Source organism: Pezoporus flaviventris, unplaced genomic scaffold, assembly GCF_033815535.1.
Source record: "Pezoporus flaviventris isolate CSIRO_AGI_PZ_B2104156 unplaced genomic scaffold, CSIRO_AGI_Pfla_v1 ptg000005l, whole genome shotgun sequence".
Taxonomy (NCBI): domain Eukaryota; kingdom Metazoa; phylum Chordata; class Aves; order Psittaciformes; family Psittacidae; genus Pezoporus; species Pezoporus flaviventris.
Window position 1 is genome coordinate 4,161,611 of NW_026892553.1, and position 109,610 is coordinate 4,271,220.

Consider the following 109,610-nt stretch of genomic DNA (forward strand, 5'->3'; position numbering starts at 1 on the left):
GTCTTTCCTGTAGTAAGAGGCCCAAAAGTGAAGTTATTCCCTCCCTTTCCTTGCCCCTTTTTGAATGCTTTTCAAACTTAGTATTTCATTTTAATTTATGATATGGTGCCAGAAAAGATTGTATCAGCATAGCTGAAAGACAAGCTTCACAGAGAGTGAAGAATGGGTCAGAATGGGAGCAGAAAGAGAATGAACTTCTGAAGCACGCCAATGTCCTGGAGCTTCACATCCTATATTCCTCAGCTGTCTCTGGTGTCTGTTTGCAATATGCATCAGACAGAATTTTTCAACATGCAGGATATTGGTTTGAATGGGAAGTAGAATACTTTATCTCCAGAGGGGTTATTTATCCTCTTCCCTGGCAGAGGCTGATTTTCTTTTCCCAGAATGGTTTATTTTATATGGATGATCTCTTCGGTTGCTTTTATGCTTATGTATGCTGGAAATTAAAGAGCAAAACTCTACTGCTGTTGTTGAAAGCTAATTGGCATTCTCTCCTGGGGTATTCTGTACACTATGTATGTCAAGATAATTTAAAGCTGTTGCCCAACACCTGATGATGAGCTTTTTCCATAGGAGCAGTGCAGTGTACAATTGGAAGGGTCCTCCCTGGTCAAATATTCCAAAATCTTTTGTCAGAGTGCTAACAATTATGAAAACATGAGCAATAGCTATGGGGCAGAGCAGAAGGTGGACCACAGAGCCAGACAGACTTTTCCTTTCAGCAGAAGCTTAAGCTTACTATAAAACCTCACCACTAGCAACTCGGGCACCGCACCAGAACCAATTCTTGTGTGGTGCCAATGCCTTGACTTCACAGAAAAGTTGGTATGTATTGAGGTGTCTAAACACAGCCCTCTACTCTCTTAATTTTTGGTATTGTAGGCACTTCATATTTAAGAACTAAGGAGTGATGAAAAGACTCTTTCTGCCAGTGAACGACTGTTTCAATTTGCCTCCAAAAGTACACATAAATGAAGCATTATCAACTACAATAAATTTGTTCACTGATGGGTTGATTTATGCAGCCTTACAGTAAGTAGCCCAGAAAAGTCAAATTTCTGCACCCACCGTAACATCTGGCCATTCACCTGTGAATGCTGAGGTTGTTGTGCCAAGGCTTTAGCTGTCCAGGATACATGCGGTGCTGTTCTTCAAGGATTCAGACACTGTTCGCAGTGTTTGAGCTCCATCTGTTTATTTAACATTCTCCTATTTAAGCACCAAAGAAGAATTTGCATCTTGTTCCTTTCAAAGGGTTAAAATTAACAGCTCTTGAGCATGCTTGTATAAATCAATGAAAAGCCACAGTCTATAAACACATCTTGGTTTTGGTTCAGTTTCTTGGGGCTTGATACATGCTGCTTATAAGCAAAGGCTCCTTGTGCTTAAGCAGATGCTGCCTTGCTGAAGTTGGAAGACAAGAAAAGTCACTCCATTTGCATACCTTGAGATTCTAGAGTACCTCATTGTAGATTTATCCATCTGTTTCTGGCCACGATCAGGGTTTTGATATTTCTGTATATTCGATATCATTTTGTAAAGCCCAATGGTATTTTTCTTTCCGAAAAGGCTATCAGTAACTGTTAAATTACTGTACTTTTAAGTCTTGCATATAAACCCCAGGCATCTGTTTTCTATGCGTCTATAGCTGATGGAAAATATAAATGCGCTGGTTTTCTCAGTGTTGCCATTGTTCACTAGAGGTGGATTCTTAGGAATTATGTTAGTCCTATTAGTTAACAAAGCTCTGAAAAGGCCAAAACCCAGGAAGAGGATGTATGTCAGCCCTGTTAGGAGGCAAAATGTTTCTGTGGGCAGACAAGTCAACTCTGATGTTTTCATTTTTACAGCGACAAGACTCATAACAAACCTGTTGATTTTTGTGATCTTGTACTTAAAGTGATATTGCTGTAAATCTGTCTCGCAGCTTTTAGTGTAACTTAGTCAAAGCCAAGCTGGTTTTTAAATGATTTTATTTTTCTTCAGGGCCAATTTTGTACTTTTTTTAACTTATTTCTGCATTTACTGAGTCATTCTCTCAGTGCTGCAGAGGACGCAGCAGGCAGAACAGTGAGTATACCCACACCACTCTCACCAACCAGGCTGTGCTGGGGAGCGGGGCTCGGGCACTGCCCTGAAGCACAAAGCAGTCTTGGGAAGCTTGCAGTTCTAGTTCTGGAACTCTTTAGTTTAAACATGGCATTATCCAGGCACAGAATGGTATGGCAAGGGTGAGGATGGATGTGGAGAGGCTCAACTGCCACATATGCTGTTAGTTCTGAATAATTTGTAAGAGTGTTATAAATTTTGTAAACTTTTTAATGTGCTAAAACTTGGTTATGAGGTAACATTTACAAATAAGGGGTAATTTGTGTACTTGGTTTTATATTTTGGTCGACGGTATTTTTTGTTGTTGTGCCCCGAGCCCAGATTACTGGGCAAATAGTTGTTAAATCTTTGAATTAAAACAAATAAATGCATTTTAATGGATATTGTATGGTTTTGTTATTCTAATCGTGACAGGCATTGAGCCTGTCTTGCTTAAGACTTCTTGAAACTAGATAAGAAAACCAAATTGACTTCGCACTTCAGGTTGTAATATTAACAGAGTCATGAAGGGATTTTATTATTAGATAGCTAATCATCAAATAAGGTAAGAATATGGATTCTCCTGTCTTAAGCAGTCTGTACTACTAAATGTAGTCTGCCTTGTGCATAGCAGTTCCTGTGAGAACAGCGATTACCAGGATTCCTGGAAGTTTTAAGCATTTAAGTATGACCCATGCCTTTTACCTGTCAATCCACACAAGCCAAGCTTGAGTTTATTGGCAGACCTCACTGTAGGGCATTAATCCTTTAATCAGTGTTTAAATATCCCCTGTCCATGATTTCCAAGTAAAGAGCTCAGGAAACAGTATTACAGTATGATGATACTTTCTTTATGCTTTCTCTGCTGTTCTTCCCACAACCTTGGCAGTTTCTTTTAGTTCCTGTTCCATGTCACTTTAGTAGAAGATTGTAGAACATGTACAGAACTCTTCAGCTCAAAGCTTTGTTCTGAAAGCTCTTATAATTCAGGTACTCAGCCTCATACCATTGATGAGGGCAAACTAATTTTATGCACTTCTGAAATTTTTCTGGCTGTAGTTTAAAAATACACTTAAATAGACTGCAATGATGTGACCTAGTAAATCTCAGTCAAGCAAGTTATTTTCTTGTGTAAGATTCCTGGCAAATACTGTTCCTGTAAAAAGAACATACTGGACGTGCCGCTTCTATTATATGTGCATTGTAAAAGTTTGACGTTCTTATGCAGCTGGGGATCTGAACCAATTCTCCAGCTTCATTTCTCTTGAGCAGTATAAAGACTGATACAACAGCTTAAGTAGAAATCTAGTGTGAAGTGCTTTATGGAAACCTGGGATGAGCTAAGCAAGCAATTTCCTTTTTCAGGCACTGCTAATTGTTCTCTGCATCGCTCTATAGCTAATCATAAGTCAGCCTTTCATTGTTTAATACCAACATATGTGTAAGAATAAGCAAGTTTCCACCCCTGAAACATCATTAATACTCAGTACTATTTTACTAGTTTGCTTTTTATAGCATGATAACTACAGAGCTGGCTGAAGTAGCAATGAAGAGTAGGAAAATTTGGTAGGAAATTTTAACTAGCTGTACTTCTCAGTGGAATGGGATTTTTTGGTATGGTTTACCCAATTTGGACTAATGATACTGTCACAGATGAGTGTTTTAGGTACTTGAAGAATCACTGTCAAAGGTATTAGCAAAAGCTGAGAGTTTGTCTGTGCAACCATGCTACTCCTCCTGTGTAAGATGTATTCTTACATTGGTGAGCAGGTAGGTTTAATTGCAGAAATACTAGCCTGCATTGGTAGTTCCACTTGTTTGAGAGAACGTGATGGACTGAACAACACTTGTTGTTGGCCTGTATATTTGATGGCAAAAAGTCCAATTTTAGGAATTTGAGGGGATAGAGGTTTTCTTTTACAGTCACTGCGGATGGCAAGTGAGCAGCAGTGGATGTTGTACTAGGCTCGGGAATGTCTATTTTCAATTTAAATGATAGTCCTATGTCCTTAAGAGTCCAGAAGCAGGTTACAAAACCACACTGAGGTAAGGTAAAATTGTACCAATAGGCCAGTCTTTCAGAGGTGCAGAGTTTTGTATCTTCAGTGTCTGATGTGATGTTGTGCACAGAATTCTCAGTTGCCATCTCATTGGTAGAGCCATTGATCACCCAACATCCTATTTTAGTATCTTTCCCTGCTATTCTCCAAAGACAGGGAACTTCATCTTTGTCCCAGCTCCATTCATTTTCCAAGTGTACTTTGTTCTGTGCATGACCATGGTGGAAAGATTCAAATGTCCTCTATTTGAGTATGTTCTCGTCCTTCTGATCTACTTAACATGAGTTTGAGACCATGGCTCCTCCAGGGGTTTTTCAGTGAGACTTGAGTATTTGAAGTGGGAATTGCTGCTGTTGTGATAGGCTTAGTGATTCCGAGAGATTGTTTCTAGTGTTGCATTGTGTCCCTTTACACCATTCCATCTGCATGATGTTCTGTATTGAGCAGTGACTTACATTATAGCATTTTCTATATGGCATGTAAGAGTTACTGTGAATAGTCATGACATTTTATCTGTCCTTTATCAATGGGTGGTCGGGTTTCACAAGTATGTTTGTCTCGTTTCCTGATTGATAACTGAATGGAGAAAGGTGGGCATCTGTGGGAAAGCAAGTGGTGCCTAAACCTTCAATAGCAGTAGGATGATGTGTTTTGCTTTCACCTGGGAAGAGGCTGCAAGACAAAAAGGTAAACCCAACTGGATTTGGTGGGGTTTTCTTGACACATTACCACATTAGAAAGAAGAAAAAATCCACTGTACACTAATTCTGTGGTTTGCACCATTGTTACCAATAGCTTCCCAAGCGAGTGGGCCACCAAGCTTAGTTATCAAAGGCATAGTTCCAATTTGTGGTGAATTTACCATAACAGCTTTTCCTGGTTGTAATGCTATTGGATATTTCCTTCGTTAACAGGTAGAGCATCGGGTTCAGCTTTTGCAAAAACAGTTTGGCTCAAGGGCTCCCAGTGGGCCCATCCTGATTATTCACTTGGTGAAGTACTTTGGAAAGTCAGGTATCCCATTTGGCCTTGCATGGCTTAAAGCTCTTTTTGAATAAGCTATTATCTCTTTTACCATCCCATTTGACTGGAGGTAATAAGGGACATGGAATACCCACTGAATTTCTTCTTGCGCATTCTTGTACCTCCTTGCATGACAGATGTGAGCCATTATCACTTTGGATGGTTTCAGGACTAGGGAGAAGGTTTTATTCTGTACCTTCCCAAGTAAAAGCAAATTTCTTTTTATCCTCCTCGCAGGGGCAGTAAAGAACATACCCTTTACATCTAGCATTGCTATCCATGGGTATGCAGCTGCTTGTAGTGTGGTTGTTGGCATTGTGGTACTAGGTACTACAGCTGTTATTGGGGCTGGGTTGGCATTTGAGTGTCAGTAATCAATTGTTAGTCACCATCTCCCATCTGGTTTTCATACTGTGGATTATACGGGGAGTGGGTTCTGGACATCATCTGTCCTTTCTCCAAATCAGCTCTGATTTTGGAAATTCCATTCTGTGCTGCAGCAGAACCCGGCTATTGGAATCAGGGAGTGCGGGTCCTGCGTGGAGTACCGGGCACTGTAGCTGACTGATCTGTGTCAGGATTAGGGTTGACATTTGAACTCAAGGGGCATATGCTGCCCTCCAACAGGTGCCAGGCTCAAAACATCAAACCCCCAAATATTTTCATTGTAATCTTTAACTGCAAAGCCAGTAGACAACATGTGCTTCTCATGCGCTTCTCATGCCCATGAGCCACAAATTAACCAACTTTTGTGGTTTGGCAAGTAACACTTGCTCCATTCATTCCAGTGATTTTCACCTTTTGCCATCTGGGTCATACACCCGGCTTCCAGGCCTCCTGTTGCGTTAGTACTGATATCTGTGCCCCCACATCAATTAGAAATGCCAGCAATTGTTGCTAAAAAGCAAGTGGAATCAATGGGCCCATACACCTAATCCCTCCTCATGTTCTGTATGTCTTGATTTCATCCCATTTTGCAATTAAGTAGGGTTTAAGAATTGCCAGGGCTCCTCTAAGTAGGGGCGTTAGTTAGCACTGCATCATCAATTGCAGTTGATATTGGGATATTACTGGATTCCCATTTATTCATAGCTGGTATGAAGGCAGCTTTTGTGATGGCTGTAGAGAGCTCTTGACTATGATCTCTCTGCATAGTCAAGAGAGTCAATCTGGGGATTGTGCAGGGTTCACCTTGCTCCATGGCATCTTTTCCCCCAATAAGCCCAATAAGCTATCCTGATAGTGACAGGGTGGGATCCATTTGCAGGGTCAGGTCCTAAATTTAAGACAACTCCTGGACCCCAAAAGCCATTTGCGCCAGCAGCACTCAGGCAGACTTACCACAAAACCTGTTCCAGTTTCAGCGGTTTCCAGTCTCCTGCCATGTTTTAACTGCAGTTTGCCAGTTGTAACAGATCCCAGGGAGTGACTGGTACAGTTTATTGCGGAGCACCACCCCGAGGTCCTTCAGATTGTTGTTTTACTGATGGGTCTGGCTTCATACTAGGGGGATTTGAGGGAATCAAAGAATCATCTTCCCCCAGTTCACCCCTGTTGCAGTTACCCCATGTGTTTCCATCCAGTTCTTCAGGGGATACAATGAATTTTCTGATGTGTACAATGGCTGTGGATTTGGAAGCCCACGTAAGCATAATCTTGACCTTTTCTGCCATCTTTTTTCTCCTTTTCTTTCTGTAACTGTTTCTGCAGCTGCTCTGTTTTCAGAGACACCAATAATGCAGCTGCCTTTCTGCCTTCTCTTTCCTCTCGCAGATCTTGTTTCTCTCTACCATGCTTTTTCCTGTCCTGATGGGTGGCATATTGGCAGGTACCTAACATTTTGCAAGGGGCTGCTTTTCCATCCTTTATATGGCCCCTGTTCTTACACAGCTTTCCAATCATGCCACTTACCACAAGCCCATTCTTCTGAGAACCTGGGAGTCGAACTCACTCCCTGCTTTCACAAGTAATCAGTGATACCATTTGCCATCCTGCTTACTACACCCATCTATGGCAAATGAGTGGTTTAAGTGACTTTAAAAATCACCGTCAAAGGGATTAGCAAAAGTGGTTTTAATAATGAATTCATAAAAGTGCTTAAAGTTTGATAGCAAGGTTCACTCTATTACTTACATGGATGAAACACACAAAGGAAAATCAAGTTAGAATCGAGATGAATGATTTACCCAGAGACCAAAGATGAAAAAAGGTAAGGGAGACTCTCCCATTGAGTCACAAGGTTCAGAGCGAATCCCCTTGCTTTCTAAACTCCTGATGGAGCTTGGGTTTGGCTAGGTCTAATCTTAGTCTCAAACAACAGTTTATATCCAAGGGAATAAACTATATAGATTTCACTAGTATTGATTCAGCATGCTGTCAGCAACTTACCAAGGCTCTGTGCAAGTACGGGGTCTTCTCTCTGCTGTGGGTAAGGAAGGATCTCTCACTCTCAGGTAAAGATTCTCAGGCCTTAAGAGGCATCCCAGCGCCAAGGGAGATGGCTGCCATGCAGCCAGGCTGCCTGGCAGGGGGAGCTCAGAGGAGGCTACTTACACTGTCATGTTCATGGGATAGAGTGGATGGCTCATAGTCAAACTGCATATGATGGGAAAGGTAAGTGTGAGACTCCGTGTAACTTACTTTGTTCCTAGGTGAATGACTCTTGGAAAACCACCCACTACCCATGTGCTGATCGCATGATTGGTGTTCCAAGCTCACATGCACAAATGCTCACTGTGTCACTCTGCTCCTTGGTGGGTTTTCTAGAGGAATTCTTGGCCTGGCTGCTGCTCAGGCCTTTATCTCCTTCAGAGCCTGTACCAAACTACTGCTGGTTTGGTTAAGGGGTCAAGCACATCTGTCACAGATATCAGATCTGTGTGATAGTAAACAACAATGGAAGCTATTCATTTAGGCAGGTTTTCCCTTCAGAGGTTTGTTTTTTGATCTTCTAGTAATGGCTGCATCAAGCTTCAATGAAGGTTACATTTATTTTTTTGGTTTGTTTTCAAAGACTTTGCATATATAGACAGGAGATCTGTTAATTCTGAATTAGTCAAAAGCATACAAAACCACTTTTAAATGAGATTTGATTTCCAGGGAGATGTTAAAGCATTTCTTGCTTTGTCTCAGGAATTACCCTACAGAGGAAACATGCTCCCTTTAACTCAGACTCAAGTGTCTGTCAGCGCACTTAAGAGCGTGGCTCAGGGAACAAAATTCTCCACGTCAGTTTTACCTGTCTGGGTGCTTCACTTCGTCATCAGCTGGACTGTGGTTTTGTTGCTTCACAGGAACACTTCTTCCCCTCTCAAATACACCATCTCCTTGGTATCAGCACAGCACTTGTGTGGATGGGGAAAAGACTCCCTGGCCCTCCACACTTTGCAGGAACCCCTTACGTCAGTGCAAACTCTATGCTATAATGTTTGTCCATAAAATCTGGTCAACATTCCAGTCTGCACATCAGTTAGATATGACATGCAAGGTAAAGAAATCCCTCCTGGCAAAGCAAGCCAGGGTACTTTTAAAATCACACCTACTATTGTAGGAGCAATATCAGGAAAGTGTATTGAAATTATTTTAGGCGATACTTCAAGATGTTCTTTGAATTCTGTTGAATAATGTTGCTGCAAGTAGTGTAGGACACGTACTGGTTACACCAGTCTAACTAGTTCTGCAACCAAGTTTTGCTTCAAAAGGTTGAACCCACTTCCCCCTCTCAGAGGGTAAGGAGCCCAAGACTGGACAAAATCCTACACTTAAAGTCAGACATAAAAAGTATGAAACTGAACTGATATAAATACTGATCAATATCCTGGTATAAACAGTGATATAAGTGACAAAAAACCTGATTTAACTTGGAGTGTTTAGTTACTCACTACTGAATTAGACTGAAAGCTTGCAGGCACCAGTCTACAGGCTGTCCCTAGAGCAGGTAAAATGGAAGGACACTGGAAAAATCTCCCAACAAACACATCACTGGCCTTGAACACTCACACTCAGTGCAAATGCTTCAGTAAAAACCTGACCAAGCCACACAGTAAAGCAGAGAAACAGAACAAGAAATGATGATTCTTTTTCCTTATTTATTGGGTAAATGATTTAAAAGGTAATAACAATAGTGTTAAAACTACTACAATATCTTTCCACAGCCATATCTCACAGACCCACAGATAACCTTCTAGATTTTTTTTTTCTTTTTCCTCATTTTCCTCTTTTTAAGCCGTACTTAATATTAAAATGCCCATTTCAACAGTTTCTTCACACTAATAGCAATTAAATGTGGAAGGAAGAAGGATCTAGTTATAAAGGAAGGGGGTTCAGGTAATCTGTGATATTATTGTAATCAATCAAGTTACTAAGGAAGGAAGGAAAAGATGAGGCCTTACAAGCTACTCCAGGTAGCTCTAAGCCCATTATGTCACCATTGCATTAAAGATAACTCAAGATGCTGGTGAACAATTTAAAGTAATCTTTTTTTTTTTCTTTGTAACATATAAAACACTAAAATAACTTAGAAACTAGATCCAAATATCCTGAAAAGAATCAACTTTGATATACAAAAACAGTCATAAGTTGTTACAAAAGTTCCAAACAAAAGTTTGTTTTCTCAGTGCGTTTATGTACCAGCACAATTACTGGGTCCAGAGCAAAGAAAGAGGTTTTTCTTCTTTATTTTCTTCAACAGTAATAAAAAACGAGGAAAACATCTCTTTGTATAGAAAGAATCATTGCTGGTCTTCAGAATAAATGTAACCAGAAACCCTTAAATCTGAGAGGCACACTTTGGGTTTCTCTTTTTTATTTTTTATCTTTTTTTTTTTTTTTTAAACTTTTTTTGTTCTTTTTTTAACATAAAAGGAAAGTCACCAGTTTATTTCAGTGGAGGAGCTATTCAGGCTCCCCAAAGAAACTGAATTCCATTAACATCACTAGCAAAAATCAGTTAGAAACTGTACAAAAATAAAAAAGTTAACACATTTAATCCTGCAGGACTTTAGTAAGGACTGGAAGGCAGGCTTTAGGAGCAGCATTTGGGCATGGCTGGAGGCTTCTTTGGTTCGATCTAACACACATAAGAGATGTAACCTACTCCAGACAATGACTTTAAAAACCTGCACAGTTGAAGACAAGTAAAGAGGTCTGTATACAAACACCAGGTGTGCAAATGGATTCGTCTGCCTTGATTTCATAGCGTATCTGAGGTCAGAGCTTTAGTGTGCCCTCCCCTGCTGTGATCAGCATTGGGGTTGAGATGGTGAGAAGTCAGTGCTACAGCAGGCCAGGCAGAAGGAAGGCCACTTGGAGCATGACTAAATAATAGCTGCATTTCAAGTCTATGGTTTTGTTGTCTAACTCAGTTTACAGAAGAGGGGTTCAGGACATTATGCAAAAGAATTTAAAAAAACCCCAACAATCTCTGTAATGGAATAAGGCAAACTGAGTAGTGTAAAAAAAATTAACATTCCAACTTAAAATTAATTCAGCTACTTGGTTGTACCTTAACTTCTGATCAAGTACCCAAATTAAAGACAACGAAAACGATTGTAAAATCTGTATCTAGAATCAGCAATACATAAATGGGTACTAAACGTAACTACGAGGGACTGACATTGGTGGAAGCAATTGTTGATCAGCTTTAAGCAAACAGACCTATTCTGTCCCAGTGCATGTCACAGTGAACTGCACATTTTGTACAAACAAACCCACAATTACACATAAACAATCCGTAGCGTTTTCAGCACTTGCATGCTGAGGAGGTAGGTGCCCTAGAAACACTGTAGATATAGACTGATTATTCCAATCCTTCCCAAAAAATAGCATACAATCTGATTGACCACAGGCTCTGTAACAGTTTTTAATCAGTGATACAAAACTCTGGTCCAGAAGGGTCTGGCATGAACTCATTTCAAAAGCACACCTTTACAGTTTGTATAACACCCTTTTAACTAGATTTGTAAGCAACAGCTACTAAGAGATAGACAAAAATGCATTGTGCATTATGCTGTATACAAAAAGGAGACAAAACTATCCTTTTTTCCCCCAAGCCATGGTGGGAAGTATTGCTGACCTTGTCCTTAAAACCCTGCAGGATTGTTTATTCATCAGTATATCATTATTACACTGGTAAGAAATTCTGTATAACATCTGCATATATCGAAGAGCTTTTAAAAAATCTGATATGATTTTAGATCCGCATGACCAGTCACGTGACCTTCTTGAGGTTGATTAGCACCTTTCATACATATATATTTCTATATATAATAGAGCTTCTTTAAAAACTTCTAACAAGGAGCTCAGGCTGAAGCATGAGCTGTAACGAGATGACAGGTAAAGATGGGCTTGGATGACTTGTTTTTTGCAGCAGAATGATTCAGTTTGTGCTCAGTTTCCCTATAAGGGTAAGAAAAAAAAAAACCAAACCAACACAACTCTTGTCAGGTAGCCACTTGTTGACAATTTCCACTTGAAGACTAAGCCATTGACAAGTGTTCCCCAAGTAGAAACAAGATAACAGTATCATCCAAAATAGCCTCTGTATAAACATCTATGAATTTTTGCATCTTTTGGCTGGCATCTCTTGGCTCCTGAAATTTCAGGCCCTCTGCTTATAAATTAAGGCATCACAACTGAAAATGTTAATATTTGGACATCAGATGCTGTGGATGAAGGAATACCAAAGACCTTCTACAAGAACCTCCATAGAAATTAAGTGGCAAAGCTAACCTCACCTAAGGGATGAGCGGAATTTAGCCATATCTGGTTTTGAAACCCCATTGAAACCTTTTTTTACTATTAGTCTGATTTTTCTTTTTAAACAACTGAATTTTAATTGATTTTATCTACTGAATTTTATATATCTGTGTATTTACAAACATTCATTATTCAAAATAACTGGAATTTCTGCTTACTGTGGATTATTCACGCATATTAGGAAGGTCTTTTCTGTAATAGATGGCATGTGTTGTCCCCTAGAACATGCACTGAGCTACAGCAGGTATCGGGGTTCTGCAGGCACATGAGAGGAGCTAGCCCCTATCACATACTGGCCTCGCAATACACCACACATACCTTTTACTAAATCCTATTTTTACAGCAGGAAAAAGTTCCAATCCGTTCTCTTTCTTCTACTGTGTGGAGGGGAATCTGAATTATTACACAGTACTTTCAGCTCTCAAGTACTATTCCTGTAATAGATGAAAACATGTAAAATTATGACATACTTGTCCTGTGCTCTTTTTTTTTCTTTTTCAAACAATAGTTAACTTTATCTAACTATTCATGACTTGAAAAAACTCAACAAGTTCAAAAGCAGAACAAAACAGGGATTTTTATTTTCCAAAATAGGTTTGCTATAGAAATAAAAAAACCTCACTTAAAAAAAAATCCCCAAAAACCTGACACCAGAGCAGACTGAACACAGTTTGCTACAATATCTGGTGTGTTTGCTATATTTTTTCTAAGAATTTTATATATAAGTATATAGTTATGTCATAGACAAAGGCACTAAAATCTAAATCCATTTTCTTACTAATATGACATCTGCTACTCACCAACCTGTTTTTAAACACAAATGTCACTCCTAATTTGAGATCATCAGAAAGGCATCATCTCATTACAAATGCATCATCATGACTAGTCTTGACAGGGCTGGATTGCCTGCCGTTCCCAGCACAGGGTGGGACACAAAGGAACCTGGTGGCCAACTGGATTATGTTGTGCCCTATCAATTCAACCCCTTGATTAGGAAAATGCTGCTATGTTTAACGTCACCTCTTAATGTACACCTAATTGCTTCTCTTCATCCAAAAAAGCATTCTGGATGTCAGCCTTAACATTCTGGCTGCATGTGCTGGATCTGGAGATCATGTATATAGCTACATGTATACTCTTTACTGTGGGGGTGAACTATTGTACATAAAACATTATTAAGAACGTTATGAAAATGCAATTCATTGTCTAGTAGAATACCTGAATCTGATATGTTTCATTCCCTGTCATACCTACTAATGCAAAAGCCATGAATGCCTTTTTGCTAAGCAAAGCATCCCTAACAGTAATCCTTAAGCTCTTCCTTCCATCCACAGTCACAGAAAGCCTTGATTGATATAATTCAATGTTAATGAAGTAGAAATTTAAAATTTCATAAAAAACCCAAGGGCTATATAGGCTGCAAAAAAATCTGCAGTGACTCAGTAATAAAAAAAGTATGGGATCTTTGTAGTAATGCAGTTTTCCCTCCCGTTGCCATGATGGGCTTAACCAACTGAGAAGCCTCAACATGGCAACGGAAACTATCATCATAAAATGGTACAGTAATAGAGATAGCTAGACCAAGAAGGGGCAGGGTCTCCTGGGAAGAGGTCTGCAGAGAGGTCCAGTGACTGGTCATGCGGCTCAGTGTCAGGAATAATGGTTGTATGGTGGAAGGGGGTGCCCAATACCATTTTGGAAGTGATGATGCTGACGATGGGCAAGGTACTCTGTATAGCTCATCGTCATCTTCTCACTACGGTACCTAGAAAAGAGCAAAGAAGCAAATTCAAGAACTGTTACCAGGAAGCTGTAAGTAACACTAAAAATACTGTCCCAATGGTATGTGCAATGCTAACAACTCTGTACTTCTGATGGTAGAAATAAGACTAACTGCAGTTGCACAAGGGCAGGAGGGAACCACCATGGTTGTCAGGGTCATTCTTGAATCACACCACAAAGTGCTTATGGAAGACATTTTGAGTGAACAGAACTGTTAAAAATTGTTGCCTACTATGTTGCTCGAAGTAGAGGGAATAGAAACTCATGATGTTTTATTGAGTATGTCCCGCATCTTCAGCCAGCTCTTTACATAAACCCCGGGAGAAAATCTGTAAACAACTGCTACAGATTTTGGGGCTGTTTTTAAACTATCAGTGTGTAGTGTCTGCCAAATCCTGCTTTTAAAATAATCCCAGCTACATTAAATAGTTACATTCTTTTTAAACTAGAATCATACAGTCTGTCTCAAGTTAGAAGAGACCCATCAGGATCACTGAGTCAAACTCTGTGCTCCTCACAGGATTACCTAACACTAAACCATATGACCAAGAGCATTGTCCAGACACTTCTTGACATCTCGAGAGGCTTGGTGCCCTGACCCCTTCCTTGGGAACCTGTTCCAGTGACCAATCACCCTCTCAGTGAAGAACCTTTTCCTAACGTCCACTCTGAACTTCCCCTGATGCAGCCTCATTCCATTTCCTCACGTCCTATCACTGGTCACCAGAGACATCAGCACCTCCCCTCCTCTGCCCACCCTGAGGAAGTCGTAGACCACAATGAGGTCACCCCTCAGCCTTCTCCAGGCTGAACAAACCAAATGACCTCAGCTGCTGCTCACAAGTCTTGCCCCTCGATGCCTTTCATCATTGCGGTGTCCTCCTCTAGATACAATCTAACAGTCTGATATCCTTCTTACACTGAAGTACCCAAAACTGCCCACAGTACTCAAGGTGCAGTGTACAGTGCAGTGTAGAGTGGGACAATGACCTACTTTAACTGGCTAGCAATGCTGTGCTTCTTGTACCCCAGGACACGGTCGGCCCTTTGGGCTGCCAGGGCAAACTGTTGACTCCTGTTCAACTTGCCAGCAACCCAAACCCACAGATCTCTTTCTGCGGGGCTGCTCTCCAGCCTCTCATCCCCAGTTTGTATGTATAACCAGGATTACCCCATCCCAGGGGGAGAACCCTGCACGTGCTCTTGTTAAAGTTCATACAGTTGGTGATCCCCCAGCTCTCCAGATCTCTCTGTGAGGCCTTTCCATCCTCAAGGAGTCCACAGCTCCTCCCAGTTAAGTAAGACTGGCCACCAGCTTGATGTTACCCCATTTACTACACCTCTTTGAGCCTGACCCATTAGTCAGTTGTTCACCCAGCATAGGATGGATTTGTGTAGCTGTGTGCTGCACATTTTGTCCAGAAGACTGTGAGACAGTATCAAAAGCTTTGCTAAAATAAAACCCCCACATCTTGCCTTGGTCAACTAGATGGGTGACCTTGGCATAAAAGGAGATTACGTTGGTTAAGCAGGACTCCTCCCTCCTGAACCCGTGCTGCCTGTGATCAATGCCTACATTGTCTCTGAAGTGCTTTTCAATAGCTCCCAAAATAACCTTCTCCATAATTTTAGCAGGCACTGAAGCGAGACTGACAGGCCTGTAATTACCAGGGTCTTCTTACTCTTCCTGAAAATGGGACATTCGCCAGCTTTCAGCTGACCTCTCCAAGACTCCCAAGACCATTGAAAAATAATGGAGTGAGGTCCTGCAATACCATCAGCCAGCTCTATGCAACTAAAACCAGAATTCGGGCCCTGACAACAAGTATTTTGGACAGACTTGCATCAGTATTGACAAGGAACATATCGCCACGTTTACACTTATCTGCAGAAGCGTAAAATCTACATAAAACCAACACTATTCCACATTTCCACGAATTTCACTTAGAAAGACCTTTCATAAGAGATCTGGCAGATGAGGTTTGGTGAATTCAGCTGCAGTGATTTAAAATCCTTTCTGTCATGTTTTTCTTCTGCAGTTGCTCTGGTTGTTCTCTTTGTTCTCTTTTTTTTTTTCGGAAAAAAACACAACAGATGGCCCAACCACTTGCACTCGCAACCCAACACAAAGTTACAACTACTGTGGAGATACCACCTGCAGCGATGAAGGTGGCAAACGCATTTGCTTCTGTCACGTCTCTGCCAGAAGAGCAGAGCAGAACACCAGAACACCTTAGACAGGCAGTTTTGTGCTTCTGAGCACCAAAGTTTACTCCGTGTTTACTCCAGTGTTTGGTACTGATGTACTAATGTAACAAAACCGGTCCTTGCTTAGAGATCAGCTGTGGCTTTTCTGGAGTTGACAAGTAACCTGGTGAATGAAACCCCCACCAGTGAAACTCAACTGTAAGCTCAGCAGTTACTGAAGTTAGTTGTAAGTGGGTCAAAGTAGGCCAAAGGCAGCCTGGCTGGAATCACATCTTATGTGAGCAGATGGAAGAGAAAATGCAGTTCCTGTCCTTATGCATTTCAGACCCCCAGAATTGGTACATTTCATTCAGCTCCACTTTTTTTTAGTTATCTTCAAAACATGTCCAGAACTACTGGGTATGAGCCTGAAGTGAAGATAGTTAGAATTAGACTAGTTTTGATCAGCTTTATTCACACACAGGAGATCTGCTTTAATTCATGGTTGAAAAGGAAGTTAAAGGCACTTACTCCACTCTTCCATGCTTTACTATGCAACTAGAAGTTGTTAACATGAGGCTCTGAAAAAGGCTGTCTGAATGCTGGGAAATGGTTACTATTTTAATACTGCTGTTCAGAATATGTCAGCAGAAGCAGAGTTTTTAAATAAATAAAATAGCCAAAGAAAAACATTCTTAACATTTAAAATTATGCTCTATTCCACTTCATCAGGCCAGTGATTTTGCTGGAAGTTTGGATGTTGTGAACTCAAATATCTCAACATGGGGGTTTTGATGCTCTGGGATTTTTTTGAGGTGGCGGTGGTGGGTCTGGGGGGGGGGGGGGGTTTGCTTGTTCTGTGCTCACATCCCATTGCTCCAAACAAAATCATACAGCTGGAAGAATGCGTTGTGTAATGCAGAACATTTGTTTCTAGTAAAACATATTCCTTATTTACTGAGGTATAGAGAGATTGTAACTTAAGAACTACAGCACGGTTACCCTTGCCCTCAGCTATCTCTGTATATCCATTTTGAACAGAAGATATGTAGGCATACAGCTGAATAGTAAAAGGGGATTGGGTTCTGCATTTGGAGATTTAGCTGGACTCTCTAATAGCTAGCTAGAGTTTAGCAGTCATTTTATACCACAAACTTACACTAATCTACAGTTTCAGAGGTGTTCTTACAGACGTTTACTCCTCTACCCTTCACCATGTAACTACAATACTATGAGGCAGAATATCTGCTGCTAATTCTAAATATTCTGGCTCCCAGCCATTACAAAACCCTCAAGAACATATTTATTAAATTAGCAAGATCAAACACACTCATGTGCAAGAGTGACAGAGTAGGAAATGAAACATTAATGTCTTCATTCCTGAGAATACTGACACAGTTTAAGCAGTAACTGGCTCTCGGATCAGGTACCTAGCTGGCACACCATCTGCTCAAACACAAATGGACAATGCCAAGTAATCCTTGTTCCCAACAACAGCCCCTGAACATCCATTACAGCCAATGACCAAACTGGACAAAGCGAGAGCTAATGTGCTAGTAAGATTTTTCAGTTATGAAACAAAATATGCAAGTACCCTGATGCGTGTGTAGACTGATACTTAACAACAGCCTTTTCCTTCTTCCTTAATGCCACTAATTCCTATGCAAGGAACAGATACTCTCAGAAGTCCACACTGCTATTGTGAAAAGAAACAAATCATTAATAATATATACAGGAAAGCTTACTATTAACATCTGAAATGAGCACTTGCCAATGAACACATCACAGTACTACAAAAACAGGACTTATCTGTGGTATCCCCCGATGCATACCTGGTTAGCTTTATTGTTTTCCTGAATTCATTAGTAATCGGAGCCTTGTAGCCTCCTTTCCTCAATAAGGAATCTATGGTTTGAATGTGGTCCCATCCTGTTGGATTTGACAGTAGTAAAACTTAGTAAGAAATACAGCAATAAGAATAGATGTTGCAAAAATACAGACAGTACATAGAGTTACTGATAATTAAAGTGCTCTGCTGACATTCTGTATCAAACATAGAACATTCTTCCCTCCTTAGAACAGCTAAAGGAGTTGGTTACACAGAGTTTACTCTACAAACAGGAGACATCTCTGTCTTGTAGTTGTAATATATTAACGGTGGGCCCACTATATCCAGGTGTCTTAGACTAGGGCAGGATACAAAATTAAACCTTTCTGCAATGTTCAGGTACAATAATGTATCACAATTACTTTATAAATACCTAGGAGAGCATCAAAAACTAAATTTCTGTATAAAATTTAAAAGAATTATTAGCTGAGCTTGTGCAGAGAATTTGAGGTGAGACTTATTCATAAATATAACAACTTTACAGTGATACATCTGATTTCAGAACTACTGTATTATATTGTAGGTGTCTGGGTAATTAAAAAAGTGATGGTTTAAAACCTCAGTCATCACTGTTCTCAATAACATTTTCATGCTATTCATAACACCTATTTATTGATTTTAAAAGCCTAATATTTTCAGTAGCTGTCTGACATGTTATTTCCAAAAGATGCAATTAGATTAGTCACATTGTTACATTAAAATAAAGGTAGTTTGGGGTACATAAAAAAATACAAATGAGTAGTTGTGGGTGCTGTAAGTCAGATTGCAGTGCACAGTCTGCTAAAGCTATCTAGAAATTTAAACACACCCCACCCCCCCCAAATCCCTGAATTTAAAAAAAGCAGCTTGGAAAGCCTCTAAATTTTTAAGTGACTATTTGGAAACAGAATTATCAATTAAAGATGATCCTCACTAAAGGTATGATCCTATTCCTTAGTAGACCAATTCAAATATAAAAAGGCTAAGAAAACCCCACCCCAAAACCCAACAACAATGCAAAATATACAAGATAGAGAGATGCTGTCAAGCCTGGAAGAAAATCTCCGTAGTGGTCATAGTCAGCTGCTTAGTCCAAATGATTACTGTTCCACAAAATCTACTACAGGTTTTAATTCACAAAATTAATTCTGTGCCTCTATAAAAAGGGCCTTTAACAACATTAATGAAAGCAATTCCCTTCCATCCATCAGAAAACCTGGGAAGCCAGTGCTCATAAAAGGTAAGAAGAACTAGCAGAAAGTACCTGTAACTGAATAAAAAGACCCAACACTTTTCATTGCAAATTTTGGAAGAGCTCAGCTGTAAGTTAAATATACATCCCATGACTTAACAGAGATTTTGCATGTCACCAATATCACAGCTAACAACTACGAAAACTGGCAGCTTTTAACAACTGGGAAGTTGGTTGACAGCATGTACCACCCCTCCATATTTTATTTCCTACAGCTATGCTGCATTTATGACTGGTTTTAAAACAGCTACAGGTTACTGAATCCCTGCAAGGGGGACTGACACAGGCATGTAATCAGCATTTTATATAAGAGTCTTCTTACAATTAAATATTGCGCCATCATCTGACATCAGTGCAAGGTCAAATATTGCATTTTAGATTTATAGGTATGTTTAAATTCTTCACCAGATCATATGAAATAAAGTGCAACAATGACCTTGCTCCTTTGCAACCTCCGGTAAGTAGGTGGCGGTGCGTTTTGATCCTTTTTCATTGATGAATTCTATTCTAATGCCATGTACACCCACCTGCAAGAAATCGGCAGCTTTATTAGTACACTGAAAGAAAAAAAGATACAAGAGATTTCTATCATGACAAAACCAAAACGTGAACCTTCCAGTGGCTAACACCGTTCTGTGAGGAGCTTCAGGACGTGGCACTGAAGCAAATGTCATCTTTTTGAAAGGTATTCACCTTCCAGCCTCGTGAGTTCTGCAGTGGCACAAATAAGCTCCTCGGCTCCCCACCACAGAGCTTCATTTCTGGTCTGAAGGAAAGCAGCTGAGATGCAGAAGTCATTCTGTCTCCCTCTGACTCGGTCAGCAATGCTGTTGCTGAGAAAATCCCCTGGTCACCAGATAAAATCTGCAGGCAACCACAGCACTGGCAAATCTGAAGATGCTTCAGTTTTCAAAGTAATCAATTTTGTTCAAAGTAACAACTGAACAATGAAAGATCTGTCACACTGCGAACTCCAGCCTGGAGTCTTCCAAATTTCTGCCAATGTATGACGCATTTTAAAGTATTCAGCTTCAGATTCCTATTTCCTTGTATGAGAAAATACCAGGATGGAAATCAAAATTACTAGTATCAAGGAGTTAGATGTAGATAAAGTTGAAGTTCCAAGAACAATAAAAGAGGCTTGGCACCTTTGCAGGGCACTGTTTAAGCACCCAGTTTTCCAGGTGCAATAGTTCTCTTGAGAGCACTTGGACCAGGCAGCCACAAAAGACATACATTCCAGTGCCAGTGAGGTTTCAGTTGCTTTGAGTTCTGTGCATAAACACACAGCATTAGCAGACAGACATTTTCATGCCCACATAATTGTTAATTCCATTTAAATCCAAAGTTCCCAATCTTGTATGTGAAAATGAACAGTTTATGTCTCAAAGGGTATTGGGTTACTTGGTATGGCACTTATTTGATATGCTGTAAGTTTTTCCAATGACAACCTATTTTACTGTAACTGCCTGACAGAAAACAAAATCAGGAGTATTGAGAGAGCTCTACCACTTGCTCAGTTAACATATTTGCTTATATTAAGAGTTTATTTTTTAATCTTTATCTAAGACACAAGGGTGGGGGAACAGGAAGAAGAGTCTCTCTTGTGGCTGGCCATGGCCTCAACAATTTCTCCCCATGAACTTCACATTGCTTAAATAGGAAAAGTTACTTGGAGACTAACAAATTTAATTCACTGCAAATTTCAACACAGCGTTTCATTACCAAATACTCCTAAACCTAACTTTCATAATGGGGGTATATAATCACTACAGATCTTATCTGTATACTTGGATGATGTAATTAGAAACCCAAAGGGCCTGAAAGTAAAATGAAGCAGTTTTAGAAGCTGAAATGAGCCTACTGAGTTTATTCCAAGAACAGAGTAAGCTTTTGCAGCTGGTGATTTTCTGTCTATATTCAGTTGCCTAAGCACTAACATCAAGTATTTTCAGGTTTTTCACACCTTAAAAACCTGCAAAATATTAGATCCTAATTCTACACAACTGTTCTGCATAGTAGTGATAGTGTAGTACTCATGAGAAACTAAGCAGAAACACTAGTGATGTATTAAGTACGACCCAACATTCAAGCAGTAGGAATTGCACTGGACTGGATGTTTCCCATTAACCATTTTAATGGACTTTAGGCTCATGTCTGTAGAAGAGAAAGAGTAGAACAGAATTAATAAGGCAACGCAACTGCACCCCCAATTTCTTTGGTTGAGAAGATCTTGCAGCATTCTGTGAAGCAGGAATTCCAACTGTGTAGCTAAGCAGTACTCTTAGTCCAGTACAAATGGCTTTTCATTGTTTATCTCCAGTTAATCAAAACCAGGCCTGAGCTAAACAAATGGAAAGCCACACACAAACAAAATAAGGATGATCCACGCTAAGACCAGCACGGGCACAGTCAGGAATTTGACTTCCTCAGGGAACCAATGTTCCTGTATTGATGAGAACCCTTGTGAAATTTCCTAAAGTACTCCTCTCAAAGGTGGAAGGTAAGGGCTAAGTACCTGTTTGGAAGGCATCAGCTGCAGGACAGCCCTTACTGCCAGCACACCAGTTAAACAGCGACAAACCCTGTGCCTGCCTCCCAGTTCTACCAGTAAAAGCATTTACCTAACCACAGGATGAACCAGGTCAGGCTGTTCTGGGTTATGGCTGATCCTCCTACGTACTTACGGTTTGTCATCTCAGTCTTTGAACAGCAGCAAGCTATAAACATTTCCAAATAAAAGGCTGGCTTGACAGGACAAGGGGTGATGGCTTTAAACTGACAAGAGGGGAGAGTGAGATGAGCTCTTAGGCAGAAGCTCTTCCCTGTGAGGGTGCTGAGGCGCTGGCACAGGGTGCCCAGAGAAGCTGTGGCTGCCCCATCCCTGGCAGTGTTCAAGGCCAGCCTGGACACAGGGGCTTGGAGCAAGCTGCTCTAGTGGAAGGGGTCCCTGCCCGTGGCAGGGGTTGGAGCTGGATGAGCTTTAAGGTCCCTTCCAACACAAACCAGGCTGGGAATCTGTAACTTGCAAGGTATTCCTTTTGATTCTACATAACACAGTAACTTTCCCCTTTATTTACCTAACTAGTACTGTGGAAATAGCTGCATACAAACTTGCCTGGAGATGGAGCAGTTCAAAGCGATTATTGCTACTTATTAGAAGCTGACCCCACTTTTTATTAGCTGAATTCTACAGCTTTTTAGCCTCACGTTTGTAGCAAATATTCTGGCTTCTTTCTGATCATCCTTAGTAGGGCTTAAATATGACATGCTGATTTAACAAAGGAGGCTAAAGACTACTCAGGAGATACGCTCTCCACTTGATGGCAGGCATTCTTTTTTAAATGCATCATTTATTTACGTACATGAAATCACTGAGTATCATCCAAAGAGAATAAAATATTGAGATCAAGACTCTTTCTTCTAAAGAATACAAGCTGCAGGAGTTGCTGGTGCCACTGCACTTTTAAGAAGGAAAGAATTTCCACAACCCTTAAACGTACTAACTTCATAACAATGAAAAGCCACCTTTCGGTCAACACCTCAGTTTGCTACAACTGTTTAGGCTAATATTTAAACCAGAGCACACAGGCTAAAGGCCTTTTGTATCAACACAGCAAGCAATTCTGCAGATTTGACTTTACTGAAGAACAGCAACTTCAGGGCAAAGATCTCTTTCAAGGTATTTTAAGGAACAGCCTGTGGTCAATTCTAGTTATTTATTACCCTGGTGGAATTACAATGATGTTTTCCAAAAAGTTTCTAATTATAATTACGTACAATTACAATGTTCATGATGTTTTAATTAAAAATGGGCAGAGGACCTGAGTTTGCAGGACAGGCTTTACCTTCTAGCAAAACCCCCCCAGATTCTTCATTAAATTAATGAGAAAATCAATTAGAACAGTTGCTGTAACATGAAATAGAGAGGGAACGAGTAGAGGCACTTTGCTCTTCTCTTCTGTATTTCTAGAACACTCTCTCAAGGAGGCAGAGCCGGAAGCACCGAAACTGGAATTGCAAGACCTACAACTTGATCATACCTTATATACACCGTCTGTGGGATCTGAATGCACTTACAGGGCATTCTGAGTGTAGGCTCATTTACCCTAATGGCAGGCCTACAAGCTCCACAAACCAAACAGATGATCTTTCTAAAGGACCCAAAGCCATGGTACTTCACAGCAATCTATTCAAGCTCTTCTACATTCCTTCTTTTGGGGTGCTGCTAAGTAAACACAGAGTTCCAAGTACAACATGAGATGCAAGTGCATCTGCATTAGGAATGAACAGCAAAACTGGAGACACTAGTTCATAACTCCCAGAGTTCATTTCAAAGCCTTACATCTGTTCAATTACTACAGTGCACTGCAATTCACATGAAGTCCCACGTAAGTAAGAATGCCATGTTACAGTTTAGGAAGCACGCTCATGAACCATGGCATGGAATTAGTCCTATAAAGGTGTGCGCTTCCTCCTAGTTACCTTAATAAAAGGTGGAAATAGCAGCAAGTTGAAAAATCACATGGGAGCTAAGAGCAGTCTATTACTGTCTCACTTGGCTGAAGCTTCTGTTGCAAAAGGATCTCACATTGGTTTTGACAACTGACATATTGTTTCCATTCAGGAAGACGATTCATTAATTAGAGAACAGAGTATCTACACTCTGCTTCACGATACAGGAGACACTCCTGAGCTGGGTCTTCACATGATCTCGTATCAAAGCCACCAGACCACTGGGAGTCATCTGAATTGGCGATTTTGAAATACAGTGACATCTTGTCAGCAACCTGCTGATTTGCCCCCTCAGGACCATCAGTACCATCAGCCCTACAGAAATAAGGTCTCCTAACCAGGGTGACGTCCTTCAGGGTGATCTTAGCGTTATACAGGATGAAAGACACAGAATCTCTCTGTACATCATACTCTATAGGCATCCTGAAATGTCCTTTTGCCATTGATATTGCATAACTGCAGCTCCTTTAAAGGAAACACAGATGACGTAAGCTATCTACTGACAGGAGCACAAACAGTGATGAATCGTCCCTTTAAAGACTAACAATTACAAATTTTATCTTCCCCGTATTTATATACACAACCCCCACAGCCCTTTTACATGGAAAGCTTGTGGATCATCCACAGCTGTACATGGTACAATCATTAAAAAACCTTAAATGGAATAGGAGAGAGCAACTAAGCAAATGGATAACACAAAGACTATTCTATTTTTGACCCTTCCACTCTTCCCTCATAAGCCAGGGCTTTCCAGTAAGAAGATCGTAAGAATCCATAAAATCAGTCAGAACCGAGCAAGACTACAGTTCTGCACTGAGCTTCTTTACAGTTGTTAAAGTCTCAAGGACTTTGCAACAAGATACAGAAAGGACATAGAAAGTAAACCCCTCCCTTGTTTCATACAAGAATTAGTTATGAATCAGAAGTCTTCCAAGGAACAAAATCAAAAATAGTCTTCCTGAGGTAGAGCGTAGGTTTAAACTCAGGCTTTGGCTTCAGCTTCTCTTGTAAGGAAGAACAGTTGGGTCATGTCAGAAGTTTATTATTGAGAGAATAAACCAGCATCTAGTAATTTTGACAGACCACATGGAAAGAGCTAAACGCTATTTCATTATGCACCTCACATAATGAGACATTTCTGAGTGTATTCACAGTCTGACTTTTAATGAACTATAATAAATGCGATGAAACTGAAAACATCACAGTGGTTACTACCAGAAGTCAACCTAATAAAGCAGAAAAACTCTACCACTTTTAATTTTGACTTTAGTTTGGTTTAGTATCAAAAGTCACTCCAGTTTTGATTACTTGAAAACACTGCTTGAAGCGCTCTTAACATCTCGGTGACAAGGCAAGTTCCTTCTCTGAACAAAGCTCCAGGTTGGGAATGCACAGGCAGTTCCGGAAAAGGTTTATTTCTGTCTGACATTACATAAAAAATGAATAATTCTGGTTCTGGTGAAAACGCTGATAAACCCCAAAGGAAACTTGCATTCATCTTCTTCAAAATCACATACCAGAAGGTAAGGAGTCCTTGCCACTCTGAGGTGAACAGGAAATCTTTTCTGTCAGATTTTCAGCCACTGTAAAATTCATAATGCTGGGGTTACTGCAGGATACACCACTGTGATACAGTGGGGCCTCTTTCCATTTTAACAACAAATGCAATCGTGTTCAATATGCATTTGTTACATGGGAACACAACAGCAACTTCTTTTTCTCATCCTAAGTATTTAGCAGGGCTAAATCATCATTAAAGGGAAATGCTGTAACTGTGTCTGCCATTACAGCATGTCCACTATCATACATGACAATTTCAATTTCTGTTTCATGTTCATTCGAGTACAGACTCAAGAACAATACAACAGTGGCACTGAGATGAAAAATTCATCTTAAGTTCAGTAACTTGTTTTTTGCAAGTGTCTAATACCAAATAATTCGGCAAAAGCAGAAGAGTACAGAATAACACCTCCTTCAGTACAGCTTCCCAGAAATCATTCTAAAAGCAGCCTTTGCTTCTTAATCTCTTATTCTGCTGGTCCAAAACAACGCCTGCAAGGTTTCCTAGAGCCTAACAATTAAAATGGATCCTGCTCCATGCTAGGAAAAACAAGAGCAATGATTTACTTGGCCTCACTGTACAGGGGCTTTGTGGGGTCTGTGCAGACCACCTGCTTTGAATGCAAAGAGTGTTTTGGGAAAGATAAATGGCTCAGTCCTACAAGCTAAAAAAGGCAGCTTGTTTTGGGACTGCAGGTTTTTGCAGTGCTTGTTTCAGAAGCATGCACCAGACTCTGAACTTCCATACTGAAACATCCTCTTTCTAGAATCAGTGGCCTGATCTACCATGTTCCTGTAGTTAACTTTGCTGCAAGAGAGGTCTTGGACAATGTCTTGCTTGATGGAGCATGAGACATAAATACAGCTGTGCAGACCATTCTTATTCTGAGTAACTAAGTGAGCAAGAACAGAACTTGGTTCCACTTTCACAGCACAAATTTTTAAGGTGACAGTTCTATCAAAAAGGATCTTTTCAATCTGTGCACGAAACAATGCGCAGAAAGTGCAAAATATACAGTGACAACTACACTAAATATACGCAGCCGATTTCCATGGTGTGAGTTCTGCTATAGATGTACATGGTACGAAAGTCATTTTCTTAGGAGATACCTGACATCCTTACCTCCCAGTCCATGTAGTCACATACATCTTCAAAGTTAGTGAGTAGAGACACTGAGCAGAAAAGCCGTGGCAGCTCATCCCTCGTCATGGGGGGAAAACGACTATCTTTAAGGGCACTGTTGAAGACAAAACACAATTTCAAAGGATTTTTTTTTTTTAATTAATGTTCAGGGATCAAATGAATCAACTGAAAAGTGCAAAAGACAAAAAAATCCCGATGAAGTGATGACCAGTTTGATATTCCAGCTGCCAGGGTCACACACACCGACCACCATCCCCAGCTTTCTCCTTAGCCATTTGGTTCAGTTCTTGGCTGGTGTTCTGGGGCTATTCCTTCCTGAGCTCATTTTGCTACTGTGACAATCTCACTAATGAAGCAGCAGAAAGGTTTTGGAATAAGTTACAAAAGCAACAGCTTTTTACTGGTAATTTAGGAAATATCTTTCAAAAAGGATTAAAGTATACACCACAAAGTAGAGGGGGAAATTCTATAGCCTGTGGTAATCAAACACACAACACAGGAATCGAACTGTAGAACTTAATTACCCAGTGAAAAATAATCCAAACAAGCAGAACATTCTCCCAAAAGAGCAATAACATTCATGCTCACTGGCAAAGGTGAATATATAAAGGTAAAAACATCCAAGGGCTCTACAGAGCTGTAAAGCTACAGGACTCGAGGATGTTCTGCAAAGCAGATGTAACGATTAGTAACAGGGAAGCTTGCACACAGCTAAGCTAATCCTCAGGCTAACACACCACTCTACAGACAAACACACACCTAACAGGGTAAAATCAGCACAGAGAGGAACTACCTGTGCACATGCCAGAACACTTTGGCAAACAAAGCTGTTAACAGACAGCGAGCTGTACCACGAGTAAGAACATCTGTTAACAACCTACTTGCGTAAGTTTGGTTAAGAACCAGTTACATTGGAAAAGGGGAGGTTAAAGTGAGGATGGCATCTCCTAATTTTGTATTCTCGTAAGGTTTGAAATATGACATGTATGAATACAAACGTGCTCATCTCCAACAAAAACACTGCTCTGCAACTGAGCTTTTGGAGGAGTAAAATACCATTTAAGAGACTTACTGAAGTACTAGAAATACTTCACGTGTCTCATCATTTCAGCTAACAATCAGATCATTCTTACTCGTTTTACTTGTCATACAGCCGGTGATTGCCATTAGCTGAGATCACCGCAGCCATGGCCACGGTATTTAGAATACGGCTGAAGTCTCTGCATCACATACCACTGTATTTTATAAAGAGTAGTATAACTTTATCAAAGCAGACGAAATAGGAACATGTAAGCAAAAAAATGTAAGGTTTAGCTAAAGGAAATCATCATGTGTATAACCAGAAATAGCTTCCCATCATGAATTAATACCATACATTGAAGAGTTAAAACAGAATCTGTATTTTCTTGGGGTGAGGGGAAGGCAGGCTTTTACCCTAGCTATGCTGTAAGTACAAAATAGAACATAGTCCTGGAACTTTGACTAGAAGCCCTTCCTCAAGCTTTGGTATTTTGACATTACAAAATAAGTCAGAAATTTACACTTTCATTATGAAGACAAATTCACTATGTAACTAATTAACAGCAGGCCTACACTAGCCATTATTTAGGGGTAATTCTAGGCAACCCCCATTAGAGTTGCCATAGACATGAGAGAAATAGTAACGGGAGTATGCTCTGACCAAAGGGCCAGCTCAAACCAGAAGTCCATAGAACCCAGTATTCAGTAATAATCAACAGCAGTTCACAAAATGAATGAACACAGTAAATATCTTCCCTGGAATACTCTCCAGGAATCCAGCTCTTTACAGCTTAGGTGTTCTGAGCCAGAAATGGCATCTCTGCACTTAGAAGCAGTTTAGTAAGTGCACACATACACACTTTCAGATTTTCATCCCACCTTTTACTAAAAATTACCTTCAGAAATCCCAATACTCTTCAAATCCGTCACCATGAGTTTGCTTATATGCAAATTCCTCCTTTCCTCAAGGTGTGCTCTACCTGCATCCTATAACCAATCTATTTGAACACTACTGTGATACTGTGATACTGAAAAGCACCCAGAGACACAAGCATTATTAACCAACAACTGCGCTCATAGATATTGCCCAAACTTGTTTAAAAACATGTGTTTTTTTCACAATTTATGCAACAATCTTACTATGCAAAACATTTCCCGTATAGTAAAACTATACAGCTTTCAGAAAGTTACAGGGTTTTTTGCACCACTTGCTAGCAGTATGCATACAACTTATTCCTGCTCACTGGAAATCTGCACTGGCATTACCAGGTGAGAGAACACCCCTAATTTAACATACTTTTAAGTCATACAGAAACAAAAATCATACAGTGCATGCATAAGCCACATCTCAGCTCACCTGCCCACATGCTGAGATAATCATCTGGAAGAAGACAGGTGAATTGTGACAAATGTGAAGAGTGATAAAAAGCCAAGATACGAAACCTTCATGTCAACACAGCGGAAGCAGAAAGGCACACACGGAGGCACACAAGCCTCAGGTGAATGAACGTTAGTGAACGCAGGGCACTGCAGTAATCATTGCAAGCTTAGCTGGCTAATTCCATTATTGAATAAAATGACACTGGCACAAATACCTTGCTTTCACCTACCTACCTCATGTAAGCTACAATATTGTTATGAAGTGGTAGTGCCATTTCAGCTATACCTAGTTCCTTCAGAACTGCTAGGTGCTATTTTAGCTGTAAAGCCTGCTGAAGCACTGCTCCTGAACACCTTCGTGACTACACGCATCTGTGCACATAACCTGCATTAGCACTCACACTGCTGAAGATCAGTGAGGTGGCTGGCAGAACTAGATCAGGGATTTGAGTAAGTCTCTGACACCACTGTGACTGATCAGTACTGAATACTGTCGGCCTTTCCCTGACTCCAGACCCCATATTACAATTTGCTGTCATCTTTCCAAACTGTCTTATCCCTGCAACAGAAGTAAAACCAAAATTTACCAGAGACATTTGTGTTGACAAACAATCAGCAATAGGAACAGAACATACCCACGGCAGATGCCAACAAGAAACCCTTTCTGGTGCTGCTACACTTGAAATACTCTGCCTACTAATGCAAAATATATGAACCCAAAATAGTCCAGCAATTCTATCAGGTGCCAGTTTTAGAAGTACCTTAACACTTAATCATCCTGCCCTCATAAGTTTGATCCAAGCGTTATCACACACTGCTTTAAAACTGGGAGATGCTGATCTTGTTAAGTGCTGTACATTACAGTTGGAGTATCAGTCATTCCATTATTTCTACCATGATTAAAACTCCAAAGTAAGTTCCAGACACGTTTTGAAAACTTAAGAGCAGAGCAGGTATGTATACTTGTCATAGATTAACTGCTTTCATTGCGGCTTTTTTTAATGCTCGGTTAGCAGACCTGTGTCATTAGAGACGCTTCCCTTCAGAACTCGGCAATGATCCTTTAATCCTAAACTTTATCTCTGTGGGTAGTGAATGAATTGCCATCTACTGACTTCTCTGATGATGTCAGTACAACAAGTGGAAGGTATCCACGGAATTACTTATGGGCAGCTGTCCACACTAGCTAACACAGTGGCATCGCCCTCAGAGACATCAGCAAATTTTCAACACTTCCCAAGGATGGAAAAGCTTCCGTGAGCTTTTACTTGTATTGCTCCTGTTCCAGGAACAGTTTCTAGGGGCACTTGGCATACTCTTTGTAAACTCTCAAAGACATAGGTATCCACTGTCATGGGTACCTACTTGTCATGGTAGCATAGCCCTCTCAGTGAGCAGCTCAAAGCAAGCATGAAATACAGAGAAGCTGATGTATGCTTGCTTTCCTCAAAAGCTTGTCACTGGTCTGAGCTGTTCAGAGTGAAGAGTCACTGCATAATTGTGTGTTGGCATTCTTGATTAGTAGAGGAGACTTTGTTCTGCTTATTTGAGGGAAGCATTGCATTTGTAATATTAGAATGTGATTTTACAATCTTACTCAATGCCGTGTTCTTCTGTTAACTCCCTATTAGAAAGATAAAAGGATACTTACGGAACACAATCTGGCATATTACATACCAGGTTAATAAAAATATTAACTCCACAATTTCTCTGTTAAACTTAGAATTAAGGAAGAGTGAGTGGAAATAATTAGTAAAATAAGTTGGAAAAATCAGGCAGAGCTCAAAATTACATTTAAAGAAAAAAATACTCATTGTAAAAGCATTTTCTAAACCATCTGCTCTTTATTTCTCACTGCCCAGAACTCATTTACATACATTGCTGCTGAGTGTATGAAAGTACATGGTAAGGAAAAGTTGAAAAGGAGCAGTGCCAAGCCAGGGGAATTCCAGCTGGCCAATAAAAGGACATTAGTTTTTTCCACAGAGAATTCTGCTCCTTGTTGAAAGCGAAGCAAGCAAAGTCAAAACTGAATCCTGTTCAAAGAAAACTATTTTTAGACACAAAATGCATACACACACATGCAGGGCCTTTCTAGTTAAATATTTATGTGGTCTTGGGTATCCTACTAAGATCAAGGAATTGCCAGGCAAGGAAAAACACAACAAAAACCCCCAAAGCAAACCGTTACTCAACTATCAGTTTTTCTTCAGCTGAGCAGCGCTACGCAAGTCTCAGCTTCTCCTCAACTGAAGTTTCCTTCACCATCGGCTCTCCACAAATGTTTTTCAGTAATTTCATTTTCCATATACCACTCCTTGGATTCGGGAGAGCAAAAAACCCTGCAAACACTTTAAAGACACTGAGAAAATTTAAACCAAAAGGAAACTGTTCAAAGTTCCCATGACAAAGAGCATAAAATTCCGCAGAAAATAGAATTAAGGTTTGTATTCCTTAGGACTACATCTTGATTTTGTAAAACACCACCAGAGGCACTCTCTGAATCATTGGCAATCACAGTAGGAGCAGGTGAGCAAACTGCAGCACATCCCTGTGTTGTCTGTCAGTCATTTCGGTAGCCTCTAAAACTGGTTTGGAAAAAAAAGGCAGCTCCAGTCTTTAAGGACCTATGGCTCTGAAATGTGATGTGGCAGATGGATAACAACAGTAACACACAAACTGGGGAAATAAGAAATAGCAAAGCTACGTTACTCGGTTCAGAAGCATCTGAAAATGTTTGGGGTTGAACTGAAAGGACCCTTTAAGGTTTGATAACATATAAGAATCAAAACCAGGAAAGAAGGATTTAAGTGCAGATGAATGAAGGTATTAAATGAATGAAATTCTTTATTAACAACATTTCTCACTAAACCTCTTTGTTGGGGACAGTCACATCTACAGACCCAAACTAGAGAGAGACTTGCAGCAAAACAGGATACAGTTTTGTACATTACTGGAAATTACTTTGGGGATTTAAACATGACACAAGGGAATGGAGATGCAAGGGAAGCTGTCAAACACTGGGCATGATATAAGTAATACTCACTTTTATAGGAAGTGTAAATGAGGCAGAGACATGAAGTGACTCATGCAATTTAGGAGGCTTGCACAGTGAGTCAGTGACAGGATCGAGAATAGCATCCAAGATCCCCAACTTCTAAAAATCTACTTTTTGTGACAGCTTCTTTCACAATCTGCTCTGCCTACCATGTAGGAACATAGCTCCAGGATGATTAATCAAAATAGGACTGATAAATATAGTCAAATTAATCCAATTTAGAACAATACATTCCCCATTGCCTTCGCAGTTCACTCTGCTATAGCCAATTTTCTCCTAACCATTTTCTGGTACTGAACACAGCTAACCCACGCCACTATTTTTTAGCATTTAACAATTCTTCAAGTATCAGCAGAGTTATGAGAAATAGGCCAAAGATCTCATTTTACAAACGATTACTCTCTTGTGAGCACACTGGCACTACTTTTAGATGGCAGGCAAAGGACTTGAATTCTATCTGCTTGGAACCCCCCTCTTCATTTAGGTGAGCAACCATAACCCTGAGATCTCCATTCTTTTACAGAGAAAGATGTGCTTAGCAGAATTACCTTAGAAAATGCCTTTCACAAAGAGATGAACCTATGTTGATAAACTGAGCCCAAAGGGCCTAGACACTGCTCTTCAGTGAACTCAAAACATCCTGAAATTAATGAGTGGCAAACTCACTGCATTTCAGATAACAGCTATGAGATGACAGCAACCAGAGACATTTGGTGCCAGGGTTCCAGCGGGGGGGAAAGTCAATATCATTGGCAAAAAACGTCAATGTTCCTTCATTCCCGGGTTACTGACCAGTGAAGTTAGTGATGATTTTTACTTTTTCATTCAGAAAGTTAAATAGGAAGGAATTAAGGAACACTTAAGCAGATCACCAGTATTTTCCTAATGAAAATCAGCTATCATAACTCAGTTTGGCAGAGACCAGAAAAAGCTGGCAGCTTCCAAGTCACGATGTGCAATCAATTTTGAAGCCAGAAAAGCAGGGCAGAATGTGCTCTTCTTCAGAAAGTGAAATTATTATGGGTAAAATTCTCCCAGCTTTCAGCACAAGAGATCAGAGCCTCACGCAACCCACACGACAGCGTGCCAACCACTCGCATTTATGACCAGCAGAGGTTTGTCAAATGAAATGAAGATTTCAAGGAGTGATATACATGATCAAATCACTTGAATGCAAAGAAAAAGGAACTTATTTATACAGACTCTTTTTTTATGGTCATACTGGAAAAATGTCCAGGAAACAAAACAACTGTGATTGACGTGTTTTTCCTGAACCCTCCCTTACATTTGGGAGACAGAAAGGGAAAGAACAACATTTATGCTTCCTGCACATCATGTCGCTAAGTGGCAGCCACCGGGTAAAAAAAGAAATACACACTTGTTGTGTGGGACAGAAGTACTTCTCTGAAATTCCTGGCCTGTTTTATTAGCAAGGGGCAGCAGGTAATGCAACAGTGTTGTAGGTGGCAGGAATCAAATACCGAGCTGGTATTTTGGCTCTTCAATCAATTAGGTTTTTAATGCCACAAAACTGAAGTCTGTCCGAAACTCTCTCCCAGTCTGTGTCTGGATTCAGATGTGTAGCTTAATAGGAAGAAACACTGACACTCTGTACAGACAGTTATTTTAGCTGTGAAAATAGTATCATTCCTCTAGAAGACAACCAGGGCACGTACATAAATTAACATGAGAGGGGAGAGCGAGATGAGCTCTTAGGCAGAAGCTCTTCCCTGTGAGGGTGCTGAGGCGCTGGCACAGGGTGCCCAGAGAAGCTGTGGCTGCCCCATCCCTGGCAGTGTTCAAGGCCAGGTTGGACACAGGGGCTTGGAGCAAGCTGCTCTAGTGGAAGGTGTCCCTGGCCATGGCAGGGGTTGGAGCTGGATGAGCTATAAGGTCCTTTCCAACTCAGACCATCCTAGGATTCTATGACTGAAGGCTCATCCTCCATTCACTGACTACATAAGACAGTTAAAAGTCTGTTTTAGGTAGCCAGAGGTGCCTGCAGTAAGCTGTCTACATGTCCTCCAAAATGCTTCATTACTCTAGTGAGTGTAGAAACTGTTAACTGGTTAATATCAGCCAGGCTGCAGCTTCAGGACACCGTACTCTAAGCTAGCAAACACATCTGATGGGTTTGAATTTACCAAGAGTCATTCAGCTTCCTTTATTTCTAAACAACTGTGCAGGAGTGGGTATCATCAGGCTTCTTGAAGATGGCTTACAATGCTAGAGAGGACATGAATATAATACAGCATAAAAATACACAGTATCTATTAAGAGTAGACCCAGGAACAACGGAACGATAACAAGTTTACAGTGTTCCATTTCAAACATTTTCTTAAGAGAACACTTTGATTTGTTCGCGGTATTCTGAAGGACAAGGCAACACACTGAGTTTTCATTACCGGTTTCAAACTGCTGAGTGACAAGGAAGAACAGAACCTCTGGGTAAAAGAAGAATCATCTATCAAAGAGAGAGAAACCATTATTTGCTCACTTCACCAGTTTCCTGAGCTCCTCTCCAAGTCAGCTAACAGTGGCACAGGGACAAGAACAAGTACAGCTCAAAGCTTTCAAATGCAGATGTCAAAAGATGTCAAAACTGCTTCTTTAGGGACTTTCCTAAAGTCAAGACACTGAAACTTCTTGGTTGGCAAAATTACTCACCTAAGTCTAAAAAATCCTTACAATAAAATAAAATAAAATGACAAGGTTCTAAATCAATGCTGCAGCTTCATGCAGCACAAGGTGGGGGTAATCCCCACCTTCCCACAGGGAATGCCATCAGCGCTGGATTCTGTGAGATACACCCAGCTGTGGGGTCTGTTAACACTAGTGCTGTGCAAACCATATTGAAAGGGTTCATGGTTTGGAACAAACCACACGTAGCTGTTGCTGGTGATAACAGAATCCAGCAAAACCTTTTACAATCAATCCCCCTCAGTGAGATGACAATCCAAAAGAACGCTGAAAAAAACAATTGCAGCACAGGTAAAGTTAACAAACACAGTGTTAAAAATGGTGTCTGTGGCTGCAAAATAGAGATTTGTGTCACCACTGAACTGGGAATTCTGCAAAGATACAGTTACACAAATTTTAACTGAAATACGAGTCAGACACATGAAGGGGATAAACAAAATTCAAGTATGTTGGAGTACTCCTGAAGCCCGAACAGAGACTATCAGGATATGGTGCCTTCAACTCTCCCCATCATTCCTATTTCAGGTGTCCGTGAAAGGTATTTTCATCCTATTTCTCATATGAACTCAGTGATACTGCATCCATGCAAATCAACTGAGTTCCATTCCATAGCAGGCAATCCACAGGCACTAAGGCATCACAGCAGGTAGGCAAACAGCTATGGAAATGCTTAAAAAATGTCTTTAATACAGTGTGAGTGTGGTACTGACTGCAGCCACAAGTGGAAAATTATTGAATGGTTTCAATTAGATTCTTAGTATTTGTGTGCGTGCATGCATGCACTGTGCCACCCATACACACAATTAAAAGCAAACCATACTGGTCTTACTGCTAAGGCTCTGGGACCTTGTTGTTATTCCCCAAACAAGTTCACCAGTTGTTTAAGTCAACAGAAGAGTTATTTACAGAGCATTTCATGGGGTACTTAAAAGTTTCCAGAAAAAAATCCTTCTTTTAACCTTCATTTCTTACTCTGTCTTGCACAGATTAACTCCACAGCACAAATGAAGTGACTAACATCATCCAGGATGCTTCTTAGCAGATCTGCAAATGTGAGTACCTGTTAAGACATGGAGCTAAGTGCATAGTGGCCACTGTCTGAAACTCCTGGAGGTTGAACTACTGCTGGGTCTTCAGCTGGGTCTGTCAGTCTTACACACACACAGGTGAAAATGACCAAACTCCTCACGCGCCATCAGGAAACATCTAAGTAAAGAAAGCTCGTAACCATGAAGCTGTAAAAGTTAAGGTTTCCATAAGTTTAAACAGAGCTTTTTAGCAGAAAAAAAAACCAACAAGAAAGATGTTTTTCCTACTGCTCTGACAGTTACCCGGAGAAATATTCCATCACACTCTGGATTCTTCCAAATAAACCCAGCTCATCATTATGCCACAATAATGTTACACTGCGTGGACATAATGCCTGAAATTCATTTCTCTTTCTTACTGCTATAACGTAGCAAGGAAACAATGAAGGCTTGCATGGAGAAGTCCTTAAAGTTCAGGAAAAGTTTTGTATGTGCTGTTATGGCCTCCCAGTGGAAAAGTATGATCCAAAAATTACAGCTCCTGCATTCTGCTCCCTTCAGAAAACGTAACTCAGCTACAACTAAAAACCCACAAAGTAATATCGTAGGTTCCTGATTACATTAGTGAGAGTTGGGTATCTATGGTTTCAACTTCCTTGCTGTTTCCTGAAGCCACAAATCTTGCACTATATTGTTTTGTGGTTCTAAAGGACTTAATTTTCTCCTCGAATGTGAAGAGCAATCAAGTTAAAGACTCCGCATTTTTCTCATACTGTTTTAATCCTGCAGGGTGTGGGGGGATTGTTGTGCATTACTGTATGGTATGCCCTACTGCACTGAAGAAAAAAGAAATCTTCAATTAACCTAACTTTAAGATGTAGCAGAGCTTCAGCAATAGTTTAGAGGCACGCCCTTCACAGAGGAATGCTAAATCCAAAGTCTTCACATGACAGGTCAGGAAGTGAGAGGTACAGCTTATAGCAAATTCCAACGCAAAGCATGCAATTAGTGCTGTGGTCCAGGTGCAGCAGAACCCTGGGACCTGCTATATTCATGTTCCACACACTCTGTCCTTCTAGGATGGAACAAAATCCATTCGGAATAGCCATGCTCACAGTTGTCTGTACTGCAAAGTGCTCAGCATGGACCTCAAATGATATTTTCTGACTCTAGGGGAACATGAGGTGAAGCAGCTGTATGCAGTCGTTTCTTTGTCGATGGCAGCTTCTTTTCTGCCTTTTCCCATATTGTCCCTTGCCCCTCCCTGCATCTATCATCATGCTGGGATGAAGGAGGACAATGGAACTCAACAGGCGTAACAATTTTTGTGTCGTACTCATGCAGACAATCAGGAAGCTGAAAGGTGTCAATTGACATGGAAATGCCCTGGTTTGATACAGAAAAAGCAGACCCACAGCACCTAAAACAATCTCGCAGCGTAACACAGTACAGTAATCACAGTCATTCCAGATGCTTACTGAAAAACTGGATGACAAAATTGACCAGGGTTTGGTGTGTAGGTTTTTGATTGGTGAACACATGATAACAGAGCAGTCAGAAAACTCTAACTGAGCTCCAACTGGACTAAATTATAATGTCAGGAAAAGGCTCTCCAGCAGATGGCAAAGTTTAGATCATTAACAAAAATGAATTGCTCAGTTACATTTGGAAGTGTACAGCTTGAGCAACACTAACCACTCAGATCCCTAGGAGCCTGAAAAGAAGGCACTAGAACACTACATTCCAGCATGTCTGCCAGTACTGACCTCAGATCACCACTGCACCCCGAAACAGATACGGCAGTCAAGACAAAAATCTTTAATATCACTTTATTGCTGAATTCAACCCTCATTTGATCAATCCACAAACTATTACTCCCCTCCAGACATGCATGCAAGTCACAATTCCCCAAAAAAAAGAACTTACCATGAAACAGTTTTCATTCTTTATGAACTTTAAAAAAATAAAGCCTCATCTGAAGCCCCTATGGAAAAATACATTCCTAAACATCTCAGCAATGCAATGACACATAAATACACGAATAGAACTTGAACATTTACATGCTCAATCTCCTGCAGCTTGTAAAGAGGGCTTATTTTTATTGGACTCTGAAAAGTCTGGAACAAGAGGGCTTTTTCTCAGTATTTCTTTTGTTACCAGAAAATCTATAAACTATGTTTTTATATCAAAATACAATGTACTTGTACTTTTGATAGCTGTCAATATGATTCACTTTAAAAACAACCAAGATGGTAAATGCTGGATATGGAATTCTGCAGCTAAGCTCAGTATTGATACAGTTTGTCACAAACACAGAGACTATGTTTTGTGATCAGGACTCTGAAACCACAGTGATAGACTAATTAAATATATACAATCAGGTTAAGAATAAGGAAAGCAAAAGGTGTGGTAGAATGTGCAGTAACTGACTCGAGGAGGAAAAAAGATCAGGACGTGTTGCATTAAATGTTTCACAGAAAAAGATTAAGACAATAAAATACTCTGAAATACGAAGGTATTGACGAATAATCTGATAAATTAAATGAAAGGTGACAGAACCCAGTCTTGAAATTCTTGAACAAGGACATGGGTTGTGAATAACCCAAAGACAACACTGTCTTACAGACTGGACTATGACCACTCAGAACACAGGGCACTGAATAATATCCTGACTCGTGTCCCAAGATATGTGTTTCATCAGTAGCACAACTCAGCTTGGATTTGAAGCAGCCGGTTTGTATTTAAGTGCGATCTCTTACACATACTGCGAGTACATCTGCAGAGAGATGCAAATCTGAGTGCTGTCAGCGTAAAGAGCCTGTGGCATCTTACTAATTCCCAGTGGCTTTATAAATACAGTAAAAAAAGGCACAGGATGAATCCCTTGCGGCACATCATACGTAACCAGACCTCAGGGAAAGAAAGAGCCACTCCTTGTTTCATGAGAACTTTGATTTCTGGACACTTACTCCTGCTATCATGAAGCCATCCCAGAATGCAGACTTGAGAACTGCTGCATCAGGACAAAACTTAATTCCTTACACCTAAAGCAACAAACAAGGCTTCCCAACACTTTTTTCTGTTCATTTGGTGTAGGTTTTTACTTCATACATGAATCTCATTAACAGATTAAGCCATGACTGTTCCATAGCTCTATAAATCACCAGTTAAAAAAAAAACAGAGCATGCTTTAGATATATAAACTCATTCTATACAGCTGGAAACTCTGCTCCCTGCATTTCCTTCCCTTGATCTTGTTACACGCATACACACACAAGTTTTCTGTAAGCTACCTTCTTATTCTCCTTTCAGCAGCTCTGCCACTTCTCTCTTCTCCCCGTTTCATCTCTTTATTACTTCTAGTTCTCTGTCACAATTCTGTCTACTTAGATGACACATTCAGTGCCACCTGCAGCTTCCTCAGCATACAGAAAGGACTGGATGGGGCATTCACAAATCACTGCATCTAAGGTCAAGATGCCCAACAAACAGAACCGTTGCAAGCTCAGCTAATCAGTAATTCAGTTCTCTCACTCTGTGTGTGCTTTCCATTCCAGACCACGTTTTGAGTGGCAAATCAAACCAGCTGAAGTGGAATAAAAAGGAAGTTCTGAAAGGAAGAAGAGACAAAAAGTTCATGTTTGTCCTATAGCCTCAAAACCTACAGCTTCAGCATTCACAGACTGCATTTAACTCCACAGCATCACATACATTTGAAAATGCTGCTCAGCTACAGGAAAAAGGTTGTTATAAACTATGGAAGTATAAACATGAATGTTTGACTGTGAGATTAACACGAATGTGAGATTTGTGCTGACCAGTATTTTACATCTTCTCCTCTTAGAGAAACTACAGGCTTTGAAGCAAACGGCAAAACTCCTTTCCCTTTGAAGGCAAGTAGTTTTGCCATGACTGCAGTAAAGCCTAATCCAGCAAATGCCTATCAGTTCTGCTCCTGTATTAACTTCACTTTCACCTACCATCAAGATCTTACATTGCTATGTAATGCAGTATGTTGAATGGAGGAAATTACACCAAGAGCAACTGAAGCCTCATTATTCAATGTTAAATGAAGGTACAGTGCGGACACACACCAAAAAATGGTCTATCCATAATTATATCCGTTAAGGCTACAATTCAACCCATCTAAAGTGTTTCATATTTAAATGGAAATAGGTTACATCACCTTTCTAAAAGCAACTCAGAAATGTTTCACCTCCCGAATGCCAGGAAGACTTCAGTCAAACAGAGTTTTGTGAAGCAGTACGTAACCGCTCTTGGAAACCTACATTTTTTGAGGAAGAAAAAACCCAGCAATCCTGCACTGTAGACTTCCACAAACCTGACGAGGGCTTTCTGGGCAAGGAGACAGAAAGTCACCCTTTCAGCAACTGAAAAAGCAAAACACACAAAGAGGGGGTTGCCCTGCCGAATGAGGCTGCATGCAGCGCGGAGATCTTCACAGACAAAGCACAGCTGCTGCTCTTTGCAATGAGGGATTAGCAGTCTAGGTCAAAGGAAAAAAAGCCTCTCTGTAGCTAAGTGAGCAAACTGCAGAATGCATCCTCAGCACAGAGAGAAAGGGCCATCGAACCAGCTTGCTAACTGTGCAGAAGCTTTTGGGAACAGAAACAACTCCAGCATCCGCTTCTTGACAGAACACGTACAGATACTGCTGGTGAACAGCAGCGATGCTCTGCTGGAGGACTGAGATTGCAACGACCTTTCAGTTATTCTTAAACTGCATTTCTTTCCCCTTTCCCTTCTCTGTGTTCATGCATTAACAAGCGCTTTTTCTTTGTGGCAAAACCAACACGTTACCTGTGGGGCTTTAACAATCGCACCTGTAAGAAAGGGCCTAGAGATAACAGAAGCAGCTCTTTTAATTGTCTCTCGTAGAGACCAATGCTGTTAAAAATACACATTTGCACACACAACTTTCTCTTTTTAATACATTCAAATCTCTTTCAACCTTCTTACAGTTGAGTCAGATTATATATTGAATTAAACACTGAAAACGTTACTGGCAATTAGGCTGGTATCTAAAATGGTGATTTAATTGCATGTTACAGGGAGCTTTGGACTTATTTCAGTTTGTGGAATTACTTGAACTACAAGTATCAGAAAGTTGTACTGTTAAAAAAAAAAACAAGAGCTTTTCTTCTCTTCCCCAGTCAAATTAAAGCTAAGTAAGATTTACTCAGCTGGAAAATATCCATACAAACAAAAAGGTGTAACATCATGCACTCCAGCAAAGTCACATTTCCTTGCTGGCCGAAATCTGCCCTACCTGATTTCACACCCTGACTTCCACAGCTGTTAGTAATTGCCATCATCACAAAGGCCCTTTTCAATAAAGCTGGGGTTGCAGCTTCTGACAGATGGGGAAGTTCTCAGGAGCTGCGCTCAGGCACGTCTTAACATCTGTACAAGTTCCCTAAATCCTTGTGGGAGTTACTTACATGCTGTACTCCTCCAGCTGAGAGACTGCTCCTGACTATTGACTCTCTATTACAAGTCATCTGCACAAAGCAAAATACCATTGCACTGGTACAGCAAATCTAAATTTAAGCGTGTGAGCTGAAAGACTTTGTAGCCTGCATATTTAAAACACAGGCACATGTCACCATTCCCACCCCCCCAGTATCATCACTTTAGGAACTGTTATTAGTCCTACTGAAGCTGCTGTCATGGCCATAAAAACTTATTCCCCATTACGGTCAAAAAGCTATTCTCTATGTGTCAATTAGGGAAGTTTTAATTAAAGTTTTGAAAATTCACATACAAGTAGGAATCTGTGAGGTCAGAAATGGTTTTTGGATCTACATCAAATATTTCTAAGGGAACTCTTCATTTACATACTTTCACAGCATTAGAAGCTTTGTAAACTGTATCCGTACCGCCATTTACATCGCTAAGAAACCAAAGGATGTTCAATTTCAGTTTCTCAAATAAAGGCTATCACCAATACACACTTGTATGGAGTGTGTGTGGCACTCCATCCACATTTATGGAGCACAGCTGAATTTGAAAAGTGCACCAACAGACCAGAGGGACAGACAAAGGTGGAGTACTTTTAGTCTTCATATCACACTGTAAAATCATGTTAGAACATATTTTCAGGTAAATATCTATTCCTTCCTACAATGCATCAAATGAATAGTAAAACTTCAGTCACCTGTAAATGATGAAGTTCAGGACAGGTCAACTTCAACTTCTCCCCCCGCCCCAAGATCACAGGCTCACAAGTACATACATGACATGAGCTGAAACCATGCAGAGAGCTGGGGCCTGTACGACTTTTGGACTAGCTCAGCCCCCTAAGTGTGTTAAGGCTTATTGATCTCCAGACATTCTTCAGCACTTCTAATGGCTGCACTGTAGTGGGACATACATTCTATGGCTGCGTATGTCCTTATGTTGTAGGTGGATAAGCTATTTCTTCTTCCAAGAGCTCCTCTACCATTTCAGCTGTACATCTCTGTAAAGGACACAACTTCTCTCCTCCTTGTCTCAAAAGGAATGATTTCTAGAAGCAAGTATCTATTTAAAAACAGCAGCAAATTCTGCCACAGTTTACCAGAGCATTTGAATCCTCATTACTCTGGTGTGTGAAAAGTGGTAAATTCCATTTCAGAAGTTTCGACATCTCATCTTAGTGAACAGAGATAAGGAGGGGTTTTGCAGCCTGGTCCCTCACACCCAGCTCGTGCTATTTCTTCTTTATACTTCTTAAAAGGAAGCATCAGGAAACACCTAAATGGAGGAGGTGCTGACAGACTGAAAACTTTAATTGAGACTCCTTTCCCACAGCGCCTCCCACACAAAGCTGCAGAGTTTAAAGATTTTAACAGCTTATAAGCATAAGAGACAATTCTTTTTCCTTTGACCTCACTTAATCCCTGCTAAATTGTACTAAACCAGCAGATTTCACCAAAAAACAGCTCTCAGAGCTAAACAAGGCCTTTAAATTTACTTCTGCTGGGCGAGGTACGTGATGTACCACTGCTGCGCCTCCATTCCCAGTGTCTTAGGAAGTGAGGGACAAACCATGTTAACATCCTTCTCATACTCAGCACACACAAGCACTGGCCAGTACATGCAGTGGGAGGTTTTCTCCACCACTCCCCCTGCTCCCCCCCCATGTCAGCAGTAAAGTTGTGGGGAAAAATCCTTTATACTAAACACCTACTGCTGAGCTGAGAACAACCAGAGAGAAGCTTGCCCAGAAGCAGGTAACTTCTATGCCAACTTCTTGCACTCTGTCCTAGCTGAGAGTTTCCAAACACGCAAAACCTTCCTCTAAAAGGCAAGCTGCTGACACACGCTTCATGTACACTGCTCTGCTGCGGGAGAACACAGTCCTGTCCTGTGCTCTTCAGCCCTGGCCTGTAACCCAGAGGTGTCGTTGTAGTGCTTAAGGAATCCACAAGTCACCAACAGTCTCAAATGAAAGCAAACTCCATTCTACAAGGGTCTGGGGCAATGTTTTGTAGATGTTCCCTGTAACAGTACCATACAAAACAATGAAAAAGTTGACCAAAACCACAGAGTACCAACACCTATACATACACATGATGGAAAAGTCAGGGCAACAAAGGGCTAGGAAAACCAGGACAACCAGTTCCCCCAACTCCACCCTCCTCCCAAACACTTATGGCAAGTAATATTCAAAGACAAGTACAAATGTGATTTTCAACCCAACTAGTGTTTCAACTCCACTAAAGCTCTGCCTTTGAACTTACAGGGCGTGCACCTTCTCAGCGGAACAGAAGGAGGCTGTGGGAAGAGCATGAAATGCAAGAGCATCGTGGGAAAGACCAGAGTCACAAATGCCATGGCTCCTCCCCAAAACCCATCCGGAAGACCTGAGTAAGTGCTGGATGTGCCCCGTTACTCGTTTGCAGTTAATCGTCTTTCAGGAATATGTGATTTATTCAAAATGCCGCAAATTACATCAACTCCTGCAACCTCCACTGCTCAATCATGGCTTTTTCCAAGCATGCATTTTGTGAGCAGCATATATGTGAAGTTCCCAAATCTTAATGCATGTTTTTAAAAACATGAGGATGAAATCAGTATTTTTATCAATGCCTTTTATTTACACCAAACTCTACTGAGACCTGAGACTTAACGACAGTCTCAGCAAACCCCTCCAACCCTCACTGAGCCACTTCATTTAGATACAGGAATTTTGTAATCACTTTTCCTCCATTTATGGTTCCCTTTCATAAACAGGCAATTCACAGAGTAAGTTTATGCATCTCCTTGTGTCACAGAATTCATATTCTCTAATTCAGTTTTCCCCGCAAAACCATAAAATGGTTACCAATATTTGATAGCCCTGGATCCACTTTAAAAGCTTCAGTAGGGCACCATCATGTGTCCCTCCTTTCATAAAGATAATCATCTAAAGCCTCTGCTTCCATCTGTAGTGTTTTCCTTTGCTTTCTTTCAAGAAGTGTTGCTAAGGAAACAGGCATCACCTACCGTTAGGTCCAAGAGTCTAGCAAGGCTTTTCTCAGGAAAAATAGAACAGCTACAAAACAGGTAATTAATTGTTTTTAATAAAGGAAAAAAACCCAAAGGCAGAGTTACTGCATCCCCAACACACACCATCTACATACAAGAACCATATATTTATTAGGGCATGCTCCTGCTCCCTCCTATACAAACTTGTTTCACTTTGATTTCATAATGAACTAAGGAGAAGCATTTAACCCATTCTTAAAGCAGAAGTTTGGATTTTCCTCCACTTCTAGAGCCAGTCTGCTGCTCAGCTCTGCCTTTTGAGAAAAGGCAGTATCCAGTTCTGCTGAGCAGCAGTTCCCTGCGTGCACAAAATCATTACAGACCTACTTACTGAACTGACTCATGCAGAGTAACTGAGCCTGGCTCAATAAATTCACATTTGTATACTTCATTTAGAGTTTCTGGTACTGTGAGTTTACATCACAACCCCTTTTACTACTAAACAATTCTATTCTACTGGAACAGATTTGAGGATTTAGCCAAATTAAAGGGATGCTATTTGTTAAATTGATGTCTACAACAGTTCAGCAACAAGCTTTTTTCAGCCTACATGAACTTCAGAACAGTTCCAAGTTTCAGTGAAGTCTCATCTGTGCATGGATGACATGGCAAGCAAAACACATGGGCCTCTACAAAATACCCCTATGTCAAAATAATTTTGCCCCAATGCCATTAAAGGTAACCAGTCATCAGTTGAAAATTAAAGTGCTAATACCTGAATTTTATATTTTACCAGAAGCATTTTGAAAAACAAAAGGGGGTCTAAGATTATTAACACCATCCCTGGTGGTCACACCATAATAAATACATATAAATCTATATGTAGACATTGTATATATACGTATAGATATGGTGATTTCAGACTGTCAAGAGGTGACACTGCTCCCTGCAGAGCTTAATCGTGAGAGTGACAGTGTAAGCTCCGTCTCACAATTACCAGGCATTTTGCATTGGTGGCCCCCAGAGAGAGCAGCAATAGAATAAAAAAAGCTGACTTTCAGCAGTGGTCTGCTATAAATCAGAGCCACAAAGACAACCCACAAATTATTATCAGCAGAAATTAATTCTGACCATGACTTCTGTGAACAGTGAAGGTCACAGCAAATGTCAAACCCATGTATAATTCCCTCAACTCTGCAGTTCAAGAACTGCAGTCACACACATGGGTGTGCTTTGCCCTGGCTCAGCAGCCATGACTCTCAAAACCACAGCAACCCACAGGAAAGGCTTTAGGAAGCTTACACTGAGTTGGAGGGTCTGATTACAAGGAAGGTTGAACGAGCCTGTGATTAGTAAAAAGAAACAGGAATTAAACAGAGTAGTAACCTCAGCTAAAGAGAAGAGGGAAGCTGCCCTGTCTGCACAAGTACTTGCCTCTAGTCTTAAGGCAGTCAGTCCAACATCGATATCAATGTGTCAGACATCCAGTATTTTTTATTGTCACCCCTTTGCCATCCTGTAGTCGGGTGGTTAACTTCACTGTGAGGAGCAGGAGGAAAAGGTCAGTGTTTTTCACAGAGAGCAAGCAGCTGATATGGCAGCAACATGGACTGAGCATCTTGAAAATTCAGACAAATCTAGAGCGGTAGTTGATGCCACTGGTAGCCAAATGCTCGTATGGAAACTACACCCAAATTCAGTTATGAGAAAGCTGAGTTGCAAGTTTCACTTCCTTCAGTCTTGTGCTTCTTATCCCAAGCTCCCGTCTGTTTTCTTGATTACCCACATGTAGGCTGAATGTGTGACAGCAGCCATGCTTCTTGGGTGGAGTGGTTCAGAAGAACACACAGCAAGAGACTGATTGCATCATACAGTCTGTAGGGACAGGCCTATGCTGGTTAAGGAGAGTGGGTTACATATTAGTTCAGAACTGAAATCCAGGTTTCAGCCATTATGCTAATCCACTTAAGGCCTGGAGTCCTCTCATTTTTCTTCACTGCTTTCTTCAACGATAGAAGGCTCTATCATATAATGTCTCCCTTTATCCACCTCTTCCCTACTGTTTCCCTCCCCAGATAAATATTCTAGCCTTGAAAGGATAAACCAGAGATAAAACTTAATTTATACACCTATATTTGTTACATCCACGAGACGTAACATATGACTTCAAGTTATATGAAACAGGTAGAAAAATTAAACTAAGAATCAATAAATGAAAGCATTTCATCCATTATCTCAAGCGCACGAGAGCAGGAGTTTAAAACTTCAGTGCCAGAACCTAAGTCGTAGTGCTGAACAGAATACATGAAAAAGTAATTTATCAACCTGTTACGAAACTCTGTGGTAACCTGCTTCCAAGTTCATCCTATTTTCTTGAAGGAGCTGTAAAACACAAGGTAGTTTTCATGATCTGGATTGGTTTATTTTCACATGTTCAGGTGGGATATTCAATTAACACAATCTAAAGGACTACTTTGCCCATGATAAACTTCTCGGGTCCTAATAAACAATATACCGTAAAACATTTTAGCAAGGTTAGGGGATTTATCCAACTAATCTCCTAGCAAAATTATCTAAAATTCACTAAATCTGAATCTATCCTTTCATAAAGTTCTGCAGAAGATTTTAATAACACACTTCCTCTCCCCTGCATTTCACTGAGAAAACTGCAGAGAACATCAAATTCTAACACATAGATTTTATTAGGATACAGTACTAGCATTTTTAACTCTGGGTATTCTCATCCCTCCTCTCACAACTTAGGCAGATGCATCCAATTAATGATGAATCATTCTCCATAAATTTCCTGTTTAGAACATACTGGCAATACCAGCAGAACAGCCTACAGAGCTCAAAATGGAGAAGAGAAAGTCACTTGGTCACACATCACCACCGTATAGCTTCCAGACCCCAAAAAGATGTTTCAAGTGGGGGGTGCAGGTGTCCCAAGAAAGAAATGGTTCACTTCAGAGTCCTAGATGAACCATCATTATGCTATGAGAAAGAAACTACACTATCGCACGCAGATAGAGCTGTGCACACCACGCACTGTACACAATACACAACTAGAGATCACTACCAGAATTAAGGAAAACTTTATTTCTCATGCTCCTAAGCACTGCTCAGCGTAGTTGTAATGAAATGGCATGTGAAGGAAATGGGGGATATTTGATCACTAAGCAGCAGAGTGTGTAAGAGCAGCTGTTCTCCTGTACCGTTTTACTCACTGAGCGCTGGGCCACAATTTCACAGGTGCTGAAAGAGATAAGAATGAACTAGACAAACAACCTGCTCCTGTTTATCCACACTCTGTCCTCAGATCAACCCAAGAAAAGGTCCTCCAGTGTCAAATAAAGTCAGAAGAATATCTGCCTGTATCCTCAACTGAAAAGTTTGGTCAAATTCCACTTTCTGAAGTGGACAGCCCACTCTCATTCTATGTATTCCATTGAGAAACGTTTGCCTTCCCTGAAGAAGCCTTTCATTTTCTCTCTCTTTCAGGAATTGTCCTGTCTTCTGCAGGAGCCTATTGCCCACACCCTGCTGGATCAAGCTATAATGTCCTACTTTCTGATCCCTGCTAGGGAGGGCCTGTGGAGCCTGAAACTCTGCAAGCTCATAAGTGTTTGAAAGGTTATTCCTCAAATACTCTCCTCTGGAAGCTCTGTAGTTGAAGAGACTAACATCAGGAAGGGAACTGATTGCAGGTAACCCTCCCTTTCTCTTTTCAAATTATGACTGATAGAAGGGAACAACTTTTTCTTAGGTTCAGATACAAACTTCACATTTCAGTAGTCACATCCAAAGTTTATTTGGCTTTTTGGTTTGCTTTAAAAACAAGAAACATTTCTGGTGCCACAAACATGAAAAAAGGTTCCTCACAAAAGGCAACAAACCCCAACGTGCCGCTAAATAACGTGTTATTGTAAAACAACTTCTGATCTCCCACAGGTTTTTGAAAAACAGGCTGGTATATAGTTCCATTTCTCTCATCTTGAAAATTACTGAACTAACCTCTGACTAGCCTAGAATAAACTTCCACAGCATGTGGTCATCATTTAAATACTCCACTCAAGGTATTTCAGTTCTCTTTAATTTGCATCACTTTTCATGTATTTTGACTTCAGCTTTCAGAGTTAGAACGCAGTGACAGGGATCTTGCAAGCAATTTGAAAGGTATGCCAGAGTGCAGCCCTATTTGATTTGGAAGAATGGACAAATCTGTAAGGAACAATCAGCTTCTTCCTAGTCCTAGGGGGTAATTTTCTGTACAAGCTCACCGTTCTCAATCAGGCACTGTGAAGTACACACTTAACTGGAACAGCCTCCAGTGCAGGGGACTGGCTGTTTTTCCTCCAGTCTCGCTCACTAACGGTTAAGATTTTAAAGCTCTTAACCTTCAACAGAGAAATTGCTTTGAATTTCATTATAAGCATCTTCTCATTGACCAGTCTGATTGCAGAGTCTTTAAAGGACACAATCAAAAACATCCCTGACCACATAATAAATAAAGCCGACACAATAATAGGTCTTTCAGAATTCTATAGGAGATGAGCAGTTGATTCCTTCAAGCTGAGCAGAGAAGCATGAAATGAACTTCAGCTTGCAACAAACTAGGGAGACATGTAAGAAAGAACATGTCCCATTTTCATATTACTTAATACTGAGATTGACAAGGCATTGTAGCAACACAGAGGAAGATCCTGCAATGGAGGAAAGCCCTAAATCTAAAGAGATCCGGAGGCACCAAGTATTTTAAGTGATAACAATTTTAGAGGTCTACACATGCCAGAACGTAGTTTCTATTCTAAAGCACTATAAACAGTCTACTGTAACTCAGTGGAACAAAATTCCATTGATTTTTTAGAAAATATACTTAAGAAAACTCTTAGAAAAAAATAAGTAGAAAGCTTGCTACTAGCTCTAGTGATAAACTTATTAGTTTTCACTCTATGCAAAGGAAATGGAACAATATTAAGGTGAATGAATTTAGGTGTAGATCAAAAAATGAAGGATTATGCTGCCAGGGAGTGAAGGATTATCATCACTTACCTCCCTCATCCAGAAGCTTCCCACTCAGGGGCTGGGATGTATCTGAAGAGTAACATGTAATGGAAATTTGTAGCATTAAATTAACTGCAGCTGATTGGAAGCACCTGATGGAGAAGAGGTGAGAATACCTGCTGTTTTAGAAGTGTGAATAGGATAATCCCCAAACCTGACTTTCTGGTCTTCTGCCCTGACATTAACTATTAAGGTTACAATCTGTCTGAACACTGGAAAAAATACTGTAATAGTCAGTTACAGTAAGCTACTGGAGAAGTTTCCAGACCAATCACAAGAAAAAAGGCCCAAGTTATGGTTTTTAACCAAAACCATAGCCTCATGACACCACTAGTCAAATAACCAGGCAATACACTTAGCATCCAAAGGAGATACAGGTTTTCCTTGACCAGTACAGGCACACAGCCACAAAACCCAAAACAAACCAAAGCACACCTAGCATCTCCTCAGTAGACTATTTAAATAGCTAAGTCAAGGCTACAGAAAACAATGTCTTACCTAGTAAGTGTGTACTCCCTGAGTCCTGAATGCAGGTTCATGGCAGAAAAAGTACCTATGCATCCACGCAATCGTTTATCTCGACCAATCTTCCACGTTACAAACAGTGGGCTGTTTAGGGAAGAGAAAGAGAGACATGATCACAGAAGCAATACTGACAGTTGGGGTGAAATTTTAGCAACAGTGCTCTTCCCTTTCGGGCAATGGGGGGCAGATCACTCAAATAACTGTATCTGAGCAGGGCCATAGTATGTAGAAACGTCCTTTGCAATTCTTTTGACTGTTGTAGAAATGTTGGTTATGTGATACAATAGAAAGTAAGATGACTGGAATAGTGAACGGACAGAATCAAAGTGCTTGGTAACAGACACAACATGCTCCGTGTCCTTCACTGTTACCCATCAGGCTTCTCCTGCGAATGGGAAGCCTCACCTTATGCATCTCTACATAAGGAACCCCTTACAGAAGGGAAAAATGCCCGTCACACAACCCATCCCTCCACCTGAGCACAAACACTTTGGTCCTCAACACTGCTAGCAACAACTACCAGAAATCCTTGGAAGGTAAGAAAGTTTAGGAACACTCTCCAGACTTAAAGAACTGCCTGAGGAAAGGGTATTTCCTCCATGAATCCAAAGTCGGTACTTAAGAATCTCAAAAATTGCCAGAAGTGGAGCAAAATCTGTACAAGTCGAACATGTCTCAATCATATGAGTGTGACAGTTACAAAGAAACACTTCTACCAAACCGCTTTGTACCCATCTACACCGAGTTAACAAGGAGACAAACCACACAACTTCTTGGGACCAGAGTTTTTCTTGCGGTTCTAAAGCATCGCATCAATACCCGAGCAACAGCAACACACACAAACTTGAATCTCCCAGGGGAGTGCACATTCCCAGTCCTCTCAACTCTAACAGAGATTTCTAACCCTGAGAGGAACAGGGATGCGCAGAGAAGAAAAGCACAGCAAATGTACTCTTTTTCCATGCAGGAGACAGTCAAAGTGCATTACACAAACAAGATGCACTTCCCTACGGTCAGGCTTTAAAAAAAACAAACGATGGTAACTTTTTAAAAGGCAATTCTGTCAAACAAACCCAACCTGACAGAGTATTCTTGATCACAAACAGGTTCACCACAAGCAACCCCATCCTGCCCTCCACAACTGCAGAGCACCTCCCCCTTAAATCCTCAAGTTAACCCCGGTGTCAGTTGCTGTGGAAAGTCCTAGGCCATTCAGGCACAAACATGTATCATTCCTAATATGGAGACTACAGCCACCCTGCACTGAAGGAACAAGATGCATCTCTGACATTAGAGCACCTGCGACCACCACAGGCACGCTTAGTGATGCACAACTGATTTCTCTCCAAAAGCTTTGTGCTGAGGCAGGCACTGCTCTTCAGCATTATACACACGTACAGACCATCATATGGGATTCATCTTGTTTTCCTTTATAGCTGTTTCCTACACAGTGTCCTTATTGTGCAGTCCACAGCCATTGCTGTGAAGATCAAGAAGTCTACCGTGAGAGGTAAGGCTAGCATCTGAGAAGCAGAGGATTACAAAGCAAACATAATTACATGTGCCTTTAAAGAGGGAGCAGATCCAGAAGCACAGGTACAGCCAAAAACTCACAGGCAAGTTGGCTGCATCAAAAAATAAAGTCACAATCTTCTGTTACTATCATGTGCTGCAAGTACCAAGCAGATTTACAACAATGCAGCGCAAGATCAACAACGCTACACTGCATGACAGCCTTTTGGTAACTGTTTTGTCTCACTCCTCATCTGAAGGATCAGTAAAAACAGAACCTGCAAGGTGAATCTGCAGTTTTTTGTGAAGCAGAAACTCCCTTTCTAGCTATGTTGGGAGTCCTAAAATACACTAAAGGCTAGGAGCTTTACTGTAGGAGCAGATCAGTCACTGCATCACTGCATGGATCGCTGCACAGCATAAGAGTTGGATGTAACTGTACTGTAGGTATATGTATGGGTATGTGTGTGGGTTTGGACTCTCAAAGAATAGTCCATGTTCCTTTTCTGCTTCCATCCTGTGCTCTTTGTCTGCCACGGCACAAGATACTCATCATGCGATGGCAGAGAAGGATATGCCCCTGGGGCTGTACAGCACCAAAGCAGCAGCATCGAGCCCTCTCCTAACTTCCAAACCCTGCTGTTATCGCCTGCTGGTAGAGCAACTTCCTCCTTACTTAAGCTGCACAAGTTCCCTTCTTTCAATGGCGATGAATAGAAGAGGAAGCTGAAGTCATATCTTTCTTTTGGATGTGGATTTCCTTTTATTTCTTTCCCCCCTTCCCTCCCCCCTTTATGTCCTTTGACAAAAGCTGAAGAGCATAAAGCCGGAAGGGACATTACCTAACAGTTAGTAGAATGCAGGTTATTACACCACTCTCCATTCAATCAACAAGTGGCATTTCATAAGTGTTTTCAAGAAAGGTTCCCCTAAATGGCATCAACAAAATTGTTAGATTGCAACAGCACTGACAACACTCTCTCCCCTTGCACAGAGACAAGCCTGAATAAGATTCAAATTGGACTTTAGGATTATTCTCCTGACCTTTATCTTTGGATTATGAGATTTATTAGCTGTAATACACTTAGTGGAGGGCTGTAATTCAGGGAAAAATATACTCATTTACTTTCTTATCAGAACAGAATTCCTTCTAGGATGCATTGTTACTGCTACTTTAAAAGGACAATACAAGAAAACACCCAGAGACCATCACCGAATGTCAAACAGATTACTGAAATGTTTGCATATGCTCTGAAGGTCCTTGTCAGTGAGTACGAACAGAAAAAGTAAAGGTTATATACATACTTTTTGTACTAGTGGTAGTAGTATAAATGTACTGTTGGGAGTAAATTTAAACCTTTATTCACTGGGTAGATGAACACCGCTGGTAGCCATACATGCTAAAAATACATCCCAAAGTCTGACTAAAGATGGTTTTCCAGCCTTTCAGCTTCTCTGTTCCCACACACTTGCCTCCCTATTCCCCAGGAGCCACTAAAGGTATCAGCATGTCTACAAAGAAGATATATGCCTATTGAACAGAATTGCTTCTCTTAATTACCATCGCAGATGTCCTCCAAGTGTAACACAGACCAAGGGTTCAGAGCAGTCAGTGACCCAAGAGGATTCTAACTCTCAAGATTCAAGAAATAAGAATGAAAGGGACCTCCAGAGCTCCAGCTGTCATAAGGAATAATTACACCATATAATGTTCATGAATGTTCCACATTCTCCATCTTAAAACTTACTAGAACTGAAGGAGACAAAACCCTCAAAATGAGAAATGAGAAGGTGGCCTCAAAACCTCACTGAGGTTCAGAACCTCTGGAAAGACTGTGATTTCCTGCAGAAATGTTTTCCCAGTCAGCTTGTACCTACGCTGTTCTTGTGCCAACATTGTCCTTTAGTTTAAATAGTTCTTGTCCCTTCCTGGTTATTATTCACCACAGTATTTATAGAAGGAATTCATATGCCTCTTCAGACCTCACTTTGCTGAGCTAAATGGGTTGTGTCCATTTAGTTTCCTCTTAATGGGGATCTTTCCACTCTTACCATCACAGCTCTTCTCTACACCTCTTCCCAGTTTAATTTTGCCTTCTTGACCATCAGTGTCCAGAACTGTACACAGAATTAGAAGAGGGTCTCATACCTCAGTTAGTGCTTCCATCTCTGAACCAGAAACACTGCCTGCTACACTTTAGGGTTAATTCTCGCAGCCTAATATAAAGTGCAAGTCTGCCTTTCAAACCTTTACAGAGCATTTCTAGCCTTACACTAAACAAGACAATAGAAAACCTGCTCCCAGAACCTAGACAAGGTATGCAGAGAAAAGAATTTGTTTCTTCCCAGTGACATTCTTTTGCTTTTTATTGATATCCTTGGTTTCAGCTGCTTGCCTATTTGCTCCAAGCCTGCAATGCTTTTCTTGTGCTTTAAAGCCAATAACCCACAAATAAACTTGCCATCTAACGTAACTGCAAATCTGAGATCTGAGGCTAAGTGTCAAACCCCACAGATATTGATGTCAAGAGCAGCTAAGTAAATATGTACATTCTCAACTTGACAAAAATCCTTATTTTCATCTGCTGTTTTTCTTAGCACAAAAAAGGAGGGGCTCTGAGCAACACGGTTAGATCTAAAATGAAAATTTGCACCTCCAGGCACTTGAAAGAAAACCAAAGAGAACAACAGAAGAGAAAACCTTCAGTAAAAAACAGATGTGATGAGAGGAGTCCCTTTTATCCAATGACAGACAGCAAGGATGTGCACTGCACAGTGGAGATCCAAATCCTTCTGCCTAAAGAAGCCTGAACCCACACACACCGCAAAGTGGAAGAGCAGACTGGGCTGGAGTGTGCCCACCTTTCTGACTCTGGCTCCCTCTGGATCCAGTATGAAAGCTGGGGTGGTTTTGTTGCTGTTTGGTTTAGAAACAACAATCACCAAACCAGATGCCGCACTTCCCTGGGAGGGCTCCAACACCCAGCCTTGAGTAGCTCTTAGTCAATGTTAGGGTGAAGCATCTTAAAAGTAAAACAGCTCCAAGCTTAGGAGTGAGCCCTCCTGAACCAAGAGACTCAGAAACTTACTTGTCTGATGGGTTATTCAGCTTCTCATCACAGTGCCAAACACCTCTGCCATACCCTGCTGACTGTTAACTGCAGGAGAGCTGCACAGCACCACGAATACTCATTACCTGAAAGTTGGTGGAATACATTTCAAATTGTACAGCAGCAAAAGGGACTAAACCAGACCCTTATAAGCACCTGTAAACATCTCATTCTTCTTACATAATGGTCTGTGTTTTGTGATTTCTTTGTCTGCCAGTCAAACACTGAAAAAAGATTTCCATCTATCACTATTTACAGGTGACCTGAGGACTATAAACCTTCCATTCAGCCATTGTCTCATTTACTATTTATTGGAAGGCTTGACCAGCTCTAATCTAAATAGCAGGCAATTGTTTCAGTTATTTGTAACAGAAGTTGTCAGGCACCACTCCATGAAAACCAGCTGATCCTATATGTCGTTTTTCCCTACTTTCAGTTGCAAAACCGAGTTAAAGAGACAGCTGCACCACAGCAGGAGTTCAAACTACTATGGCTTCCTTATATACAACTGCTACCATCAACAGGGGCACACACACATAGCCTATCTCCCTGACAGACTACTGAAACGCATACATGTACCCAACAGCCTAAATGCTGACCTTAAAGGGTAGCCAGAAAATGTGTGGCTGAAGCAGAGGAGCACGGGTCACCCGATCAGAGTGCTGCCCCATGTGTCAGTTCAGCTACTATTACACTATTTTCATTAATGAAGAAACTAGGACAGCCCTGTGCTTCACTTGAGCATTAATCTGTTACACCTTCTGCAGAGCCGAAGCCCTTCCCACAAAGGTCACAAGGAATAAACCTATATAAACACGGAAAGAACATATCAAGCTATTCCCTTGTACACCACAGTTACCAGTGCCCTAAGTGTATTTCTTATTAATGCTTTACCAAATGCTGACCTGCTTGCTATATGCTACTGCAAATATTTAGACCGAAAGTAAAAGTGTGCAAGCTATTTTAGTAATGGCTCAGCTATCACAGTGAGAGTCAGCATGCCACTAACTTATTACACTGACATCATGTAGAAAGCACTGTTAAAAATACCCTCTTTTAATATAAAGCAGCACTGGATACAAGCTGCCTTGTACTTACCAGTATAATAAAAATAGGAAAGGGTTCTTGAAGTTGTGGGGGAGAAGGCAAAAAGTGTGAATACATTGGTCTTTCTCTGGTGCCATCAGCAGCAGTATGCAAAGCTTCTTTTCTTTGTTGTAGGTAGGGAGGAAAAGAAAGGGGAGGAAGGTGGGTATAGGGAAAAGGAAGTGTGACAGATCAAGAATACTTCTGCACTTTTATGAAAGATAAGTGAGAACTTCTTCAGTTTCACTTGGAAAACTTCCAAGTAATAAAAAACCTTGTAGGACTTTGAAGTTAAATCTGATGAACAGAGAGGTAAAATAATATTTAAACAGGCATTTTAATTGTAGTTATTTAACCTACCATCTTTTATAACCAAAGAAGGGAAGGAAGTCTCTACGGTCCTAACGTTACCTGATACCCAGGGCTGTCGGATCAGACACTTTGAAAAGTCAGCACACTCATCCCTTTGTAAGACCAGAGGCTTCCAGCCCAGCTCTGAGGATTTCCAACCGCAGCACGCACTGAAAGCACTTGAAACAAGCAAAACTGCAATGGCAGTGTTTGCCTTTCTGCTCCACACGAGGGAACAAGCCTTTGTTCCCACATTCGAGAAATTTTAACAGTTAGATTTCTTAACATAAAGCGTACTCTGTTTTACTGGGTTGGGATCATGCTAACCCCTCGTGTAATACTGGGTCAAACTAGAAGCATCTGAAGAAAGAGAAACGAGGGTTTCTCATTAGAACCATGCACTGCGATCCCTCGCACCAGCTATGCCAGCCTTAGAATCACAGCAAGCAGCCTCCCTGCTAACTGAGGCACTCTGAACTTTGTTGCAGGCCAGGCTGTGGCATTCCCAGATGTGACAGTTCAGTGACCTAATTCACATTACTCAGTATCACAGAATACAGCTTAGTAATGAAGGAGGCGGGAACGCTTATGCCCATAGCTTTATCAAAGGGCATCTGTACATAGGCTCCGAGGCACAGCAGGGGGGCAAATATGTTGAAAGTATCCAGTTGGTGATGAAAAGGGAACCTTGACGGGTGATATTATGGAGCTGGTCAACAACAACAACAACACCAACACCTGGTGAGTGCCTCCCTGCAACGGCCATACAAGCACACAGCATGGTGTGAGGACATTCTACCTTAGCAGGTATAGTCCAGAAAAAAACTGGTAAGACGTAGGAAAGTCAAGACAAGAGTTCCTGAACCTCCAAGGAAGAATGAGGAGGAATGGCAATGCTTCTCCCCCTCACCCACATTTATAAAGGCAGAATTGGACAATTAATAAAATAAGATTTTCTGGAAGACAAGAGAAGCAAGAAAAGGAAGAACAGGAAAGGAAACTTCCTCAAAGGAAACAGGCACAAGTGCAAAACAGACCAACAATCACCGTAACAGATCCACCTGGAGAAACTGGAAATAAACCAGGTTATTGAAAAGACAGAAAGACAGCAAAACACAAGAGGCACAAGGAATATAATAGATTTCTAATATGACATATAAATATTAATGACCATAAAGGAAAACCAACTATCATTTCTGAGGAGAAAGAGAAATAACAAGGAAATTGTTGGCCAGCTTCTTAACTCAGAGACTATGGGGAACAAATGGGAACAGACTGTGCTAAGAAACCCAAATTGTCAAATGTTTGATTTAAGAAATCCTAACCGTATGAAACAGGAATGCTGGGACTGACGGACTGCCCGGGAGCACATACAGCTGCCATCATCAGCATCCTCCAAGGCCTCTGAACGAAGGCCACTGTCAGGCATACCATAAATACATTTGATTCCACCCTTTAACAAGAGAAAAGACCAAAAGGCCTCCTGATGTTTACTGCAGACCCCTTTTCTGATTTTGTCTGATGCAATGTAGGAGAACAAAGGGATAATTCACACATGTAACTATCTGTTAAACTGTGCGAGAGACAATTGTCCTTACAAACCACCGGGACTGAGAAAAAACATCTGAGAAAACACACATCCATCTGGCGCTTCAGTAGGTTTCCTTCTATGTAGCCGTATACCAGCAGTGAGTAGAGAAAGTGACATGTAACATTAACCATATTCTAAAGATCAGAAGAACATTGATTCATGTACTGCTTCAGTGAGGTTCAAGGTGCTAGTCAACATTTCTGTGAGTGCATAAGCATTTTCTGAGTCCCGAACAGCAGCCAGTTTATTCAGCAGCTTATCCAAAGTTCAAAGTGGGCTCTGAAGGGAAAATTAAGAGGAGCCCATAGATGATAGGTTTTCCCTATTCTGAAAGCCAATATAAAGAGCCTTAGGGGCTAGGTGCAAACAAAAAGCTGGGTTTTCCACTACAGTGCCACTTAACACATATTTTGACATGCATTACAAAAGCACGACTTGCCTGGCTACATTTGCACAATGCAGAAAAGAATTAGCTACCGAGTAAAGTGTTTGAAATCCATTATCCTGCCTGTGTCCAATTACACACATACACAAAACCTCCCCAACTTACCAGGATAATGACTTCATCTAGCAAAACTCATAAAGACTGAGCACATCAAAACAACCCACAGGAAATTTATTCTGTGATAACATCCTTCTTCCTTGTGGGAAATAAGCTGAGAGCCTTATAACCAGCCTTTATTGCATTACTCCTTCGACACATTTAGTCAATGAGGAACGTTCATTATTGCCAATACATGGCAATGCAAAAAAATCCCCACAATCTCCCTTCAGAAGCTGCAGCTCTGTAATTTTTTCATTTGAAATGCTATATAATTACTGAAAAAGTTGTTGCATGCTTGTGAGGGCACAACATTGCCTTTTAGTCATCCTCGGGACTGAAGGATCAAATGAGGAACTCTTCTACCTACTCCATTTCAGAAACACTTCAGAGATTTCCTTCTTTACCCATGTAACACACTTCCTGTATTTGGTGGGTTTCCAGGAATCATTACATGCCCTAGAGATGAGCCTCACAATCAGAACCTGAGCTGCTAGGTGTGAATTCATTAGCAAGTTGTGCTTATCTAAGCAGCTAATCTTAGGGAAGGTCAGAAAGCAGCTACTATTTTAAGAAAATCTAGTTTAAACAAAGGCATAATCGGGGTTAAAAATAAGAGGGCTGCTTACTGGCAGGTCATCTTCTGAGGTGAACCTGAGACACCTTCATTAACATTGCATTCAAGCCATTAAAACTCATTGGGAAAATGGACATAAAGTCACAAAACCAGCCAGACGATGTGGCTGCTCACTCAGCTGCAGGACCAGTGCTGCTGCTCTTGTACACTGTGTTAGGTGAGCCAAGGCAATACCGGCAGGATTCCAGAAAAGAGAAGGTAAAAGAAACAACTCATAAGCGGGGAAACGGACACAGTGACTTTTAAGGATGCCCAAACTGGGCACTCAGACACTACTCTGTATTTACAAAGTCCTTCTTTTGCACCTTCTCCCTCCAGCTGTCACAAGCTCCATCAGGTTTATGAAACAAACGGAGTTTCTATGACATATGTTTGTGAGTTTGCTGTTCACTTTGCTGAAATAAATATTTACATGTAACAAACTCCAGAGCCACTCAAGCAATCGCACACGTTACTTATGGAGGCTTATTCAGCTGCGCTAAAAAAAGAGCTGAGTGTTCACAGTGCCTCAGAGAAACAAAGCTGACAGTAAAAGTCAAGCAGAGCATCACAGCTCAGGACAAAGCAGGTGTTACCCACCTCTATACTCCAGACAGCTTTTAACGTCGCCAGCCCACAAGTGCATTTGGAAGGGAACATAAGGACTTTGCAGCGTGACATAACTGCACGTTTAGGAAAGCTCCTTCAAAATCAGAGCATCCTCCACAGAGATACAGGTGGCAACGTCAGAGCACTTGGTCTGCAGCACCACAGGGCACCTGCAAATTCCTTCAATTGGCACCTTCCTCACAGGCCATCTAATTACTCCCTTCATTGCTCAGGGTTAAGGATGCATCTGTATATCCATATATCCTGGTTTAGGGTGAGACAACTGAATTTCCCTCTGAAATGGAATGTTTTGTTCCCCAAATTCCCATGACAACAGCTTCAACTAGGTATAAATTGAGTTTGTACGAGGGACTGACTTGTCATGGTCAGACACACAGCTGAGTATGCACACACTAACCCAGAGGACACACCGGTTCGTCAGCTCATACCGCTTCCAATTACAGTGCTTCAACAACGCTCCAACTGCAGTCACTGTCCACCACAAATTCCAAGTTCACCAAGCTGGTTTATATTTCAGTGAGCAGATAACAAGTTTATACATCTGGAAAGCTGCTAAATCATTAACTTAAATTAAGTCACCTGGAATTGAGTTATCTTCAGAACATCAATCCCTCAGGCTGTACTTCAGCCACTAAAGCCATTTGTATTTCCAAGACATTAAATGAGGATCCAACACAGATCCTGTGCAGTTAGGCCAGAAAAGGTATAGATGTGGCTTTATTTTTTATTGAGTTTGAGGGGTTTTAATTGAAAAATAAATAAAAATCAAACCTTAAAAGTATTTCCAGCCCATACAGCTGCAGAGAGAGCTTTCCAAGTATGACCCAAGCATTAGCCAATGCAGTATCACAAGGTTGTTCCAGCACCTTGGCTGTGGATCTTAGCAACAGCAGTGTTAACACAGCCTTAATGTTTACTATTGCTTGTCAGAATCGTGCCTGCAACAGGGAAACTATTAGTCATTTCAAATTTAAACTACTCTTTGCAGTGATGAAGAACAGTGGCACGAAGCCGTCACCCCCACAAAAGCAGGAGAGGAGAGCATGATTTAAGAGTAGACATGAGGAAGACAAAAGCAAGAAGTACAATCAGAAAATTCATAGCTCCTCCAGAAGACTGCAGAAGGGAAGGAGCATTGGGGAAAGGAGAGATTTCTCACATCTTCCTCTGAATGCTGAGTAGAGCAAGTCTGTTAGTCTTAAATAGTAAAAGCTATTTTAAAAGGACGTAAATCCTAAAAAAAGGATGTAAAAAGGAACTACCAGAATGGGACAAGGATTTACATCCTCTTCAAAGCACAGCAGTTGTGATGCCAAGGCTCCCTGCCAGGTATCATCGCAGTACTTCCTGTGATCATGCACACCATGCCCCCCCTGCTCTTACATATTTACCTCTGACTAGTCATTTTAGCCTTCCATCTTGTAAACTTCTGCTAATCCTAAGCCTTGACCGATGGAGAACATACCAACATGCTCCTCAAAACCAAGTATCTCTATTTCAACACCAACTAAAGACAATAAATAACCAGCTTTGCTTCTTTTCAAAAGGCTTATTTTTTCACACTTATTTCTTCCATTAATGGTGTCTCCCAGCCTCTCAGCACAGGTCTGGTGGGAGCAATGCAGCCTGAAGACAGCCATCCCTCAGGCTCCTTCCAGGCGAGCACACTTATCTGAGCAGCACAGGACCATACCTGTGAGAGCAGATAGGATGGCTCTGCACTCAGCCTAGCTCATTCTGGCTTTTATTAAGCACTAGATCATGAATTGTTGAACTGTACACTGTTGTGTAACAAAGCCACAATCAAGTAACACCCCTCTGATCAGCATGACCAGCCTCACGCCGCTTGAGATGTGACAAGGTATTACAGAATAGGAGTTAAGTGACCAAAAAATAAAGATCGTGATTTATTCAACAAACAGTACAGAGATACATCAGTAACAGGCACTGCTGGGAATGCTCAAGGTAAAGGTGATGAAAAGCAGGTGTGAGTTTGGACTCACCAGCTCCCATCTCTCACCATGCCAGAGAGCCCTCCATCCAACCCACAGGCATCCAGCATCAGAATGGCAGGGATGGAAAAGCCACAGAAACCCATCTCTATGCAGCTCCTTACAGGAATAGTAGGGCACTTGTGTTTCCTCAATGCTAAATACCTTTGGTATAAACAAATGTAAAAGACAATTGGTATTACAAAGAAGTTGCACTCCTGCCTCCACCACGCTCTGAACTCACTATGCAAGTTTATCCTCCTGCCCATGTGCTCATTTCTGCATTTCATGTATTTTTATCCTTTGTTTCCCTTCCTCCTCCCCTTCAACCTCCTTTTCCATTTCTGTCCTCTCTCCATCTTTTCCATACTCACTCTATCTCCTATTGTGACCAGCTTTCATAAAAAGGGAAGAAGAAATAAAGTAATACTCAAGTTACTGCATTCCACGTGCCCATTAGAAGTCAGTGAGGGTTGAGGCCTTTCTCCCTAAATAGGTCACTATTTGCTTTCATAAAATCGGGAACCCTCATTTTGATTAAAACCTTTGGAGGATTCAGCACATTCCCAAAAGCTTGGTGAAAAGTTATGAGAAAGTAGGGTTTGAATTCTGGAATGCAAACATGGAGACTTGACTCCTTTTATCATAATAATGCTTAATCCTTCGAGACAGTACACATGCTTCTTCAGAAGCCAGAGCAAGCACTGGACCTTCAGATAAACTTTTGCTCTCATGTCAAGAGCAACCAAGTTTCAACGTATTCTAGGTTATCAAAACAACATAGCTTGTGACATTTAACACAATCATATAACTATATATATATACATTCACACAACATAAGACTGTTCATATTTATGCTCTGACCTACTTAAGCAAATTGTTTTTCCCCAATTGCACAATTAGGAACCGGAGCAGAAAAATCAGACTTTATGAAGTTAATAAATCAATTCAGTGTCATTACAAATTATCAATGTTATTACTTCAGAGCCTGCAGTCACCTGACTATGACTTTCTATGGGGCATACGTAAAGGTTTCTCATAATTTTGTTTCCCAATACTTATTATCAGTTCTACTGCTTTTAATCAGCTCAAACTAACATCACATTATACACCGAAACTACTGGTTTGTTAACAAAAAACTAGTCGCAACAGCTATTAAAGCAAAGCTGGTTATTTTCTCCTTGGCTCTTCCTAACTTTCTCATACCCCTGAACACATTAAGTGATTTTATGTTCCCTTTTAGAGCAGCAGACAAAAAAAAAACAACCCAGGAATATACTTCATTTGATCCAATACATAGTTTGCATCAAGTAACTCTGGCTGCATTTTAAGTGTTTTCAACTGGAGAGGTCCCAGCCAAAGCCATCTCCCCACCCAATTTTCAAAGAAAGCGAGCAACTTAAATACCACATGCTGCTCCCATACCTAGAAATGAGCTCAGACCCCATGTTCGCCATGTTCAAGTGTAGCCAGGTTACAAACATGCTAAATTACCAAGTGTTCAAATTAACCATCATTCAAAAGGACTGATGCTACTTATCCTCCCACAGCAACACTATGCAGCCTCCTCTCAAGGAGAAGCAAGTAGGGCTGAATTAGAGATACTAATGCCAACAAAAAACATCTTAAAGGATGCAAAACCCTAAAAACCATATAACTGGAACCTTTGCAAGTCAAAGTTGAAACAAATTCAGTACCACCAAAGATCTGGTGTACAGTTTATCATCATTCTACTTCCAAACTGGAACTGAGACAAAATATTTCCAGTGAAAGCATTTCCCTTTTTTTGCAATTAATGCTTTGAAAGGATTCAGCAGAACCCTTTCCTAAAATTCCATGAAGTAAAATATGGCCAAAACTAAATGTTTTAAGAACACCACATCCAAAATGTTTTAGAAGGCTGCATAAGGTCCACAGAACTTCTACCCCATAAATGGATAGCGAAGACAATGTTAAAGAGATGGGTAAGAATAGCCCCAGCTCCTAGATTCTTTCTTTCTTTCTTTCCTTAGAAGTCACTACCAAAATGCAGCAAACTTAGTTTTGAGGTGCTAGTGTAATGTTTCTCTTCCTATCACAGGCTGATTCAGGCATAAAGTTGATAAAGGAAAAGCATTTGCTAGGCATTAGAAGTCAACTTGAGCACCACAGCACCATGTCCATTCTAAGAGCAGGCAATTCCATGCTCCCAAGTAGTTGTTGTGTATTAACTACAAACCAAGAGCCAGGGAATATTGTTTTGCATAGATTTCAGACAGCAACTTAACACACAACTCCTACCTTTAGAGTCTACACATGCTACCTTAAAAGAAGGTCTGTTCTCATTGCCAGCCAAGATACTGCATTTTTCCTTCTGATTACTTGACAGTTTTATCCAAGCTGCCAGTGATCATTAGCAATGGGGATGCTGAGCTCTCATAAACCGGGTTTTTTGTTCTCCTGAAATACCACCTGAAGCAGATAGTGAGGATATCATGAAAACCAGGAGCTGTAGTTATTCAAAGGTCACACAAAATTTTCTTAGAGCTGTAACTGGGATTCTCCTGCTCCAGACGACTCATAGCTTCTGTTGTAATGAATTCAGACGTGGGACACGTTGATCTTTCAAAGTATTACATGAATGAGTAGAAGCAGGCAGAAATACACGCAGTTTGCTCTGGAAAATAACTTGGTTAATTAAATTCACACACTTTATGACTCTATGTCTATGTGCAGTGTCTTGTGTGTATAAAGGCATCCTCTTGGACCTTCAAAATGCTTTGTGTTGGTTGCCAAATGCAGGATGCCCGCTGAGCCATAAGCACCTAGGGGCACAACATAAACAGCTGAACAAAACGTTTATGCCAGTAACTGAGGATTTGCCAAGCCTGTGAGAAACGAACACAGGAGGCTTCTGCTGAAGTGGAACTTACTTCAAAGGAATGAGGAGTATTTAAAGAAACCTAAGAAAATACTGGAACTACACAGGAAATTTTTTTATAGCAGGAATATGTTACAAAACTTACATGCCAAGGTGTCAGCTGACAGGAGAGACTGCAATGCAGCCAAACCTTCACAACTATTCCCCTAAGAACCATTGATTCCTTTTCACATTAAACTACATACCTGAAAGATCTGCTGCATAACAGTAGCTTGCAAGAGACTTGAAACAGTGGGAACTACAAGGAGATACAGCAGAGTGTACCTGAATAGTTTGTAAATGCCTAACTTTGGAAATACAGTAAGTGTTTGATTATTTTGGTCCTGGTTTCAAGCAGCTCATGATAATGTTGCAAGACAAGCTACAAAAACAAGCCTCAGCAGAATGTGAATTTGCCCTCTAATTCAGGCTTCACTAACTCTACAGCTGGAATAAATTAATCTTTTGGATCACACGAATTACTATTAAATCAATGCACTGCAGATTGCACTATTTGTATAGAACTTAGCCATGTAATTTAACCAGTGAGACAAAGGTTCAAAGGCAGACTAAATACGGTGCTGGAATTAGAGCCAAATGGAATTGGTATTTTTGTCCCAGAAAAGACATACTAAAGACAGCCCTTTTAGGACTGACAAAAATGATTCCAAAGCTCAGAGTTCTCACTGGTAATGTCATGTCTGCTAGGTCTGACCGGCTGTTTTCAAGACAGACCTCTGTCAGTAGCATAGGCATAAAACACAGATACCATGACTTCAGATGAAGTAGATCATCTCTTAGTGTCTTTCCACTGCTTAAATCACAAGTGACTGCAGAGATGGTTGAGTAACAGTGAAGTTGAGAGCTGTTGCTTAAATAAAACAGCCTCACCCAACCTTCCCATCCCCACATAGGCAGCCTCCTTCTTGTTCTGGAACAAACGTGTGATTGGGGAGCTGATCTGGTAAAAAAACATCTCTCCTTTTTGCCAGTTTAACTTAGACCCAGCTTGTTTCTTTGCTCTGTTTCACCGTGCAGGAACATCAGCTCGGTAAGAGAGGAAGAGGCAAAAGGGGCAGTGAAAAAGGGCAAGGATGACGACTGCTTACATCTGCACCCCTCAAGAAGAACTGCAGCACAGCTTGAGCAACAAGGAACATCAGTGAGATTCAAGAAAAACAATTACTTTTATTAGACCAGTCTATATGCTATAAAAAGCAGAGGAGCTTTCAGAGGCAGCTCTGCTTTAGCAGATGAGGCAAAGCACAAACCAGAACAAAACTGTCATCATATAAACATAACTGTGCTAACCTTGAACAAGGAAAGCACTCAGCATTTAGGGAGCAGTGTGTGCATGACAAGCCAGATGACCAGTCACTGGTCCCTTTGAAAGGGGGATAAACTGCAGATAGTGACAGAATGATGCAGTAATACAGAGCCAGTGTATCTATGTGAGGCCCCAATTTTTAGCATGCAGCAGACGTGCCTTAGTTACTCTCAGACAGCAAAACAACAGACAAAGCATTTTCTGAGCAAGTATATTGGTTACCACATGCTGTTACTAACCATACAATTAGGCAACCATTAAACACAAAGATACTAGCTCTAGTATAGAAAATCAGTGGTGGATACAGCATCATCTTTACAAACTTCCCCTGGGCTTATATGCTTCCAGTGGTATCTACCATTGGCCAGCCCTGGGAGACAGCTCACAGGGCTAGGTGGATCCCCATTTGGGACATCAGTTCTTGCTCTGCCTCTTACCAAACACAGGTTCACACAGATACAGAGATGCTGTTTACAACAAAGTAATTTTGCTTCCAAAAAATGCACTTTTTATATTTGACTGACAAGCTTAGGGTTATGCTTTCATTACAAGGGAACCAACCTAACTCAAACAAACCACACCACACTGCCACGTTTGAAACTCACTACAGTTTCATAAACTATAACTAGCAATGTCACTGAAAAGGGTGCTTTCATGTTGCCTACTTGTTTTCTGTTTCATGCTTCATCATGTCTTTTGCCATCTCAAGCACTCATATAGTCATAAATTGGGTCAGAGTTAATCTCTTAGAAACAACACACCCTCCAGTCGATATTACTGCATCCTGTTGAACTAGGGATCCTCCTGGTAGCAGACAGCCTCAAAGACTAGGAAGAAGCAGTTAGGGGTATCAGAGGACTGCTAGGCACACATCCAGCTGTATTTGTGGCATCTGACAACCAGCTGGCACATGGCCCATCAGATGCAAAGGTAGCAATCTCACATGGCATCTACACTGACTACTTGACGATTCAGCAAAGAAAAGAGTAGTCCATGGGATCCATGGTAGTAACAGTAGTGTATGGAAACAGAGGATGGATGCTCTGGAGTGTAAACACGGGTCACTGGGGAGAAGACTGACATTCAGGATTCTCTTGGTGTTATTTTCTCCAATGTTGCCAGTTCCACATGCAAGAGGGAGGCTGAGATCGGAAGTCACTGATGCAGAGGGAAAGGATTTAGGCATGATGGGGACAGGAAGAACTTGTTAGGCATGCACATTAATCATGCCAGAGTCAAGCAGACGGCATGCTAATTAAGTTTTGGAACCTGCAAACACTTTACACAACTGGTAAAAATTTCGTAACACATGGGAAGCCCAAATGCTTGGCCTCACCTGACTCCTCAAAGGAACAGGCATCTCCAAGGCTTGGTGGAAGGATGACAAATTAATACACTACAAAACTACCAGCTTACTCAGCAATTCCAACAGGAATGGCAAACAACAGTCAGGTGGGGAACGGCCCTGTATGTGAAGGACATATAAATGGCATAAAGTATTACAGAAGAGAAACCCAACGAACTTCTTATAGTAGTTCACCCTGCATGACTGAACAGGGAAGCTGAGGAGGGCATCAGAGAGAGGTCAGCTTTTAAAGGCAGAACGCTTGCCTAATGAGAAGAGCTTGTAAAACACATGGCTGATCAAAAGTAAACAGTAAATCAATAACTACAAATGCTTTGGTAGCACCTTGCAAAGTCACTGAACTACATCAAAAGCAGGAAACCAACCAGAAAAAACAGGGGGATCTCTTGCAGACCAAGGTGAAGAAGGGATACAGGGATGACAGCACCAATGCAGAGGAGTTCACTGAACGTCCTGTTCCCAGTCCTTACTGGTTAAGCAACTGGGGAGACTTTCAGACCTACCTTCACAATATATAGGTCAGACGGACTGGGTCAACTTGAAGTACAGAGGCTTTAGGCTGAACAGGGAAGCTAGATATAGTTCACCCAGTGCAGGCATTTCCAGGACAGTTCCAGTAAACAGAACTGCTGGGCTGCAGGTCACCAGTCTAAGTCCAGTGCACACAAAGACCCTAACAGGGCTGGCCCAACCAAAAAGCAGATATGATTTCCACCCCTTCATAGTAACTCTTGATCAGATCACTGCATACAGACAGCACAGTCTGCTGGAAAGAGTACCCACAGCTTCTGCAAAAGGAAATCCTACCAAGGGCACAACTCTTCTCCCAGGTGGTGCCAGCTTACATACCCCTCTGAACTGGGGGACTAAACTGCTGGATCCACTGAACACCTGGGTCAAACACCGGATGATCTTATGGAAGGGATCAATCGGGATTATTTTGGAAAGAACTTGTAAATGGAAAGTTCAGGCACCCAAAAGGGCTCAAGACTGCGTGACAACCTGCACATTCTCTGCTACATCCTGCAGGCGTCTGCTAAACTTCACCATCTGAATACCACGATGCGAAGGTCTGCTGCACACCGCAATGTTTACAACTGTGTGCTTAAAAGCACCATGACACATCCAGATGAACTCAACAGGAGGAAAAAAGTTCCCATGTCCTTGTTTAGCCTTATATTCCAGCCTGTAAGCTTTGCTCTGATGACTGGGGAGTTGGATGTAGGGCAAAGAGGCAATAGTGCCAACAGCAGGGAAGCAAAAGGAAGTTTGTCATATGTGATTGCTTTTTCTCCCATAGCTTCTGCAGTACTCACCAGCACCAACCTACCTGCTGATGGTGCCAGAAGCTGGAAAAGTCACACAGGTGAGTCCACACACACACAGATCAAAACAACTGGGTTGCAACTCAAGTACTTCTCACTGTTATCTTTAGCACCACTGGAGACAACAGCAGGCTAATGGTCTCAGCCAGGAGAGCAGGCACTTTCTCAGAACACAAAACAAATCCAGGTTAAAGCAATTTAAGCTGCAGTTCTTGGCAGCCTAAAATTAATAATGCCTGCCCAACCTGCATGGAAGAGCCGGGCCCTTAAGCCAGCTCTGGCATTAACGTGCTAAAAGACTCAGCAAAAAAAAAAGTCTTACAACTCAGCAAAAAAAAATAACCTGACAAAAAGCAGCGGAGTATCTGCTGCTGACTTATCAAGCAGAAACAGCACAGCAAGCATCCACTGATCAATGCCAGCAGTGCAAGCGAGGGTGTGGGGCATGGAAATCAGGACCGGTTTTTTGCCATGGACATGTAGTTTCATCCAAAAGTTGCATTTAACTCACTTCAGTTCCCCAAACCAGCAGGCTGCAGTCACACCATTAATTATGCCTGCAATAGGTTTGGTATGTGAGTGATTGTGAAACCACAGCCTAGTTCTATGTCATTCAAGTGGTTCGCAAGATACAAATACACTGCATAAAGTAGGCAGCTATTAGACACTGACAGTACTAAAGGCAAACAAATCCTGGAAGACCTAGAAGTAACCTCAAGCAAAGAGACTGCAGTGTTTCCACAACAAAGCTTAAACATTTCTTTCTATAATTAAATATCCTCTCAAACACTACATGAGATACAAACAGTCTCTCATAACTACGTACAGAACACCTTCAGTAAGATCCCTTCAGATGGCAACACTGAATTTCAAAACCCATCTCATCAGCCTGGAAACACTGGAAAATGACCACTGTGCCTTTTCATTTTAATGCATTAAAACCTGTGTGTTCACGTTTTGGTTTGGTTTTCTTCACCAGACACCATCTGATGAAAGCAAAGAGCTAATGGCATCTTCAAACTCACTTTGAAACCTACACAACATTTCTGAAGCTGACAGGAAATTACAACTACATTGTGCACCAGCAGGAAAAAAAAAATATATATACATATACATATATATGCTTCAAAAAACAGTACCAGCAGTTCTCTAAGAATACTGTATGCTACAACTCTGTCACAAAAATATATAGTATAAAATTGCTGGTTTTGTTAAAGATAGTTATTTGGTTAACTACCAAAAAGCCCCCAATTACTCAGTATCCATGAGCGGATCCAGCACAACCATAATTCAACCTTTATTCTGGGAATTATCTGCAATAAACCAGCTGTGGAGCACATCCCTGACCTCGAAGGCAATATTATTTTGTTGTTACTAAATCTGTACATTGGTTAGTCAATGAAGTTTCTAAAGGCCATGCCACTGAAGAGGTATCTTTGTTCCAGAAGACTAAAGATTCAACCATCCCACTGCCTAGTTATTTTTAATATTAACACATTTATAATGGCAGATGGCTTTTAAAGGACTATGAAAAAGACTATAAATTCCTTGCAAACAACAGAAAGGTCTAAGTTGTTCCTTTCTGGATTTCTCAAGGCAATGCTCTGAGAGGTGCCAGGCCTCTCATTTTCACCTCTTCAAGGCAAAGGAATTCAATAATCGTCCTACTCATTGACCAGACTCCAGGTTACCAACTCCTATACACCAGACCTGACAGCTTGAGGTTGGCTGGAGGTTGTTTTTCTTTCAGTAACCTACTGAAAGCTGAAGCATGGATTTACATACCTGACTGTGCTCAGGTACAGGAAGCGGTACAGCACCCACCCCATCAACAGCACACAGCTCTGTGCCAGACCATACATATGAAGAGGAGATGGCATGTTCCACCTTAGCGGTTTACCTCGTGGTAAGAGGCCAAACTCTTCTTTGACCATCGTTTCCAGCTGTACCTCCTGAGAGGCTGCCACTCCCTCAACTGCATTCAAGCCCAAAACACAGGTAACAGCGGTCATCCTTGAGCTGATGGGGGAAACCTCAGCTGAGGTGAGGGCAAACAGGACAACCACTATTTCAAAACACTGATAACCAATAACCATTATGAGCTGTGGGAGCAATAGTCACCTACTAGTTCACTTTACTGTGAACCCTATCAAACCCCAGCTTTGCTTAAGAAGTTGTTCGCATCCCACAGGTTCAAACCCTATCAATCTGAAGTCTTCTCACATCTCAAAGTAAACGTGGAAGCCCCAGCTTCCCCTGATACCTCAGGGTGAGCCTGGCATTTTCAGCCCCCCCGTTACTCCCTTTTACAGAAGCTGTGCTTCTAAACTGCCCCATTTCTTTGCTGGCATGAATGGCTGGGCAAACCAAATCCATCTTGTTAGCTGGCTGAAGGCACGTAGCAAAGTCTCTGGTAGCACTAGTTCAAAAACAATTACTGCCTAACAAATACTTTGTTTGCCAACTGAACTGCAGGTTCCTTTGATTCTGGCACCCCTTTTTATTAACAGCAAAGATCCTGTGTTCAGAAAAGCGATACCCCCATTTCCTGTTCAATATGAACCATTACTGAGACGTGGTTCAGCTCCAGTTCAGTGAAAACTTATGCATGTAACAGTCTGCAAATTCATCACCTCCACAGAGCTCTGGTACTGACCGCTGTTTGCCTTTGCTCATCTCTACCTTGACCAAGACATAAATCTTACTCCGGGCAACAGCAGGGTGGAAAGAACAGTTTCTCTGCAAAGCAAACCAGTTTATTAGAAAACAAACCCCACTTACTAAGTAATTCTGCTGGAGTGAGACAGGTCAGAGAGCCAACAGTCACCTCTGAACTCACACCAGAACAAATCATCTGCTTCCAAAGAAGTTATTCCACTTTCTATCAGAAGCTGCCTCCACACAGTTCACCTATCAGTCTTTAGAGATATTAACCCTCATCTATCACCACTCTTCTCCAGTAATAATCTTTCCTTTAAAGACAACAAAAAAGCCCCAGTGTCACAGTGACCTATCCCCATATTTAGGCACAGAAGCCATTAGTGACAGCACTAAACTTCTGTGTCAGAAGTATCTGTGGAGCCTTACTACCTACCAAGAGGACAACAACAATTTACCAATGGCTGCAAGTGTCAAAGATGAATTTTTAAGCTAGAAATAAACTGTTGATAATAGGACACAGAGAAGATCTGCTTTTTGACAACAGCCTGGTAACTGGGGATTTTCAATGGAAAAACTCATGCTTTCATTCTTGAAAACTTCATCATCAGTTTCCTCAATTTAGAATATATTACCAGAGCAGAAGTCACTAAGGGACCAGGATTATTGCCATCCATCAGTCCCATCCACAGGGGGACCATGAGAAGGAAAAAACCCACACTGATGCCTAAATCCCAAATCAACTCAAACTCAGAGAGAATGAGGGACCTTTTAAACTATCAAATCTAAGCTCACTACTAATGGCAATGCACCATCTACTTCTTATCATAGAGTGATGAATATCTGTCTAAACTGTTTGGATTCTTGCCCCCCACTAATCCTATTAAAGGTTACTATAAAGCCATACTGCTCCAGCAAGTAGAAACCTTATACTCTAAACCTAAAACCTATTCACTGACATTTTATATCCTTTTGTTCTTCTGGCAGTACTGGGATCTGATTTAAACTGTTAATTTCTGTACCTTTTCTATTTTTACTGATAACTCCTCTTTGAAATAGCCACCTGCCCTTTACATATCTATAGCATAACAAAGGATAAGAAACAGATGGCAGTCAATACTGGTAAAACCACTAAGGAGAGAAACAAACTCCTGACTTAGAGAATCAGGTTTTATTTACTCCTTAAGTACATGAAGCTGCCCTATAAAATATTAGTTTTCATCCCATTTCTAACAGTTTAGCCCCTAACATATTGCACTCATGCCTGTCCAGCATTCTGACCCTCCTCCCAACATTGTCTCATTCAAATGTCATTAAAACCTACCCACTGCTGGTGGGGTGGGGTGGGTGGGGTGTCAGGCAGAATTACTGATAAAAGACATCACTTCTGGCTCAAGCCATCCCAAACTGCAAGTTGCTGAGGACTAGAAAAATATACAGGGAAGTACCACTATACGATCACTGCTTGTACCTTCCCTGCCACCCACCTTCTCTTTCTGCTCATCTCAATTCCCCAACACTCAGTAAAACAAGGAATCTGGCTCTAAGAGGGCAGTAAATGGGTGACCATACACCCTCCTCCCAGTTCTGAAGTGTTCATACAAGAATGGTGTTCATGTAACCAGGACAAACAGGATGGTTAGAGCAGAAACAATTATACAATGTGATTTTGGAAGGTCTTGTCTTTGACTTGTGCTAGCAGACTTAAAGCTGTCTAAACTATTCCCAGAGAAAGGATTCAGTGAACGGTAGCCTAGAAATACAGAGGATACCGTGACTAAGAGCACCCAAACAGAGAAAACGATTCCCCCCCTAAAATAAATTCATTGAAAACTGTGACTTGAGAAGCAACAACAGCCTTTGAAGGAGTCGAGCTGACATGAACAAACCATGATTCATTTCAGATATAATGGATAACAGTTAAAAAAATAAGTGCATGCTTCCAAGTTGCCAATTTAGGCAAAACCACCCTGAGCCGAGTCTGGAGAGCTTCCAGTCAAGGGAAAGAACAATCACAACAATAGCCAAGTTCTCTGCTACTAACTAAAAGTGGGTTGAGGCACCTTGTTTTTGATTAAGAACAGAAGGTAGAGAGATTAAGGGTCTCATTCAGGTTTGTCCACAATCACCACACGGTCAGGAACAAAAGGCAAGTCTTCCAAACCTCACTGCAGTCATTTATCCATCAACTCACACTTGCCTCCTCTAAATAACTTGCATACAGCAAAGTTGGACAGAACCTGCAAAGCCATAGAAACACCCTGAGGTCCAATGGCCAATCAATGTTTGTATGGAAGATTATCTTTTTCTTTGTAGACTACCCAATCACTTAAAACCAAAGAGAGGCCTTATCTGTGGAACCATGTGAAGACTGCTCATCTCTCTGCAATGGCCTCTTCCATGAAATTTCTGGCATCTCCAAACACCCAACCTTTAGTATCAGAAGGTCAGACACCACTCTGGACTGCTCTGGTTTTCTCCTCCACAGCTACTTCCATTAAACATTCAACATAAAATGACAGCCAAGATAGTATGCTTATGTTGCCAGCTTTAGGACGAATGCCTGTGAGCCACACATTTACATGACTGCTGCTCAGCGGAAGAGTAAATATCTCACATCTCCAATTTGTAGCATATGGACTTTGAAGATGAAACCATATTTAAGCACATCTCAATGGTTTAGCACTTTTCCTTGGGGAAAAAAAAAGAAACGCAACAACCAAGAACATTTTTTTAACCAAGACAAAATCTCAGTGACTGCTTCAGGAACACTCAGACCTATAGCCCCAAACTCCCATTTATGAGCTCCAATAGGCTGCAAAAACTTACAGAAAGCGTACAAGGAGCCATTCAGGAACAGCCCACTCATACAGCAGGGACAAAAGTTTCTTATTTCCAACCACTTAACATAAAACGCACTGTAGCAGCAGAGTGCTCATCCCTTCTTCTGTCTTCATCTGTCCTGTCTGGTGTAACTATTTCAGCTTATGACAAGTAAGACTCATCTGCTGCTGAGCATCTCTGACACATTTAAAGAGGAAGAAGACACACTTAAGTTAGAAGAAAGGTACAGAGTAGTGGGCAGTTTGAGGAGGTTATTCCAAGCCACTCACATTGGATATGTAAAAGAACTTGACACCTTGAAACCCTCCAAAATGAAAAAGGAAATAAAAAAGCTGGCACCAAATAACCTGAACTCCACATTCTTCTAACACAGGCTTTGTGTGCTTCCAAAAAGAGGCACTACTGGGAGCTGCTTTTCACAGTGGCTTACATTTCTGTGTCAGAAAGCCCAAGCTGTCTGCAAACTGCAATAATTCACCCAGTATTCTATTTATCCTTCTTTCTAACCCTTTGTTTTTAAGGCTTGGTTTTATCCAGCATCCCTTCCAAATTAACAGCACCGGTCTTTACCTTCTTTCAACTTTTATTCCCAGCACTTCACAGATACTATGGCGGCAAGTATCCCACATGGGATTTTGCCACCTGCCTCTTCACTATCTGTTTACTTTCCAGTTCCAGTTGAACTGAACCAGAGCCAGAATTATGCTCCTTTTTCTTAAGAAAGAGTGTATCTCATCACTAGAATTTCACATTCTGTCACCATATTAATATGGATTAGTTTTAATATTCCATTTCCACTTGGTTCTTCAAAGCTTGGATAACCACTTGCGCAACACTGTGCCAAAAGAACCTGCCTTCTACCACTTGGCTTGCAGGTTTTCATCTGGGCCAGCAGCTTGCTGAAGTTCTTCTCAAGTGTAAAGGATACATCATTTGCAATTACTCACCTCCCTTCAGGCACTGCAGCAGCCTTTGAAGAGGGCTTCTTTCCCCAGTGCTCCTTTTTCAACCGTCTCCTCAGCCTCCAATACTCTCTCTGCAGAAAGATTACTCAGAGGAAGGCCGGTGCAACACTCTCCTGACTGGCATTCACTGCCTCCTCCATGTGGCAGTCCAAGTACTGAGGACCAGAAATTAGGTTTTTTAGTCCTTATAAAGCTTACAAGGAACCTCTACCTACACATCACCTTCCCCAGAAGTCAGTCTTTTAGCACCTTTACTTACACGGAAAAGAACTGCCTTGCAACTCGTTACTCACTGGCAGGTGAACTTACCCTTGTGCTCACTCACTGGGTAAGAAAAATGGTGTGCACCCAGTCCTTACATCCTTACAGTCACCTAGAAAAGGGGATGGAAACCACCACATTTACTTAACTGACCCCCATGGCTGCCCATCAGTGGATAACTGCATGCTTTTTTCCCACCTTTCCCAATACACATAAGACTCATGAACTCTGGAGCTTCACAGTTGTGGTGTAAGCCCAGCCAGTAACTCAGAACCACAGGACATTGATCCACACAATCCGTATCTCTGTGCAAAATGCCACATGGAAAACAAGGAAAGTGATTTAACTCTCCGGAAAGGATGAAGCAAAAATAATTCTGATGCTGATTAGAAGAGGATTATGGCAACGATCCTTCCCTCCTTTCTCTTCTGTTTCAAAGATAGACTCAAGTGCCACCCAGTAAAGCAGGCAGTGTTGCAGGTGCTGGAACCCATCATGTGCCAGCCAAGCCTGGAAAGGACACATCTTTGCTGGCAAAGGGCAAAGGATAAATTACAGGATACGTACGTATATGGCTCATATATTACAAACGCCACAGCCACAGCCAGGACCTTGCCAAAAATGCAAGAGAGTTCAAGCTAATGGGAAGAAGAGCATAAAATAAGATTTTCTATGGCATTAAGGATTATGAGCATTCACTCCCTGTAACAGGCACGAGTGCTCTGGGAAGACATATAGATCTCTATATGGCTGCTGTCCCAGTGACCTTGCCACTGAGCAGAGCGGAGCTGCTCTGCATCCCATAAGATGTCAATCTCATGAAATGAGCACTTTAAAACACTGGCTGCAAGTACTCTGCGTGGCAAAGCGATACCCACATACTCACAAGAAGCCCTACCTTCCAGGAAGCCATCAAAGCCCAGCCAGATCACCCAAAGTTAAAGCATATCCTGTAAGGCACAGACACTTGTGTGTTATAACGCCACAGCAAAATAAATGCAGTTAGGGGAACAGCAGGAGTGAAGAGAGGTGGCAAATCCAACAACTACCTAGTCAAACGAACGCTTATGGCCAGTGGAGCTGGGGGGTATCGCACTTAGCAAATGAAGCCCTTTACACTGATCCCTTTTGCCAAGACCTCAGCTATTAAAATGAAGGGCTTTTTAAAAGGTCATACAAGTAGCCTAGGAAAGATGCCTACTGTTGTTTACACAGCTGGACTGGAAACAGCACAGCTTTTGGTCAGTCAGCATATACCACAGCACTAACAGTAAGGAAATCGAGATACTGTATCAATCCAAGCTCAAATTATTACCTACGTGCTATCTGAATGCAGCACTAGGACCCACTCAACAGCCACCTTCCATTTTACAGCTATTGCACTCCCTACCATGCTTTGTTAGCACTGACATGGTTTTGAGCATGTGTGAATTAACTGCAGCAGAGCTGCCCCGTCTGGTTATTTAAATGCAAAGTTTGCAATGCTAAACCCAGTACCAATATAATACCCTGCCTGGTAGGAGCATAAACATCATAAAAAGGTCAAGCATTTTCATAATGCTTTGCTAATGAGGGTCAGGGCCTGACTGGACTTGTTTTGGCCTCCAGCCTAGCAACAGTTTCTGTATTGGCCAAACTCTGAGGAGTCTGCTATTATTTCTAGATCATTTGCATCTCTCCTGCCTTCCACAGAGACTTATCACAGAAACCACCAGTCAAACAGCTGCTGTGTTAGCACACTAGCATGTCTGCTTCTGAAGACAATCATTTGATGCTATGGAAAACCTGCACTTAACTATAAACAAGTACTTAAGGAGTAGATAGACAGCTTGGCATGCTGAGCTTGCTCCATTCACTCTGGCATGAGTCTTGAGAGAAATAAACCGTGGACTAAATACATTTCATTCATTGACTGGTCACAGCCTGGATCTGTAAAGTGAGCAAGCCAGTCTCCCAAACTTTTATTTCCTGGTTATCTCTTAGTTGTCAACAACAGCAACTACTCCCTCTCTATCTGGATGGAGCTGAGCAGTTAACAGATGTTTAGGGCTTTATAACAGAACTGTCTGTACTTACAGACAAAATCTACTTGTTTCTTAACAAATATGACAAAAATGCCAACATTAGATTTCTCTTGGTTTAGTACTCAATATTAGGTAACATTACAATTATAATAGTGTCATAAGAAACAACACATTTAACTTGCAGCTTGAAGCAAGCCAAATCCAGACCCAAGATCTTCCTTGCAGGCAGACAGGTTACACAAGGCCATGTAACATTAACAGCAATGTCAATTTCAATTTGCAAAATCCATGGAAATCTTTATCAGGAAGTTTATCCTCAGTATAAGACAGAGTAAAAGAAAACATGATGAAAGACAGGAATGTAACTAAACCAACAAGAGGCAATAAAAATGAATGACCAGACTGATGGATGGCACAGGTGGCTCCTCACCTCTCCTCACCCCATCGTGAGAACAATTAACTGCTGGAACAGGAGTATTGCAGTGAATCAGAGCATTTATTGTGACTTTATGGTGAGTGCTTTTAGCTGAAGAAGGAAAGCCAGGGTCCATCCGTAACATTGTCAGTGATGCCATCTCCTGTACTAATAGAAACAACCTCATTTGGACATAAGAACAGCTCACTGCAATGAGCTTATGAAGGAAAAAAGCCCTCAAATTATAGCAACCCTAATCTGGAGATTATCATAGCAGTATTTTCTCCATTCACCAACCATACCAGGAGTTGAACCTACTGTCAAAGGAAAGTTCTTTCTGAAGCCATGCAGCTCTATCCCTTTTCCTCCTCCACTGTGCCAAGATGCATTCACCAGTCCTGCTGTCAGAGAGGCTGGGAATTCCCTGCTGAGCGCTGCCAGCACCAGCTGAAATACACATCTTCTACTGCACTGGATTTTACAGGAAGTCTACTGCAGAATGCCACTCAGAGAACCACCACTTCATATTCCAACATTTAATACCCAAGAGTAAAGACTGTGCTAAGTCAGAATACCGAAGCTTATGCAAAACCACACAACACAGGTATAGAAACCAGAATGAAGTCAGGCAGACACACAGACATGAGAGAACATTTCCCTGTGTGCCTATTTGTTGCTGTGTTTTTCGTTCTGTAACTGGTGCTGATCTTTAGCCATGACCAAGCAATCATTAGAGCTGTTGTGTAATGGTAGAGTGTGACAACAAATACAAATTACTGCAGTCTGCCACACAACAGTGTAAGTCTCCACCGCCACACAAGCAAGCCCTTCTGACAGCAAGAACAGCCATGTCAACAGGTACAGCTGAACACTGCGTGGGGACTGCGGAGGAAGAACGCTGGGGGTTTAAGACAATATGAAATTCACTCCTTGGTAAGCTTCCAGGCAGCATTCCACAAAAACGCTTGCACAGAACCGCACACCAAGGCAAGCGAGGAGTCAAGCACAGGGCTCCAACTTTAAACACTGCAGTAAGCTGTAGAGACTAAAACAGGAAGTCAGGCTGCAGCCAAGAAACAAGAAATTGAGAAAAGCATGTAATCCTATCAACTGGCAAGCCATAACATTTGTGTTTACATGGATGTGTAAGCATACGTGCACATCTACAGGCAAGCCTAATTCTTCAATGCCTTAAAACAAAGCATCAGACAGTAATGTAACATTCTGGGGGGAAAAAAGGTCAGCTTTGGGACCTTTGGGACAGGAAGATTCCATCTAAATTACTGCCAAATCATATCTACTAGTGCCAACATAGTTTCAAGGCATGGTAACTAAGGCACACAATTGGATGGCCAATAACAAACCATTTCTCCACTACAGGGTGAAGTTACACTCATGCTGAGCGGGATGACAACTTTCTGTGAGAGTGTGAAATGCATGGGCACAAGGTTAGCTAACTCCACATTTCTAAACTGTATGGAATTTAAATATCTCCAAACTTCACTAGTGAGTAATTAAGGTAGTGTAGTAATGCCACCCCAGACCCTTCTAGAACAGGCAAACTGACAGACTTTAGACCTGAAAACGCAATGAAATACAAAGGTCAGGCATATCAACACCAGAGCATATCAACACCAGAGCATATCTGTATCTCTGTCCTGCAGCCAAATGGAAACACTGCTGCAAAATCCTATGAGTCATCAATGAAGAAAGGAACTGATGGATTTATAAGCTAAGACTTTAGGTCAAGGCTGGATATAACTTAGCAAGTGTTTTAATCCAGAGGCCTGCAATCACATAAGATAGACACGCTTCCTGTTGCAAAGTACATGGCTGCCAGCAACACCTCTAAGGCTGGAGCCTCCAGGGCTGGCAGCCTGCACAGGCACAACAGGTCTGATGCTTCCCTAAAGCACCAGGTCCACCACAGGCACACAGATGAGCCAGACCATTCAATGCCTCTGGCACAGACCACCTGCCCTGCCAGATGAGGAGGATATGAGCAAGCCATCATCTAGGCATTTGATGCAAGGTACTTGTGGTAAACATCTTTCCCAAGAGCTCCTCAGCCAGATGTGAAGCAAGGCACAAGCCACACCAGCCATTCCAGCTGCAAAATCTTCTTCTTGGTTACCATGTACCAGATCAGAGGAGCAGAAGAGGCAATTCCCACTACAAATTGTGTCAAGTATGGGTGATGACCAATAAAACAATACTGTTTGCTAGCAGGCAACCTTCAGGAAGGGACTGTAAGAAGCAAACAGGCAAATGAGTTAACCTGCTGGACTGCCCTACAAACATGTCAACATTAAGCTGGCAGGCCTGAGGCAGACACTGTGCAGGATTAACAACTCAGAAGGGTGATTTCTGTGTGTCAAGGGAAGTCTTTACAGTGAACAGAGAAGCGAGAGATGTGAGAAAAAAGTCCTCCTCACCCACAAAGCACAGCTTCAGCTGCACTCTTCATTCCTTACCCTTCCCATCCTCTCACAACCTTCTTGCACATGCTTGCACTTCCAGTCAAAACACTTTCCTACTAGAAGAAAAACAGTAGTGAGAAACATGAACCTTGAGTCTTTTCACACTGGTGGGCTGTACTTTCCCACTTCCATGATGGAAGGCAGGACATGGTACTGTTTCCAGTGATCACGGAGGCACAAGGGTGTGCTGCAGAAGACCATAACAGAAAAGAACTAAAGGGATGCGTGTTATTTGTCAGAAAGGTGAGAAACACAGGAAGAAAAGCTGCTCAGTTTTCCTTCTCCCTAGATGAGTGGGGTAAAATGTTGTCACAACTCTACCTGCATCCCCTTACAATTTATTCCTATTGCCATCTCTAAAAAAAAAGCTGCTTTTCACCAACTGCGGTGTTCCATAACTTTACTCATCAAGCTGTGTTTCAAGAGCAGTGTCCAAATGACACTTTCTATAAAGACAATTTTTGTCTGGGGCAGCAATTTTCAAACTCTGAATCAGCATCCACACCTCCAGGGTCATTTTTACATTCCTTCCACACCTATAGTTTGAGAGCCACCACAATGGTAGAAGCAAGGGGAAAGTGCCAGCTCTGCAGAACACACCCTGTGAAGAATGGAAGGGGTGGCTTAGAGAGCAAAGCAAAGTCAAGTGAAGTTATATGCAGAAAAAAGGCCTTCAGTGAAGACAGTGCTAGAACAAAATGTTGGCAGATCAGTGGAAGCCTGTGGCTGGAAGGATTTGCTGAGCCTATTCCCACCAAGACACTGCTGGGCAGATTCAGTATCTTCCAGCTAATTTCTTGTGACTCCTTGAGCCACTCTCACCAACCCAACAGCTCCCCAGCAATACCCTCACCCAACATCCCATATGCTGTGCTTTAGGAGCTACAGTCAGGGATATGAAAAGCCAGCTATTTCATCCATGTATGGGGCTGTGCTGAGTCCAAAACCCACACCCTTTCAAAACAGGCATTTCCTCCCATTCCTAGTAACTGCTGCAAATTTCCATCCCTCTGAGCCCTGCCATGGTCCTCATATCAGCATCAAAAAGTTACCAAAATCCAGAGGTGTTACAAGTGGGTTTTGTTCAAAGGCAACACATCAGAACCCCTGTCCAAGTGATTCAGCCACCTGCCTGTCTTTGATCATGCTCAGCTTCATTGTTCAAGGACCTGCAAGGAACATGAGTCACGCCTGTGTAAGGCTACCTGCTTCCAGGCCTTTCATCCTCCCTGTAATTAATGTAATTTAAAAAACATACCTAGAATTCACATACAAACTCTTATTTTAGACTACTACTCTTCGAGCAGGGATTTCGACCTATGGACAAAACCTCCAAAAGCATTTCAGGCAGAAAACTGCAACATACATTCACTGGAAAATGTCAGTTCTCATTCAGGTTTCCTTGCTGTACAGGAGGAAGCTCAGCTTCAAAGACAACATCACATCTTTGTGAGCCAGTTATCGATAAGACTGCCTGTGAATCTTTGGAAGGCTGGAAGTCCTGCTGCCTCTGAGCAGTGCGATTCACTCACCAACCAACCTCGAATTTTACATGCAATACTGAGCAACTTCTTCAAAGTTGCTTCCCCAACTGCACAAACGTAATCAGCTCACAAGGCTGCTGAAAGCAGCAGTTCTGCCATCTGTCTGCTTATTCCCTCCGCACACTTGTGCGGGCACAAGTATTTGTGAAGCCATGTAACGATCCAGAGGGAATGAGAAAACTAACCAGGGGAAAAAATAAAACCATGATTAGCTCATTTCCCAATCTGTACAACTGTGCATGTTGCATGAGCATGGCAATAAGCAGAAATATCACTGATTTTATTAATGGCGGTGCCATTTTCAGCAGGCCATTGACACAGCAACTAAATCCGAGAAACACTTCAGCACACGTGTGAATTTTAGAAAAGTAGAAATAATTGTACTTGATTCGCTATTGTGTTCTTGTCAAAGTAAGAAGTGGAAGGAGAAAGGTGAAGCAATCTACTGGTTACTGAGAGGAATCAAAGTTCTTACTGGAAAACATTTCAGTGGTGAGATCTTCACCCCGTCTCAGTTTCCTCCACTCACAAAACACAGAGGGTAGTACTACAGTGTTCAACAAAACATTCTGCAGCACAATAAAAAGACATCATAACAACAAGGTGATACTGCAACAGAGAATTCAACTCTCTTACAGCAATGAAAGAGTGAAATGGTACAGAGCTGATGCTGTCACCTATAGCTCTGGGATTGCGAACACACACAGGACAACGCAAAGCAAAATGGCTACTCAGAGTAGCAGCTCCTGAGCAACTGGTATCTACAAAAGAACAGAGAGGGATCTGGAAAAGACCTGGGGAAGGAAACTCACAGTGGAGCCTCCCTGCCCTCCTTTCATTATTGGTACTCAGATGGAATCACACGGGAGGTATGAAGAACATACAGGGAAGACTTGATGGAGTGGCAGGTTAAAGTAGGAATCCACAGAGCCGGGTTGTCATGACAGCAGCTGAAAGTATGCAAGAGATGTATAGATCCTGGGTGTTAGAACAGCACGGACTCCAAATAAGATCTTTAATACATTACATTATTTTAAACACTAAGAAGCATACACCACATGTCACTAACGAAACACAGGCTGCATGATAACCACTTGCATTGGTGCACGAGGGAGGAGGACATATGCAAACTAACTTGTGTTCAGGAAGCACGGGTTCTCCCAGATTTAACAGTGATGCTGTACGTAAGAGCAAACAAGTGAGATGCACTCTGGTGGACCAACATACTCGAGTCTCAACTGAAGCTTGGAAACTCACCACATGAGCTCCATCCCATTTAAAAGCAAAGTAAAAGAGCAGAAACTCAATTTCAACAACCTTTTACATTAACTGTACATTCAAACAGCCTTGGAGCATGCAGCAACTCGATTAACTCATCCCAAGTGAGAGGAAGTAACTTCCTGTCAGGGAGAAGTTACTCCCTGTAGTGTCTGAGATCTCATGTGCAGCAGCACCCCCGGATCCCCGGGGCAGGCAGGCTGCAGGTGCTGACATGCTGGACAACACTGTCCTAGCGGGTCACTTCCAAAGGCGGAAGGACAGGGGTTCAAGATGAACACCAGACCAGAGCGGCCAGGGACAGGAATGCAGCAAGCCCTTGGCGGACACTCTTGCAGGGAGGTGAAGGAGGATGGGAGTAACAGGTGTTTATGTGATCTGCTCCAAACTCTGGGAATTTGTCGTGGTGGATTGCTCAGGGATGCCTAACACTGCGTGATCTACAGGGCGGTCACAAGGCAAGGACCCCGCACAGTCTGAGACCAAAGTAGCGTTACGAGTGCCTGGCACGGGGAACGTACTGGTACACACCAGCGCTCGCAAACACGGCAGGTCTCCCGCACTGGGTACTCCCCATCCGGCACTGGGGAAGCAGAGGCCCGCACTCACGCGAGCATACGGGCAGAGAAAAGGTCCCATTAAGGACCGCTACTGAAACGGGAGAGGGCACTGACGGCGGGGCGCTGCGGGGAGCTCCCGCGGCCGGAGGTCGCCTCGAAGGCAGGGGAGCACAGATCCGGCACCGCACAAAGGCGGGCGGCTCGGAGCGGAGCGCTGAGGGGCTGGCACTGCCCGGCACGGCCGGAGGCGCCGGGGAACAGCGGGTCCCCGCGGGCGGCCCGGCAGGGGTTAACGGTGCGAGCGGCCATCGGGGGCGCGCCGCCGGGCGCGGGAGGGCAGCGAGGCCCCCGCGGAGAACGGCCCGCGCCCGCTCGGCCACGGGGCGGGGGCGCCCGCGGGCCAGGCGAGGACAGGGGCCGGGCGGGCGCGCACGAGGCGCCCACGAGGGAGGGCGGTCGGTCGGTCGGCGGCGGGCCGGGGCACGGCGATACTCACTAGGGGTCGTTGGTGAAGCGGGGGCTCCGCGGGGGCTGGTAGCCGTACAGGTGACAGTAGAGCACATCGAAGCAGAAGCAGCACATCTCGGCCGACACCACCATCTTCCTGCAGCCGGGCCCGCCGGAGCCGGCGCCGGGGGAGGCGAGCAGCGAGGAGGCCGGCGGGGACAGGCCGGCGGGGCCCCCGCCGCAGCTGGGCGGCAGCGGCGGGGAAAGGGCGCAGCCGGCGGCGCCCCCCGCCAGCCCCCCGAGGCCGTTGAGACGGGGACCCCCTGGCGGGGGCAACGCCCCCGGCTCGCCCCCCGCCGCCGCCGCCCCTCCGCAGTGGGAGCCGCTGCCGCCGCCTCCCGGGCCGGCCGAGCCCGAGGGAGGGGAACTGGAGAGTTTCTGCTTCTTCACCCCGCAGCAACCCGCCGCCATCTTGGAGCCGTCTCCCCCCACGCAGCGCTTCCGACCCATGGCGGGGGGGCCGGCCGACCGGCCGGGGGACGTGCGGCGGCCCGCTCCGCCTCCTGCCGGGCCCGCTCCGCCTGCAACGGGGAGGGGGCGGGAAAGGGGGGAAGAATGAATGAGGAGCGGAAGGGAAAGGAAGATGGGAGGGGGGAAGAGACAGAGAGAGCTGCGTTAGAGCGACCCGGTGAGTGGCCCCGGGGCGGAGGGGAGCGCGGCCCGCAGGTGTGGCGGCCGGGCGGCCTTTCCCCTCCCCTCCACACACCGAGCCACCCCTTCTCGCCTTCCCCTCCTTCCCCACCGGTGCCTGTTCTCCTCCTTCTGCCGGGGAAGTGCAGCAACTGCACCCCGCGTGCTGGAAAACAAGTAAATAACCTGAAAATAACCCCCAAACCCGGCTTGCTGAGGCAGAGCCACGGGGGTGGTTAAAAACACCCCGCTCAGTAATGCGGGTGACCTGAGATGCCTCCCTCTTGGGAAGAGAAGGGAGGGGGAGGCAAAGAGAAGCGAAGCGAGGGGCTGCGGTGGTGCCGGCAGGCTGGGAGAGTGCTTGGATGCACCTATTAAACGTGTTATTAAACGTGCAGTCGTGATGGCTAAACGCCACCGGCTTTAGGTATATATGTATGTATATAGACACATACATATATATATATACATATTTTTTTAATTATAGCATTAGCAATCCACATCCACTAAGTAGCGGATCAAGAGCACAGGCCCTCGGCCTCAGGGCAGGCAGCCGTGACCCTGTGAGACCACAGCCCCAGGTGCCTGCAGCTTCCTCTTACTGAGACCTCGAGGGAAGGGAAGCCCAGAGGGAAAAGGATGCGAGTTCTGCAGTGCTTCAGACAGTTAAAATGAAGCTTAGCAAACGACAGGGTTAGGAGGGGAAATGTGTTTTATATTGGCCTCACGTGTAGATGTGTCTGAATTCGCAGAGAGCCTTGCAAACGGCCATAAAGTGCTTCAAAAGCTGCGTGTATGCCGATTTAGAAGACAGCACTTCAACCCTTAGTGTTCTGCAGCCACCTCTGGCATGGGGTGTGACAGCTGTTTAACGTGGAGCAGCAACACTGCACTATCAAGGAACACAAGGCAGTGAGGGTTGCCACACAGGGTTAAAATAATATTGCAGACAGTCGTTGTCCAAGCTAAAATGCTGCCTACAGAAAGTTTTCACAGTTGTAAGCTATTTCGAGGCTCTGTTTGACATTTCTTGTTGGAAATGTTTTCTCCAGCATCTTCATGGTCTTAATTTTGTCTGAACATTGAATTACTGTGGATTTGAAGAGAAAATGGCCGGTGCCTAGAGCTCCAATATTAATGGGTTAAAAAACCCTCTGAGAGTTTCTGTCCAAATACTGGCCTAAAGTTCTCTTGATTTGACTGTGAATCAGAGCCTGAACTGAAACAGCTGCAGGGAATAATAGCAAACAGAAAGGAGAAGAATTAGGTGGTGTAAAGCAGTCTTTTCCATTTTAAAATGTAATGTTTATGTTTGGAGCTGGAGAATACTTGAGAAGGGAACGCAGTTCCCCTCTCTGAAACAACTTTCAAGTTTCTTTCAAAACAAAGGCAGTGTTTTCCACATAGGGATTCATTTGTTTAAAATCAGTTAGCAGTGACACCTTCTGTTGCTTTTGGGAAAACAGTTTCTCCAGGTATTGAATTCTGCCTTTTTATCAGGTTTTTACAGTCCTACATTCCTTAACACTAACACCCGTCAAAATATCAAGTAATTGCAAAAGCCTGTGATGCATTCACAAATACAGATTGTTCACCCTACTGGGATAGGTACTTGTGGGGCTCAGTGCAAGCCTCAGAGCTAGGACTGATACCCTTATGCAGTATCAAGACTATTGGTAGTGCACAGCGGTCACTTTTTCATTAAGGATTGTATTGCAGTGGTCCCTGAATGAAAGGGTAAATTGAATACATCACTTATTCATGAAAAACATGTTACTTTTTCTCCCTCTGCACATGGTCTTTGCTATATCTGCTTATAGTTGTGCTCCTACTTTATGTATTGTACATTACATTATTGCAGTGTAACATATACCAAGTCTCTCTTTTGTAGAGAGAGCAACAAATACAAGAACACAACTGTGAAAATCATTGTTACAAGGAACCAGGAAGACACAGTTGTATTATCAAATCTTTTTGTCAGTAGTGGGGAGAGCTGCAGACTTGCAAAACATTTTTTATAGCTGAATGGAAAACTTCCATTGATATTATTCTCTGGACAGGATGGCTTCTGTTAACTGCAACATCTGTTCCACTGGCCCTTTGCTTCAGTTAAGTCTAAGGACCTTTACATTTCTTATTACAAGGAACCCTGAATGTGTTCCGTTCCTTCATGTATATAGTACTATATTTTGTGAACATAAGCAGATTTTCTCCTGTTGGTTGATGACTGTGTTGTGCCTCATATGCAGTCAAATGTACTGAGTGAACTCAGTATAAAACCAGACTCTCAGCAGTACCAACAGAGTCAGTATGGTAGTCCAATTAGATCAGTTTAATTTAGGTATGATGTAGCTCTGCTTTATGATTCCAGCTGTTTAGCATTATTGCTCACCTCATGTTCTAAAGCCCCAGTGATTTTAGGATCATCACTTGTTACAAGTGAGAGATCGAAATTAATTTAATTAAAAATCACAACCCGTGATTCCTGAAAAGAGCTGTTAGCAAAATGGTGATAAGAAAAATGGAATTATTTGCAGAAAGATATTCTTCAGTGATCCAAAGCTGCTCTGAAGGGTTGCCCTTCTCCAGCAAAACAGCAGAATGGCTACTGCCTGAGAGAAACTCTAACCTAACAGACATGATCCAGTTCCTTTTGAATCCGAGGTAACACTTGTGCTGCCTGTAGTAGAAGTCAGTTTGTTCTCGAGTAGGCCAAAATATGATTTATGTTCTCAGTATCTTACAATCTAATTACAAGACAAGAACCAGGAAACAATGAGCCAAAATTGGGCTGCATGGGTAAGCAGGAGTGATATAATCCTTGCCTTATTAGCATCAACTCTTTTAATAGGCACTGTGACAGGTGAGGGATTTAAGAGGCTACTTAAAATAGCACGTTTAGGCTGTGGTTCCATGTGCATTTCTGCAGTAGTAGTAATGTTGGTTTAAGCAGCTCGCCCTCAGCTAATTGTTCTCTTTCCTGTCCCACCCTTTCTGTTGCATTCACGCAGCTGTTTGTGCAGATGTGAGGCAGAAAATCAAGCTGAAAAACAATTATTATTTTCCCTTAATTATTTTTCAGCCAAATTTGTTCTCCAGTCTGGTTTATCAGGAAAAAATCCATGTTGGTCTGTTGAAGTGGCTGTACAAAATGGAGAATTTATAGCCCTGGGCAGCTTGGACAGTACTGGTGAAAAATGAGAAGAAGTAGCCTAAAGTGGCATTGCATGTATTTGTGGGGAAACTGTCAGAAATCACAGAAGTGTTTGAATTTTAAACAATAGGTGAGGAAAGCCAGTTGAGGAAGTAGATGAAAGATAAAGGCTGCATAAGGGGCCTTGAAGTAGTTAATGCTTGAGACTGTGGAAAAGTCCGAGCTGGGGAGTGAAAGGGGAAACAAAGCTCTCTTTTCAAAATCTATCATTTTCCACTTTCTTGGAACCAAAGGAAACATTATACCACAGTTAATTCTGTAAAAACCAAACTCCAAAAATTGAGCAGTGTAACCAGCTAGCATCTCTATGGAGTTGTTGGTTATTACTCTAGTTAGTTATTAGTCTGGAGAAGAGTCTGTACTTAGATCTCCCCAAATTCAACGGTTAAATTCTGTCTTTGTGTCTTCCCATCATAATGATCTCTTTTGGACAAGCCTGCCATTAAACTGGAAGATTTACATGCTGAGAATTCCTTTGGTCTGAGGAGTTTCCACCCATTGTGGAGACAGTCTAGACAACTCTTCCCTTGCTCTGCAGCCTACAAGGCTTTATGGATGTAGCTGGAAAGAAAGTGGGTCTGCCTGCATTACTTTCTCACGTTATTCCCAAACTGCTCTGTCACATCCTTGAGGCTCGTGTGAGTTTTCCTCAGTATATTCTGCTTAGACAGAATAGTTGCTGTTCTTCAGTGTGCTCCCTTTCTCAGCTGTCCCCAGGAGAAATTAGATGCAGCTCTGAATCTAGGCCAGAAAGTGTGCACAAAATCCAATAAAGTTAATGAAAGTTAACTTGCACATGTCTGAGAACAGTAATTGTTCCTACCAGTTAGAGGCCATATCCTGCTATTGTTCCATATATCAAACCCCTATTGAAGTCTCTTCTAAAAAATCTTGTACAAAAAGCCATCTCAGGATGTGATACCAGCCAGCAGACAAAAGGTCCTCACATGTTGTGTAGCTGGAATCCTGGCCCCGTTTCATATTTTGAGCTATGTTACAATTTCACCATACTGTGAATCCAGGCTGTATTATTTTAAAATTGTTTTTAAATTTTAAAATGATTTTAACATTGTTTTGCAGACATTTTTCACTCTTAGGCAAATTTAGGGGTTGGTCCTGTTAAACCGTCTGTGCATGGAGCCTGCTCTGCAAAACTGGCATCAGTTGGTTAAAAAACCACCACAACAAAACACCCCAAACACACAAACAACTCTTCCTCCCAGAAAAAAACAAGCAAAAGAAAACCAACAAACCACCATGTGCTCTAAAATGTTATTTGTTGAACTAAATATCTAGGACTGGACAGGTTTCTCACTAGAGACAGAAACATTAAATCTGTCAATGGAGTCAGTAGTTATTTAATTGAAAACCTGAGGATCAAAGTACTTTCAATAAATGAAGGTGAGACAAGGAGCAGCTTTTTAATGGAATTCTTTTCACTTAATTCTTTGAGCTGGAATGTTCCTCAAATGTTATGTTAATGCAATATCCTTCCCTTTGGAATGTATTTTTCCATTGTCCAGTGATAATAAAAGATGTAGCTTAGACAGCTATATTCTCAGTGTAAATTCACCATGGTTTCATTTGAGGTCAGTGGAGCTACAGTGATTTATGCTAGCTGATACATTAATAATAAGCCTTAGGACATATTTTTTGACATGGCTGTTTGTAGTTCTCCTTCACAAAATGTTTTCCACTCCTGTAGAGCAACCATATATATTAATAGCATGTCTCATTCCTGAGGAGGCTCAGGTGCTAGCTTTAAGACTTTGAAATTAATAAATGTAGGACAGTATGTAGGTGTCTTTATCCAGTGCAGTCACACTGCCACCCCTAATGACACCTAGCAACAATGTGGTAGGACACGACAATTGAGGTGTATTAGGAAAAATGTAATCATTAATATTCAATGAATGAGTAAACGAGGAGGCTGGAGTTGCAATTGCTGGGAATTAAAATCTAATCAGGACACCATGACTCCGTGCCTGTTTGTGTCAAAGAATTGCACGAGATCTTTAACCATCCCAAGTGGTCAGCCCTTGATTCTATAGCTCATCTAAACCCACCAAAATGAAAGTTTCATATCAGTTTAGTTAATGCAAGGAGTAGAAATTCCAGAAGAGGGGAATATTAGCAACATGTACTGATTGTTAGCAATGGCAATGGGTTAGGATGAAAGAAATGCTCCCACGTAAGGAAGGTGATGGGCATATATGTTGCTCTTATTTTTGATGTAAGAGGTTTTGGATTAATTTTCTTCCAAAATTATTTAGTGTATTCTGGCTGCTGCTTTTGCTCTGGTTTTGCACATATTATCTAGTTCTTGGTCTGAAGGAATTCTACCTCCATTCCTCTAATGATCAGTTCTTAGCTTGGGCTCATGCTCACTTGCACTGCTCAGCATCGAAGCTCGAGCTGAAGAGAAACGAGCGATACTGTTCTTTTCTCCAAAGACGAAAGTACTTTTTTTTCTTCTTTAATCTTTGTGAGCAGCGAAAAACGAGTGAATCCTTCTGCTTGCCCTTTCCCATTCTCGCTTCTATAAAAGAAGCTGTTAAGCTTAATATAGCCAAGAACCGCTTCTGCTGTTCCAGGTAGGAACATCTAATCACTTACATTGGATGGTTTTCGTCACACCTCTTGAAATCTTTTGGCTATTGTTTTGAAAGAATGTTCATTGGCTGCAGAAGACTATTGCAGCTGATAAAAATGTGCACGTCAGTCTTAAGTGTTTCTCCTTCTTCAGAACTGCAGTATGCTAGTATTTATTGAATGCATTGTTGTCCTTTTTCCCTAAAAGTATTAGTATTTTTTATACTCAATGCCTGAATTGCTTAACCTTGCCTCTCCCAGTGCTTCTGCTCTGTCCACGTCACCCTGACTGTCATGTTGATCCTTCCTGTGACTAGTTTTATAAAGTCACCATTTATGTCACTTTGGTGCACTTGTCTTCTTCAGAAGGAAAAACCTGACAAATGCCAGTGTTTTGCCATAAAGGTGCTGGTGCTCCAATGCTATCAACCTGTAACTGCTAAAAGCATGAAATACATTGTCTTGAAGAGCCTGGACATATAAATAGAATGTTAGTTAATAGCAGATGTTACCCTTTGTGGCAAAAAGCCAGCAGGGCTCCAGCAAAAGCTTTCTCATGGCAGTTGTTACTTTCATCATCGGCAGTGTGTGAGTGCAGCCCCAGTAAGGCTGATCCTGACTGCACTCTGGGGTCACCCCTCATCCTCACCTCTCTCTGTTTTTTACGTGTTCAGTCCTGCAGGTAGCAAAAGCCAAACAGCTCAAGTGCAGCTCATCCATAATTCTTCCTTGGATCCTTGAGGCTTTAGAGGAGACTGGCAAGCCTGAGCCCCCAAGTCCTGCAAGCCTCTGAATAAAATGGAATTTGTGGGAACTGGCAGCATTCTGTAGAATCATAGAATCAGCCAGGTTGGAAAAGAGGTTTTATGATCAAATCCAACCATTGCCCCAGCACTGTGGAGGCCACCACTAAACAGTGCCACTAAGGGCCTCATCTACACTGGTTTTGAACACCTCCGGGGACAGTGATTCCACCACTGCCCTGGGCAGCCTGTTCCAATGCCTGAGCACCCTCTATGTGGTCTAAAGAAATCTTTCTATATTTTCTTTTCTAAAGAAATCATTCCTAATATCCAATCTAAACCTCCCCTTGAGGCCATTACCTCTTCTCCTGTCGATTGTTACTTGTTGCATAGTTAAGTCACTTATTCGTTAGCTTTATTGCTTCCTTTCTGTAGATTTCATGCTCTCCAGCATATTATTTTCTGACATCCTTTCTATTGCACAAGTCAAGTCTCCTTTCAGATGTATAAATCAACTTAGTCCAATGAAGTCAATAGAATTTCACCGTTACAGAATGATGAGTTCAAATTCCAGCCTTTTAAACCTGTAGGTTCCCTTATAAATTGATGAATGATTTGTCTGTTCCTAGGTCTCCCGAGCTGTCTTCTGCTTTTAAAGAAAGTGGCATTTATACCACATTTATACTATATATATATGTCCATGCACACACAAATTCCATTAAATAACACTGTGTCTTATCTACCCCATTTGTTTCTCTCTCTAGAGAATGGCCTTTAGGCTGCCTGCTGGTAGTGATAATCTTTTGTCATAGTTGTTTAATGTATAAAATAAACACGTTATGTTCATTTGGAATAAAAAGCAGCTGGTAAGCACGCAGGCTTCAACCAAGTTTCATGCAGGTTTTGGCACAGCAGTGTTAGTCCTCTTGTGCACTCTTCATTTCATTCATCCTTTCTGCTATTCCTAACACATCTGAGCATTGGTTTGCATGCTTGTTTGTCTCAATGGTTTCGTTACAGTTAATATTCTAGTAACCCACTGACTGCCAGAGATTCCACAGAGATGCCATGTTTTGATTTCAACACTGTACACTTGGTTTGAGGAAATGACCATTTCCATGCAGAATAAAGTAACTGAGATAATCCTTAACACTAAAATCATATTCTTCTGTTACTTAAACTGAAAAAAATAAAGAACTCCCTTGCTTATGTATTTTAAAGTGAAATTATAAATACATTAATCTTTTGGTTCCAATTACAAATAGGATCCTGTATTTGTTGCCATATCCCTTGCAAATGTATCTTCATAATAATTCATTCATTTTTACAGGGGCATCTAATGACAGGAAAGGGGGAATGGATTTAAACTGACAGAGGGGAGAGTGAGATGAGGCATTAAGAAAAAATTCTTCCCTGTGAGGGTGCTGAGGCACTGGCACAGGGTGCCCAGAGAAGCTGTGGCTGCCCCATCCCTGGCAGTGCTCAAGGCCAGGTTGGACACAGGGGCTTGGAGCAAGCTGCTCTAGTGGAAGGTGTCCCTGGCCGTGGCAGGGGTTGGAACTGGATGAGCTTTAAGGTCCCTTCCAACCCAAAACCATTCTAGGATTTCAAGACCGAAAGAGTCACTGCAACATACTTGAGGAGAAGCCTAGCAGGGCATGTCAGAGCTAAGGAGCTGTCACTGAAATACTTCAGGGCTATCATTTCATGGACTAAGTCCTTACAGCCAACATGCAGTTTAGGGATTTAGAAGAAAATTGAAAATAATTCCATAAAACACCCATTTATTTGACTCTGAAAAAGTGAAGTCTGAATTCTGTTTTTCCTCTTGCTTAGTTTGTGTTTGTTTTCACAGGTCAAAGTCCTGCTGTCCAGTGTCATCACATTCAAATCCTGCAGTGATGTGTAAGTATCTCACCTCTAAGTTTTCTATTGCGATAGAACAGCTGTGTGAAAACTGTTGTGAACACCTCATGAATACTAAAAATGTGTCTTTCACAGAACTAGCATTAGGCATTATATATTGAGGTGCAGTTTGTCTTATGTTAAACGTGTGTGGTTCAAGCATGTATGCTTATAGTATAATACATTTACATTTTTAAATAGCTCATGATAATCTCATTCATTGCATTTTAAATGGAAGCCTCACAGCTTGTCACATTTACTTCTGTTTCTAAAGGTACACTTCCTTTAAACCTAATTTTTTACCTGGTTAAATCAGAACTGAAAGTTATTGAAGAAAAATACTACATTTGCCCTTTGATGAACAATTACCCAGCGTTACATGTTCAGAGTAATAAATGGATAGCGTTTTATTTTATGAGTCCACTAACTAATAGTGAATTAGAATAAAACTCCTGTGGGAACACATTTGACATTCACATGAATAACAGATGAGTTCATTATGATCCCCTGCTTATAAAAAGAATGGCAAATGAATTCATAATTATTAAGCATTTAAAAATAACACATTCCCCCAAAAGATACAATTCCGGATTAAATACCCATCTGTAGTTCAGCTGCAGGGCTTTGAGGAACCTGAAATGAAATGGTAGCACAGCATATAGCTGAATGGCAGACTGATTATTTGGTCATTTGCCACATTCTTTAACTGCTTGATAGCCAAAATAATGAAGATTCGTATTCTAGTTAATGTATTTGTATTGATTCTGAAATGTTTCGATTAATCTTGCTTCCAAAGCAGAGAATGCAGATTAGATATATGGTGCATGAAAGGATTATGCTGGGTCTGTATACAGAGAGGAGGATTACAGCACATACGGCTACTGACATAGACTCACGCTCTAAGTACCTGTGGTCATCTCATTTGAAATATATATTAGAGTTGGATTTTGTAGGGTTTTTCTGTGGATGGATATATGGTCGTATATATGACAAATAGTAGGCAGGACAGTTATTTTGCTAGAAGTGACATTCTCAGATCCTTGCCAAGCTGTCACATTAGCATACTGCTCACAGCCTGGCAGGAGACAGCTCTTCTGTGAATTGTAACCTCTGCCCTGTGGTGACACTAAGAGCACATGAGTCCCAAAGGTTGCCTTGTCTGCCAGACAGAGAGGGAAGTAAGAGATGGTGAGAGCAAAGTTCAGAGAACCGCACAGAGGACTTGCAGAGGAGAGGTTGGATAAGGAAAATTCTGTTCTTTGAACTACCTGCATCAAGGACACAAACAGAAAAGGGATCAGAAGTAGATTAAATTAAGATTGTTCCAAGTGCTGTCAGCACCTAAGGAGATGCAGAATTCTTGTTTCCCCAAATTTTACATATATGATCTTGACAGCCTTTATGGAGGTGGAGTGAAGAAGACTGGGGATTTTCTGTGTGAAGTCTACCCTATGGACAGCCTTCCTTGGTTATCCAAGAAACAGAGAAATAATGCCATATGTGACTTCTGTATTCCTCTTCCCAGTACAGAGGTACGGGGATGTATGAAAGACCTTGTGTGCATATAGATTTTAAAGTCAAATTGCTACCATGTGTTCCCAAGTTCCCTTCTCCTCAGCAGCAGCCTAAGCTCTAACACAGTTGTGTTGCCATCAGTTGTGTTGTCATGCTGATATAAGGAGGAAAAGAAGCCATGTCAAATGTGTGCTCATAGTTGTGTTTCACCCAGCGGTCTGAAGCTGCAGACCACCATGAGGTGGACTCCCTGACCTGAGCTAGGCTGTGTGCTCGAGGAAAAGGGCAGTAAAACCCCAAAAATGCAGAGTAGGGAGGAGGTAAAGAGGGAAAGGTCTGAGGATTAGGGTTTCAGGATTGTGAAGGGTGAGGGCAATGCTGGACAGTCATGAAAAAGGTCATGAATATTGGAAATATATTAACCAAAACAGAATTCTGTACCATAATAGTACACTTTTCCAGTCCTACTTACGTAATTGTCACTACTGGGGAAAAATAAATCCAAATATCAGAAAAGCCATTTGTGCTATACAAAGTTGAGAAACTGTTAAACGGAGATAGAATTATTTCTTTCTGCTTTGGGACAAGAAGCACCAGATAAGATTTAGGAGTTGCAGAGCTGCCAGTGGAAGGACATGATTTATACACTGCTGAATTACAGTGCTTTTAATTTTGAAAGTCTGTTGGCACTATCTGATTTGGCTTCTGACTTGATCTGGGTGGATAGCATTTGGATGTATATCCAGACAACTAGGGCTGAGCTGATTCTTCAGAGGGAGGGGAAAAGCACCCAGACCTAAATCAAATAGATAAAACCTAATTGTGTATTAGGAAAACTTGTTGGGCATCAGGGGGACTAACTCCTTCCTGAGTCCTGGGAATTGCTGGCTGAAGTATGTGGTTTGGTTACAGTGATTGCCTTAATGCAGAGTTTCAATTCTTATGGGTCCCATGAGGACAATGCAGGAAACCTGTTTTGTCTGCAGCATATGAACTGAGTGCTATGAACTGTTGTATTCATGTATTCATAGATTCCAAGACCAAGGGGATAATAGTAACCATTTTGCTAACATAGCCTACTTACACCTTTTTTCCCCCTGAAAGATAAATGGAATTTGGAGGTTGGTGTGGTTGGTTGGTTGGTTTTTTTGCAAAGCTGATACATTATGAGTGCATTTCTTATGAAACTTGAAGTTTCTATTTGAAAGCATTTAACATCTGTTGGAAAGATAGTTGCTCGCTTATATAGCATTTAATATTACAGTGTACTTAGGATTGTCAATATTTGAGGTAATGGTTATTGTAGAGAAGTGTACAAGAGAAATGCTATGAGAGCTCTGCAGCTGATGGCAATGGAAAATGTACTTTTTACTTATGACAATCTGATGGCTTCATCTTAGTATAACCACTTAGAAGGTAGGACATCAAAAGGCAGTCTGCTTTAAACATGTTAGGTAAGTCATTAAAGTCAATGTCACATCATCTTTTGTTATCAGTGCCCCTGCCATATGCTCCCTCAGCAAGGCCACTGCTGGTCATATCCAACATCAGCATGCAAAACATTATCATGAGAAGCGTTATCAAGTTGTTTTCTGTTCATTAGCAACACATTAGATTGCAGGTAAATTATTCCAGTGTTTGCTTTTCATTTGCTAGGTAAACCAGGGTGGCCTGTTCCATCACACTCATGTGGAAGAAGGGAATCCACTCCACAAAGCTTGTAGAAAGCTGAAAGTTACTTTTGAGAAAATCAGACAGCCGTGGTCACTAAGATTCCTTTTGCAAAGGAATTAGGAAAGAAAAAGTGATAGAAAGGAATTAATACTTGGAATGGGTGAGTTATGACCAAGAGAATTAAGAGAGCAGCCGTCTCTGAGGCAGAGTTCATACAAGATTTACTTTATTTTTGTAAAGAAAAACAGGTACAATTGTAATGAGTTTTGAATAATTTATATTAGTGTTAAAGTCTTGGCTTCAGAACATGCTTACAATAAGACAAGTCTGAGTCTGAATCACCTCAATTTGTGAGATGTTGTCTTGCAGCAGATAGCAAAACATGTTTGTTCTAAATCTTATGAAACAATAATTATAGTAAGTAAAGGCAATTGGCAGTGATTGAAATACTAATAATACACTGCATTTCAAACGTTTGTTTAAAGTGACCTCAGCCTGTTATTTTACTGCTAGAGAACAAACCTCTCTCAAATTGCATTTGTCTACCACTGAAATGCTCCGATAGGATCCACCACCCAAATTAAGGCTAATTGCTAATAATTTATTCACCAGGAGGTTTGTATTATCAGCTTTGTTTATGGAAAATGGAGATTAAAAAGTAGTTCTCTTTCTTGCAAACTGCTGTGCAAATATCATCTGGTCTTATTAGATGTCATTATCTCATAGGAATGAGATGAGAGTTCTCTCATCACAGGAAAAAAGATAACCAAGTGTAATACAGGTCTGAGAAAATTATTTGGATTTTAGTTGGCAGAACAGTTTGTGTGTTAAATCTATAATATATGTTATACTCTTCCTGTTCTACTTCCAAGTAATGTTACCATAAAAAATCATGCCAAGAAAGGAATAAAGCTTCTGAGTGTAGTGTGTACGTACCACGTAGTTAGCAGAAAACATGTACAGATTTCTTTTTATAATGTTTTATTTTTGCATTACCCCATCTTATGTCCCAGTGCTTTTTGCTGCTATGATTCAAAATGTCGAGCACTTAGAGATAGGCTTATTAGGAAAACATATATATCCACTGCATCTCTACATTGTATTAAAGAATGTAAAATCACATCTTGCCTCTCATGAGGATGTGCTGTCTGAAATTTCAAAGGGATTAAATTATGTGAGGTGCTCTAAGAGCTATTCCTTTAGCCACTATTTTGATAATTATCTTTTTGATTATAACATATCTCACTGTTCTCAGTTGTATTTGTTTCAAAGGATGGAGGGGCTCTTAAAATAAGTGGTATTTTGACTTAGAAAATTGAAAAGAAGATAAAAAGCCCCTCATCATAAAGTTCAAGCTACTTGATGGCCTCTTTATGTAACTCCTTCCTTTTCCAGAGTGTTGTCCTTTCTCAGTTCTAGGGAACACAATATGCTACTCATGGTCAACAGAGAAGATGAGCAAAATCCAATTAGTTCCTTATCCTCTGTAATTTAGGAGCTCTATTCCCTAGATGATTAAAATTCAGCTATATACATCATTACATTTATTAACATAGAAATGCATTTAAATGTATTATTTATGCGCTTGCACGTCACTGCTTGTTCACCAGTGCTGTAGGAAAATGTAGTTTTCTGTTAGTTTATAATGAGTTTGTTCTTGCTGCAAGCACTGGAAATGCAGTGCAATGATTGTACTTCCAAACTGCAAGAGAATGTAGAAGTCCAAGTCATTTATTGGTTTTAGTGGGCTGCTTGGAAACATTGCTCTATTTTTTAATTCTAGCAGCTATTAACTGCTTTTCCTTCTCTCCCCATGAAAATGAAATGCAGAGCTTTAATGGGTTAGATCATGTTCTTTCAGGCAACTGAATACATAGAATCATTTCAGTTGGAAAAGACTCAATCACGAGTTAACCCAACACTGTCAAGTCCACCACTAACCTGTCTCCCCAAGCACTTCATCTAAATACATGCTTCTCCACGTTAGTAAATACACTGCCTTTCTTCAAGGACAAAACCCTTGAGGAAACAGCCGTTCCCCTTCCAGAGGTAATTTCACACTTGTGAGGTTTTGTTTGTCTTTTCCTGCTGTAACTCTGCAGAGATAATTGGGTAGGGTTTTATCCAAGGATTTCCAGCATCATTATGCCAGGACAGGTGTGGAATGGTAGATGCAGGAGCTAAACCAAACAGTCACCTTCCTCAGGCAATCTGCAAGCCAAGTCTGGCTTGTAGAGCCTGAGCTGTGCAAACTGGGTAGATCTGGCACAGGGTGCCCAGAGAAGCTGTGGCTGCCCCATCTCTGGCAGTGTCCAAGGTAAGCTGCTCTAGTGGAAGGTGTCCGTGCCCGTGGCAGGGGATGGGAACTGTATGAGCTTTAAGGTCCCTTTAACCCAAACCGTTCTGCGATGCTGTGATCCGGTGTGTACCTGAGCAGAGCCAGCTCCTGGGGGGTTGGCCAGGGAAACCTTTCTGCAGAGGACTACGTGAAGGGCTGCAGAAGGGCAGGGCTCCTCCTGCTGTTGCGTTTCCTTTATTTTCAAGCAGTGTGAGGGTCTGGTACAAAGCAGTGCTGCACGTCCCTGCCTGCGTGGACTTTGCTGCATAACTTCTAGTTGACTGGAGAGATAAAAATAATCCCTGACACAAATCAACTTCATCCTGCCTCAGGACGGAGTTGTGATCCCTTCTCCTGGGTGTTCTTCCCTCTATAGAGGAGTTCACTTTCAAGCCTTCTCATTCTAGAAAATGTTTAATGAAGGACTCTGCCAGGGAGAGTGGAGCTGCTGCTGGACAAAGACACAGGCAGTATCAACTGGGGACACGGTGGCAGGAAACGGAAAGGTGTTTGAGAAAGGCTCGTGGATATTTCCTTCCCCAAGATCGTATGGCCAAAATACTCCTTGCCTTTGTGAATAGAGCTGGACAAAAATTCTGACTGATTATTAAGCTCCTGGCATAACAGAGGTTTGAAAGGACTGGGACTGTTTGTGAGACTAGTCTGAACTAGACAAATAGCTTCAAGTGAAATAATAGGAAAAATATGGAAACATTGTCTCTGTTTTCTAAAGGAAATATTTTAATATGCATAAAATGAAGTGTTTCATCTGTTGAAACTGAAATGCCATTTTCCACTTTAAAATGAATCTATATAAAAGAATTTTAAAATATGGGGGGGGGGTAAAATGGCATGAAACACTTTAATTCAATGTACATTTCAGGTTTACCCCGAATTGAAATTACTAAGTTTTTATTTTGCAAGCAAAAACCATTCTGTATGAGCTTTGTGGGACGTGAGGTTTGTGCTTGCTTCTTCCTGCCTTCTGTGTTTCGTTACTGAGCTGGGGAAACCTTCAGTTGCTCAGCTCTAGTTAAGGAATGCTCATCAGACACTGGCCTGGCAGTTTTCAGGTGACTTGTGAAAAGCCATTTGCTTACACCCATGTTGGTGTGTAAGGGTGTAGCTACTCCCTCGTGCTGTGCCAGCGTTAGACCTTGAGCTTTGCTGCATACTCTGCATGTGCCGCACTCCTGTTCTTCAGGATGCAAATGTGGTGTGCAAGGATTTGTGATTTCAGCTGGCTCCACAGGAAAAGAAGGATCGCTTAGTTCTGGTGGGATTGTGGGATACCTACCTAATGTACCTTAGCTCGGTATACCCTGAGTAAGGGAGACCTTACACTCACAGATCTTTCATTTATATTCCGTGTTCCTGTTCTTCTCTTTTATGTTCCTTGTCCTCATGTCAACCACCAGTTCACTTCAGATAAATGCAACATTTAAAATGTTCGTCTGAAGTGACAGAGCAGAAGATGGGAGCTCCAGATGCCCAGTCAGACTCTTATTTCTCAAGCTGATCTAGGCAGATCTGGTGATCTTCTCCCGTTATTTTCATTGACCCTATATGGCTGACTTGGAATGATCCTTAAGGACTTCAAAAGGTGTTTTGCTCTGTCATCATCATCACCTTAATGCTGTGGACCTTTGGAAGCTCAGAAAGCTGCTTCAGTTTCCAAGAAAGGCTTAGCAGACCTTTTGTAAGGGAAGTAGATAATGAAATCAAGTGCTGCACATCTCATTCAGAACACCACTTGTGCACGTATGTGACTGCAGATTTCTGTGTAGGATTCCTGTCTCTCCTGTGGTAGTTGTTTGGGAGTTGGTTTTTTTGGGGGTGTGTGTTGGGGGGGGGGGGGGGTATGTATTTTAAGGAAAAGTTGGCCTAATGTCTAAAATCTTCAGCAAGAGGGTGCCATACGGACAGTGAGAAACTATTACTAAGAGGTGGCCTTTGTAAGCAAAACAGCTAATGGGAGTTTGCAGTCTGAAGAGACAAAAATGGGCAAAAAGAGAGAGGAAGGGAGTGCTGTCAGTGCAGTTTTAGAGCTGGAGAAGGGGCCAAGCGTTGATTCAGTGAAGGATGCAGGCAGAACCTGATGTTCAGCGCTTCCAAATGTGTACATTTCACCACACTGTTTGATCCTGGCAATGCTTTATGCCTACGCAGTGCTAATTTTAACTGCTCTGATTTTTATTTTTATTTTACTATCAAAGAGAGGGGCTTCTCTTCACATTGATTGCTTAAATACAGCAGAGCATCTCCATTCTCAGCACAACAGCAGACTGTCAGGTTTTGCATAGGTACGTGGGGTTTTCTTCTCTCAAATTGTACTGCAACTGCTCACTGCACACATCCAGCAGAAAGAGCAGCAGGGAGGGACAGATTGACACACGCTGACTGGATGTGGTGACTTTTCAGTACAAAATAACAGGGTTATTGTAGTGCATCAATGTGAGAGTCTTAGCCTGGAAGGGATATTTCATTGACATTGACATTGACAACATAGAAACAGTGTAATGGATCTTGAAATTGGCTCCACTGCTTCTGGATGCCTGTGTTGTTCAGTGTTCGTGTGAAACTCCCTGTGCAGAGTAATGAGGTGAGACCTTTTCTCAGCAGGATAACCTTTAAGACAAGTTCTAGTAGTCAAGCAGGAAATCAGAAAAACGGTACATTCAAGCTGCTTGTCTATGTCCAGTGCTTGTGGTAGGAGTTTGAATTCAAGGGTACTGACTATGGAGAGGCTTAGTCCTTACATATGCCTTGACACACTCTAGCGGCTAAACTTTGTAGTGCCATTGTGGCAGTGGATTGCGTTTCTTTTTCATGCACAGCAGTAGTTAGAGTGGATGAAAATTGAGGTAATCATTCTTGAAAGTAAGCTAACAGTTCCGAACCTACTGCTCAAGTCCTGTTCTGTAAAACTTGTGGTTTTTTTTTTGTGTTTTACTATCCAAAACACTGATTCAGGCATTTCACGTGTTCAACATCTGGAGTTTTGAGCAGCGCACCCTGACCTGAGTCATTGATGTATGTCCACAGTATTTATGCAGTATATCAAAGTCAATAAACATCACCTATCCACAAGTCCTAGGCGTTTATCCTTTACTGTTAATGGATACAGGTCTTGGGCAACCTCATCTTTTTAACCAACCATCATTAAATAGTAAATCAATAACCACATTTAAAAAGTATTTATAGATAAGCTCTAAAATCAGTGGTTTTGCTTATTGAACTAATCATAAATGATTCACTGTTTTGCCTTCTGAGAAGACATAATGGAGCACTTGGCTGCCTTAGTTCTCTCCTCATTTTTCCCTTCATAGAGCTTCTCTTGTAGCAAAATCCCTCAGATAATATGGTAAAGTGTCCAAAGATATGCTTTATCATCACAGCAATCATAAAGATAGCCCAACCTGTGGTGAAGTGTTTTCTCCAGGATCAAGAACTTTCTGTTGCAATGCTTTTGGTTTGGCTGTGGGCTGCTATTGATCCTCTGCTCACTGCTGTTGCATTGGGTTGCAGAAGGGTGGAGTAACTTTTTGTGTTTTACTGCAATTCGCCCACTAACATGACTAAAGTCTTTCACTGAGCACAACTCAAAATTTCCCTTCCTCGGGAAAGTTTGCTGTTTTGAAACTCTCATTTGGTTGTATCACAATGGAAACAAAATCCCCATTCCCACAAAACAAAAAAGTAGAAATGTTTCATTCTGCTTTAATGTGTGAATTTATTGTTGTTGCTTACACAACCCAAGCAGATTGCACATATCTAAGGCTCTGCCTGTTCCTTCGTCCTTGTTATTCTCTATTTTAGGAACTCTTCCTATACTTTCTTTAGCTTAACATGACAACTTGTTAAACCTGTCTGCTAGGCAGGATCATGGTGGGGGACTCTGTGTACCCAAATTTCCCATTATCTTTCATTCTCTTTTAGCTAAGAATTTGTGCCTTTTTCCATCTGACATTCAAGCCATGGTGTGTTAGACTCGATTTTGCTCAGCCATTAAGCAACTTCTGACTCTTGCTTTCTGCTTGTCTGGATATAGATAGTTTCAGCTGGCCTTTGTTGCTTTGCCTCTGAAGCTCTTTAATTTTATTCTTTTAAGAACTTTTCTCTTTCTATGGGTAAGTTACTCCAGTAACAGGAAATCTGAATCTTCTGTCTAAATGCAAATACTTCCATGAAAATACAACTTTCCTCCAACTCTCTGGAGATGCTTTGGATTTAAGAGTGAGTAGTTTTTAGGCTGGTGCAATTCATTCCTAAATATTGGAAAGATGCTGGCCGACAATTACAGTTGAGGTGAACAAGTAAATCTCTCATTGAAGGCAATGGGAATACTGCCAATTTACACTGGGAATGAATTAGGCCAGGTTTTTTTTGCATCCTTATTTGAACTGTCATCCTAAAATAGCATCGTCAGACTAGATACATCGTAAATTTGTAGTTACATCTTAATAATTATGTAATTATTAGAGTATCTGATCAGATCAGCTTTAGAGTGGGTTTTGGAACAGCATTTCCCATTCTGTGGCAGTTGGGGTATCTGGAGATCCTTGCATCTGGATATTGGAGCTGAGAGGGCCCAACATTGGGGAGCAATTCACTGCTGAGTGAGTTAAGGCAACTCTGTTCAATATATGTTTCATATATCCCAGGATTACAAATATTCCTTTACATTACTGGCTGTTCATTTTTGATCTAGGCCCAAATCCAAGTCATAAGGAAAAATAAGAGAACGATGGGTGAGTGAAAGTTTCAATCACTTGTATCTACTGAGGCTTGTTGGCCTCATGTCTGGCCTTTGTAAAGGTGCAGCATGGAGATTCTCTCTTGGCATTTACTGATGCAATAATCGGTGTTGAACTATTCAACTTTTGATAATTAATGTGCTTGATTTGTATTTGCATTTTAAACTAAGGTCAGCTCACTCTGCAATTTATTTTTGCCTCCACTTTATGCTCCCATTATAAATAAATAAACATTTGTGTATGGCATGTCTTAAAAGTCCCCTCAGGGGCTTCCTTGATGGGACGGGCCTTTCTCTCTTTAGGACAGAAAGGGTCAGACTTGGGGCAGAGAAGTTAGGATCTAGAGCAGGCTAAAAAATAGGAATTGTTTCAGTGGACAACATCAAGTAAATCTCAGTTGCCTTTGGGCAAGTTGTCTCAGCTACACTGAGGATTTACATCCGCTGGTGCAGTCAAACGAAGATGACTGTCTTGCACTCAGAGCCAGTTTGTATTCCAAAATAATGTAGCTCTTTTCACTGCCAGTTTATTAATGGGGATCAGTCGACAGATTCTTCCATCTGGTATTCCCAGACCACACTTTGCAGCGCAGATTTTGCTCACTATGTTATCTGTTATTTCTTTGCACAGTGAGAAATTCAGCTTTCGTCTTTCTACCCTTGCCCTGGACAGTGAAGAGCTTTTTTAAAACATCATCAAATAAAGATATTTTGGGCTGTGAGACTGTAAGCTTTGTTATGTGGCTGCGGTTCCATGCTTTGACTTCAAGGTACTATTCCTAGGAGGCTTAATTTGGGAGTTTTAAGTAGTTCTTCTTTCTGTTGAAACTGTTTCGTTGCCTTTATGTAAAAGGCAAGTTCATGTTCAAACTCATGAAATCTCTTGTAGAAGTACAGAGGGATTATAAGGGAAGCCAGTGTACTGTAATCTAAAAATTCTGTGAAGTGGCCCATTTATGAGTCCCATGACTGTAAAGTCACTGGATAGACAAACACATTATGCAGATAGAGAACCGGAGACAGAGGTTATGTGGTGCCCAAGGCCATTCAGTGAGTCAAAGCTGAGCCAGGGTGAAGTTCCCATTTTAGTGTGCCTATTAATAACACCAGCACAGACAAACTATATGAAGGAACTAAATGTGGGGGCTGTGTGATGTCAGCATGGTCTGCAAGGCTGAAATATTTGTTTCAATCTGACTCTAAAATGGTGAAATTATTAGACATAAATATGACTAGATCAATGTCTTATGTGAAGGGCTTCTCATATTAATGGTAATGATCTCTTTCCTGTTCCCCAGCTGAGGCCTTTTGTTTTTCCTTTGCACACAGAGAAATGATTCATTTCAACCCTTTTACACCTTCAGGTTTTGAGGACAGCCAAATAGTGTGTCTGGCAACAGGAACAACACAGTCACAGCATGACTGATTTAGGGATAAATGTGAGACAGTGTTGATGAGAGCCACTTCTAGACGCCTTTGCTAATGATTCTCCTTGTGATTGCTGGCCTGACCATGATATGAAGTAACGTCAATCATGAATCAGCAAGATTAAAGAAGGGTCGACAGGTTTGATGGGGAAGGTTAAGGAGTCTCTTGCAGCTGTGGTTTAACTGGAGCCAGTGTCTAGAAGGCCAAAAGACAGTATCTGTCTTGCAGATTACAAAGCATGGTCACTGAAATTCATGAAATGTTAAGGGCAATGGTTTGTTTCCCCAACAAGTTTTAAGAAAAACTATTGAGTGATTCAAGTCAGTCTTTCTATAGGTAACATATGAAGGTATCCAGCTTACCTGTTTCAACAGTTTTACTTACTTTTTGGCACCAAGTTAGATATTTTGAATGCCAGAAGTCTACTTTTTTCATCCAATGGATTTACTTCTTTTCAGTGCAGGTAAGGTAAAATTACCCAGTGACTGCAGTTGATCTGTTTCTTGTAGCCATGGTTTTATGTATCCTCAGACACAGAATCATAGAATAGTTAGGGTTGGAAAGAACCTTCAGATCATCCAGTTCCAACCCCCCTGCCATGGTCAGGGACGCCTCACACTAAACCATGTCGTCTTTTAAGTAGATCTCTGATATGTTGTATTCCCTGTTGCTGCTGGTAGAACTCACTGACTTAGAATCTCAAGATAATTTAAATACTTGAACATTATGGAATTTGCAGTGACTGGTTCTACTTTGGGGGATGGAATTTCAGTCATAAATTTTGCAAGGACATCTTCCAGAAGTTAGTCTGAAAAAAACAGCCATCCATTTCTAAAGGTTGATTGCAACAGAAACACTGATTTCTGTTGAAGGCAACTTAGAACCTTGTCTTTATTGACACCACCACCTGCGAGAAGACGTCTGAAGTACACAGATACACTGTAATCTCTATGGCAGTTGTGGAATCTACATGGGAACTGCGTTATGATATTCTGACATGTTTTTGACAAAAATTTTAGCCTTGGTGCTGAGGTCTGTTGCTTTGGTGTCAAACAGACAGGTCAGTCCGGATCTATACTGCTGTATCTGTCTCTTGTCCATGTGGCATTCAGTTTCATTTTCTTTGGGGGATAAAGGAATTAGGTCTCATGCTCTCCCTCCCTCCACAGTGAGGGCAGCCTGTTGGCCTGCCAGGTGAACTTGGGTTTTGAGCAAAAGAGGAAAAATCTTAACATGAAAATACCTTTTTGATGCTTGTTTACACCTAAAATACTTCCAGTATACCCTGACCTGTGCTGCCTCGTAACAGAGTTCCTGGATTCTTCAGAGTATCAACACACACCAAGTTTGCTCCATTCAGTCTTCTCAAAGTGCTAATTTTGTTCTTGTGTCTGAAAGAGGCTGATGTTATCACTTCAATGTTATCTTAGTCTTTCTGCAGAGATACAAGTGATGTCAACAGGAGCAACATCTGCTAGAATAAATTATAGCACCTATCCATTCATCTATGTTTTACACCCAGGAGATGATTCTTATCTCACCTTTATTAACATGTATGACAGTGACCTAGACACAGTCCTGAAGCCATTAGTGTTGCAGCAGCTTGCAAAAATGTAACAGTACTTTTAGCAATTGATCCTGCTCCCGCTTACAGAAAGAGGTAGTTAAGAGTTCTTGCTCCATCTCACTGCTTCAGTGTGTTCTCCTAGTTCTAGTTGCTGTGTTTGATTTGTATCTGTTTGTTCTTGGGCCAACGTTATCATACATCTTAAATAATTAATTTCTCCGATGGTATCTTTGCTAATAGCACTCATCTCCCTGGCTGTTGTTATGAGAAGTATGGATCTCTCTGTACTGTGAGTGACAAGAACTGTATAATATTCCAAACAGGGTCTCACCCATACCTATAGGATGCCATCATTACTATACTGTCTCTATTGTCTTTGTCTTTAGTGGCGTACTGTAAAATGGATTAGTCTTTTTGTCAGCTGTATCACATTAGGTGGAAGCAGCTATGCACTGCTTGTCTACCTTTGTCTTCCCACATTCCTCCCAGGATGTCCTGGTACACCTCTGTTCCTGTCAAGCCAAGCCAGTGCCTACCTCCTCACACTCAGGCCTGCAGCTTGCCATTCACTGCTGTTCTGTCATTTGCTTATTCCTGCCTCTGATGAGCCTTACATTTCTGCTACATTTCCTCATATTCCTGTTACTCTGTGATATTCCTCCTCCAAATTGATGCTGCCCCCCAACATACTGCCAGCAAAATTTGTCTGTTTGTTGCTTCAGAGGTGAAGGGAATAGAACTGGCCAATTGCCATGGCTGTGCCCGTGCACAGTAACTTACTGTAACTTCAGAGTGTGTCTGAGGATGTCATTAAAATCGGGGGACCTATTTCTGTGATTGTTCAACCGAAGGAATAATTGTGGGATTGACTCATGTTCTAACTCCAGAGCAAGTTCTACTCTAAGTCAGCCTGAGTTCCACTTTAGCCATTGCCCTTATTGATATCCATTAGCCCTTTATATATAGCTGTCTCTAGGCAAGGACCATCAAGTGTGAGTTATGGAGTGCCTGGCATCATAGCTGCTGCTGAATAATAAATCAGTACATTTATAGAGTCAGTTTTTCTTTAGTATCTTGTGTGTGGCTGGGTTAAAGTATATGCACAAAAACAACAATAAGAAAGTGTATTAACATAGCATGGGTGTATCCTCAGTTGGGAACATGTGGACAGTTGCTAATCCCATGGTCTATATTCCCCCTCTAGCCAAGATGTGGTTTTCAACTTCCAGAGAGCTCCTATATGTAACAGGTTTAAGAATAAAAAGTTAAATAGCCTTGATGACAACTGCTTTGTCGTTATTCAGATTGTTTCATTTCTGCACATATTGTGAAACAACATGCATTGTCTTTCTAATGATTGTCATCAATGGCACAACTTAGTAGGATGTTTTCTAAAAGGAGCCCAAGCAAGCACCACTTGAATGGTACCGCTGATCTGTACAGGTGTGTGTATCACTGGGGTGAGTTTTCTCTCACTCAGTTCCCAAAACATGCAGCTCTGCACAGACCTGTCCTGTCAGTAGAACTTCCTTTAACCCATTTCCGTTCGTGCTGAGAGTAACTTCTTTTGAGAGAGAGCAATCTGGGGTCTAGATTTACATGCATCTTACCTAGTGTCATGCAACTTGTCTAATGACATATCAATTCCTCTGTTAACAGTCACATGCTTGGCTAACTTTTAATAAAACACATTCAGCTATAATAATTCCTTTCTTCCTGCAGTCTCTGGGAAATGTGTTGGGTCTCAAGACTTGCAGCAAGCTGAGTGTTAACCTTTGGGATGGAATATAAAATGGAGTTTAGGATTAAAGATTTGATTTCTGTTTCTCATTCATCTAATTTAGCATCAGTGGAACTGAGGCGGAGATTCACCACTGAAGCCCGGCTCAGAGATTGGTTTTATGTTCAGAAGCAACATAGACAGTGTCAAATTGTCTCAAAATTGAGGAGAGGCTTTCAGAAGCAAAACCACCACTTTCAGAGCCTGATCCTAAATCTGTTGATAGCAGTTGAAGTTTCCTCTTCTTGCTCCTACTGCTCTGAGTTGCAAGTTACTATATCCTGCATGGCTTTGTCTTTCCTTTCCTTTCTTTGCATATCAAGACCTTCAGAACTTTTCCCATACTGAAAATTAAGCCATCAAGACCTTCAGTCCACTCATGCACATACGGCATTTCTCCCATCCTTCCAACTGGTTTTCTGAAGCACTCAAGAAACATTTGCAAGCTAGAAAATGAACAAGAAATTCTCCCCCATTGAAAAGTTGAAAGATGAAGTTTAGTAAGTTCCTAAAACACTCTTTCAAAGACTGGGGTAACTTCTGTGTCTGCTGCAGTCTGTAATGTCTAAGCATTTTGATAGGAAATATTAGGGGCTACCAGCGTACAGTATGTGCTTGTCTGTTCTGGCAGCAGACACAGGTAGATTTTATTGCTTATTCTATCTAAAGGCTTGCCTAGCTCTAGCACAAAGTCAGGCTTTCTAAACGCTCTCCTAACAGCACAACAAACACAGAGTTGCAGTCAGAGAGTTGGGTGATGTACATTAAGCCCTCAGGGGAATTCTCTGCAATCATTGTATTACTGAACATGAAAGGGTAAGGCATAAAGTAATTCCAGTTTCTGTAAAAAGCCTGAAGTGCAGGGAAGGACCAAAAGAAGCTCTTTTCTGCTTTCTGTCACCAGAGATTCCCAGGATTTGGTTTGTACATTCATTAGACAGGAGCTGTGTTCGTCTTCCTGCAGTAGTATGTACAAGTAATACATCGCTGAGGATGTTCAACAATTCTTACAATAAAACAGTATGTCCTGTGAAACTGGAATGTCCCCGTCCTTGCAGAGCTTACTGGGTGAGCATATAGAAAAGAACTGCATGATAAAACCTATTCAGTTTTAGCACAGCTCGCTCTGCTGCATTGGTTTTGTGCTGTATATGTCTTTGTAGTGTTAGCGCACTGCTATGTGGCAGCTTAGAGGTATTATAGCAGAGCTGGCACACCAGCCCAGAGAGCTCTGTGTGTATCAGAGTAAATCAGCACTAGCAGGTCTTTTTTATAATGCTTCCATCTACCGTACATACACCCATTCCCTGGTTTATTTGCTGAGCTAAAGAATAAGAATATACCTAAAATAGGGAGGATCAGGCAGTAGAAATATCCAGTTTCAATCAGGTTTACAAATTACAGATCTCCAAAAAGATGCTAAAATGTAAGGAAAAAACCCCAACCCCTGGAACTGATCAAAATTAGTGGCAGTCATTGATTTCTAGAACACACAAAGAGAACGGTGAGTATAAATTTGTTACTTACAAGTGCTGAGGATTTTAGGGAATGAAAATGGAGACCAGGAGCTGGAGACTGCCTGCCATGCCAGCAGTGTTGATTTGGAAGCGATGGACACAAATAAACATTCAGCAAAGCTTAAAAAGCTGTGATGCAAGGCTAGCCAAAAGTGTCCATGTCCTTACCGTGCTGTGGCTGGCAGGCAATCCGTGTCTGGGAGCCTTCGGTCCCTCTAATCAGGCTCCGGGGATTTTGTTTGCAAGAGAGATTGTCCTTTAAGTGATCGGTGCAAGAAAACAGAGAAATAAAGAGAAATGAGCAAATCGCACAAGGCAAATAGCTGCAGGTCTTTAGCATGCTCCCTGCGTTTTCCTGGGCTGCATCTGCAGTAGAGAAAATATCCCAAAAATAGCTCAGGCTGCCAATGACTTGCTGAAACCTGAGAAAGAATTGCTGAATTTAAAGATCTGGGTTGCTGTGGGTGTATGATTAAAGTGAGAAATCGCTGGCAGGAAGAACCTAGGATGAAACCACATGCTTAAGGAGTAACTTGTGAGTTCACTGGTATCAGAACATGAGCTGACCTCTGATTTCCCCCTCCTC

The 109,610-nt window shown here is 41.7% G+C and overlaps 1 protein-coding gene and 1 long non-coding RNA gene across 7 annotated transcripts; one reads left to right on the top strand and one right to left on the bottom strand.

Annotated features, from left to right (window-relative positions):
- Nucleotides 1–9,248: 9,248 nt before the first annotated feature.
- AMMECR1 (AMMECR nuclear protein 1) lies at nucleotides 9,249–109,405 on the bottom strand. 5 transcript variants are annotated; one of them, XR_009741926.1, is made up of 8 exons: nucleotides 83,355–83,940; nucleotides 49,458–49,568; nucleotides 26,217–26,331; nucleotides 19,455–19,545; nucleotides 17,732–17,828; nucleotides 13,622–13,695; nucleotides 12,249–12,364; nucleotides 9,249–11,570 (listed from the first exon to the last, which is right to left on the bottom strand). XR_009741926.1 is itself a non-coding variant. In XM_061445728.1 (7 exons), exons 2-7 carry the CDS (start codon nucleotides 83,813–83,815, stop codon nucleotides 13,581–13,583), a joined length of 990 nt encoding a protein of 329 aa, XP_061301712.1. In that variant the 5' UTR covers nucleotides 83,816–83,886; nucleotides 109,035–109,405; the 3' UTR covers nucleotides 9,249–13,580. The 5 variants fall into 5 exon arrangements, 2 of the variants coding, with proteins under 2 accessions (XP_061301712.1, XP_061301713.1); XR_009741925.1 differs by having other exon boundaries at nucleotides 12,249–13,695; XM_061445728.1 differs by adding an exon at nucleotides 109,035–109,405 and having other exon boundaries at nucleotides 9,249–13,695; nucleotides 83,355–83,886.
- On the top strand, nucleotides 42,994–64,948 carry LOC133265333 (uncharacterized). Of its 2 annotated transcripts, XR_009741929.1 has the most exons (4): nucleotides 42,994–43,299; nucleotides 43,886–43,973; nucleotides 47,397–47,602; nucleotides 64,850–64,948. It is a non-coding gene; the product is annotated as an uncharacterized LOC133265333 (long non-coding RNA). The 2 variants fall into 2 exon arrangements; XR_009741928.1 differs by lacking the exon at nucleotides 64,850–64,948 and having other exon boundaries at nucleotides 47,397–49,185.
- Nucleotides 109,406–109,610: the final 205 nt, after the last annotated feature.

Excerpts from the sequence above, each read along its gene's own strand:
- AMMECR1 (XM_061445728.1), bottom strand. The coding sequence starts at position 83,815 with ATGGGTCGGAAGCGCTGCGTGGGGGGAGACGGCTCCAAGATGGCGGCG. Across the intron at positions 26,332-49,457 it reads AGGGAGTACACACTTACTAG|TGCCCTTAAAGATAGTCGTT; the intron begins GTAAGACATTGT and ends TGTCTTCAACAG. Across the intron at positions 19,546-26,216 it reads GTGACTACATGGACTGGGAG|GTGGGTGTACATGGCATTAG; the intron begins GTAAGGATGTCA and ends GATTTCTTGCAG.